Source organism: Gopherus evgoodei, chromosome 4 (genome assembly GCF_007399415.2).
Source record: "Gopherus evgoodei ecotype Sinaloan lineage chromosome 4, rGopEvg1_v1.p, whole genome shotgun sequence".
Lineage (NCBI taxonomy): Eukaryota > Metazoa > Chordata > Testudines > Testudinidae > Gopherus > Gopherus evgoodei.
Window position 1 is genome coordinate 14556590 of NC_044325.1, and position 129621 is coordinate 14686210.

Consider the following 129621-nt stretch of genomic DNA (forward strand, 5'->3'; position numbering starts at 1 on the left):
GAGCCAGTGTTGATCTTAGTTTAGTTCCAAATATAGAGAAGGATAAACTATGGTCAATATCTCTTCACCTAAGCTAATTGTTGAAACAGTGCTATTTCCTAGTGTACATGATGACTTACTTGGAAAAAGGTTTTTTAAACCTATCCAAAGACATACTTTTTTAGTCAATTAAACTTCATTAAAAATAGAGGCAAAACTAAGCATACAGCTGTCACATTTCTTAATTGATACTAAGAGTCAGCTAAAATTTCTTTTGTCTTATTGACTACAACTCATTCAATTCATTGAAAATCTGGTTTCTAAAATGTAACCTGTTTTAGGTATTTTACAGTGTCCATCACCATAGTATGTAAGCACTTAATCTGATGTTTTATGTAATGTAAGTAGGTAGGCAGAAATGATACTGGAAGTATTGTGATATAATGAAAGACATATTAGAAGTCAGAAGCATACAGTTACAGTTTACAAGTGGCTGCCTAAGAGCCGCATATAGATTGCAAACTATATTGATTTAAGGATGGTAAGGATTCCAGAAACAAATACAATGATATCTGCTTAGCATTCCTAGTAAAACCACTTTGCCTGCTGCTCTATAAAAAAATATCAACAGCAGTAAAAGTCAATGGCAGAAATACGTACCCAGGATGCACAGTGATCCAAGAGAATCTATGATCAGTGATTTCAAAAGTTGATGCAGCAGTCAGCAAAACTATAACAGGGAGAAGCCCAAAAGTAAATGTCCGGTAGTAAAGCATCATCAGCACTTAAACAATTCCCTTCACTATTCTGTGAAATGATCTAAAATTATATCGAAATGTTTTAGCAGAAAGTACCAGAGCAGATTGTAAAAGATAACACACTGCAGGACTTTAAAATGATTAATTCAGTCATTTTGAGAGAGGTTTGAAAATCCTTTACATTAAAAGAGAGGCCATAACAGCTGCTGCCTTGCAGTTTGAAAATGCTGTACATGCGAACATTATGTAAGTGTTAACAGCTTCATAAACCTGCAGGAAATTATCTAGCAGTAATGTCAATTCTGTTTCTTGTTGAGTTGAACTAATACTTAATATTGCAATGCTTCTCTGTATGTCTGTAGCCGTTGAAGGGATTAGAGATCTTATGCAAACAGATTCCAATGACGAGTCATTCAGCTGCAGGCTCAGAAACAAAGGTGGTTACTTATTATTACTATTAGTACTACTAACCATTCAGTTTGGGACACAAGTGCTTATTTTTAATGGGTGGCTGTCTAATCACTGTTTTGAAATTATGTGCCAGATAATGAACTGGTATAAATCAGTGTTGCTAAAATAGAACGATGCTGATTTACACCAGCTGAGGATCTGGCCCCATGGTGCCTTGTTAGTTGATCTAGAACAGTGGTTTTCAACCTTTTTTCATTTGTGAAGACCTAAAAAATTTCAAACGGAGGCATGGACCACTGTGGAAATTCAACCTGTGGTCCACGGACCTCTACCATGGAAGTCTTAGACTGAAAATTGACTGAACAGAATTCAGCTACAAATGTTACACATGCATGGCATGGCATTTAATGTACCTTGTGAGAGAAACGGTATTAAACTGAGGACTTCTATACTTATGACAACACTTCCAGGTTTTGACTGTAGGTGGGGGTATTCACATACTTTTGACTGATCAGAAAAAATGGATAGCCTTTTCATCATCACCTTTCATGGACCCCCGAGACATAGTCTGTGGATCACCAGGGATCCACAGACCACAGGATGAAAATAACTGATTTAGAAAATAAATTAAAATCACTTACTAGGCAAGACAGACTTTTGTTGCAGAACCCAGTGTAATAGCATTTAAATTCGTGCAGCAGAAATAGAAATTAGACTGGGCAGGGTAGATAACTGATGGCTGTTTTTTCTCTGAAGTGAAAAATGAGCATTCTTTTCATCATCAGTCATAAATACCATGCCTTTAACCTCATTTTATATAAAAAGGTTTTGTGTTTCTATGTGTATATTATATGTGAGTTATGATTTGTTATGTAGAATGCTAAAAAGGCATATAAAAATTGATTCACTTTATTTGGTACAAAAAAGCCTACCACATTTATGTGAACTAATAAGTCAGATGTAATGCTGTTAAACCTTATTCCCAGATTCTGGACCTTAGCGTCCAAAATATGGGGGTTAGCATGAAAACCTCCAAGCTTAGTTACCAGCTTGGACCTGGTACCTGCTGCCACCACCCAAAAAATTAGAGTGTTTTGGGGCACTCTGGTCCCACTGAAAAACCTTCCCTGGGGACCCCAAGACCCAAATCCCTTGAGTCTCACAACAAAGGGAAATAATCCTTTTTCCCTTCCCCCCTCCAGATGCTCCTGGAGAGATCCACAGACACAAGCTCTGTGAAACTACGCAGAGTGATTCCCCCTCTCCGTTCCCAATCCTGGAACAAAAGCACTTTCCTCTTCACCCAGAGGAAATGCCAAATCAGGCTAGCAATCCAACACACAGCTCTCCCCTTGATTTCTTCCTCCCACCAATTCCCTGGTGAGTACAGACTTAATTTCCCTGAAGTAAAGAAAAACTCCAACAGGTCTTAAAAGAAAACTTTATATAAAAAAGAAAGAAAAAATACAAATAGTCTCTCTGTATTCAGATGACACAACACAGGGTCAATTGCTTAAAAGAATATTGAATAAACAGCCTTATTCAAAAAGAATACAAATCAAAGCACTCCAGCACTTATATTCATGCAAATACCAAAGAAAAGAAACCATAGAACTTACTATCTGATCTCTTTGTCCTTACACTTAGAAAACAGAAGACTAGAAAGGAGAAAGTACTTCTCCAAAGCTTAGAGGAAGCAGGCAGACAGACAAAAGACTCAGACACACAATTCCCTCCACCCAAAGTTGAAAAAATCCGGTTTCCTGATTGGTTCTCTGGTCAGGTGTTTCAGGTGAAAGAGACATTAACCCTTAGCTATCTGTTTATGACACGCCCCCCAAATTGCAGACAGTGGGGAAGCTCACTGGCGGCAATTTCCTTCTAGAACTTGAAAATAAACAGATCAATACAACACATGCACCTTTACATATACTACTAAGTATATAACTAACAGACTTTTACATGTTAAGAACACTTTTTAACTACTGGATTCTGGGAAACTCTCACGGGAGAGTGCATCAGCAACTTTGTTAGAAGCTCCTGTGAGGTGTTGAATTTCAAAATCAAAATCTTGGAGAGCTAAACTCCAACGAAGAAGTTTCTTGTTGTTCCCCTTGGCAGTATGAAGCCACTTTAGTGCAGCATGGTCAGTTTGTAGTTTGAACCGCCGTCCCCAAACATATGGGCGTAGCTTTTCCAGGGCGTACACAATGGCATAGCATTCCTTTTCACTGACTGACCAGTGACTTTCCCTCTCAGACAGTTTCTTGCTGAGAAACACGACAGGATGGAAGTTGTGATCTGTTGCTTCCTGCATGAGCACTGCTCCTATACCACGCTCAGATGCATCTGTGGTTACTAGGAATGGCTTGTCAAAGTCCGGGGCCCTGAGCACAGGGTCAGACATGAGCATCGCCTTAAGCTGGGTAAAGGCCTTTTGACACTCATCAGTCCACTTAACTGCATTTGGCTGGGTCTTTTTGGTCAGGTCGGTCAATGGGGCAGCGATTTGGCTGTAGTGTGGTACAAATCGCCTGTAGTATCCGGCCAAGCCTAAGAAGGATTGGACTTGCTTTTTGGACCGTGGGACAGGCCACTTTTGGATAGCATCCACCTTGGCCTGTAGAGGGTTTATGGTTCCTCGACCCACCTGGTGCCCCAGGTAAGTCACTCTGTTTTGGCCTATTTGACACTTTTTGGCCTTAACAGTTAGTCCTGCCTGCCTGATGCGCTCAAAGACTTTTTCCAGGTGTAGTAGGTGTTCGGGTCAGGAGTCTGAAAAAATGGCCACATCATCGAATTAGGCAACTGCAAATTCTCCCAGTCCAGCTAGTAGACCGTCTACCAGCCTCTGGAAGGTGGCGGGTGCATTTCGAAGGCCGAAAGGAAGGACATTGAATTCATACACCCCCGCATGGGTGACGAATGCTGACCTCTCCTTGGCAGGTTCATCTAGCGGTACTTGCCAGTACCCCTTGGTTAAGTCTATTGTAGAGATGAACTGGGCATGTCCCAACTTCTCCAATAGCTCATCGGTGCGTGGCATTGGATAGTTGTCCGGACGAGTTACCGCATTTAGCTTACGGTAGTCCACGCAAAAGCGTATTTCCCCATCTGGTTTGGGTACCAGAACCACTGGAGATGCCCATGCACTGGTCGATGGGCGGATTATACCCATCTGTAGCATGTTTTGGATCTCCCGTTCTATAGCAGCTTGGGCATGAGGAGACACTCGGTAGGGTGGGGTTCTGATTGGGTGAGCATTACCTGTATCAATGGAGTGGTATGCCCGTTCAGTCCGTCCTGGGGTGGCTGAGAACAATGGGGCGAAGCTAGTGCACAGCTCTTTGATTTGTTGCCGCTGCAGACGTTCCAGGGTGGTTGAGAGGTTCACCTCTTCCACGCCACCGTCTTTTTTCCCGTCGTAGTAGACACCGTCAGGCCACTCAGCATCATCTCCCTGGACTGTAAACTGACAAACCTGTAAGTCTCTGGAATAGAAAGGCTTGAGAGAATTAACATGGTACACTTTAGGCTTTAGTGAGGAATTGGGAAATGCTATGAGGTAGTTTACAGCTCCCAGGCGCTCTTGGACCGTGAATGGCCCTTCCCATGATGCTTCCATCTTATGGGCCTGTTGCGCCTTCAAGACCATAACCTGGTCTCCTACCTTGAAGGAACGTTCTCTGGCATGTCTGTCATACCAGGCCTTTTGCTCTTTCTGAGCATCCTTTAGGTTCTCTCTAGCAAGGGCTAAAGAGTGTCGGAGGGTGCTTTGTAGGTTGCTTACAAAGTCCAGAATGTTAGTTCCTGGAGAAGGCGTAAACCCCTCCCATTGCTGCTTCACCAACTGTAATGGCCCCTTAACCTCGTGACCATACACAAGTTCAAATGGTGAAAACCCTAAACTGGGATGTGGTACAGCCCTGTAGGCAAACAGCAACTGCTGCAACACTAGGTCCCAATTATTGGAGAATTCGTTGATGAATTTTCGTATCATGGCCCCCAAAGTTCCATTGAACCTTTCCACCAGGCCATTGGTTTGATGGTGGTACGGGGTGGCAACCAAGTGATTCACCCCATGAGTTTCCCACAGTTTTTCCATGGTCCCTGCCAGGAAATTAGACCCTGAATCTGTAAGGATGTCAGAGGGCCAACCTACCCTGGCAAAGATGTCTGTTAGGGCCAGGCACACAGTGTTAGCCCTGGTATTGCCTAGAGCTACTGCTTCTGGCCATCGGGTAGCAAAGTCCACTAAAGTCAGTACATACTGCTTTCCTCTGGGCGTCTTTTTTGGGAAAGGGCCCAGAATATCCACAGCTACTCGCTGAAATGGGACCTCAATTATGGGGAGTGGCTGGAGAGGGGCCTTGACCTGGTCTTGAGGCTTACCCACTCTTTGGCATACCTCACAAGACCGGACATACTTGGCAACATCCTTGCCCATCCCCTCCCAGTGGAAGGACTTCCCCAACCGGTCCTTGGTTCTGTTCACCCCAGCATGGCCACTGGGATGATCATGGGCTAAGCTTAAGAGCTTCCCCCGGTACTTAGTTGGAACCACCAACTGTTTTTGCGGCTGCCATTCTTCCCGGTGTCCACCAGAAAGAATTTCCTTGTATAAAAGTCCTTGGTCTATAACAAACCGGGATCGATTAGAAGAGCTGAGAGGCGGTGGGGTGCTCTGTGCCGCCGCCCACGCTTTCTGAAGGCTGTCATCTGCTTCCTGCTCAGCCTGGAACTGTTCCCTTGAGGCTGGGGTCACCAGTTCTTCCTCAGACTGTGGACTTGGGCTTGGTCCCTCTGGAAGCGATGTAGGTGATGGGGTTGTTTCCGTTGCTGGTGAACCGCTCTCCGCTGGTGCACCTGAGGGTATTTCAGGCTCTGGCTGAGCCTTTTGGGTATGGCGGTCGTGTGTTTCTGCCAGTTCTGGCTCGCTGGCGCCCTCTGGCGTTGAGGTTGAAGATGTGGTTGCACTTGCTGGTGCTGGTTGCTGTTCCAGTTCCGGGCCTGGGACTGGAGATGCTGTGGCTGTTTCAGTGGTAGGCATGGAATCCGGGTCCACTACCTCTGTCTGGGTCTCTGGTAACACAGACGGGGCCTCTGTGGACGGCTCAGGAACAGGAATGGGTCTGGAAGCTTGCCTGGTTTGGCTACGGGTAACCATTCCCACTCTCTTGGCCCGCCTCACCTGGTTGGCCAAGTCTTCCCCTAGTAGCATGGGGATAGGATAATTGTCATAGACTGCAAAAGTCCACATTCCTGACCCGCCTTTGTACTGGACAGGCAGTTGAGCTGTAGGCAAGTCTACAGCTTGTGACATGAAGGGGTAAATTGTAACTTTGGCCTTTGGGTTGATGAATTTGGGGTCAACGAAGGATTGGTGGATAGCTGACACTTGTGCCCCCGTGTCTCTCCACGCAGTAACCTTCTTTCCGCCCACTCTCAAATTTTCCCTTCGCTCCAAGGGTATTTGAGAGGCATCCGGGCCTGGGGATCTTTGGTGTGATGGTGGTGTAATGAATTGCACTCGCATGGTGTTCTTGGGACAGTTGGCCTTGATATGTCCCGGTTCATTACACTTAAAGCATCTTCCATCTGATGGGTCACTGGGCCGAGGTGAGTTACTGGAGACTGGTGAGGTTGAAGGGTAGGGTATCTGTGGCTTTACTTGGGCGGTATGTGGGGTCTTTGGCTGTCCTCGGTTGTAGGGTTTATGGTCTGTGTGCCCCCTGTGGTAATCGTTCCCTTTGACAGTAGCTTTCTTGCTTTCTGCCAGTTCCATCCATTTGGCTCCAATCTCCCCCGCCTCGGCGATATTTTTGGGATTTCTATCTTGTATGTACCGTGTGATGTCTTCAGGAACACCATCCAAGAACTGCTCCATTTGTATGAGGAGGTTCACTTCTTCCAAGGTTTGAATGTTGTTTCCTGTTAACCAGGCCTCATAGTTTTTTGCAATGTAGTAGGCGTGTTTGGGAAATGACACCTCTGGTTTCCACTTTTGGGTTCTGAAGCGCCGACGGGCATGATCTGGGGTTATCCCCATCCTGTATCTGGCCTTGGTTTGAAAAAGTTTATAGTCATTCATTTGCTGCTTAGGCATTTCAGCTGCCACCTCTGCTAAAGGTCCACTGAGTTGTGGCCTTAATTCTACCATGTACTGGTCTTCGGGGATGCTGTACCCAAGACAGGCTCTTTCAAAATTTTCCAAGAAGGCCTCGGTGTCATCACCTGCCTTGTAGGTGGGAAATTTCCTGTGCTGTGGAGCAATAATTGGCGCCGGGTTGTTAGGGTTGGCTGGCACATGCAGCCCAGCTTTTGCCAACTCCAGTTCATGTTTTCTCTGTTTTTCCTTCTCTTCATTCTCTTTTTGGTGCTTTTCCATTTCTCGGCGGTGGGCCACCTCTTCTTCTTCTAGTTTTCTCTTGTGTGCTGCCTCTCTTTCTCTCTCTCTTATTTCCATCTCTGCTTGTTTTATTTCCAGTTGTCGCCTGTGTTCAGCTTCTTTGAATTGGTCTTCGGCCTCCATTTTTGCCTTAGAAGTCATGATTCCTGTTTTCTTGTGTTGGGGTGCCCTCCGGTGTTTATCTTCTGAACTGCAGGTTCTCTGTTGCCTCCTGAAGTCTGCCTAGCAACAGTGTTTTTTTCCTTTTCTCTCTCTAGCTAATGTTCAATGAAGGGAAACCAGAAAAACCACTTTATTTGCATGCATATAAGTGCTGGTACTTGCCTCCTAATGGGAGGGCTATTGCATGACAAAAGACCCTTAACAGTTTGGTAATGGCTTCTTGCTTATTATGCAAGCCACAAACTGCCAGATAGAGCAGAAAAAAAAAATTCTCTCTGGTTCCCTTTTAAAACCAATTGTTTCTCTCTGCTAAAAAGCCCTTAGCAGAGAAAAGAAAAATATAATATTCCTACTGGCTTCTGGATTCTGTCTATCTCCCAACCGCTGCCACTCATGTTAAACCTTATTCCCAGATTCTGGACCTTAGCGTCCAAAATATGGGGGTTAGCATGAAAACCTCCAAGCTTAGTTACCAGCTTGGACCTGGTACCTGCTGCCACCACCCAAAAAATTAGAGTGTTTTGGGGCACTCTGGTCCCACTGAAAAACCTTCCCTGGGGACCCCAAGACCCAAATCCCTTGAGTCTCACAACAAAGGGAAATAATCCTTTTTCCCTTCCCCCCTCCAGATGCTCCTGGAGAGATCCACAGACACAAGCTCTGTGAAACTACGCAGAGTGATTCCCCCTCTCCGTTCCCAATCCTGGAACAAAAGCACTTTCCTCTTCACCCAGAGGAAATGCCAAATCAGGCTAGCAATCCAACACACAGCTCTCCCCTTGATTTCTTCCTCCCACCAATTCCCTGGTGAGTACAGACTTAATTTCCCTGAAGTAAAGAAAAACTCCAACAGGTCTTAAAAGAAAACTTTATATAAAAAAGAAAGAAAAAATACAAATAGTCTCTCTGTATTCAGATGACACAACACAGGGTCAATTGCTTAAAAGAATATTGAATAAACAGCCTTATTCAAAAAGAATACAAATCAAAGCACTCCAGCACTTATATTCATGCAAATACCAAAGAAAAGAAACCATAGAACTTACTATCTGATCTCTTTGTCCTTACACTTAGAAAACAGAAGACTAGAAAGGAGAAAGTACTTCTCCAAAGCTTAGAGGAAGCAGGCAGACAGACAAAAGACTCAGACACACAATTCCCTCCACCCAAAGTTGAAAAAATCCGGTTTCCTGATTGGTTCTCTGGTCAGGTGTTTCAGGTGAAAGAGACATTAACCCTTAGCTATCTGTTTATGACAAATGCTGATAGCTGGGAGGTATGTAGGTCCCTAATATAAAATTTTTAATCACATATTAAATGAATGAAAGTTGCATTATATGGAATCAGAGTGACATCTGGTGACTTGAAAGAGCGATGCAAACACATGAAAGAGCTTGAGGTTAGGGTTTGTCTAGTAGGGTTGGTTGGAAAATGGGGGAGTTGTGGAAAATTTTGATGAAAATAAAAGAAATTAGAAACATGTTTTCAGACAAAAACATTTTCAATGAAAATTTAAAAATTTCCATAGAAATCAGACACTTTTCATAGAAAAATTCTGTCAAAAAACAGTTTTGATGGACATTTTTCAACCAGTCCTATTATCTACCAAGAAAATTACAGATTTAATTTACTTTTTAAATAGATACAGTTACATGGGTGCAAAAAGCAGTGTGGATACTTATTTCAGCTTAGGAATGGATCATTTTGGTTTACCTTAAATTTAAATTTCTAATTAATTTAAGTGAAGAATAAGCCACTCTAACTGAAAGAAGAGAGTCTACGTAGCTGTTTAAATTCACATTTGAAGTTAAACCTGTGCAAATTTCTTGTGTGTACAAGTGTCACCCAGATCAAGAAAGACAAATGAGCCAGAATAAAAGTGTCTACCTGGCTACATGCTTCAGGATAATTCGCAAAGTCGCCTATAAGGTGACAACGACATATCTAGAGATCCAGAGAGAACCAGTCATCTCAACTGAAACTAATAGCACAGAACTAGAGTTGTACCTTTGGGGAATACCGTGTTTTTAACACAAGTATAAATGTGTTAAATTTTCATTTGTAAAGTGTACAGGATGCTACCACCTTCCCTTTTCTTCTCAGTGAAGTAAATGAAGGATCTGGGGTCTGATTCTTCTCTTGCTTGGTCTGGTGTAACTCTGCTGAAATCAGGATACTTACACCAGCATAAATCTGGTCTCAGGAGAGAATCAAGGTCCGCCATTCTTTTTATCCTAACAGAGATACAACACTAGAATCATGCCTGGAGAAAGGCCATAGCAGGATGGATAAGACTCCTTGAATGACATGTTCAGGGGTGAAAGTAACTTACAGGACTTACCAGTATTGCTGGAGTCCTGAGGGGGCTGTGGCCTCATCTGGAAGAGGCGTGTCTCTCAAGATTTAAAGGCCCTGGGGAAACAGCTGTGGCTGGGAGACACAGAGCCTTTAAATCAACCAAGGCCTCCCAGCTGCAGAGGTGGCAAAGCCCCCCCCCCCCCCCCGGAGGCTCAGGGGTAAACTAAAGGGCCCGGTGCTCTGGCCACCAAAGGGAACCCAGAGCTTTGCGGGGCTGGAGCAGGGATTTAAAGGGCCCAGAGCTCCTGCCGCTGAGGGAAGCCCGGAGCCCTTTAAATCCTGGCCCCAGCCCGGCCGCCAGGACCGTGGCCAGTATTCAAAGAGCTCTGGGCTGCCCATAGCTGTGGGGAGCTCTGAGCCCTTTAAATCCCAGCCCCAGCCCTGCCGCCAGAACCACGGCCAGGATTCAGAGGGCTCTGGGCTGCCCGCAGCGGCGGGGAGCTCTGAGCCCTTTCAGTCCCCGCCGTAGAAGTTGATTCTGTCTGGCACAGCGTACTGGCTCTTGCCGGTGCCGTGCCGTGCCGTACCGGCTTACTTCACTTCTGGACATGTTCACGTTCTACAAGGGTTAGTGCTGCTTTCGGCTCTAAGGCTGATCATTCTACGTAGGGATTCCCTGTAGGACTTCAGAGGTGGGGTGGGACTGGAGAGTGCTTTGTATCCTTCCCAGCGAGAGGAAGGTGGGGTAGGTCGCTTCTCTCCTCTGGACTGCCAGTGCCCCGGTGTGAGCGCTTTGCCCCAGGGAGTGACCCTTGGGGCTGGGCCTCACAGAGAACAGTGTGCAGGGATGGGCAGGTCTGAGCCCCTCTCCCACCCTGGAGAGAGACTGGGGGGCAGCTCTGAGCCCCACCCCCCGAGAGATGGGGGGCACGGCTGAGCCCCTCTCCCACCCTGGAGAGAGACTGGGGGGCAGCTCTGAGCCCCACTCCCCGAGAGATGGGGGGCACGTCTGAGCCCCTCTCCCACCCTGGAGAGAGCCGGGGGTGGGGAGGGGCAGCTCTAAGCCCCTCCCCCCGGAGAGAGACGGTGGATGGACGGAGAGGCAAATCTGATCCTTCCCCCGCCACGGTGTAGAAAAAGAGGTAAGCCCCGCCCCGCCCCGCCCAGCCCCTCCGCCGCTGTCACGTGACACCGTCTTTCCTCCTTTGCTGCTCCTCGGCGGGGGCGGGGAGATGGTTTCCTAGGCGACGGCAGAGGCTGGAGTACACAGAGCTCTCCGCTTTCCGCCCGCTCCGGCCCTGCGCACATCGGGTCATCCGAGGCTCAGGTACGTGACTGCCCGTGGTGGCAACATTCCCACCCCTACCCCACAGGGGGTGTCCCCTGCCTGCCCCCCCTTCCTACCCCTCACTCTCAAAGGGGGATGTCCCTCGCCTGGGTCCCCACAGGGAGTGTCCCCCTCCTGGGCCCACCCTTCTCTCCCCCGCCCCCCAAAGGGGGTGTCCCCCGCCTGGGCCCCCCTTCTCTCCTCTGCCCCCCCAAAGAGGGTGTCCCTCCGCCTGGGCCCCCCCTTCCCACCCCTCACTCTCAAAGGGGGATGTCCCTCGCCTGGGTCCCCCCTTACCACCCCCACAGGGAGTGTCCCCCTCCTGGGCCTCCCTTCTCTCCCCTGCCCCCCAAAGGGGGTGTCCCCCGCCTGGGCCCACCCTTCTCTCCCCCGCCCCCCAAAGGGGGTGTCCCCCGCCTGGGCCCCCCTTCTCTCCCCTGCCCCCCCCAAAGAGGGTGTCCCTCCGCCTGGGCCCCCCCTTCCCACCCCTCACTCTCAAAGGGGGGTGTCCCTCGCCTGGGTCCCCCCTTATCACCCCCACAGGGGGTGTCCCCCACCTGGGCCTCCCTTCTCTCCCCTGCCCCCCAAAGGGAATGTCCCTCCACCTGGGCCCTCTCTTCCCACCCCTCACTTCCAAAAGGCATATTCCCAGGCTGGCACCCTTACCCCCTTTGCAGAGGCTGGGATCCCCAGAGTGGCACCCACCTTCCCAACACCCCTGACCCATGCCTGGCACCCTTCTTCCCAATTCTCTCCCCCTGACCTCTAAATGGGGTATCCCCTGCCTGTGCCCCCCCCCACGCCTATCTATTCCCAGGAAAGGTTTCAAGCCCCTGCTGCCTATGTTGTCTTCAGCTGTGCCCCCCACCCCAGCTGAATTAAGCCTCCTCTTCATGAAATCCAAAATAGTGAAGGAGTGGGGATGCTTTCCTTTCCTGACCTGATACCCCCAGGGCACAGGACTGTGAGAGGTTGCTGATGGAAGACCCAGTAGTTATTGTTTTCCCCTCTGCATCAGTCATGAACTGATACCAATTGACATTGTGCCAGCAGGACATTGCCTTGATAGAGGTGAAGTTAGAGATTAAGTAGGTGGCGTTTTTCCTTCACTAGTACAGAAATAATGCCCCCCAAACTGCGCCAGAAGTTATGATGCTGTTGGGTTTGTCATCTTTTGGATGAGTTGGGAAAAAACACATTGATTCTCTGTAGTTCTTTATGATCCCCAAAGTAGCAGGGTTAGCTCTGGGATTCTATCTACATTCTAACTCTTATCTCATTCAATTCCACCTATTTCAATTTCCCCAGCACTTTCAACTGGATAAAATATTCTTCATTTCCAGCCTTACACTACTGGGTAGAGATACTTTGTGTTAAATATTGCAGCAGCATTTCAAAGGTGACTGGAATGATCCGTTGTGTGTAGTCTGTACATATTTCATTAAATAAAGTGTGTAAAGTGCTTTCAGATTCTTGGAGAAGAAAGTTATGATGTAAATTACAATATTGTTTATACTAATATCAAGCTGATAACGTTAAGGATTAGCTAATGTAACTGTATGAGATCACTTAGAAAATGTGTGTAACAAAAAAGTGGTCCATTCTCAGCAGGACATTTCTGTTATGTTTTGATGAGTTCAGCATATTTTCATATCTGCATGAGGGTTCTTTACCTCTTAATTTGAGAATTTCCTTCTTGAGGAATAATGAATTTATGAAATGTTATGGCTAGTTTTAAGGTGCCTTTCCTTTACTTTTATTAACAGCAAGAGCAACAAATTAAAAAGGCAGATACTACAGATATGTGTGTTAACGCAACAAAATACAAGGTCAAACATCTAGGAACAAGGAGTGCAGCCTATACCATAGTGCTCAAACAACTTAACATGAGCTCCCAGCATGGTACTGTGGGGTAAAAGGACTTTAATGTATAAATAGGAGAGTAGTGAGCAGGAATAGATAGGTAATTTTTATCTCTGTATATAGCATTGGTGAGACTGATACTGGCATACTGCATATAGTTCTATTGTCCATCATTGAAAAATTGAAGAGAAAAGAGAGTCACTAAAATGGTACGGGGCTGCAGAAAGTGCCTTACAATGAGAAACTTAAATAATTCAATCTATTCAGTTTATGAAAAAGAAGATTAAGAGGTATAAGTACCTTCATGGGGAGAAAATACTGAGTAGTAAAGGTCTCTTTAAAGTAGGTGAGAAAGGCATAACAAGTATCAATATGTGGAACTTAAAATCAGACAAATTCAAGGGCAAAATAAGGCACACATTTTTAATAGTGAGCGTGATTAACCATTGGAACAAACTATCAAGGGAAGTAGTAGATTCTCCATCGCCTGATGTCTTTAAGTCAAAACTGGACGCTTTCTGGACAACATGTTTTAGTCAAATATGAGTTAGTAGGTTCATTACAGGGGTGACTGGATAAAATTCTTTGGTCTGTATTATACAAGAGGTCATGTTAGATGATCAACCTTAAAATCTGTGTTCTCTTCTGACTTTAAACTCTATGAATATAATTAAAAAAGTAATTATTCCAAACATTCAGGACACTGCTAATTTTCTTCCATTAACGTAACTGTGATCCTGTGAAAGACACACCTGTTGGAACTGTATCTATTTGGAACTGAGATTTTTTTCCCCTCAATTTATTTGAAAGTCTATGGCTTTTAAATTGTGTGGGTGGATACACAACAGATAATTGTATTGTCATTCTTTCAAGCAGATGCTCTACTATGTTTGCTCTTAAATACTCAGAAAATGATCCAAATTGATAACCAAAACACAGAGGAAATAATTAAAGAGCTGGTAAGATTTTTGTTATTGTTATTTTTTAACTCTCAAAATGTCAGTCACTGTTAATATTTTTGCCAAAACTATGCAGGGCCGGCGCTTCCATTTAGGCGACCTAGGCAGTCGCCTAGGGCACTAGGATTTGGGAGAGCGGCAGACTGCTCTGGTGGACCTCCCACAGGCATGCCCGTGGACGGTCCGCTGGTCCCGCGGCTCCGGTGAAGCATCCGCAGGCATGCCTGCGGCAGGTCCACTGGAGCTGCGGGGCCAGCGGACCATCCGCAGGAACGCCTGCGGCATGTCCACCTGAGTCGCGGGACCGGTGAGCTGGCCCTGCGCCTAGGGTGCCAAAAACCCTCGCGCCGCTCCTGAAACTATGTAGTAATATATACTTCTCTAACAATGTGATCAGTGCCGGATTCTCACTCCTGGACTGTTCAGAGGGCAGTACATGGCATACAATGACAACAGGGGTCTGCAAGGGTCAAAAACCTTGTGAATGATGGGAGGGCGACTAGTCCCATGCTAAGAAATAAAATCCCAGGAGTGAGACTCTTGCAAGAGGATATAGTCAGAGAAGCAAAATCTCCAGGTAATTTTCCCTTTGTCCCTTTTTGTTGTGAAGTATAGTGCAGAGATAGTCAAATATATGGACATAAGCTTTAGTAACGTAATTGAACAAAATAAACCCAGCAGCCTTTAATCAAGACAAGTTCTTAAAGCCTGTCTTGCACCAGGTAAGTTAATGGAAGCTTTGCCACTGACTCAGTTGGAAGCCGGATCAGGTCATTAGTGAAGCTAATGGGAGTTTTACCTGGTAGGTACTGAAGGAAGAGCCTCCACAGTATTTATTCTTTTTTTTGGAAAAGTTGTGTTTTGCTATTTTGTCATGTTTAGAATTTTAATTAAATTTTATGTAACTTTTTTTTCTGGACAAAGACTTGTCTCTACTATAGCTACACTGGTGGTGGCATGAAGGGTATGTGTAGCTACATGATGCAGTCAATAGCAAGCTGCATCCATGCTGCAGTGTGTACATGTGGCAGTGAAAGGCTTTCCCCTGCCTGATTCTTTCCCAGCTGTGGAGAAGAGCTCCAGCAGGAGTATTTCTTTGCAGGGAAAGGCTGCAGCAGCAGGCAGGCAGCAGGACACTACTCTGTTAAAAACAGTAGTGTAGATGGGGAGGCATGTCTTGGGCAAGTAGAGATCCACGTAGGGTATGTATTTTTGTATAACCCGCACCCATCAGGCATGTCTTTACTTGTGTTACCTGCTCAAAATTCTCTTACTCACATTCTCTAGGGGCACCGACCTTTATCCTGTTCCCCGGACTCAGGCATAATCCTGTTAATTTAGCAAAGAATCCTGTGGCACCTTATAGACTAACAGATGTTTTGGAGCATGAGCTTTCGTGGGTGAATACCCACTTCCTCAGATGCATGTAGTGGAAATTTCCAGGGACAGGTATATATATGCTAGCAAGCAAGCTAGAGATAACGAGGTCAGTTCAATCAGGGAGGATGAGGCCCTGTTCTAGCAGTTGAGGTGTGAAAACCAAGAGAGGAGAAACTGGTTCTGTAGATGTCAGATGCAGATGAGGTGTGAAAACCAGTTGAAGTGTGAAAACCAGTGAGGGTGTGGCTGATCTGGTTAGGTCCTGTGGTGGTGTCGCTGGTGTAGATATGTGGGCAGAGTTGGCATCGAGGTTTGTTGCATGGATTGGTTCCTGAGCTAGAGTTATTATGGTGCGGTGTGCAGTTACTGGTGAGAATATGTTTCAGGTTGGCAGGTTGTCTGTGGGCAAGGACTGGCCTGCCACCCAAGGCCTGTGAAAGTGTGGGATCATTGTCCAGAATGGGTTGTAGATCCTTGATGATGCGTTGGAGGGTTTTTAGCTGGGGGCTGTATGTGATGGCCAGTGGAGTCCTGTTGGTTTCTTTCTTGGGTTTGTCTTGCAGTAGGAGGCTTCTAGGTACACGTCTGGCTCTGTTGATCTGTTTCCTTATTTCCTCGTGCGGGTGTTGTAGTTTTGAGAATGCTTGGTGGAGATTTTGTAGGTGTTGGTCTCTGTCTGAGGGGTTAGAGCAGATGCGGTTGTACCTCAGTGCTTGGCTGTAGACAATGGATCGTGTGGTGTGTCCGGGATGGAAGCTGGAGGCATGAAGGTAGGCATAGCGGTCGGCAGGTTTTCGATATAGGGTGGTGTTAATGTGACCATCACTTATTTGCACCGTGGTGTCAAGAAAGTGGACCTCCCGTGTAGATTGGTCCAGGCTGAGGTTGATGGTGGGGTGGAAGCTGTTGAAATCGTGGTGGAATTTTTCCAGAGTCTCCTTCCCATGAGTCCAGATGATGAAGATGTCATCAATGTAGCGTAGGTAGAGAAGGGGCGTGAGTGGACGAGAGCTGAGGAAGCGTTGTTCCAGGTCGGCCATAAAGATATTGGCATATTGTGGGGCCATGCGGGTGCCCATAGCAGTGCCACTGATCTGGAGATATATATTGTCATCAAATGTGAAATAGTTGTGTGTAAGTATAAAGGCACAGAGCTCAGCAGCCAGTTGTGCTGTGGCATCATCAGGGATAGTGTTCCTGACAGCTTGTATTCCATCTGTGTGTGGGATGTTTGTGTAGAGAGCCTCTACATCCATGGTGGCTAGGATGGTGTTTTCTGGGAGGTGACCAATGCATTGTAGTTTCCTCAGGAAATCAGTGGTGTCACGGAGATAGCTGGGAGTGCTGGTGGCATAGGGTCTGAGTAGAGAGTCCATATATCCAGACAGTCCTTCAGTGAGAGTGCCAATGTCCGAGATGATGGGGCGTCCAGGATTTCCGGGTTTGTGGATCTTGGGTAGTAGATAGAATAACCTTGGTCGGGGCTCTAGGGGTATGTTGATTTCTTCTGGTGTTAGTGTAGGGAGTGTCCTGAGTAGATGCTGTAGTTTCTTAGCGTATTCCTCAGTGGGATCTGAGGGAAGTGGCCTGTAGAATTTGGTATTGGAGAGTTGTCTGGCGGCCTCCTTTTGGTAGTCAGACCTGTTCATGATGACAACGGCACCTCCTTTATCAGCCTCTTTGATGATAATATCAGGGTGGTTTCTGAGGCTGTGGATAGCATTGCGTTCTGCACGACTTAGGTTGTGAGGCAAGCGATGTTGTTGTTCCACGATTTCTGCCTGTGCACGCTGGCGGAAGCATTCAATGTATAGGTTCAGACTGTCATTTCGACCCTCAGGAGGAGTCCATGTGGAGTTCTTCTTCTTGTGCTGTTGGTGGGAGGGCACCTGTGTATCAGTGCACTGTTCAGTGTTGTCCTGGAAGTATTCTTTGAGTCGGAGACGGCGAAAGTAGGCTTCCAGATCGCCACAGAACTGTATCATGTTGGTGGGGGTGGCAGGGCAGAAAGAGAGTCCCCGAGATCGGACAGACTTTTCTTCTGGGCTGAGTGTGTAGCTGGATAGATTGACGATATTGCTGGGTGGGTTAGGGATACCACGATTGTGGCCCCATGTGGCAGGTAGGAGTTTAGACAGCTTACAGTCCTTTTTCCTTTGTAGAGAGGTGAAGTGAGTAATGTAGATCTCCTGTCTTATTCTAGTGAAGTCCGTTTGTATAGAAGTTTGGTTATTAATGAGAGTCTCTAGGTTGGAGAGCTCTTTTCTGATGTTTTCCTGTTTGCTGTATAGGATGCTGATCAGGTGGTTCCTCAGTTTTTTTGATAGAGTATGGCATAATCTCTCACTGTGGTCTGTGTAGTACGTAGATAGCAGTGGATTTTTTACCTTTAGTCCATTTGGTATGATGTCCATCCGTTTGCATTTGGAAAGGAAGATGATATCTGTCTGTATTTGTGCAAGCTTCTTCATGAGGTTGATGGATTTCCACTCCATATGGCTAAATGCAGTGCTTTGCATGGTGTCAAGTATCAGAGGGGTAGCCGTGTTAGTCTGGATCTGTAAAAGCAGCAAAGAATCCTGTGGCACCTTATAGACTAACAGACGTTTTGGAGCATGAGCTTTCGTGGGTGAATACCCACTTCCTCAGATGCATGTGGTGGAGTTGCCATCACAGGACCTAACCAGATCAGCCACACCATCACTAGTTTTCACCATAATAACTCTAGCTCAGGAACCAATCCATGCAACAAACCTTGATGCCAACTCTGTCCACATATCTACACCCGCAACACCATCATAGGACCTAACGAGATGAGCCACACCATCACTGGTTCATTCACCTGCATATCCACCAATGTAATATACGCCATCATATGCCAGCAATGCCCCTCTGCTATGTACATCGGCCAAACTGGACAGTCTCTACGGAAAAGGATAAATGGACACAAATCAGACATTAGGAATGCCAATATACAAAAACCTGTAGGAGAGCACTTCAACCTCCCTGGCCACACTATAGCAGACCTTAAGGTGGCCATCCTGCAGCAAAAAAACTTCAGGACCAGACTTCAAAGAGAAACTGCTGAGCTTCAGTTCATCTGCAAATTTGACACCATCAGCTCAGGATTGAACAAAGACTGTGAATGGCTTGCCAACTACAGAACCAGTTTCTCCTCTCTTGGTTTTCACACCTCAACTGCTAGAACAGGACCTCATCCTCCCTGATTGAACTGACCTCGTTATCTCTAGCTTGCTTGCTAGCATATATATACCTGTCCCTGGAAATTTCCACTACATGCATCTGAGGAAGTGGGTATTCACCCACGAAAGCTCATGCTCCAAAACGTCTGTTAGTCTATAAGGTGCCACAGGATTCTTTGCTGCTTTTACAGATCCAGACTAACACAGCTACCCCTCTGATACCTGTTAATTTAGGTACCCACTCTTACCCTTCTGTGGGCTTGTAATCCTACACTCTTTGGCTGTGTGGGGTCTTTTACTAGTGAAAGAGACTTACACAGTAATATCCTACTTAATCTTTATTAGCAATTATCAAAACAGAATGCACACGCTACACATACAATGCTCACCACTCCCAATAAGACAGATTAACTTTTACTGATGGCCAGTCAGGATCAGGTCATCAGAAGCTGGAGTCCCCCAGCACGGTGTGGTTGGCAGGGTGTTGAGGTCTGGCAGCTCTGATTTTGTGGCTGTGTCCTGGAGTTGGTTCCCGAGAACTTCCTTTTGGACCCCCGTTTATATAGTGAAGCTTGAGTCACGCTTAGCTCTACCTTAACCAATCATTTTACTAAGATATTTCTAAACAATTCTCCAGCCAATCTTATGCCACCACCTTAATTGATTTACAACCAGCAAAATTAATTATGTAACAGACAGAAACAATGAAAGAACCGGACAGAGACCACACAGATAAACAATAGAGAAGTGGGGACCATAAAGACAAAACAAGAAATGGGGATTTTACAACCACAACTATTGATAAGTGATTGCTTGCTCGACAGAATGCTATCAAACTAAGTTTTCTTTAACCACCTTAAGAACTATTTCTTTATTTGGTGATGGTGGGTGCTATTAGGACAGGATCGCCTTCTTAACAGCCTGATATTACATTGTTTTAATGTAATTTAGATGGAATATGAGAATGTGACTTTCTGCTTCTTTGCTGCTACTCTCTTAATATGGCTGCAGACAAAGGCCTTAGGCCTTACAATATGGCTACAGGAAAAGGCTTTTTCCTTACACTAGCCTAATAAGTGTCTCCCTATCTACGCTGCTGTTTATATCCATGGTGGGGGAGGAGGGGGGGCTACCCAAGTATATACTTTACACGCCGTTGAAAGAAGTATGCAGTGTAGACGTACCCTATAATTCATTTGAACCAGGTACTCCAGAACTGAAAAAATAGCTTATTGATCCACTACACCATATATTCCTTTTATCATATAAATATAGTTTTAAATGGAAATGTATTTTGGTGCTTTTTATAATATACTCGTTCATAAGCCGAATTTTTTTAGTAAAAAAGGGATGCACCAGAGAAGGGGGTCGGCTTATGAACAGGTATAGAGAGGGAGAGGTGGGACACAGCCCCTCCCCCCAACAGAGGAGCAAGGAGAGGCAGCACAGCCAGCAGAGACAGAATGGAAAAGGCAGGGCCAGAGTCTCTCTGCTCCTGGCCACGCTGCTCTCCCCGCAGCCTCTGAAGCAGCTGCAGCTGTGGGGCTGGCAGGCTGCAGCCCTGCCGCTCGGTGCCCCCCCCCCACTCCCCGAGCAGGCTGTGGGTGCACCGCACAGCCCACCAGAGCACGCTGTGGCTGTGCCACCCGGCCCAGCCCACTGGAACATGCTGCAACCGTGCCACTCGTCTGTCCTGCTGGAGCAGGCTGCAGCCAGGTCAGACACATCCTCCCCTGGCCCTCCCCAGATAATGTGGGAAGGGAAGGGGAGAGTGTGGGGGTCCTGTGCTAGGGGTGGGGTCATGTGTGGGGTGGTCACAAGGGTTACTCCCCTGACTCCCAGCTACTCCCCCACCAAAAAAATTTTCCTACCAGTTGCTGTCCCAGCCTGTCAGGGTAAGCAGCTGGCACACCGGGACACTTTGCGGACGCTCAAGGTAAACAAGCCATCTTGGCCCACCAGTGGCTTATCCTGGTGGCCCGGGAGCCAAAGTTTGCTGACCCCTGAATTATAGGGTCGGCTTATGAACAGGTTATAAAAATGTTCCATTTTTACTTATCCATCTTGCGGGGGGGGAGGGTCAGCTTATAAAGAAACCGGCTTATGATCAAGTATATATGGTACATTAGGATGCAATTGGATATTTTGATAATGAAACAAGGTGCATTTTGTAGCTAGAGCTGAACTTTGTGTTTTGTGAATGAAAAACTAAACATAATATGTGGCCAAAAACTTTATGGAGTTGCATACATACTTGAAGATGAGGGTAGAAGGGGTGGGACTTTTCAGGGTCACGAATAACAATTAAGCACGTACCTCCAGTTGACTTTCAGTGGGAGTTGGGCATTCTCCTCCAAAATGCATTTTTCATACCAGAGAAATAAAAAGAGCGGTAATAGCTGTGCTTTATTTGCAGTGCACTTCTAATGGATTGTCTTATGAGAAAATTGATCAAGAGGGACCGGAAACATCTACACTGGAGATGTTTTTCTCAGGTTATCCCAAGATAGTAGGCATGTCATTTTTTCCAAATTTAACAACTCTCACTCTTGTTGGACAAAGCATTCAGAAGATTTCAGACCTGGAGTATTGTCCATTACTCAGAAACCTGTGGATTGCTGAATGTTGCTTAACAGTAAGTTAACTCTATGACTTTTCTTTTTAGGTAACTCATCAGATTCTGATTCCCTTACTCACACTGAATAGCACATTCCTCCACAGGTAGTCCCACTGATGTCAATCTGTCTACTCAAGGAGTAAGGTACTACTCGCTGTGAGTAAAGGGTTCAGAATCTGACACTCTATTATCTGTAATCACACTGGTTGTTAAACAGAATAGGTTCTGTTTTAGAGGATGATCACGTTACCTCTTTTGATAATTTTAATATTCTTGCATTGTGGAACCCCACTGTTGTTTGTCGGTTTTTTAAAAGTTATTTTAGAGAGTACAAACTATTTTTTAGGAAACTGATAAGAAAATTGTTTTCTTGAAAATTATATCGTTTTAAAAGAACCACTTTGACATTCATCAAGAAGTGCTCCAGCAGCTACTGCTTTTTCTTTGTGGGCCATATCCAAAGCCCACTGAAGTCAGTGGGAGTCTTTTCATTTAGACAATGAGCATTGAATTAAGCCCTCTAAGATGACTTGCCACGTTGCTCTCTAGTTTTCTGTATAGATATACAGAATGTTAACGAGCAGGATGCCTTTCTTCCTTGTTGTTCATTGAGAATTAATACATCTTCCTCTACGGCAGAAAATTGATGGTCTACAACACTGCACTAATTTGGAAAAGCTTTACCTGTACTACAATGAAATTTCTACAATTGAAAATCTGGAGACCCTAATGAAGCTGGAGGTAATTTGGTTGAACAATAACCAAATTAAGGAAATACAGGTGAGACTTCCCCCCCCCCCCCCGAATTCCTTCTAGCTAATCCATTCTATTTACACCACAGAGATCCTATAGTATCTGAATACAACTTATAAACCAGGCTATCTTTTAAGGCTGTTGAACCACAAAAAGGTCTGACTTAAACCCACTGTCATAAAGAGTTAGGGCTGAAACATCAAGAACTAATGGCATATGCTATGGTATACTGCATATACATAACAAATAAAATCAAGCACTTTTCTGAGACCTCTGCATTTCCTAGGCATACCAAGATGATTTCAGGAAGGGATTTGAGCTTTAAATCTGAGTTTTCTTGTTTTTGCAGGTTTTTATCAGGACCTCAGAATTATGTCAATGCTTTTTTTGCAATTTAATTTCCATTTTAATAGTTTTTTAGTAAAAAAGGTAAAAAAAAAAAAACAACAACCCACCACCTAAAACTGTCTCATGGAGGAGAAATATGGGAACAAGCCATCAGCCAGAGAGTTAGAGGCCCATTAAGCCAAAAGACTATTTCAAACATCCCACAGAAAATGGTGATCCTATGGAGAAGAGGAGGAGGGCTGCTCTAGAGTCTTCAGTGATGTGGGTGATTGATACAAGAAGCCTTCTGCTTCCTCAGGCCTTTCATAACTTCTTCCAGTTAAAAACAAAAATCCCCAAAGTTGGGAATCTGCCTATTTCTTCCGACCTGGCTGCACTAGTTCTGGGTACTACTACTGCATGGGCTAAATAGCTCTGGGTAGCAGAAAATAATAGATCTCAAGACTGAGAAGCAGAGAGCATAGGAGGAGGAGAGCTCTTTTGCAGAGGCCTTTGCTGTCCGATATACTCTAGTTTCCTGAAATTAGATTTTGCACAGCTTGAAGAGTCACTAAGCTGTTTTGCTGGATTGGACCCCTTAGAGTTCTAGTTAGCAAAAGGCAGCGACTTTGAGTATCATAAACTGCTAAGTGAAAAATGGCAGAATCTATTAAAAATTAAGAACATTTGGCCTTGCCACTCACTTTACAGCCCAAGGGCACTTGCAGCCTTTAGAACATCCATGTGCCTTGTGGTCCTTGCTATCACTTGTTAAAATCAGAAGAACATTTTGCAGTTACTGCTTCCTTTCCTCATGGCGTTATGTCAAAGTAGCTTGTATGCACAAGTTCTACTAAAAATAAATGGATGCCAGTCCACTGCTAATCTTTAAGATGGAGTGCTCATCACAGAGCAAGTGAGAGCTCGTGCAGTCAGAGTGTTGTAAAGGGAGGAAAAAAGGCATGAACAAACCCTTCTGCCCGAGAGGACACACCTGCCGATCTTCCCCGAAGTGGAGAGAAGAGATAAGTCTCAGTCCCCATCTTCATATGAGTGTGAGAAACAGCAGAAGGAGGGAGATTCTGGGCTAAAATGAAGGTTTAGAGAGAAGGAAGAAATTGACAAGGGCAGATTAAACCAGGAGCCTTGGAATTTGGATACTATGTTCAGAGGGCTTCACAGGAAACAGAAATTCTGAGGTAGAGGAGTAAAGTGGCAGCATACCACACAACTCACTGGTGCTGGTTGATGCATATTGAAGTACCCTGGGCATAGGAGATTGAGTGAGAAGTGGAAGGAAAACAGGTGTGAATCCTAATGAGAGAAAGAATGGGGCTGATCTGGACTCTGAGACAACTTACTTTTTTGGTCGCATGGACATTAATGGAGAAAGAGGAAAGGCTGATGGGAATGGATAGAAAATGTAATACCGGAGAGATTACAGTGGCAGAGGATAGGGGTAGGGAGTGATAAAATAGGGGATAAGATAAGAAGAAGGGGAGATTAGTGCTGTGGAGAATGAGACAGAAAGTAGTAACTGAAGAGTTAGGGCTCAGGAAGAACAAAATGAAAAGAGACAATACATTAACATTGTTATTTATTAGACGGGTCACAATAAATAATGCTGGCATCTCATCCCAGGACATTATGATCTCCATCACACACAGAAATGATTGACATCACTACTGCATCCCACTGTGATATCCCAAGGCTGAGATATGGACTGAAGCCAAAAGTTAGTGAATACCCATGACATGGGGCATCATTCTGTTAGGTTTTTGTTTATCACTTGTGAAGCTAAAGAGCTGTCAGACTAAGTTTATTTTTAATTTTAGTATACAAGACTTTCCAAAGTAATTTATTTTGAGCAGCATTCATTGTCTATTTACATGCCAGGACAAAATGAAGCTTACAATAAAAGCTAATATTGTTGAATAAAAATGTGACTAAACCCTTACCAAATTATTTTTACATTGGAACGATCAGCCTTCTGATTTTTAGTCTATAGGACCTTCATTATTTGCAATATTGTATTAAATTGAAACTTTACCTTTTTTAATATTTACAGGGATTGCACACTCTACAGAATTTAAAGGAGCTCAATGTGGCTGGAAACTTAATATATAAAATTGGTAGGTCATATTTACCTGACGCCTGGCATTTCTGCATAGTAATTCTTACTGCTGTGAAGTCTGTATATGGACTTGATTCTGCTCCCATTCAAATCCACGGAAAACACCTATTGACTTGAATGGTGCAGAATCAAGCCCTGTGTGCCAGTTGCCGCTCCAACTGAAACCAGTGGCAAAACTCTCCTGGCCTAATTCTCATTTACATTAAAGCCCTTTAACACTGTTTCAGCTATGTAAAAGAGCCTTAAAATGGATATCAATGGAATGTGCACCCACTGTAAGGCTCCTTTACATTGCCTGAGTGGGGTAAATGGGCTTTAGTGTATATGAGAATCAGGTCTTTATTGACTTAAGTGAGAGTAGAATCAGGCACTGTATTTTTTTTAAACAGCAGCTAGTAAATCTGCTAATTTTTCTCAGATTCTTTTTTATGTTAGGTTTGGTTTTGAGTGGAAAAAGAAAAGGTTGCCCTGCATAAGATCTATTCACTTGTAATAATGAATTATAATCTTGTGTAATTATAGTCTGTGGTTAAAACTTATGTCTGATGAAAACGTGTACTTCACCAAGTACTGTAGGTGCAACCATGTTCTCTTGAATTATATGTGTCCTTGTGTTTTATTTTAGGAACTTGCTTTGACCCCAATGGACAATTGGAAAGATTAAACCTCTCTGGTAACAGAATATGTTCCTTCAAGGTATATTGAGGCTTCACATTTCATTTTTATGTTCTTTTAATTGTCACCTCAGTCTCAGTAACAATCAGGCTCTGGATTCTAGTTGATCAGTCCTGGTGGTTGGCGTGGTTGTTGAGGACAGGTACCAAGGGGGAAGCTAGATGTGGAGCTGAGGCTGGGCCAAGGGCAGTGCTGAAACTGGGGCCCAGGGACAAGCTCTGGGTCAGAATCCACAGACAAGCCAAATCAGGATCTTAGTCAGAGTCCAGAAGCAGGCTGAAGACTGATGCTGGGTTGGAGTCAGTCTGTGGGTCAGGAGGTGGGTGCAGGGCTGGAGCAAGGTTAAAACAGGGCTCAAACAAGTTTGAAGCCTGCTGGAACATGGCTTGGACTGGGACAGGATTGAGGACAGGCTGGAAACCTAGGGCACCTGTAACACTGCAAGGCAGCAGGAAGGTTCCTAGATGAGTGGTGCTGTTGCACAGACTAACTTGCGGCTCTGGCAGTGAGAGTGAAATTCCTATGCCTGAGGGGGTTCATCTGATCTGGGCCCTGCCCAGGGATAGGCTGCTGCAGAATACCTGAGGGATGAGTCGTTGCAGGCTCTGCTGGAGGGGTGTGTCATTGTACCTATTGAAGCTCTGGGGAACTGACACGGGGTGAGGAGACTGAGAGTGGGGATCAGACTCGGAAGGGAAGGGGACTGTGACTAGGAGTGGGAGGAAACTGGGATGAGAAGCCTGGGTGGAGAATAAGACTAGTAGGTGAGGAGAATGGGACTGGAACAGGGAGCTAGGGATGGAGAAGAGACAGGATTGGGACAGGGACATGTTGGAGGGGACAGGACATGTAATAGTCCTCAGAGGGCCAGGTAGTCTTGTGGGTAGCATACCCAGTTTCTGGTCTCTCACCTCCTGGTGGGAAGGGCTTTCAGTCGAGTTCCAAACCTTTGTATGTGGCTTATTCTCACCTCAGGGTTTTCAATGTCCTTATGCTATCCTCGCTACAGGTTGGGATGCAGTGGAAATGAGGCTTATGCCCCCTCCAACAAAGGGCAGTTGGTAGGGGAGCCCAGGCCCGCCCACTCCACCAGACTCCAGTCTAGGGCCTGTGAGAGACAACAGTGTCAGGTACTCTGGAGTGCACCTAAAGCTACCTCCCTGGGTCACTTCCTACCATCCATCTCCCCCAGTGTCTCCAAGTCCGATATAAGATAGCAGAAGAAAAGACAACTAAACCTTCAGCTTCAAGCAGGCTGAGCAGGCAATCTTCTTCCTCACAGGGAGGCTTTTTTTGGCACTGTTGTTCAGGAGCCCTTAGGGTAGCTCTTTCTCCCTGTTCTGAGCTGAGTTGCTCCCTTTTAAGCTTCCTCTCCATCTTGAGATAGCACAGTTCCAAGCATGACCTCAGGACATGTCTGTTTGCAGGAGAAATGGCTTTGAGAAATCTGAGTGGAATAGCACTGGTTCTTGGATTAGCTGGTCTTGTAGTGTTCTAAATCAGTGGTTCTCAAACTAGAGCCTCCACTTGTTCAGGGAAAGGCCCTGGCAGGCTGGGCTGGTTTGCAGGTAAACAAACCAGCCCGGCCTGGCAGGGCCTTTCCCTGAACAAGCGGCGGCCTAGTCTGAGAACCACTATTCTTAATGTTTTGTCATAGTTTTTGGTCCAACAGACTCTTTTGGGTGCAGGTCTTTTGAGCAAGTCTGTCAAAAGCGTGGCAATGGTAGCGAAGTTTGGAATGAATCGCTGACAGTACTCCGCTAATCCCAAGAAATAGTGAATTTGCTTCTTTGTGGAGGGGATGGGGCAGCCTGCTAGCGCTTGGACTTTGTCCACCAGGGTTCACAACTGTGGCCTTGAAGATCCTAGGTAGGTGATGTCACAATATCAAGGGGAAAAACAGGTAAGCTAATGTTACAGGGTTAGGTATTCCCTGCTAAAATACACAGGTTTGGGGGATATGCTGCCAGAGAGAGTGACTACTCCACAATTTGTACTTGTGTCTCTCCACTGTATGGAGCTGGATCCCAATAGAGTCCCTGGAGGGTTGCTTCTCCGGTGCTGGGGGAAGAGGAGAATGATACTCCTGCCTTTAATACTATCCCAGATCTGCTTGATTTTGCCCCCTCTGCTGTTGCATATATCCTCTTAATAATTAAAAGTAATGACCTGCCTTCATGCTGAAATGCAGATGTTTTGAAATAAGGACCACCAACATGTTGTTGATTTAGTATTTTCTTTGTTTTTCCAGGAACTCTCTAATTTAGCAAGCCTACCACATTTAAAAGATTTGAGTCTGAATGATCCTCAGTATGACCCCAACCCTATTTGTCTTCTCTGTAATTATGCTACCCATGTGCTGTATCATATGCCTCAGCTTCAAAGGTTGGATACATATGATGTGTCTCAAAAACAAATCAAGGTCCTGGCAGAGGTAAGGATAAGATTTTCATGACATAGTTATGCCAGCAATATTTATGATCTCTTTTTTCCTCTTTATCTCTCAGTTTTTGGTAACACACCTCCACTGCCCAACATCTGTCTTTCAGCCAACAAAATTCAAGTGCTTATGTCAAAACTAATACTGTGCAATGTTGCCAGCTTTTGTGATTTTTATCATGATTCTCACAATATCTGGTGATTGATTATGAAAGAATCTCAGCGTTAATTAAAAAAAGTAAGTTTCTACTTCACATGAGAAGAAAAACTTGAAAACGTGAAACCTAAAGGCTCAAAACCTGAATGCAAATAAAACTAGCCCAATCTTTATTATTAGATTTAAAATCTTGTGATCTTGGGAGGTCCAGCTCATGCTTGGGGTTCGCATTATTGGCCACCTTTCTTTGTTGGTGAAAGGCAGTGTTGTTGTATTGAAGGAAGCCATTCCCTCCATTTGAAAACTGATTGCAAGGCCTTTTAAAATATATTTTTCATTATTTAAAGGCTCTATTACAGACTGCAAAGACTGCCTTTAGATAAGTATTCTGTAAAGAGATTACAGTTCATAGAATAGTAATAACTACAGGAAAGTTAACTGAAAATCAAGCATGACATTGTTTTAAAAAATAAAAAAATCTTACTAGTATTCTCATATACAGTTTCCGTTTATTCATATTTTATATTTTTAAAAGCATTCTTCAACAATAATATTTTAACTGGAAGACAATCCAATGTGCAATATATAGGCTTGGAAGGATTAGATTTTTACTGGTAAATGTAAATTATACTATACACACACACTGAAATATTTCCATTGATGATTATAAAAAATTACAGATAGACAAAATTGGAAAAATGCTGCTTGCGGAACTTAGTTTGATTTAAGGAACTTATTTTGTGTATTTTGACATGATGTTGACCACTTGTGTTTTAATGGTTATAAAGCTTTAACTTTTTTTGAATCTCAGCATATTTAATTAAATAATTGTCTGACCCCCACTATTGTCTGCAACTGAGAAATTTAAATTGATAAAAATAGAAAAAATGCTTACGGTTGAAATCAGTTGAAATCATAAGGTAAAAATCAAATTCTGCTAAGCCTAGCAGTATACAATACCTAGAGCTTCTGATTTTTAGTTGTAACCAATAAACACTGATAAAACATCCCTGATACTACAAAAATGAAATCAGTGTTTATCCAATAAACATTGGAAAAACACTAGAAATGGTTAATTATATCTAAGGGCTTGACTACATGGAGCAGATGTGGACTACAGGGTGTGATTTCTAAAATGCACAAACATGTTGTGCATTAGTTGATCCATGTTGACCCTGTTGGTGCACACTAAAGATTCCCTAATGTGTATTAATGTAGTGCTGATTGAAACACTACATTTAAGTGGACTGGAACATCACAAAGAGATTGAAAACAAACCCCCCAAAATGAAATGAATGAAGCCCTTACAACACCATAAAAATCTAGTATACAATTCCTGAAGTAATCATTTAAAATTTAATGTCACAAGGTTGCTGAATTGTTAGAAAACAGCCTGTATGAACAGTTATATTTTGCTAACATTATTCTGACAAATAATGTTTCCTGTTTTCCTGACACTTGAAGGCTACAGTGATGAAAAAGATAATGTACTATAACATGCGTGTAAAGAGTGTTCATAGGCAGCTCAATGAGGAGCTTGAAAAGCTAAAAGAAAGAAAATGCAAACTGCAGAAATTGCCAGAAGATCGAATAAAATTGTTCAGCTGCAACATAAAACATGTAAGTTTAAATAGTCAAATATATCAAGAAAACAATGCATCCTTTGAAAGAAATTTTAATGTGTACCTTGGGAGGAGATATGAGTTTGGATGAAGAAATCATTTTAGGTATATTTGGCTAAATCCTGCCTTCAGTTATACCCATTTGGGTTGGACAATGTAACTGAGTGTAGAATATAGCCCAAAGTTCTTAGGGGCAGATCAATTGATTGAAGTCAATGGAAAACTTACTTTACCCCCACCCCCTTGTGTTTATTTAAATACCTACGCTATATTTAAAAGCAATTACTTGTGCTGCAGTTTCAGTAAGCTTGCACAGGCTGTGCTCATATTGCAGTGTTCTAATTTTAAGGCTTAAATGTTATCTTCCTGTTCTTTAAATACAGTATAAGCAATAAGATAATGGATGAGATTCTATTCTCAGCTACACCAATGCAATCCCAAATAATCCTAAACAGTAAAGCATTTTGTTTTACAGTCTACGCTCTTTTTTTTATGTTCATACTAAATCTTTAAGATGTACCTTGAATTAGCTATTTTAAAATATACCTATTTAAAAATAATCCAGAGTTTTGCTTCTTACATATATCTAAGTCTTTCAAGTATTTTGATCGGGGATCTGCACACTTACACTGCGCAGAAAGGAATATTCAGAATACCAGTTTTGTTGATGCTCTTAGGGAAAGTGGACTGAGATGTATCTGAGTTGTGTAATTTTATGGAAATGTTACTTTTGGGAGCTAAATCCTTCCCTACTATTACAATGGAATAAGAGGTAGGTTATTCTCTTACTCTCACACATCTTGGTAGTTAAAGTTGTTACTCTTAATTGCATCCTCCAGCTCTGTTTTCCATACAGAGGCTTGAGTCTGCTATCATGGTGGAATAACCTAGAAGCTTTAAACCATAGCTGAAGAGTGTAGAAGAGTTATGTGACTGATATAATCAAACATGGTAGACCTGGTTGTAAATTTCCCAGAACAAGATTTTCAAACTTGGGTGCCAAAAGTCAAGGCTCTTAAATCCATATATAGGTACCTAAAGAAATGGCCTGATTTTAAAAAGTGTTATGGATGTGTCACAGGGTTCACTTACCAGTGCAATTATCTTCTTTTGGCCATCACATGGATTAGCTCTGCTAGCTGGTGTGCCATCTCCTGGTGATGCCTCATCTATCATCATCACCCCCTGCAGATCCACCTCCGTCCAAGTACTGCAGGGTCCTCTTCCTGATTCAGCCCTCCGGCCATGTCACTGTTCATGTTTTCCCCCTTCCAGGAGGGATGTGGGGGTGGGGAGAGGGATATCTCAGTTCTAGAGTCGAGCCACTTCCCCAGTGATGAGTGGTGGGGACCCAGGCCCACCCTCTACTCTGGCTCCCAGCCCAGGAACCCTTTAGCTAACACCTTCTGCTACCTCTCCTTAACTTCTCACAACTTTGGGCTCCCTGCAGCAACCAGTTGCCTCTGGCCCTGCAGTTTTTATATGGATCTGCTGGATCAAACACCCTTGCTCTGCCCCACCTCTGTGACCCTGCCCTTCTCTGAGGTCCCACCCCCGCTCACTCCTCCCGCTTCCTCTGTCACTCGCTCTCCCCCACCCTCACTCACTTGCTCATTTTCACTGGGCTGGCTGAGGGAATTGGGGTGTGGGAGGGGGTGAGGGTTAGGCTGGGGGTGTGGGCTCCGGGGTGAAGCCAGGAATGAGGAGTTCAGGGTGCAGGAGGGGGCTCCGGGCTGAGGCAGTGGGGAGGGAAGTAGTGGGGGAGGACTCCGGCTGGGGGTTCAGACTCTGGTGTGGGGCTGGGGATTAGGGATTTGGGGTGCAGGAGGGGCTCCAGGCTGGGGTGTGGAGCTGAGGTGTTCAAAGTATGGGAGGGGCTCCATGCTGAGGCAAGGGGTTGGAGAGTGGGAGGGGGTATGGGCTTTGGGATGGGGGTGCAGGTTCTGAGGTGGAGTCAGAAATGAGGGGTTTGGGTGCAGGAGTGGGCTCTGTGCTGTAGCAGGGAGTTGGGGTGGGGGAGGCTCCAGCTGTGAGTGTAGGCTCTGGGGTGGGGCTGGGGATATGGGGTTTTGGGTGCAGGAGGGTGCTTCGGGCTGGGGCTGAGGGGTTTGGAGGGCAGGAGGGGTATCGGGGCAGGGAGCTGAGGTGCGAGAGGGGGTGTGGTGTGCAGGCTTTGGGAGGGAGTTTGGGTGTGGGAGGGAGATCAGGGTGGGAGCAGGGGTTAGGGCGTGGGAGAGGGTGAGGGGTGCAGGCACTAGGCAGTGCTTACCTCAGGCGACTGCTGGAAGCAGTGGCATGTACCCCTTCTGGCTCCTGCACAGAGGCATGGCCAGGCATTTCTGTGTGCTACCCCATTCACAGGTGTCGCCCCCTGCAGCACTTGGGGGTGGGGGCAGCACATGGAGCCCCCTGGCTGCTCCTATACCTAGGAGATGGAGCAGGGACATGCTGCTGCTTTTGGGAGCTGTGCAGAGGCACAGCAAGCAGGGAGCCTGCCTTAGCCCTGTTGTGCCGCTGACTGGACCTGCCAAGGCCCCTTTTTGACCAGGCTTTCTGGTTGAAAACCAGACACCTGGCAACTCTTATGTAAAATGAATTTACCTAAATTTCAGTTGTAGTTGCTGCTCAAAAGAAATCTTGGATTGCAATAGCAAAGGAGTTGTATGTCAACATGGTAGTGCTAAGGGTTCAATCCTGGACAGGTAGTGAGAGGGGTGAGAGCCCGGCCTTATCAAAATCAATGAGACCAAGATTTCACCCTAGGCGTTTTAGAAAAGTCAGTGAGTCTGCTCAGGTCATAGCTGAGCTATTTGTCACCTTGGTCAGTAATGGAGCAGTGTAACCCTGGCTTCACTTCTGCTGAAGTATTGACTTTTTTTTCCCAAGGTGATGGCTACTGAGCACCTCATTACTATGCTGTCAAGCTGAGGTTGGCCCCTTTGTTCCAGAGAAAACCTGTCCTAATTTCTTCAACTCGCACCCTTCTCGGTGCTGAGCACCTATGACAAAGAACGTGTGGATGTACATGCTAGCTCAAAGTGCAGAGCATGGTTTATCTTTTAATATAACATGCAGTTGTTGTCTGTACCCCTGCTGAGCATATCCCCTCTGCATCTTTCTCTATGCACTGCAGTTTCAAGCCCTAAGTGGGGAAACTTGTACAGTGCCTACCTTCACCATGCCTAACTTTAGATCGTGCTGATAGTCTTTCATTTTCATGAATATCCAATTCATATAAAAAACTCATAGCCATGACAATATAAGGGGATAAAGGTCCGTGGCAGCTGAAGATATCTCAGGAAGCAAGAAGAAAAAGAAATTCAAATTTAAACACAGTAGTCTATCAGGAAATCATCATTTCATATTCTTGATCATAATATAATATAAGCTACTACGGGCCATAGGAGTGTACATGTTTTTACTTGTTTCAAGTTTGTCAGGTTTTTAAGTAACTTGTTACAAATTGCAGAATTATTTCACTAAATAAACAAGAAAATTAAATTGTCAAGATAAAATCAAGAAAATTATTGTTTTATTAAATTAGTTTTCTGGTAAATATTTTCATGGTCAGTTTATAGTGTATAGTTAGAAGATTTATCTTCTGGGAAAAACAAATACTGTAATTTTGTACCGTAACTTAACTTCACCTGTTGCCTTTGAGTCTTGGTGCATTCTTTTTAACAGCTGGAACGTGAACTGACAGAGCTGCAGACATCAGGCAAAATACAGAATAACAAATCTATTAAAAGTAAAAGGCTGGAAATTGAAAAATCAATTGACGATAATGAGAACACAGATGAAACCAGTGAGGAGTCAAGTCTTGAAAATAAGTTCTTTCTGAAATTAGAAGCCCTGAGGGAAAGGATAACATTCTGGAACAGAAAACTAGATGAGTATGTTTTAATGATTGGATAAGAGCTGCAATTTGAAATATGTATACATTCCAACTCATTGAGGTGGGCTTGGTAATTAAAGGGACTGATAGGATTTGGAGCCTGTGTTACATTTATTTCAACTGAGGACAAAACTGATAGTAGTATTCCAAAAGTTATTAATTTTATAATATAGTTTGGGAGAGAGAGTTCTGCCCAGAGGACTGGAAGAAAGATGTATTTTATAAAATATCAAAGAAAGGCAACTTAAGGGTGTGTGATAACTGGCAAGGAAAAAACTGCTTTAGAACACGGAAAAGTGTTCTGTAGTATACTGTTGAACAGTATTAACTTGGGCATACTGAAATAATAAGCAAGCAGGCTTTAGATTAAAGAAAATGTGTAGATCACATCTGTACCTTGAGATGATTGATTGACAAAGGGCTTGCCTACAGATTAGTCTTGAACTTCATAGATTTCACCAAAACTTTCACCTGCATTCATGGAGAATCACTATGGAAGATCTTGGAACAATATGGGCTTCCTTGAAAGGTAATGTCACTGGTCGAGATGCCATGTGAACGTTCAAACTGCTGCATAAGGACAGAAAATGGAGAGACTTATTAGTTTGATATTACTGGCGTGCAGCAGGGTTGCATCATCTTCTCTGCATTGTGATGGATTAGGTGATGCAAAAAGCAACATCAAAGGGAGATACAGGACATATGTGGAGTAAAAGAAAATTTCAAGCTCTTTACTTTACAGGTGATACTGAAATTTGGCAAATGCTAGAAGCCCACAACAGGAAATTTAATGCATTCAGCCTTCTTGGTGAGAATACTTGGTGTTCGCTTGTGGGATAAAGTAACACATGCGCTGATGTTTTACAAAGGACTGGCCAGCAGACTGCAGGGACTGTGATTCAAGAAAGAAGGCTGAAGTGGTTTGGATATAATAGAAATAAAATAAATGATAAAAGTCATTAAAATGGCTGCTAACTACTCTATGTGAACTGAGTTGCTGGATTCAATCTATTTCCTAGTAGACAGGTGTCCTTATTTAAAAAAAAAAAAAAAAAAAAAGGACAAGAATTGAACAAAAATGGCTGGAACCAAAACATTTTTTTAGCCATGTAGGACTAGTGAATGGAAAAGTTTACAGGTCTTGAAAACGTGTATTGGTCCAACAAAATGCCTTGGCAAGTCAAGAGGTATTTGTCAAATCTTAAAAATTCATGCCAGTCTGATTACCACTGGAATTCCAACATAACTTTAGCAACTGCTTTTTCTTGACATTCTTTAGTTAGAGATGAGTGCTTAATGGGTGAAATTCATCCCTGATCAAAAGACCAGCACAAGATCTATGCATGGCACAACCCCTCAAAATAGGCCTTAAGTGAGACTGAAGTGGTGCTATAGGCTTATGTGAGGCCTTTGCACAGGGATGAATTTCATCCTCTAAAATTTGGAAGCTGATATTCCAAGCTTTGAGATGCTAATAAAGCATTGAATTTCTAGTTTAAGGGATTTTTCAGATGGTTGGTACTAAAATCATATTAGAATTCAAGTGGGAAAATAAGTAATGAGAGTTAACTGTTTTTTTTTAAATCTGATACCTCACAATTTACTAAGTTTTTAGAAAGGAATGTTTGTTACCAAAGGAAAGTTTGGATTGCTAGCTTAATAGAAGAAAGCATTTTATTATATTCTATGGTGTTTTACAAGACAATAGTCCTTAGGCCTATCATTGATCCTTCGGTTTAGCCAGTGCTTGCCTTATGTGCTTTGGTGTCTTGGGCTACTAAAGGCTTAGTTTGCTCTCACCCCATCCCAGGGTACAATGAAAACTGGGTTGACAAAGAATTCTGTGGGCATCAGACCTAAAAGAGAACCAGATCATGCCAGGTTTTTTAACTAGTGAGCCGGAGTTCGTTTCCAGAGGGAGAGTCCTAGATTCCTGTCAGTGAGGAGGGAGAAGACGCATGCACACTTCTACTGTGTCAGTTCAGTAATGGAACAATTGAAGGAGTTGGGGTGGGGGGGTTGAACATATCGCAACCTGAAATGTCCTGAGTAGCCACCTATATCAAGCCTGTGCCATAAGTCACCCCTGGATCTACCAGTGCACCGTTTGCGGCTGCACTTCAGACTAGCATCATTTTCAGTACTTCAGAGAAACTAAACCTCTCTTTTACTCCTACAGATGATCCCTCAAATTAATGTTGGGGGTGGAGTGAGGGAAGCTTGCCTGAAGATGCCTGTGCTGTAGCTGTCTTGTTGATCACTACAGGACCTCACCCTCCAGTGCTGTAAAGCCAGCACCATTCACAAACATCCAATTCACTTATAATTTTTAAGAAAAATAAATGGAAAGAATAACGAATGTGGCTCCAAGTTCTTATACTTAGAACAAATCATCAAAAGCCATCTCAATCCCGATTTTTTTCTGAATTTGATATAAAAAAGCAAGATGAATTTTGTGCCTGTCCTTACCATTTATTATATTCCCACCAAAATTTACCATGTTGTTTTTGTTGCAGAATTGAGAAAATTTACCAGATGGAAGTTAAAAAAAAGAAGAAAAGCAATAGCTTAGTAGTGCAATTTTTGCTGACTGAATTGGAAACAGTGGGCAACACTCGCTTTGAAGAAGGCTCACCAAGTGATTCTTGGTAAAGTTATTTTAGACATTACATTTTAAACCCGGTTTCTGCAGCCCAATGCCACCCACAGTTCTTGATATCTGGTCTGCTCTCTTCTCTCTGCAGCTCATGGAGGCAGATCAGAGTTTTGAAATGGCATGGTTTGACCATGCCCACATTGCTCCTGCTTGCTCCCAGTTTCTCTGCCTCCATGGCTGCCTGTGGAAGGTGGCAGCTTTTATAGCTCACTTCCTCCTCCACATTTGAACAAGGTAGTAGACAATGCTGCAAAATCTAACAGTCCCTCCTGATGTCACACCAGGCCTTTGAGAAAGAGTACAGACTGGCCATCACACAAAGGCATTCTTTTCGGACCTCATCCTTAAAGAAATACCAGTAAAGAGACAGCAGGCTCCCCAGATGAAAGCTGTGGAACCATGGCTTGGGAAGAAAACCCCTGCTCCTAAAGCCTCTTTATGACAAAGACCACGTATGTTTCCCCCTAGAATGGAAGTTTGGAGGTAGGATTTCCCAGTTCCTGGAGCAATGGATTGCTTCGACTATGGACTAGAGAGTCAGGGATATTCCCCTGAATTATGGGTGCCACCCCATCTGTTTTTTATCCAGTCCCTCATCTCAAATGACCCAGTAAAGCACAGTCTAAGCTAGAACAAGATTTTTCGCCTTCTGAGTATGGGAGTGATATAGAGCATTCCTTCATAGGAAAGGGTTCTCAGGGTCTGCTCCATTTTCTCTATCATTTAGAACAGCGGTTTTCAAACTGTGGATCAGGACCCTGTTTAATGGGGTTGCCAGAATCATTAGACTTGCTGGGGATGAAGCAGAAGCCAGAGCCCCACTGCCCAGGGTTTCAGCCCTGAATGGTGGGGCTTGGGTGACAGCCCCCCGTCCTGGGGCAGAAGACCTTGGACTTTGTCTTTGGTCTGCCCTCCAGGGGACATACAGTAATTTTTGTTGTTAGAAGGGGGTCGTGGTGCAATGAAGTTTGACAGCCCCTGACTTAGGTGCATACAGGGGGAATCTGAACAATTCTAGATCTCAGAAGGCTCAACAAATGGATGAAGAAAATGAAGTTCTGGCTGAAAACCTTGACTTCTATAGTGTCGTCCCTGTCCAAGAGGGATTTTCTGTCTTTTGTGGATCTCACAGATGCATACCTACACATCCTAGTCAGACCATGCCATCACAGGTTCCTAATGTTTGCCTACAGCAGAAAGCATTATCAATATCAGGCCTCCTACTATGCTTACCCTCAGTCCCCAGGTCTTTACAAAGATTTGGTGATAATCATAGCCAGACTCAGGTGAGAGAGCTACCTAAACCCCTTCCTGGAAGACATTTTTATCAGAGCGCCATCCCCCCATAATGGCACAAACAGCTGTTTCTGACTTTGACTCTCCTGCGGATGCATGGTTTTATTATCAACATCCAGAAAAACACCTTGATTCCATCCACCCAAATAACTTACTTGGGAGTGGACAAAGACACCTCGATAGCAAGGATATGTCCATTTCCAGAGAAGTTCCAGAAGAGTCAAGACCTCCCTGCACTGTTTTGGAACTGCAAGAGGCCACTATTGCAGGGTGAGCCTTCAACTGCTAGGGCCTCCTAATAGGGATCATCCCATGGACACAGTCACTCATCAGGCACCTTCAGGGCTTCATCTTAAAGGTGTGGGACCCCTCCCTTTAATACATGAAAGATCAAATGAGGATCCTGCACAGGTGATCAATTCCTTAAAGTGGTGATCAGCTCAGGGCATTCCTTATGCCTCCCACCTCTCCTGATCCCCACAAATGACTTCAACCTAGAGAGCTGGGGAACATATCTAGGGTCCCAAACAGCTCAAAGTTTCTGCAACCTGGAGGAAAGGACCCACAGCATAAAACCCCTATAACTAAGACCAATCAAGCTGGTGCTACGAAGATTTCAGTCCAGGCTAGAGGGGAACCGCTTGCTGATTTAGTCAGACAACAAGACCACAGTCACATTTGTGAACAACCGAGAAGGAATAAGAACCCCAGTACTATGTGCTGAAGTTATGCAAGTTTTACATCTTGGGAATAACTCATCTGGAAGCAAGCAGGAGCTGAGAGAGACCTGGCCAGTTCACATGGCTTCTAAACTTTGATCTGCCTCCATGAGTGGAGAGCAGCTAAGATGTGGGAGATGCTGCTAGCAGAAGGGAAATTATTGATAAATTTTCTGTTCTTACCATTCAGAGTTAGTGAATTTTAACAATCTCTCTGACCCCACTCCACCCCCCCAAAAAAACCAGTTAATACATTGTGACTTGAAATTCTCTGAAGGAACTGTTTTCTTCAGATACACATGTAGGGTCAAATCTGGCCTTGGCCTAAGCAAGCATCACTCTCATTGACATTCATTGGGAGTAGTACCTGCTTATGATATGGTGGTTAGTCCTGGTGGTTAAATTCATGATCCCGGCTTTTGTATGGGAGAACAACATAGGAGCTTAGAGAGAAATGGAATCAGTACCTATGGGCAGAGCATGGTGTGGGCACACAGCCCTTCTATAAATGCTATTCACAGATAGAGCAGGAGCAGTGAACCCTCTGGACTCCTATACAGAAGTTTGTGACCTTTGGTTCTGCCCATTTCCATGTCTCTCTACCCTGCCTTATATGAAACTATATGAGACTAACACAGAGCCCATCAGTGCTGCATGCAGGGAATGCATAGTCACCCTGCTCACCTTCAGGGAAAAGTGCAAGAAACTCTAATATAGACTTATAGAATAATGGGCGTGTGGAAGAATTACTTCCTAACCCTCTTTTGTTATTTATTGCCTTATGTCCTGAAGTATACAATTTTATCACCTATTTATTTTGGTATATAAGCTATAATTAACCATCAGTACACTTCAAAGCACTTTACAAAGGAGGTAAATGTATTGATTCCCCATTTTACCAATGGGGAAACCAAGCCACAGAGAGAGGAAGTGATTGTCTAAGGTCATCCAGCAGACCAATGGCAGAGCTGGGAATAGACCCCATAGCTGCTCTGTCCACTGAGCCACACCACCCTCTCAGAAAAATGCAAAAGGGTTCTTTCTCTTGCTCTGGTACCAGAGATGATATTTAAAATGCAGAGAGCGCTCAAAATGAAAAAAGGCATTTGTTCTATAAAACACATTCTTCAAAAGAAATTCAGTAATTTTTAAAAAGGTAAATTAGTCCATTATTTAATAAAATGTTCTAGTAGCTATCATCATGACTATCAAAGAGTATATAAATATTTTGGAAAAAATAGATATTTTGGGTGAGGGGTCATCTTAGTATATCTAAAACTGAAATGTGACTGTTTTTTATAATTTGTTCAATAGTTATTTTAATTAACATTCACTCCGTTGATGCCTGATGTAAAGGTATAAAATGTCTAAGGATTCCATTCACTTTTAGGTAAGTTCTTTGGACCAAATGCAGCGCCAGAGGTTTGGGGGCTCATCCTGGCCTCAGTGAAGTCAACTGAAGCTTTGCCATTCATTTCAATGGGAGCTGTGTTGGGTCCATAGTGATACTTAGGCACAGTAGAAGATAAATATTCCACTATTCAAGACTTTGATGCCTCTGTAGACTAATTATTAGCTCTCTTTTTTATTTTATTTCACGTCCCGGAAATTCTATATAAAATAAGATAGTCAATAAAATTGGAATATGGAAGTCTGAAATGACAAATAGCTGTTTTAACTACTGGGGCAGCAGTGACAGAGAGCTCCTGGATAGCTTTACTACTTGTTGTAAAGAAGCATTAAAGGTTATTTACATGGTCTCAGTATAAATAACCTTGGCGCTTTGTTGAGGGGAGATGCAAATTTAGGTTGGCATTATTTCAAGGACAGTTTTCTGCTTGAGTGCTCCAAGCTTGTCCACCTCAGCTGTGCCTTTCTCTTATGTTCAGACACGTCTGCTAAAGTGCTGCAGGTTGCGATGTGCTCAGAGGTTCTCTCTGTACTTTCCTTATAAACAGCGTTCTTTGTTAGTACTGTCATTTTATATAATAAATGAATTTATTTTAAAGATGCTTTTTCAAGCCAAGGATTTTTAATATTGACAAGGAGAAATGCTAAATGAGTCCAATGTTTGAATCAGAGTCTTAGCACAGAGTCCTTTAGAGAAAGAGCAGTGTTTTTATTCATTGCAAGTTGATCTGCATTTGTTTGCAGGAGCGCCACCAGCTTTTTTGCCACCCTAGGCGGCAGAAGGTCCCGCCCCCAAAATGCCGCCCTCCGTGGGCGGTGGAAGGTCTAGCCGCCGCAGTCACCACCCCCCAAATGTTAGCGCCCTAGGTCGCCTAATGGTTTGCACCGGCCCTGGTTGGTTGTCTTTTTTTCTAGAAAATGTCCTCTGATTATTGAAAAGAGTATTTGTTTTTCAATTTGGTTTTCTCAGCTTTTGGGAAGCCACTACGTTTCCAGAATGGACTTCTTTTAAGAACTGTATTTTAGCTGTCTATCGAAGCTGTTGATATGACCCCTATTACTGTAGTATCGGAGCACCTCACAGTCTTTAATGTATTTATCTTCACAACACTCCTGTACAGCATGGAAGTGCCATTATTCCAGTTTGCTGGTGGAGAACTGAGGCTCAGTGATTGCCCAAGGTCACACAGGTAGGAGAGTAGGGAAATGGTCTCTGGTCTCCTGGGTCCGAGGTTCATGTCCTTACTGCTGGATCGTCGTTCCTCTTTTAACCATGCTCACTTTATGCAAGTAGTCCCATATGGCCTAAAGCTGTGGCCATAACCATGCGTGGAGGACTTTATGAAATCTGCGATGCAACATGGTATCCTAGAGGCAGGAGAGAAATGTGGTGGATCACAAACTCATTAACGTTAGTGTTTTCTGCCGAATGTAATCTGTAATGTTCATAATGAGGTAACACAAGGTCATCTATCTCTAGTTGAAAGAGAGAATTTCTAAAAGTATAAAAGAAAGAGAAACTACCCCAAAATACCACTTATAGTATTTTTCTTTCCCTTCATTTGAAAACAGAAGAAAAATCAGGTTCTGGTTGCAAAAAAAAATAAAATAAAATAAACATTTTCTTCTTGCTTTCCGTTGTTCATTCCTGGACACAGGTTTAATTCCTGCTATGATTTAATTCTGTCACGATTTTGTGCCTGGGACTTCAAAGCATATGGTATTACAGGAGTGAAAATAAATCGCATCATCCGAGTGCACAACCGTATTCTGAGGATGATATTTGAAGAGAAGTTTCAACTGTTTTTGGATAAAGAAGTTTTAAGTGAAACGGAGTGAGTAGATGATTTTTAAGGACAATTTAGTGAAACAGTTACATGGGAAGCAATATGAACTTAATGATTTTAAGTGATAGATATGTTTTTCAAAGCAATACATAAACCAGCATAAGGCTGTGAATTCAGTTTAAAGATGTGAATGGCCAGATTTTTTTTTTAAAGGAAAGCCAGAGAGAGAGAGAGAGAGTGCAAAAAGAGGACAAAATACATGCATTATGCAACTGTATTGAACACACATCTCAGTAATGTACATGCAGATACTTGGTTGCATATTCAGCCAGTGGATTTGTATGCTCGAGTGCCGGTGTGTCCAAATTTCTTATGTGGATTTCAGCCTTTACTTTAGAAAGTTTTGGCTATTATAGTTATTCGTTCCACTGCCTTCTAACAAGAAGGTTTAAGACCCTGATACTATAATGAGCTCTGTGCAGGCATTGGGTCCAGATGAGCCTCACCAATGCCAAATAGAGGGGAATGATTATGTGTCCAAGCAGCTTGCAGGAGTGGGAGCTTAATTACTGGAAAGAAGAGTTTCTAAAGTGAGATTTTTTTTAATATATGCTCTTTAATTTAAGTTTTGACAGTTTTCAGAGTAATGTATACAAGACGTATGGTAACTAGTCTTAAAATATACAACAGTCTACATTATAGGAAGGGTCAGAAGAAAAGGGATAATTGAGGAGATGGTATTAAATCTTACATTACAAATGGAAACTAAAGATTGGTTTATGCAGAAGTTTCCTGCAGGGTGCATAATATAACTGACAAATGAGTTCACTGGGAGTTCTGTGTGTGGCATGAAAGCAGGATCAGGCACTGAAGCTTTAAAAATTAACAATGATTCTTCCTCTAGTGATTGTCCATATGCATTCCACTTCTAGTGCACATGCTGCAAGATAGGATTATTTTAGCTAACAAGTATCCATTGGGGCAGTGCCTGCTGTCTGAATGCCCTTGTGCCCACCCATACATCAGTTTGTTCTTGCTGCCCATGGCTGGGAGATGGAATTCCTGCAGTCTCCTCTTCTGTGTACAGTGTGTGACATCACTGATGTTTTGTGTGTGTGTAAATCAGTTAGATAGTGATCTTGTATAATGTAGTGGTTGACTATCTATAGGATAGAGAGAGAATTTTTTTTATTAGTGTTAGGGAGCTTCCTGGTATCGAGATTTAGCCATTAGGGCTGAAATGAAGTCCATGGAGTTCAGAACTTGCCTCTCCTGTGATATGACTGTTCCGCTTAATGATGGATGTTTTAAGTGCCTTTTTTGTTTTGGAGAGGAGTATATTGCTGATAGATGCTCATTCTGTGGCTCCTTCTCCAAGAGAATTCAGAAACTGAGAGAGGTCCATCTTAAACTTTTCTCCTAGAGTGCTCAACAAGATTCTCAGAGTCCGAGAAAAAGGGCCTATTGGGCCTCAGCAGGCTTCCTCCATTAGTGTGCTTATGAGCTGTGGCTCAGCTCCAAGTTCCCAGGCTCACTCTTCAGAGAAACTTTTTTTGCCCTCTGCTGGACTCTTTCCATTTTTTTCCACATCCTCCTTGTAGCGTGGGGCCCAAAACTGGACACAGTACTCCAGATGAGGCCTCACCAATGCCGAATAGAGGGGAATGATCACATCCCTCGATCTGTTGGCAATGCCCCTACTTTACTGTCAAATATGCCATTTTAGATCTCCTCAGACTCTTGTCAGCTCAGCCCCCAATAGTATTACCTGACTTGCCCAATGTAATCTCTCAGAATGAAGGTCAGATCCTACCATGGACCCAGCATTTTTGCATCTAAGAGCATGGAAGCTGGCTGGTTAACTACCATCAACAGGAGCTGAATAGCTGACGTCCAAAATACACTGATGCACAGCAGAAAGGATTCTACTAGACTGACATATGCAGGAAAATGGGAGATGCTCTGTTTGAACAGCAGAGTGCCACCTGTCTTCTTTAGAAGACTCAGTCCAGAACAGCAGGAATCATGTGCTGTCCCTATGCTTCCAGAACCATACATCAGCTTCATAAGAATTCATTTAGCATCTATATCAGTTCACCATCCTCCTGTCCAGGGTCACACCATATTTTCCCACCCTACAGTTGATAAGTTCCTCATGCGCTTTATTCATGTGCTTCCTCCAGTTTGGGAGCTCCCTCTTTCCTGTGACCTAGTCTTAGCGGGGTTAATGGGACCTCCTTTTGAGCCCCTAGAACCTTTCTCTCTATATCATCCATCTTTTAAAATGGATTTTTTTAGTTGTTGGGTAAGAGAGATTCAGGCCCTCATGGATGGTGCATCTTACACGCTGTTACATAAAGACACAGTGATCCTTAGGTCTCACGCACAGTTTTTACTGAAGGTTGTTTCAGATGATCATCTGAATCACATGAATCACCAACCAGTTTTCTTTCCCAAGCCTCACTCCAACTAAGAGAAGCGAAGTTGCATGCCCTTGATGTGGTTAGGATTCTTTCATATTACCTTGACAGAACAAAACCCTTCAGGAGTTTCCCAAGACGGTTCGTAGCAGTTGTTGATAGGGTAAAAGGTCAGGCAGTGCATACCCGGAGACTGTCTAAATGCATGTCTAATTGTATTAGATCATACTAAGAGTTAGCTAGACTAGAGCCACCCAGGCAGGTTAGAGCTCACTCCACCAGGACTCAGGCACTTTTATTTTTATAGTATGAAAAGCATATCAGTTTCAGAAATTTGCAGGGCAGCTATCTGTAGATCAGTCCTTGATTTCACACACACTTCCTTAGCTGAGGCCTCAGGATGCCTATTTTGGCAAAGCTGTCATACAGTCATGATCCTGATTGTGAGGTTGCTGCTTGCCAGTCACCAGAAGTGGAGTCCATGTGGACAATCACTAAACGAGGAAAGAACGATTATTTCTCTTATGGAAACTGGTTCTTTGAGATGATTTGTCCGCATGGATTCCATTATCCACTCTTCTTCCCAGCTACTACAGTAATCTTGCCAAGGCCCTCCAGCAAAGAGAAGGAAGTAAGAACTTGATATTTGAAATACAAAAAAAACAAAAAATAGATTTTTTTGAGGGGGCACAGGAAATGGAGACCGCCTTTATGCATTAAAGGATGAAAACACTTGTTTTAGCATGCATTTGATCTTTAGTGTTCACCAGATATTGCACAGTGAATATCAACATTATTTGTATTTCTTACATAAGTGGAAGTTGTCTTAATTGCAATCCAGCTAATTCTTAGTGAACATTGTACAACAAACATGCTCTGCTTAGGCTGCATATTATTGTTGCAACAGAAGCACTGAAATATTTTCCTGCTTCTTATTGTTAAGAAACTACAGGAAGATGCTGGAATGTCTCTTCTATGTGTTTGACCCAGACTTGCCAGTTAAGAAAAAGCAACTGCTGCAAGTGCTTGAGGATGGGTTCCAGGCAATGGAAGAGCACAAGGTGAGATAAAATCTGCACAGAAGAGTGTTTATTACTTAGTAGTTGGTAGCCCAGCTCAGAAAGGCCTAATTGGTGCTGCTCTACCTTCCCTTCTTCTTTCATCTCATCTTAGCACTTTGTCCCACTTACCTTTCCCCTCTTTTTCTGCGTTTATTCTTGTCCTTCCTCCTGTTGTCTCCACTTTCTTCTTTGCTTTTCCCCTCCCTGGCACAGGAATAATCAGTGCTTTGCTACTTCTTTTCAACTCCCGTTTCACGCCTTCCCTGTTTCTTCTCTGCCCTCTCCCTCCCTTTCGGTTGCACAGCTTCTGTCCTTGTTCATCACGAATCCTCAGTTGGGAGGCAGTCCAGCGTTGTTCGTGGAAGCTTCAGGACTAAGTCTTGCCCTTCAGCTCAGGCCCCCAGATTTTCTGCCTCCAGCAGTGTAACAAGTTAGCAGTTTAGTTTCTCCCAACCAGATTGTTTTATAATTTAATTTTTATTTGTTTTTTTTTTTGCAGCAGTGATTTATAATCTTTCTTCCTCCTTCTCTCTCCCAGATTGGGTATTTGACAGCATGGAGACTTCAAAGCCTCAGCTATAGCTATTCAGATTAAAGGTGTTTCACATACTTAGTTAGGAAAGCCCACTTGGTGGTAAAAAGTCATCATCTCTGGGTATAATCCTTGCTTGGAGTGAGACGTCTGCCATTCTATCCTGGTCAAACCCTTGATGTGATTTGTGACTTGATGGCTACGAGGGTGTTACACCCACAAATAGCAATCAATCATCCTAAAAAGATCTTGTGCATCCAAACTTACAGGTGAGGAGCTGCTTGGGGAAACTGAGATAAATTAGTAGCTGAGACAGCAGAGAGGCCTCAACTCTCACTATCAAAGCCAGCATAGCAATCCATTGGTCACTACCAACACCAAGAGTATTCAAGAAAGAACAATTCCTTTAGCAGAGGGAAAATCTAGGGTAGAAGTTTCCCTACATTTTTCTCCAAACCAACCGAAGAACATTTGTGTATGAGAAGTCACAATCCTTTATAAAACTCTTCATTCAGATCCACCCTCCATGCTAAGAAATAGCTGGTAGTACTTACCGCAAGGCACAGGTCGCAAGTTTTGCCTCTAGACAATGTTCCAATCAGTAGCCTGTCCAGAGAAATGGTACCATTTGTAATTGGACAGCTGCTGGACAGGATTCCTACTCACTAGTTCTTCACAGTTAAGAGCTTTTGAATCCAATGCAGAAAATTGCTCACTCATGGGGAAAAAAATAATAATAAAAAAAAAAAAGCCTGGCTCTGGCCACACTTTTACCATCATTGAAAAGATTTCCAAAGACCCAAAAAATCATTGCACTAGTCATTTCCTGACAGAGGTCATCTGTAGCAATTTTCTGCAATGAACAGGATTGTTGGTAGAATGCGTTGGCTTCATCCCCCAACTTTTCTCAAAATGCATCTGAAGAAATTCATTCTGGAATGTGGAACCACACACCTGCTACAATGCAAAATTAGATGTCATTCTCAGATCACATCCAAATATCCCCTTGTGGGCAGGTCAGTACAAACAACATGTTGAAAGCCAACACAATTTGCACACTAGACCCTTGCATACTCACTAAGGAAGTAAGCCGTTCAGGTTGAGGAATGTACTTGGAAGACAAATTTCCAAAATCTCAGCAAAATCTTAATTCACTGTGACAGCTGTCAGTAGTGTGTCTGAACAACCTCCCTACCCAAAACTTAAAAATGTGGCCGCATGGGATCAGATCAGTGGTCCATCAAGTCCAGTATGACAGTGGTCAGTAACAGCTACTTCAGAAGAAGGTGCAAGAAACCACATCACAGGCAATTTTGTCTCTCATGGTGGAAATCTCCCCATTAGAGGTTGGTTTATGATTGAGGCATGAGTGTTTGTCCCTTCCAAAATCGGGGAGTAACAAGAGGTCAAATGTAAGTAATGTTGTGAGAAGAGAAGAATCTGCCATCTTTCAAGATAGTTCACATAAAGAATATAGAAAAGAGGAAAAGGGAGAGTTGAAGTCATTCTTCTAATCCTTCACTGGCCCAGAAGGCATTTTAGACTTGCTAGATAGTTAAGGAACCCACATTGCATCTACAGAAAAGGCCCGACCTCTTGAAGCAAGTACCCCTTTCATTCAGACCAGGAACACCTACAGTTACCAGCCTGGGCATCCTAAGAAAAGTGTAGTTCAGCATGGATGCTCCGTTGGTCTCTGATACAGTATCCAGATAAAACTCAACCAGGAAATTTCATTAATTGACCTGGTCAAATTTATGTTTCCTGTGCAAGGTGAAACAGAAGGCTCTTTGGGCAGGGACTTCCTCTTTCTACAGTGCGACTGCATTGCGGCCCAGATCTCTGAATGCTACTATAATACAAATACATAATAATAATTACAAAGTGCTGGCTATCTCAGCAATGCTTGAGTTTCTCCAGATTGGTTTATTGGAGTCCTACAACCAAGCGCCATAGAATCATGGGTACCAGTCCCAGCCCTAGCAGTGTTCTGTAAGTACTCACATTGAAGTCTTCCGGGGAAGTAGTTCTCCTATCATTTTGTTTGAACACTTGGAAGTCCTTTGGAAGATTGTGGCATCAATGGGCATTCCTAGGGTTCTAAAGTTATAGCTTGGGCATATGGAATAGGCCTGCCAGTTGTTTTCTGTTTATTTCATTCTGTCAAAAACATGAAGGCATTAGGGTCTCAGAGTTGCAGCAGGCAAGATGTTAAAATGCTGAACCATTTGACATGCTTGGCATCTGGGAAACTATTCACAGAAGTCCACAGGGAAGAAAGAGTATGAGTCTCATGTGAGGAAGATTTGCAAAATAAGTTTCCATTCCTCTGCAAAATCATCCTTGATAGGAAAGTGCTACTGGGTTGGTTCCTACATACATTCCTGCCTATTATTCTACTATAATACTAATTAAAACTCTGTTTATTCACCCCTCCCTGCCTCCAATTTGTGTGAATCGCTGTCTGCTACTTCCAACTGCTGATGAATGAGAAGAGAAGCTGTGTAAAGGAAAGAAAAAAATTCTTACCTGATCATTTTGTTTCTGTTAACAGATTCTCTTCTCATTCAACCCACCCTGGGAGTCTGGTAAATGACCAGAATACAAACTGAATTCTTTTTCTAAAGGGAGACGTAGACATATAGCTGTCTTAAAAACCTATTATATCAAGTTATTATCTTAATGCTAATAATCAGTTGCTGGAGTGTTCCCACAGCTGTGGAAGAACTCTTCTGGCAAACTGAGCTGAAGGGTGGGGCTTTGTCTTGGGGCCTCCAGCAAAAACATTGGACTGCCTTGTTGAATTCCATACGTAGGGGGCATTGTCTCATTAGTGATGAATGAGGAGAGAAGCTGTTAACGCTGAATTATCAGATAAGAAATGTCTCATTCTGACTCATGAAAAGCAAAATATAGAGAGATGGAATAGGAGAACTCTCTCTCTTTTTCTGCGGCATCCTCATTTTGTCTTCCCTACTTATAGTCCACCTCTCCCTGTTTTTCTATTTTGTGAACAGCTTTCTTTGAGTGGCGGGATTGTATCTTCAGAAATATCTCCCTCTCTCCTGTCTCCCTCTCTGCTTCTTTGTTGTTATTATACTGTGGTAGTGCTCAAAGGCCCCAGTTAGGACTGCCCTTCCCATTGCGCTAGGTGCTGTTCAAAGATAAATCTGATTCCTGCTCCAAAGAAAAAGGAGTCCGGTGGCACCGTAAAAACTAACAGATTTATTTGGGCATATGCTTTGCATCTGAAGAGGTGGGTTTTTTACCCACGAAAGCTTATAGCCAAAGAAATCTGTTAGTCTTTAAGGTGCCACTGGACTCCTCATTGTTTTTGTGGATACAGACTAACATGTCTACCCCTTTGATACTGTGCTCCAAAGACTTTACAATCTAACTTTCTTTTCTCCTGACTAGATTGTGATAACGCAAGTAAATGAGTCTGTCCTTGTTTTTTACTCCTCCCTCTTCCACTCTCCACCTCTTCCTTAATTTATTTGCATATTGTAAAGCTACTGATTAAAGATATGTGTCTTGAAATTCTTACAGGGGGCATTGGTCAAATAAACATACTTAGACCTTACTTTCATCTTTGCAGCTTTCAAGAAGACAAGCTGTTCGCCTCTCTAACAGTTTAACTATATGTGAACGACCCAGAATAGAATTTTTGCAGCAACAAACCAAAGATGAATGTGAAAATAGCAATGATCTTGAGGAACCATTCAGATATGGTAATGTAATCGCTTGAAAAGATGCTTTAAAACATTATTGGTAGGTGTAAGGCTCATTTCATAAATCACTGCAAAGTGCTTTGTCTTGTAATTACAAGAAAATCTTGTAAATACAGTAGATTGTTGTGACAGAGTATACAGGTCTTTTTGTGGAGGGACCCAGAAGACCTGTTGCAATCTGGCCCAGTGCCCTTTCTATTAGAAAATCTCTCCAAACCATACAGTGGCTTGGAGCTAACTCCTAGACTGGTTCAGAGGCAGCTAAGAGAGACACTCCTATCTGGAAGCTAATTAGATGTAGCTTAACCTTTCTAGACTCAGCAGCTCAAAAGAAGGGTGAGTTATAGGGAGTGAGGGGAGACACAAGGGGTTTGTGCTAACTTGAAGCCAGGACAGGGCACTCTGAGGAAACAGGCGTCACTAGTGACAGGATGTATCAACCCTTCACCGGCATCGAATGGGTTAAGATGCTTCTTTGTGCTAGAGAAGTGCCACTGTGCCACACTGGCAAGTCATGCCAGGAATGGAGAAGTTTAAAAGGAGGAATCACTGCTCAGCAGTGGGCAGCCCAGGAAGGGAGTAGTCTGTTAAGCTTTCCAGCTCCCAGGAAGAGGCCTGATAACTAGCAGAACCTGTGCCCTCAAAAAAGGGAGGACAGGTCCCCTGTGCTAAAAGGGTGAAGAGACTGTGTCCCATGACTGGTGCTGGAGACCCCAAGTGATCTCTAGGATGGACTATGGCCCATCCAGGGCCCCTCTAAAGAAAGGGAGGCCAATATCCTGTCTTAGGACTACCTTTAGGTTTGTTTGTCTTTTAATTTGCCCTTTTGTTTAGCTCCTATTGCTGACTTTGGATTGTTTGTTTCACCTGAGACTCTGAAAAGGGGAGAAATAGCTAGAAGGCCTTGATCAGAAGGCTGAGAGCTGGCCACTGCTAGACTGACGCTGACCTCTCCTGCTAGAAGGACTGGACTTGTGTGAAGTAACATCAAAGGGGATGCTCTGATGGGGACAGATCCTTAATACCACCCTGGGTTTTTCTTTTCTTGTTTTTTTTTCTGAATCTACTGCTTATAAATCTTAGCCAAATACTACTGTTCTGGGAACAAATTGTTGGAAGTCTTTCTTCCCAAAATGTACTTGTTAGATTGTTAATCTGCCAGACCAGAATATAGTCTCCTGTCGGACGGTATCGAGCTGACCACCAACATTTTATTGCCCTGTGTTTATAGAAAATTTGGTAGTGTTATTATTAAATCTTCTTCTTTTCTTTCCATCCTTAGGGAAACTCATAATTGCAAAAGTTTTTCTTGGACATAGTGTTCCAGCTCGTGAAAAAGATCCCATCAGTCAAGTCAACTATCCAGGGGCTAATTCAGTGTTCAGGCCTCGGAAACATTTACTAAGTGATACATCTGATGCTGATGATGGTAACGCATCTGTAGGCTGTTGTTAGCACAAAGTGAAGGTTGTGTCAGTGTCGTATTCTCAACACTGCCTTTCACACATCTAGGAGCCTGTTGTGGAATTTTGATCCTGGTGGGAACTCAGAATATGGTCTTGCTCCAGCCCAAGTGCATGTTGTCTTGAACTAGTGTTAAAGAGGATAATAAAAGATGCTCACTGTTTTAGTGATTACTTGTGGTAGTTTAATTCACAGAGAGTTTAAAGGAAAGCATAAAGGACCAGATTGTGCTCTTCAGCCATTCGTCCATACTAGAAATAGTGTGGTGTACCCAATCCCTCTCCCAGCTTTGCATTGTTCAGGGCATGTGTGGGTGTATGTGTAATAACTGGGGCCACATACACATACCTCAGTGGAGATCAAACACCTTCATCATTAAAATCCCCAAGCCATCTCCACTTGAGCAGAAGGAGAATTCCTTTAACGCAGATAAGCATGCTTTATTGTCTCTAGAGGGAGTCATGATCACCCTCACTAAGTCTGTGTACTATCAATGTACAATGCAACGATCTTTGAGTGGTCGATCCTACTTGCTCCATGGGCCAGTCAACTTTGCAGGACAGTGCAGAGTGGGAACAGGGCCATGATTTCACCTCTTCCCTGTCCAGTTGGGGGGATTTGCAGTCATTGGAATACTAGACGAGAGCAATCCCTTTGTTTACTTGAGTGCAGAAACTGTGATTGTACATGTCCTTCCATGGGCAGGAAGACGAGAAAAACAATCTGTTAGGTGATTACACCATAGAATGATCGAGTAGTTTTAGGTAACAGTGCAGTATAGCAAACTGTGCCTTGGGGGCCGAAACAAAGTTCTCTTTTCCAACGGTCTGCCATGAAAGAACAGCTGTCCTTGGCTCCACCCCCTCACTCCAGAGGAAAAATAATCTGTACCAGGACAAGATTTCATTTAGCACGTGGGGGAGAGGGGGAAGAATGGAGAAAAGTTTCTTTCCCAATCCCCACCCCTGCTTGCCCACTCCCTTCCAACCAGCAGGAGAGGCAGTAATGGCCCCAGAGAGGCTGCCTCCCACTCTTGCTGGAACCTGCCAGCTCTGCAGCTCACACAGGGGAGTAAGGGGACACGTCACTGCCCTCTGAGAATATGTAGCGCAAGAAACAGGGTTGCCCTAGGAAAATAAAAAACTAAGTTGTAGAGTTCTGCAGTAAGATTTGGTAAGATTTTTAGATGTTGCTGCAGGATGCCTAAAGAGAATTAAGATCCTAAGAAAACAAATCTCCCTTGAGTAAACAACTCAAATTAAAACTTTTAGCATGAGAGAAATGTTTGTTCACTACATCCTGCAGTGAACATGAAACAGTCTTGTATTTATTCCTTCCAGTTGCGTTTGTTCCTTTTCTTTTGCTGTAGAAATGAATTCTGCCATGGAACATAGAAACTGCGACTGCCGCCATCGACAATGTGAGTGGTTTGTGTTTGATCACGAACTGGTCTTGCCCGAATACGTCGTTGAATTTGAGTACACTACACTGGTATGAACTCTGTTTTCCCTAATAGGGTGTTAGACCGTAAGCTTTAGATCTCAAAGATCAAGAGAAAAACAACTAGTTGAAATTACTCCTCCTTCACTCACATTACCTGACAGGACCTATGTTCAGGGTTCTGTTCCCTCTAACAGTTTAAAGGCCTGATAAAATTCACGTTGAAGTCAGTGGGGAAACTTCATACACTGCAATGAGAGTTAAGATCAGGCTCTTATTTTGTAACATCAAGTGTGGCAGGGAAGGTACAGAGACTTAAATGTAGCCTTAGCAGTGCAATGAAGCACAATTGAAAATTAGCTCTTTTCTCACTAAATGCACCATCCATCAAAGTAATGAGACACTAAAATGAATGAGATTTGACAGTGCTCAAAACCTTGCTTCATGGAGTCCTTAATGAGAGAGCAACTCATTTTCAATCTGTGTTTTGGTTCAAAGTGTGAAGCATGTAGTTTTTGAAGCATGCACAGATATTCTGCTACCGGCTGGGATCCTGAACAGGTTTTTCCTTAATTAAAAAAGCTTTTATGTTAATTTTTTATAAGCTATGTGGTGGACTGGCCTTGTAGTTATATGGCTGTGTAACTTGCTGTTGTCATGCAAGAGTTTCAGTTCAGGTCCTGAGCTCTACTACCTAGCAGAAGCAGGGTGTGCTGCAAAAGTAGAATATTCAGCTCCCACAGGGGAGCGTAGGGGGGGTTCCCCCTTTCTATCACATTTGAGTGGTCTACTGCCAAAACAATTGCAGTACTAATGAGCTCCCATGGGTCTGCATCTAACTCTTTCATTGGAGAGTGAGCTATTGCAGTGCTTGGACATTGGGGGTTTGGGTAGGAAAGCAGATTTCTGTTGTCCTCAGTGTGAATTCTGTATGTGACAGGATGTGGCCCACAAACTCTTCATTACTTTTTGTTCATAACATAATGTAATGTGTAAATGCTTGCGCAAACGAAAGCATTGCTGTTCTCTTCTGAAAGTGCTGCATTACCGAAAGATGATTTCCTAACTCTACTTTTGGCATATTTGTATGCAATTTTAAATAATTTACTTAACTTAAAATAGAAATTTTACTAATGTTGACCAATATTATTTTGCATAGGTCAAAGTTCAGTCCCTGTTTTCTACACTCAGCAATGTAATTGTAGATGAAAGAAAGAAAAATACAGAAGGATTTATATTGTCTAGTGATTTGCAACGTGATGATGAAGTTATGAACATGGAGCCTACAGTAAAAGCCAGACCCAAAATTGTTTGTTTGGATGAAAAGACAGTGCTTTCAGTTGCTAAGGCCAATATTTACAGTCAAATAGTGGTGAGTATTGTCTGTTAAACTTACAGCAGGACAAGGTATTACGTAATCAATGTCACATTATTCAGATTGCCTCATAAACCAATCAAAAGCAGGAAGTCACAAATTAAGGCTAGCATTTGGGCTTGATTCTGGTGTTACGCTTGTTGTACAACAGTGCAGTGCTTTGGGAGTAATTGGAGATCCAACACTAGTGTGAAATCAGAATAAGGACTTCCGTCCCTAAATTATGCCATTTGTTTTTCATAAAAATATGAATTTACAAATACTGGGCAGGATTCTGATCTTACTTATTATCATATAAATAATTCCATTGAAGTCACATGCAAAACTACTGTTTGTGAGACCCAGTTAAGGCCTAACATGTCAGCTTTAACGGTGAGTCTTCTCAAAGTTTTCTTGGCTGTGTGGTTGTGTTGTCATAGTGATCACTCCTGAAAAGATTTTATATGTCAGTTTTGGCATCAGAAAAATATAAATCAAGTGAAGGGGAGAACTCTTGACAGCCACACAGCTGCACCCAGTTTTTCAATGTCATTGCAACTGATGGGCCTCCAAACCCCTTATGCAAATTGGTATTTGCATACAAAACTCCTTTCATTGCATCGCTAACTGCAGTTTTGCATTTGCATTTACTCATTTTGTCTGTTCAGACTTGATGCAGGAAGCCTGCTGAACATTTGGCCTTTCAAATTGTTAAATAGTTTTGATCTCCTCTCCTGTCTGTGTCTTCGATGGGGTAGCAGTTCTCCCCTCCCTCTTGCACTCACCCATAATTCCCTTTCCTGAGTACTTGACTTCACTTGGCTGGTTCTTCCCCTCTTCTGGGTGCCTCTCTCCCCAAACTGTACTCCAGGCATGGAGGATTTCCCAGCTGGCAATCTTCCATCCAGTCTACCCAAGCAACAAGATCTCTCCTAGTGGGGAAGGATTGGAAACTGTCCTCCCTTCTTGCTCCTACCATTACCCCTTTCAGTGGACCAGTAAAAACCATTTCTGAACTGGATCTCTATCTTCCCAACCCACTATTACTTCAGGGAGAAGCAGCAAAGAGTCCTGTGGCACCTTATAGACTAACAGACGTTTTGGAGCATGAGCTTTCGTGGGTGAATACCCACTTCGTCAGATGCATGTAGTGGAAAAGTTTTCACCCATGAAAGCTCATGCTCCAAAACGTCTGTTAGTCTATAAGGTGCCACAGGATTCTTTGCTGCTTTTACAGATCCAGACTAACATGGCTACCCTTCTGATACTTCAGGGAGAAGATAGAAGGGAAGAACAAATATCCTTCAAAATAGAAAATGAAAGCAATACTTTGTCCCAGGATCCCTGCAACTGCTCTTCTCAAACTTTATTTCACTTACAAGTAACTTTTCTTAGCCTTTTTATAATCTATAGAATAGAGTTACATTTACTTTTAAATGCTAGCAGTTGAAGCTCTTTAATGTTGAAAAGCAGTGAAGGAGTAGCACAGAATTTGGTTGTGTGTGTGTGTGTGTGTGTGTGTGTGTGTGTATATATATATATATATATATATATATATATATATATATATATATATATATATATGGTACAGTTGTAATCTCATTAATTTTTGACCTAGGTTCTGAATTTGCATGGGAACAGCCTGAGCAAACTGCGAGACATCTCTAAACTGACAGGGCTTCGAAAACTTATTGTCAGCTTCAATGAATTTACATGTTTAGATGATGTTTACCACTTGGTAAGAAATGTTACTCTATATTTTGTAAAGGAAATTAAACTACAGGAATATTTTAATTGAAAAAAATCCTTTGTGTGTACAACTTTAATATATTGATGTCTATTGCATGGCAGCAAGCCTGATTTATACCTAATGGGTGAAGTTCACTACCTCTAAACAGTTCCTACTTCTCCTTTGTAGTAGGTAATGTGGACCAGTAGGTAGAGTACTGGATTGGGACTTTGGTGACCTGGGTTTTATTCCTGGCTCTGCAATTAGCCTGCTTAGTGGTGATAGGCAAGTCATTTCACCTCCCTTGCCTCAGTTTCCCAATATGAACAATGGAATAATGATACTTACCTCCTTTGTAGAGCACTTTGAGATCTGCAAATGAAAAGTGCTGTATAAGAGGTAGATGGTGGTATTATTATTATTCCTGTCTCCTACCCTTTGTCTCTCTTGTCTACTTAGATTGTAAATGCTTCAGGTTAGAGACCATTTCTTACTGTGTGTGTCTACAGTGCCTAGCACAGTGGGCCCTGATCTTGGTTGGAGTCTCTAGGCACTATCCTAACACAAATAAATAATAACTAACAACAATAACACCCAATATTAGACTTGGAGTGGGACTCTGGCTGTGGGGTAGGAAGGATGGCTTTCACCTCCAGGCCATACAGTGCTACTCCTCCAGGGCTGCCATTCTAATGTAGTTGTTAAGCATGCCCTACCCAGGATTTCTGGGCCACTGGATCTGTGTATTTGCAGATCATGTGACTAAAATCACAACCTGCCTCCGACCCTCTCTTTTGCCTAGTTTGGGGCCAGTACAGAGTCGCCCTACGTGAGGGGTACAAGATGTAGGCCCTTCCCCCACTTTCCAAGGACTTTCTGTAGATCCTACCACTCTCAAATGATGTGATTGTCTCACTCACTCTGGCTAAAGTAGTGTACGGGGCCTTGCATGGCTGAGCATGCTAGGGATGAATTCCACCCTGAAAAAAGAAAACTAAAACTGTACTATATTCTGTTGGTAGTAGATGGATGAGGAAATATCAGAGGGTGGGCTGGATTCAATATACATTCAAAGGTTCAATTGCTTAACCAGACTTCTATCCAGACAGGCTTTCTGCTGGGCAAGGGGCGCTTTGGGCATTGAATCTGGATGACAGTGCCTTCTGTGGGACTGTCTATTAAAACTGAGTTTGTTACCAATTTTTTCCTTGCTGCACTTTTTTCTGTACAATTGTTCTCAAATCAGTACTGTCTTGCAGCCCAATCTGGAGTATTTTGATGCAAGCCACAACCATGTGATCACCCTGGAGGGTATTAGAGGCTTAAGCAAACTGAAGTATTTAGACTTGAGCTGGAATCAACTGAAAAAAACTGGAGAGGAAATAAATGTCTTACATAAACACACTTCAAACGTACTCAGTCTTGATATCAGACATAACCCATGGCATAAGGTATGTGTCAGTGCTTAAAATTCCCAGGAAAACCTTCTAGCCAAAACAACAATTAGATCTTATAGTGCTAAATGTTGGGCCTGGTTCTCATTTACATTGAGGCCCCTTTACACCACTCTGGCTGTGTAAGGGGCCTTAAAGTGGATGTATATGTAATTAGTGTCCACTTTAAGGATGCTTTCTGCTGTCAGGCCCTTTGACTTTGTAAACAGTCCTGAGCAAGGGGTTGTGCATAATCTGCAGGGGTGGCTCCTAGAAGCATTATGACTCAGTGACACTACTCTGAGGCATAATTCCTCTCCTCCTTGCTTCTAGTAGGTGGTAACTTTACAGATGATCTATGCCAGCCACCCTTTGCCCCCACTGCATTGACTCAGCTGTGCTGGCCAGTGAAAGGGGACAGGGCAGAAATAGTTTCCCCCACTTTCAGGGAAAATATACAGTGCCAACCTTCTACCTGGTGACACACACATCCCCCCAGAGTGGCAGCCCAGCTGTGCTGGCTGTGGCATTGGGGAGCAATCCAAGACTCAGTCCATTGCACACCCTCTCCATCCATTCCCTGACTACCTGCGTAGTCCTCTTCTCTTGAATTCTTGGATCCAAGCGCTATGTAGCCTAGTTAAGAGATGTGTGTACTCCTTCATTCTCCCATACACAAGTGCATAGTCCTGTCTAGTTTATAAAGATTACATTGATCATTACTATTCTGGTCGTTTCAGTAAGTATATTTTCCAGCTAGAAATAGGGATGTTATTATTCACTTTCCTTATGAGTATGATTATCCAGTCTGTGTTTTTCTTGCACTATATTTAATTTAATGGGAATTTTAAAATCTTTCTGTATAAGAGTTAGGGCTGTAGCTCCACCCTGAGTTTAGACTCACACATCCAAATCCCTTGAGCTTCTCTTTCACCTCCTCTGAGGTCATCAAATTGCTTGCATTTAATAACACTTGTAATACTTGCAAACTTCTGGCTTATAAGGCAGGTGCTAATAACTTTGTTACTGTACCGCACTTAATGTCTTACATAGCTATGTATAATTACAATCCTTCAGGGCTACATTTTTATCTCATACACACGCATGTAAATCCAAAGTAGTTTATTGACATCAATGTCACATTAGATCAGTGTAACCAAACCTAGCCCAAATGTATGTTGTTCCTTTATAGTTTTATACAAGTATGGCAAGACTCAGCCCATTCCCCACCCCTTTTCACCCGTCCCCAATCCAGGTGAGCATGGAGGACATAGCAACCTTCTGCAGGCTGCTTTCCCATGCACACTGCTACCAAAGGTAGGCATAGCTGGGACATGGGAGCAAGGGGCGCATCTTATGTCTCCTTTTTTACTTTCTTGTGTGAGCATACAGGATGGACCACAATCTGTCCCTTAACATACATAACATGAGAGAAGACTGGATTGAAAGGAATCATATGTCCTTTTGTTGTATGTAACAATATAGACAATTTTAAAAACTCAGTTACATCACTTTCCTTTTTTTTCCAAGCCAGTCTCATTGCGTTTGAGTGTCATTGGCCGATTAAAGGCTCTTACTCATTTAGATGGAGTCCAGATTACTGAAGAAGAGGCTGCAGCTGCTTCGTGTTTTATTGCTGGATCAAAGATCTCTCAGGTATGATGTTCCATTTTGCTATAACTTGTAGCAAATGCAAGATTGGAAACAAGAAATTATAAGCACAACCTGACTTGTATTTTAAAATTTGTATTTAATCATATTTTTAAAATCACCTAGTTTCCTATGCCCTATGAAAATGCCATATTTTGTGCTCTGAGCGGCTGGCTGTGAAGCAGCAGTTATTTCACAAATGTTCTCACTCAGAGCTTCGCTGATATTGGTAATGATGCTGATTCACAATGAAAGATATTTCATAATGTTAAATTTTAATAATTTTGAAGTTGTTAAAAATAACCATGTTTAATTTCAGCTCTATTCAAAACACGGGAAATTAAATGTTTGCCAAATAAAAGAGAGGATGAAGCAAGTAGCAGAAAAACTGTCTAGACTTCTGAGGCCTTGTATATGTGACGAGTTAGTGTGCAGTAAGCCAAGCGTGATCTGCTGCGCACCAGCTTGCCACTCACTAAATCACTGTGTGGACACTGCTACAACACAGTGAATGCTTTGATCTTTATTCAGGTCATATTTTTGATCAGTTCTTACTCCAGAAAAGTCTGATTCTATCTATTCTCCGACAACACCCCCTTGACTAGAATCAGACTTTTCTGGAGTAAGAATTGATCAAAAACAGAGTAAAGGCCTCACGATTTGCCCTGATCATTTTTTTTAGTAGAATAATAAACATTAAAAATGGATGAGCTCTATTACCATGTGTCAGATCTACTAGAACTATTATATCTACAGACATATTAGATCTACTAACATATCATACAGTCTCCCAATCATAAGGAGATTAAGCCATAAAGTGCCTTTCTTCATGTTACACTGTGAAAAATGTACATTATTTATACCATTATATTATCTATCTATTAAGTATTTTCATTTTGTCAGGCATGTCTTTTAGAACATTCTAGGACTGATGAAGCTCGACCACGCATTCTGAGTGTACATCCTTATGCCAAAATTCTGACTCAAATTAGCAAGAACAAGGTGGATTCACAAATACATTTCAATAGCAGCTGGTATCCTAAGGTAAGGCTGTCTCTATTAAATATAATGCATTAGGCCTTAGATTTATCTCTGTCACATTTTTATTTTGTTATATTTGTTGAGTTGATGCATGTTAGTTAAAAATATATCTTTCTGAGCACTTGAACATGTAATCTAGTACCTGAAGTTAAGAATATAAAAACATAAGAGTTTCCATATCAGATCACAATCTTTTCTTCTGAGTTGGTAGGATATTGAAACTTTAATATTCAGTGTTCACGCATAGAATTTTCAATACTGAGCCCATATTACATGAAGAACGGTGGTAGGTCTAATTTCAGGCCTACACACATTGCCTCTTGTCTGGCATGACAACCTACAATTACAACTTCACTACATAGCGAAAAGCCATAGAACACTACATAGGAAGATCCACGTTCATTGTAGCCTGCCATAATCCATGTCCTGACCTCTCTTCTGAAATCATGTTAATCTGCCAAGAATAAAAGGTTAAAAGCTCCTCTGTCAGTTCAATTTGTTGTGTAGAGTATAGAATAGCTAGAGGAAAACACATTTCTGCTGATGAGCATAGTGTTTTATTCTGTGTGCATTAAGAAATGCACATTTACAGACATTGCCAAGAGAACCAACATTTCAGCATATTGTGTCAACGTTACACTTTGTGACATCAAAATGAAATAGGGTTCATACAGGGATATAGTATGTTATCGTAAAAAGGGAAAATTGTCTCCAAAAGGAATATCACCTAGACAGAAGAGAGAACATAAGTTGTCCTTTGGCCATTAGCATAGCCTGTATAAGAAACAGCTTTGAATTCTGTAAAGGTTGTTTGGCATAGGTAGGAGACAGTACTGAATATCCCGGGCCACCAGCGGCTCAACTTGCTAAATTAAGCTACGTGGCCATTTTTTTCATCATTGCATGATTAGTTAACCTGATGAAGAAAACTGCAGCCTAACTCAGGGCTGGCATTAGACTCGCTGGGTTTCAGGGCAGAAACTAAGAGGTAGGCCCTCACAGAAGGTGTTTGTGATGGTCTCTGGGGGTGTAGCCACCGGTTGACACTGACCCACAGGCTGGATAACCCAGTGAAGTGAATCAGAGGGTGAAGGTGGAACTCCCTCCCCGAGCCCTGCTGCCTGGGGTTGGGGCCCATAACTTAGCTTTGTGGGAACTCCGGTTGCATCAGGCCCCAGGCAATTGCACTGCTTGCCAGCCCTGGCCTTACTGGTTGCTTTCTGAGAAAGGGTAGAATCATTAATTGGTTGCTGTCTTTCTGTAGTGTGTGTTATGAAGTGAGTGTTTACAGCCAGTGTCTGTGAAAGAAGGTTCTGTGATGACACCAAAGAATTAAAAAAGTGTTTGGAATCTAATTTCATTTGTTCCTGCCCAAGAATTTTGCAAAGAAGAAAACTAGAATGAATTTGGATGTTGCATACGGCAAAAGGAATGCTTATCTGTGAATCAAAACTGTAAGGGATAAATCCTTCCTTAGCAGGCACTCAAACTCTGCCAGAGCACTGACCTAGAAAGTTACTATATACAGGGTGAAATCCTGATCCCATTGAAAGCATTATCTCTTTTGCCATTGACTTCAGTGAGGCCATGATTTCACCCCTAAATCATAGAATAAAAACATGTGTAAGCAGGCGAATCAATAATATAATCATGTTGGTAGATGAGGTTAAATTCATCTTAATACTGAGGTCTGATCTACCCTAAAGAAAATGTGAACCTGTTTGTAAGCTGTAACTGCACAGGTGCATTTGGAAGCTGGTTAGTTTATATTGTGGAGTCATTGCTTGTTCTGGTGCAAGTTGCTGAGGTTTTAGTGTCGGTTTGGGGTTTCTTGGGGGTTCAGAAATGAAGTCCTGAATTGTAAAATGAGGGCTCTGTGATGTCCAGTATCCAAAAAGAAATGCTCTGTTGATATTACTGGGGAATGTCTATGAAGAATGTGAAGGCACTGTATGGTCCTCAGTGTATAATTTGATGTATTTTCCTTTAGTGTCTATGTTGGAATTAATTAACTGAGATCTTTCAGTACTAAAATTTAGTTTTCTCACAGATCACGGTCTTAGATCTGGATGGACTACATCTCTCCAAAATTGCCAACTTAGAAAAATTGGAGAATTTAAGATGGGCCTCATTTAGCAACAATAATCTCACTAAAATAGAAGGACTGGAATCTTGCCTTAATCTTGAAGAGCTCACTTTAGATGGAAACTGCATCTCAAATCTAGAAGGTACTGTATTTAGGAAGTTAGTGAAAATCAAGACATTAAGTTAGACACAACAGAAATGTTCCCATATAGTCCGGTGTTCCGGAGGGTGACTTTTTATCAGTTGCATACAATTTTAAAGCTTTCATATTAAAAAATATATCATTGCCTTCTCTTTAGCTTTGTGGTGAGTCTTTAGCAGAAATGAAGAAAAGAGACAAAGCAGATCGATTGTGTTTCAGAAAAGCAAAACCAATGTATTTATGTTAACAGGAATTTTTTGGAACTGATAAGAGTGCATGGTTTTTAGTATGTAGACTTACTGACATGTAACATTCCTGCAGTGAACCATAAATTTTCCTGTGACAGTTACATGTTGGCTCAATAATTTCTAAAATAAGTTAGTAAACTAATGATTCCAAAAGGTCAAAAAGTCACTTTTTAAAAGAACAGATTTACCTTATACACACTATATGACTATTCCAAACACTACTGGGTAGTTGCTACATTTCCTCATATCCTCACATAGGTCATGGCAGATACTGTTATTTGCAGTTGATTTTAAAATTAGGTTCATAGACCCAGTTTTTTAAAGGTATTTGGGTGTTGCTGTGCTCAGTGTTGCAGTGGCTAATGGAGTTAGGAGCCTAAATGTCATTTTCTTAAAGTATATTGGCACTTAGGAATCTAAATACCAATGACTGTCAGTGGCCTTTTGGCTCCTAAGTGCCTAAATTCCTTTGAAAATGAGATTTAGACTCCTAAATCAGTTAGGCATTGTAGTGCTGAACTCAGCAACACCTAAATACCTTTTAAAAACTGGGCCATAGTCTTCTGTATAGTGAAAGAAAGCCCAGCTGTAGCATATGAAGGAAGAGGGAGCAAGGAAGAGATCCTGCTGTCTGAGAGAGGAGTGGAGAGTTAATCCCTCCCCCTCACTATGCTCTTTGCTACTCCTGGAGGAAGAATCAGAGGGGTGAAGTGGACTGTGAGTAGCTTCTTTCTGGAAAATGTTCTTAGCTATCACAAAAGAGCAGGCCACAAATGATCTCTCCTGATCCTGCCTGCATCACAGCCTGAGAGTGTAGCTTGTTTTACCATCCAAGTTGACTACTTCATTTGCTTCTCACTATATATGCTTTAAGAACATCTTATTGATTTTTCCAGGAATTTCAAAACTCACCAAATTAACACGACTTAGTGTAAATAATAATCATCTCACCAGCCTGGAAAGACGCGTTTTTGAAAACTTGTCTCATCTTCACTACCTCTCTCTTGAGAGCAACAGAATTACTTCATTGATTGGTTTGCAGAAAGCCTACGCACTAATAGAACTATACATCAGCAATAACTATGTCTCTACCTACCAAGAGATATATCATTTAAAGGTAAATGTGGACTTGATTGCTTTAGGACTTGCGGGTAAAAGTAAATTCACAATTTGCTTGTAACGTCAGTACAAATATATCTTTCCCGTTTTTAAATATGGGAAGCCATATTTTTTTTTAATGGCTGCCTAAATTGTGCCTGCAGTTTTGTTGTAGCCAGGTCGCTCCGAGGATATTAGGGAGACAATGTGGATGGGATAATATCTTTTATTGGACCAACTTCTGTTGGTGAGAAAGAGAGACAGAGCTTTTCTTCAGGACCTGAAGGACTGCTCTCTGTGTAGCTCGAAAGCTTGTCTCTCTCACCAACAAAAGTTGGACCAATACCTCACCCACCTTGTCTCTAAATTGTGTTTGAAAGTCTTCTATTCGCATGTGCAATTTAGATGTCCACGTTTAAAAATTGGGCCCAGAGGAATTGTCCTTCGTAAGAGCCTTAGTCTGAACTTTCTTTTGGAATTGAGTGTGCTCAGTGCTTTGAAGGAGGTGCTGAGTAACTAACAGGATTGAACTCAGCATTTTCCAGGTAGAGCCACACACCATGCATCTCTATTGTGCCTAGCCTAACTCTGTAATTAGAAGAATTACACTGGAAATATACTCAAGAGCACAAGCATGCACACATGCAGCAACCCCAGTTCCTTTCACCTGGAGCTGCTGGCATATATACAAGTATTACTGTTGTGATTGGAGACTCGGGGCCTGATTTTCAATTACAGCACTCTGGTAGTGTAAAAGGAATTTAAAGTGAGTGTAAGCGTAACTTATGCCCACTTTAATGCTCCTTTACACTGCCAGAGTTATGTACAGGTACCTTAATGTAAATGAGAATGAAACCCTGGGTTTTATTAAATGATGCTTCAGATTTGACACATGCAGTTGTAAGATGAAGAGAATGATTAAAGATAAAGGGAATAGCCTAGGTTTCATTCCTTACAAACATTTAAAAATTATACTATTAAACCTTGAACTACGTGTTTTATTTCTTAGGGTTTAAATAACCTGGTCATGCTGGACATGTCTGGAAATCTAATTGTGTGGAAACAAGTTAACTACCGATTGTTTGTAATATTCCATCTTCCATCTCTCAAAGCCTTAGATGGCACTGCAGTAGTAAGTTATACTATAGATCCTAAGATTATTGTAATTGTTAAAACCATCTTTTTTACAGATCAGGATGGCATGGGCATCCTGATGATTTCTGACCCTTATTAACACAATTATCTAATATTGTTTTAGTGCATGTAACAAATCTATAGTTTAAACTTAATTAGAGCATATGAACATTTCCATAATCTGTTCAATAAGAATATAGAATATCAGGGTTGGAAGGGACCTCAGGAGGTCATCTAGTCCAACCCCCTGCTCAAAGCAGGACCAATCCCCAGACAGATTTTTGCCCCAATCCCTAAATGGCCCCTTCAAGGATTAAACTCACAACCCTGGGTTTAGTAGGCGAATGCTCAAACCACTGAGCTATCCCTCCCTCTAGATGGTATAAAGCTAAGGTGATGGTTGAGGAGACACTTTTAGTTTAAGCCCTGATTTTCAGGCACTTTTTTTTTTAACTACCTTTTAGGCTGAAAATTTTCACTCTTACCTTCTTATTATAGTTCTAGGTCTGCTTTAATATAACAAAATTCATTTTAAATGTCATTATACAGGAGACAGCAGACATCGAGAGTGCTAAGGATTTATTTGGTGGCAGACTTACCTGTGATATGATTGCAGAAAGACTAGGACATTCAGACTTCACTAAAATGCAAGAATTAAATTGGACAACCTCTACGATCAGGTGCAGTAATTTTCAAATGTGCACAAATAGCATTTAACATAATGGCTAGACAAATATAATTAAAACCAGATCCTAGGTTTAGATAATTCAGTTCATGTGTCTCTCTGTTTATGGGCAAAATCTTCTTGATTGATCCACAGAGGATCATATGAGCCACATGGAAAAAAGGTGACTCTCTTCGGTTTCGGATTTTCCTATCTCTCAGCAGATTATTCCATTTTTCAAACAGAGATTTGTGCGGCCTCTGCACATTTTGGACAGGCAACTCTAGAAAAGAGACTTATTTTGTTCAAAAAGGACATATTTGCCTTAACCTGTCTCTGTTCTGAATCCTTCTATCCCAAATCTAGCCCAAATGAGGATAGCCGTGTTAAGTGTAAATGAGGTTCTTCTTTGAGTGATGGCCTCTATGTGCGCTCCATATGCTGGAGCCAGGTTTCCTTAGCAGTGTCTGTTGACCCATACGTGCATTGTACATCCTCTTGTGCTCCCAGCCAAGGTTATAATAGGCTGTGCGGGGCAGCACCTTTCCAGTTCCCTCTTACTGCCACCTGGACTGAGTCAGAACCCCCTCTTCCTTCGTGCTCTTAGTCTGTTGTGTATATAGTTCTTCTTTGTTGTTTTCTTGTAGATAGATAATTGTAGATAGCATTAGTTTACCCTGTTTGAGGTACATTTCCCCCCAACCCCCAAACTATGCTCCATGTTCTGGAGTTTAAAAGCTGTGTTTTGTGCCTACGCTCTTTCTCTGTGAGCGACAAGCACCAGCGCTGTCTTTACTGCCTTGGGGAGGCCTATATCGCTGCTTGTTGCATGATTTGCAACTCTTCCCCGGACCCAGACCTGGGAAGTGCGGGAGCTCCACCTCAGAAAATACCTCATGGAGGAAACCATGAGACTGCGCACCCACTCGGATCTGGGATCGTTGGAACCGTTGGTGCAGCTTCCCTCACCAGTGCTGTATGCTCCTCCCAGCACTTTGCGCACCCTGCATCCAACAGCACCACTGGCTAAGGACAATTCCAGACAAGAGGGTAGGAAGCACTCCTATTGGCTTAGGAGCAAGTTTCCATCAAGGATTGCTTCTAAGCATAGCATTCCTCCCCAAGCCAGGTCGGGTGAGATGTTGTGCACAGAACCTGTCATACCAATGCCCAAACTTCTCCGCATTTAAGTTAAAGCTAAGCTCAAGAAGGTTCTGGTGGTACCACTGTTGCCCCAGTGCCCATCCACCTGGAGCAGTCTCCAGCACAAGCACTGCCTGTCCCACCACCAACTCCGCAACCTTGGGTTCCTTCGGCCCCATGGACGTGGCTTTGATATTCCAGCATTTCCAGGGGCACTCCTTGGACTCCTGGCTGTATGGAGCCCCTTCTCTCTACAGAGACATGGGAGTTGCCATACCCATCCTCCCTGGTTCTCTCTGGTCTCTCACTCACCTGGGGGATCCCCATTCTGGCGGATGAACCGCTCCTGCTCCTGTTGGACCAGCTCCTACCAACTCAACACCGTCTACTGCTGGCTCCACTGCTACTGGACTCTTTGGACTTCAAGGAATTTTCTGAGCCAGAGCCCCCCTTCTCTCCCATGTGCAGGTGCAGCTCGGACTCCCATCCACAGCCGCCTAATCCTCTAGCTTATGACCCTGCTGCGATGGTGTGGTATCGGTACCCCTGAGGCCCGCCGCACCCTCAGACTCCCACTCCATGGCTGCACTGGGAACCATCTTGCCACTTGCCAAGCCTTGTACCACTCAACCAAGGCTCCTTCACCTGTGGTGTTGGGCTCCGAGGTCCAAACCACTAGAGAGCACCTCCCCTCTGATGAGGACAAGTTGTTCTATTCCAAGATAAATGAGTTTCTTCACTTGTTAAAAGACTGCCAAACCATGCTACAGTACCTGGGGAGCTATACCATGGCCCCACATTGCTGTTAACAGTTCCACCCCTGCACACATGCACCCTATCAGGCCTACTACCAGTGACAGCAGGAAACCCCATCCCAGCAACAGCGACTCCTGGCCTCTGCTATGGCCATCTCCTTGTCCCCTGCTCACCAACAAGCTACGTAGTTTTGATGCATCCGTTCAGAGCTCCGAACTCTCCCTGTTGTCACCCGTGGTGCCCCATGTTATCTTTGGGGGGTGTCTTGCCCCATTTGCCCACAATTGGGGCAAGATCACCATGAACCATTGGGTACTGGAGATTGTCCATCATGGGTTCTCCATAGAGTTTCTTTCTTTTCCCCTGCACCACACTCCCCCCCCAGAAGCCTCCAATGGACCCTTCCCATCAATACCTTTTCCAACAAGAGTCAGCTGCTCTTCTTGCAAAGGGCACCATCAAGGGAGTGGCACCTCCCTATGAAGGGAGAGGCTTTCTACTCCCCTACTTCCTCATCCCAAAGAAGGGCAGAGGGCACCACTCCAATCTCAATCTTTGGCTGCTAAACAACTTTATCAGGAAATCCAAGTTCTGTATGGTGACGCTGGCATCTGTTATCCCTTATCACCCTCCTGAGGCCTGGTTCGCAGCACTCGATATGAAGGATACCTCCTCCCACATCAGCATCCACCCAGCCCACCAGAAATTTCTCCATTTCCAGATAGGACAGCACCACTTTGAATTCAAAGTCCTCCCTTTTGGCATCACAATGGCTCTGCAAGTCTTCACAAAGGTCTTCGCGGTTATGACAGCACAAATGCACCACCTTGGCTACTTGGCATACCCGCACCTGAACAACTGGCTCCTGGTTGCAGTATCCCAACAAGAACTTGCCCCTGCCATCCTTCCTGCAGGAGGCAGCCCAACATGTTGCTGCTTTCACTGCTCAGTTCCCGGTAGAGCCTTGTAGCTCTGCGGATATTCAATTTATATTCACAGATATCCACATCCACAGATATAAATTTTGTATCTGCACAGGGCTCTACCCACGGAGCAGCTGTGGATGCTACTCTGGGCCATGCAGTGCTCCAGAGTGCACCTCTCTTGCTTCCTCACACCCATCTCCACACTGATCACTGCTCTCTGCTCACCCGTGTTTGGAATGCATATAGGGGCTATCATTTGAAGAAGAAGAAGAAGAAGAAGGGTTACTTACCTGTAACTGGAGGTTCTTTTGAGATGTGTAGTCCCTATTTGTATTCCAAAACCCGTCCTCCACCCCTCTGTTATGGACTGCATTACTCAGCAATACAAAGCTCACTGGAGGAGTATTGACTCGCATGACCTATTATAACCTCGGTTGGAAGTTTGAGGGGACACATGATGCATGTGTGGGTCAACGGACACTGTTAAGGAAACCTTCCAGCGCCAGTGCATGGCATGCATGTGCACCTACATTTGGAATACAAATAGGGACCATGCATCTCAAAGAACCTCCAGTTTCAGGTAAGTAACCTCCTCTTTGGTTGCCACTATTTCCTGATTTGTGAAAGATCTGGCTGATAGCACCCTGTCCTAGATCTTAAAACACCTCACTAAATCATCAAGAGCAATTACTTTTTTCATGACCTTCTTATAAACAAACTAGGGAAATATAACCTAGATGGAGCTACTATGAGGTGGTGTCACAGGGTCAGAGCAGGTTTGGGCCTGCACCCTGTGTTTAGGCTGGTATTATAAAGAGTCTTCCATGCTTCTTTTGTTGGATCCCCCAAGTGTCTTTATTTACAGTGCTTGTGCAGTTCCCAGATCCCCCAACAATTAGTGCCCCACAGACCCTCCCCAGGGTCTCCTCGCCCTTGAGGCTTCCTTATTGGCAAGGAAACAGAGATACTGCCCTCCTGTCGTCTCCCGGGCTAGCCTCCTCATTTCGATTTGCCCAGGGCTTTTATAGCCCTCTCCTGCTCCAGCCCAGCTGTCTGCTTAGCTCAGCATGTTCCTCTGAGCCAGGCCTCATTAGGGCTTGCAGCTGGGCTCCCTGCTAAGTACCTGCATCTCTACACCTGGCCAGAGAGCAGGCTACAGCCAGCATTTTGGCAGGGCTTTAAAGGGAGTTTTACCCCTGCCCTGCCACAGGTGGGTGCATAGCTGATTGGAAAACCGTTCCCAGAGAGTAGTTGTCAGTGGTTCACAGTCAAGCTGAAAGGACATATCAAGTGGGGTCCTGCAGGGATCAGTTCTGGGTCTGGTTCTGTTCAATGTCTTCATCAATGATTTAGATAATGGCATTGAGAGTACACTTATAAAGTTTACAGATGATACCAAGATGGGAGGGGTTCCAAGTGCTTTGGAAGATAGGATTACAATTCAAAATGATGTGGAAAAACTGGAGAAATGGTCTGAAGTAAATAGGATGAAATTCAAGAAGGGCACATTAAAAGTACTTCACTTGGGAAGGAACGATCAGTTGCACACAGGGGAGGCTCTATGTATTTTGCCGCCCCAAGCATGGCAGTCAGGCAGCCTTCAGTGGCTTGTCTGTGGGAGGTCCGTCAATCTCGCGCCTTCGGCGTGCCCACCGCCAAATTGCCGCCAAATCCATGGGATCAGTGGACCTCCCGCAGGCATGCTGCTGAAGGCTGCCTGACTGTCACCCTTACAGCGACCGGCAGGCTGCCCTTCTGCGCCTTGCCGCCCCAGGCACGCAGTTGGTGTACTGGTGCCTGGAGCCACCCCTTGTTGCACACATACAAAATGGGCAATGACTGCCTAGGAAGGAGTACTGCAGAAATGGATTTGGGGGTCATAATGGATCACAAACTAAATATGAGTCAACAGTGTAACACCTTTGCAAAAAAAACCCATCATTCTGGGATGTTTTAGCAGGGGTGTTGTAAGGAAGACACGAGAAGTAATTCTTCCACTCTACTCTGTGCTAATATGGCCTCCACTGGAGTATTCTGTCCAGTTCCGGATGCCAAATTTCAGGAAAGGTATGGACAAATTGGAGAAAGTCCAGAGAAGAGAAACACAAAAATAATTAGAGGTCTAGAAAACATGACCTTTGAGGGTTTGTTTAGTCTGGAAAAGAGAAGACTGAGAGGGGACATTATAACAGTTTTCAAGTACATAAAAGGTTGTTACAAGGAGGAGGGAGAAATATTGTTCTCGTTAACCTCTGAGGATAGGACAAGAAGCAATGGGCTTAAATTGCAGCATGGGCAGTTTAGATTGGACATTAGGAAAAGCTTCCTAATGGTCAAGGTAGTTAAGCACTGGAATAAACTGCCTAGGAAGGTTGTGGATCACCATCATTTGAGATTTTTAAGAGCAGGGTAGGCAAACACCTGTCAGGGATGGTCTAGATAATACTTAGTCCTGCCATGAGTGCAGGGGCCTGGACTAGATGACCTCTCCAGGTCCCTTCCAGTTCTATGATTCTATTGCTTTGTGTTCATGGTGTGAAAATGCTTAGTATACCACACATGCTGTGCCCTACTGTAGCACAACATATTATACAGCAGGATATACGCTTTGACTGTTTGCCACAATTGATTTGTGATTTATATTTTTTTGGAAAGCATTTCTGTGGTATGCATAGTTGTACGTCTGTCAATGAAAGTTACCTCCATTTTGTAATATGTAAAGATGTCTTATCTTGGCTCTTGCTGTGGCTGAGAGCTATATACCAATTCCATTGATGCCAGTGTCAAAGCTCCCATTAACTCCACTAGGGTCATGCCCACAGCCATGACCATATTCATAAACATGTCTCTACTCTTACCAGTGCAACACTTTTGATTTGAAAGAGACCATTTTAGACACGAGGGCAGACTATTTAAACACTGCTTTGAGACTGAGTCTCTTCCACCACAGACATTCTATCTCTGGAGACTTTGGCTGTCATGAAAGGTTTTAAGGCAATATTAAAATACCTCTTGTGTATCTTTGATTGTATAGCTTTCAGCTTCTGTAGAGGGATATTGTGTCACGAGGTCTAATTTCTTGAAGTAGCTTATTTATAACACTGCAGGTGAGGGAATCTATTCAGGTGATGGTATTCTCTGATCTGGGAGCTGTCCCTCTTCTGCTTTCTTTCTCCTCAGTTGACTCTGCCTTGTAACAGACATCTTCAAACTAGGCATGTGATCCAGCTGGGATACTTTCACAATCTACACAGTACTGCAGCAGGCTGTGGGGAGGATGTAGACTGGAGGGCGGGACCACTATCTATATAAATGCAGATCCTGTGGCATTACTATACCATGCACACAGCACAGAGGGCGCTTCAGCCAGTATTTCAGCCCATGCACTGGAGAGGTTGCCATGGGAGTCTGCAGCATACCTGCAGTGGGGTAGATTTCACTTCCTCGAGCCCTCACCTCTCCTACTTCACACACTGAAAGTGTAAATACTCAGACTTTATGTGGGTGAAGTGGATTTTGCCTTTAACATAGGAATTATATCAACTCTGCATTACTACACCTGAGAAAACAGCACAATGTATTTATTGTAGAGTTTTATCAGGATGCTCCTGTAAAAGGAAGATGTTCGATTTCTGGTGAGAAATCTAACATCAGTAGACCTGCTCAGGAAATCTGTGTCACATGATAACTTTTTCTGTAATTATTTTCTTTATCCAATTCAGAACGGTGGATCTTGTACCAGCAGATCAGTTTAGAAATGTTTGTAATGTGAATTTACAGAACAACAATCTCACCTCTTTCAGTGGTTTAATCTTCTTGCCTAATGTCAAGGTGAGTTAATCTGTGCTTTTCTTTCCTATTTTTATAGTGACAGTAAGTATCTTCTCTCTTTATATAAAGTTCTAAATCTCTTTATTCCTGCCTGACAGATTTCTTTTATAATAGAGCAAGGGGAAATCTTTATTACATGACTTATATTATATACTAATTTACTAAATACAGCTTTCTAAAGTTATTTTAGTCAGCAGAATTTATGCAGTACAAATGAGTCACAAAAAGACTAAAAACCACTTATTTAACCATATGCTGAAATAAATTGACCACTAGCCTATCTATAGCATCAAGAATTTTTGAAGCCCTGAATACCAGTGATTCAGCACCAATCTGTTAGCTCATTATCTAAATTTGAAAGAGCAGAGGTATGTTGTAACTGGCACCTTAGCTACTATATTAGCAGAGCAGTTTTCTGTTTCATTTCATGTGGTTTGCTTTATGCAGATATTGTGTCTGAATTACAATCACATTGAATCAGTACTGCCCAGACAAAAGCCTCAAAATCACTTAACAAACAGGCAGCAGCTGTACCAGAAAGTGACCTCTAGTGGCTATGGACAGCAAGGACCTTCAAAAGGAAACAGGTACTGTTATATTTTAAAATGAACTTTTGTAATTCTTGTATTCTTTTGCTGAAAAAGGCAGTCCCTGGAGGACAACGAGCCAGGGATGCTCTCTTCTCCCCACCTAACTTGAGCTGTCTTCTGGCAAGGAAGCCTGCAGGCCTTTTGCCACCCACTCAGGCATCTCTGACATCACTGGGAGCATCCAGCCAGTCTCTCTCCTAGGCTCTTTGGCTCAATTCTTCCATCCTCAGTTATTGGGATGGGAGGGGGACCAGTAGTGTAGGATTGCCCCTTCTCTCCCCACTCCCTTCGGGGAGGAAGTGTGCTACTCCCAGTTTGCAACAGCAGTGGCTACTCCTTCAGCTGCCACTGACCCTTTAACTCTGTGGCTCAGAGACACCCTAGAGTGCGCTGACTCAGACTGAAGCACAAAGAAGTTGAGTGAAGGTCAGTTTCTGGCAGACCCAGGAACAGAAAACAAGTGCTGCTTGCTCTAACCACCAGATACAGTGCCTCTCATCAGCTTCTGGACCCAAAACTAATTATCCCAGTCTTCTCTCCTCCCACTCTCCTTGTACGGCATTGGACAGATATATTATGGGGCTTGTTTGTCTTCCTCTCAAGCATTTGGTATTGATCACAAGCAAGTTATCTGACTCTGTGGTCATAGGTTTGATCTGTTATGGCATGTTTATAGGTCTCTAATCAAGCCTGGCAGGGACATTAAGTACTTGAAATCTTTAAAAGCTGTATAAAGTCCTGCTATAATATTGAATCACTGTAATCTTGATACTGAGGTAATAGTACACTTCTTTGAGCTAAAACTGTGAAAACTCAGCTACTTTTAGACATGCAAGTATTCTGATGGCAGTCACAACCACTTATTAGAATCTGTGAGCTCCATGCCATAGTGACTGATTCATGCTACTATTTGTGTAATAGAGTCAAGCAGTGCTTTTGCATATTCATCCAAACTTCCTTCTTAATATTTTGTCTAGTCAGAGCAATCTTTTATCTGCCAATAATCCCTTCTCCTGTCCCATCTCCTAAAAGAGCTCTTTTTCTCATCCCCTGCAGCAGAAATCCATACCAATTTTTTTTCTTTCTTTTGGCACCAACACATTAGGTCAATTTATGTCCTGAAGAACTTTTTCAAATCAGCTTTCAGTTTGCATTTCTCATTTTTGCATTCTAACAGGACTGAAACGTCGGGAACATGTCAAGGTTCGTTCAGTCAGATCTTTACGACTTTGACAGAGTGTATAGCCAATTTCAGTCCAATCCCATCAGACAAGACTTGCCAAGCTGCTCCCCAGAGTTCCCTCCGTGCTTTTAGGAAATATTATTAGTGACCGAGCAGCACAGAGAAATGTAAGATTTGGTTGTGTATATGTGTATTTCTCAAATGAGTGTCCAGCTCTTCCTACCTCCATTTTTTGTGTTCATTTGGCATATGCATGTGTTTATTTTTTGTCCCAAACTCTCCTCCTTCTCTAGGGGACATGATTAATTGAAGGGACAGTAAGATTCAGTTGGGAATGGGAAGCTTCTGTGCAAAAGGCATGGCTTTGTGTTTAGTTCTTTTGGGGGGAAAGGGTCCTGGCTGAAATAGGCATGTGGCAATTCTTCAAAAAGAGTCATATTTTTGGAGTTTGTTGTATCCTATCCCACACACATCCACATCATGTATTATTTGAAAGCTTATTTGATGTACACTAGGATCAGGTGTAATGTGGAGCTCTCAAGGGGTGTCATAAGGTTGTAGGCAAGATGAAACAATGGTACCCAAATAAGAAAGATGTCATTCTTTGCTCAGTTCCAGAAATACCGCACTATGACTAGTTTTTATTAATCTCAGCACCATAATGTTGTGTTTTATTGATCAAAGCTGCCAAACAACAATGTATTATAAGATTTTTATTGGTTTAGCATAGACAACTATTTTATTCAGAAATGATTAAGCAGTTTAGCGTGCAGCAAAAATGGCAAATATCAGCATTTTGCCCTATACTAACAATGTGTTCACATTGCATATTCTTAAATAAAAAGTGTCTAACCAGTGTTTACAAAAGCATTTCAATTGAAATGTACTGACTGGTCTCGTACTGAAAGTTGTGCACCAGTAGCAGCAGATTGCTGATTAGTTTGTACTGCATAGTGGGTAGATATAAATGTACATTTATGTAGGTTTTAATTTGCAACTGGTATGTATACAGTGCTAGCCTTTGAAATATTCTAGAAAACTAGCTTTTTAATTCAGTGACACTTATGCAAATGTAACCCTTCTGCCAGGTGGAGCCAGCAGCAACAAGAGCCAGGTTCAGTATCTAGGGGTTCCTTTTCAACAATACAACCAGCTCGAGCCCCCACCCAGTACCCTGGAACAATTACACACCACCCCCTGGGTGCCTCTAAGAGCCAATACTTCCCGCCTCGCAAGCACAGGGTCTGAGGGTAGCAGAAACTTTTAATAAAAGGAGAGAAATAACTCAGAATTAATTTGGGAAAACACTGCAACTAGGGTTCATAAACAAACCATGAGCAAAAGACCTACCCCCAAGTAAGTTGGGCAGTGTCCTTTTCCCCTCTGGTTCATAAGTCCAGCAACCCAAAAGTCCCTTAAACATTCCCATGCCTTCTCTGCACTCCACTCACAGTTGCTGTGCTTGGCTAGTGCTTAAATTCTGTCTTCCAGCTGATTTGGTTCATAATTATTAGATTTGTGAAATTGGCTTTTTTTAAGCATTAGGTATGTTATAAATCACTGGTCTGAACTTTACTCTGCACATAACAGTGTAATCAAGTCATGATCACTTGCACCTTAGCAACCACTAATTTTAGTGGTTTAATGAGAATTCAGATTGCTCTGCACCTTCAGGAATCATTCAGCTACCTGTGTGACTGGGTCATGAGGCAGTGGCAAAGCTGAAATAAGAACTCAGGAGTTCCTGCCAGCGCCTTTCTCAATCTATCATACCACACTCCTTCATTATGGTCATATGTTACAAAAATGAAGCTTTTATAAGTAAAGTAGTAAGATATTGCAGGCTGTTGTTTGGTTTTGCCACACCATCACATGGCTGTTGTGAGAATACAGCCAAAGGTTACATAAATATTTTACTAAATTAAACAGCAATTTCCAGCTGTTTCCATTATATATATTCAGGCCTTTTGTGGGCAGAAGAGTGGTTTTCCATGTCTGATTTCCATGGTCTGCATCTGGTAAAATCTGGCCTACCTTCCTGTCATAAACAGATGGTTAAGGGTTAATGCCTCTTTTACCTGTAAAGGGTTAAAAAGTTCACCTAGCCTAGCTAACACCTGACCAGAGGAACCAATGGGGGAGCAAGATGTTTCAAAAGGAAGGAGGGAAGTTTTTCCTTTGTTCAGAGTTTCAGTTTCAGCCTGAGTGAAAAAGATCAAGGAACCAGCCTCTTATCAGAGTAGTAAGTTTTAGAAAGGAATAAATAGGTTTATGTTTATTTCTTTGTAACCTGTCTTATGCAATTAGAGGTAGAATCAAATTGGGTATTTTTTTTTTTTTTGTGTAACTAAATTTGTGCCCGGGGAACATCCTCTGTGTTTTGAATCTGTTGTCTGTGAGAGTAGCTGGTATGCTAATCTCTCCCAGAGGGCTTTCTTTTACCTTTCTTTTCTTTAATTAAAAGCTTTTTTCTTAATACTTGATTGATTTTTCCTTGTTTTTAGATCCAAGGGGATTGGATCTGGACTCCCCAGGAAATGGTGGGAGAAAGGAAGGGGGTGGTTAATTTCTCTTTGTTTTAAGATCCAAGGGATTGGATCTGGACTCACCAGGGAATTGGTGAAGGAGTATCTCAAGGCTACCCAGGGAGGGGAAGGTTTTGGGGGGAAAGGGAGTGATCCAGACACTGAAAATTCTGGATGGTGGCAGTGATACCAGATCTAAGCTAGTAATTAAGCTTAGAAATGTCCATGCAGGTCCCCACATCTGTACCCTAAAGTTCAGAGTGGGGAAGGAACCTTGACACTTCTGTAAGCACAGAAGTCTAAATAAAGCTATTGAAACTTCAAAAACTAGATTTCTTTCAGTGCTTTTTAGTCTTTCTGTAGTAGACAGGTATAATTTCTATTGTACTGGTCCAGTTAGTAAATTCCTGTTTACCTACATAAAGTGTCTATAACTGATAATAATGGGAGAGAAATGCTTAAATTACTGATTACAGGGGGAAATGTTTGGAAATTATCTGGCCTCATGTTCCTACTCGCTTCATTGTTTTAGGGATGCAGGATTTGGTGAAAATCTGCCCCCAATAATGCAAAGTTTAGAAGTTCTTCATTTGGGCTACAATGGAATTAGTAACTTGGCCCAGCTACAGCTTAGTCGGCTAAAAAATTTGAAATTGCTGTTTCTACAGGGTAAGTAGTATGAGCATTTGTTTATATTTGTGCAGCCAGTATAGAATGTTCTACAGGGAAGCTAACTTTGATTCCAGTCCTGCAAACACTGGCCAACCCAGAGCCAAGCTCAACTCAACTGTGGGGATGCTCTAATTTATGCCATTGGTTTAGGGTTCTTTAGGTATAGTTTAGTGAACCTCCCCACACCCTCTCATAATCCCTCTCCAACCCTGACACACCCCTACATTGAAAAGAGAAGGGACAGCGACTGCAGAAAGATGCCACTGCCAGTTTTATTCCAGGGGTATTCCCTTGTGCCAAAGAAATTCCTTGCTGGCTATTTGTGGCTAGAATCTGTCACCTTTATGCCCTGGGGCTGAATCTCAGTTGAGAATCGCACTTACTCCAATGAGTAGCTCCGTGGACATCACTGAGACTACCCATGGTAGTAAGTGCTTGTAAGACTGGAACCATTAATTGAGAGAGCTTGATCGTGACAAATATGATACTATGTCATTAAAATCCAGCTATTTTACAGCATTTGAACAACCATGATGATTTGATCTTAGTCTTCTTCAGCAGCCTAACTATTAATTAGAAAGATAATTTGCTTTAAATAAAGATTAGCCAAGCAATTTTGGACAATCAGATCTCTAGAAGCATGGAGGAACTTCCTTATAATATAAAGCAAGATAATACTTCTCAGAGGAGAAAGTTCAAGGAGCAACACTGCAGTAGCTGTAATGGTATAGAGAAGGCCCATTGTGCACTCAAATTCATCCTTTTCTGAACACAGTAACAAAGAGGCACTCTGTGGTATTGGAAGGCAGTACATTTAAAATGAATCAGAAGAAATGCCTTTTTACACAGTGTATAAGTAATCTGGGAAGTTGTCTGCCACAGGCTGTTTTTGTTAAGAGTTGTTTTGTGCTACAATCAAATACCAACTGCATTTCATCTCACTTCCCACATATAATCTTGGTTCATCAGGTAATGAAATCAGTCAGATCGAAGGACTTGAAGGTCTACAGCTTCTGCAGGAGTTGGTATTGGATCATAACCGTGTCAAAACAATTGCAGAGGGCTCCTTTGCTAGACAGAACACCCTTTTGGCACTGCACCTAGAGGAAAACCGACTACGAGAACTGAACAATTTACAGCCTTTAGTAAAATTACAGAAACTTTTCCTGGGACTTAATAAAATTCAGGTAAAATATATTGGTGTTGAGACTACAGATTCTGTTAGGGGGCATATTCCTTCACCCTCTCACTTCCCTGGTCCTTCTCGCATGAACAGAGAGCAACAATACCCAAAGTCCAAAGGCGCAAACAATTCGATGTTTACTGGGGTGAACTTCCAGCAAGCATGATTCCAGTTTCCTTCCTTAGTGTCCCCCTTCCCAGTTCTGACACCACAGAGCCTTGCCTGTGTCCCTGTTCCTGTTCCCATTTCCCCCTTTAGCAAAACATGATCCCAATTCCCCCAGTCCCTATTCCCATTCCCCCCCTCCCCACTTCCTGATTGACTTCAGACTGTATAGCAAAACATGAGTTTTGCGTAGCTATTCCTTAACCAATCATTTTACTGAAATTTAACCAACCAATTCTAACATATTGTAACATGGTTATTTAACCAGTTATACCCCACCACCTTAACTGGTTTACACCTAACAATTAATTATACAGTAGACAGCAACAATTACAGAACCAGACAGAAACCATGCAAATAAACATACGAAACAATACAGAAGTGAGGATTTCACAAATACATCTATACAGACATAAGGGTTCTCCAGCTGTGTCTATTGATGTGAGTTCTTGCCAGACAGGATGCGATCAAACTAAGTTTCCTTTTACATCTTCTAGGCGCTTCCTTTTCTCTGGAGGTGATAGGAATATCAGGACAGGATTGTATTCCTAATAGCCCAATAGCACCTTATTTCAATGTGACTAGTTTGGAATGTGAGGATGTGACCATACACTTCCCAGCTTATGGCTGCCTAACTACATCTTAGCGGAAGGCCTTAGCCTGTCACAGTAAGAGAAGGCCATTACACAGACAGTGATTTTGATTCTTTCTTTTATACCTCTGTAACTAGCTAAGTGATAAAAATAGACCTAAATTCTTAAAGTATAGGCCTTTGCAGACAGGCCTGAATATCTATATCCTAACAGATTCAATGGACCGGAAATTGAGATCCCTATTCAGACAAAATTCTCATTACCTTCAGTGGTTTTGCCTGGGTAAAGACCCCTGCATTTGGCCAAAGTAAATAAATTTGGCTCCGAGGCTTTGAAATGTGATAACATATAACTTATTTTTTAACTTGTGAACAGGAATTGTCTGAACTGGAAAAACTTGAAGGTGTTCCTAGTCTTAAAGAGCTTTCAATATATGGAAATCCAGTGAGTATGTTACTTTGTATGATCATGTATACTAGATATATATTTAAGTTTATGTTGTGGGTAATTAACCTTTCTAATTTATTATAGTTGGGAATTTCTCCTTAATTAACTACTAAGTTCCAGTCACTTACCGTTTTGTAGTCATAATATGGATGTTGATTTATCTCTTGGTGCCTGTCAGGTTGGTGATTTGAGTGCAATCATGCTTTTACATATTATTCTTTTCAGTGCTGCAAGGTAAATTCAGAAAGCGAGTGCATGGTGGTGAGCTGTCTTTTTAATATTCCAAAATAGGTCAGGTCTATGAAATAGATCAACAAATGTTAAAGGAGATCTGAACCATTTTTTATAGATTGTAAGAAGATGTTCCCTGATATTATTATTTGTTTATACAGTGCCCTTCATGAAACGTCCATAAGGATTTTTAGGTTTGAATTTGTCTCTGGTTACAGTTGTTTGGCTTCTTCTCTCCTAGAGAACACAAAGTTTATAAGATTATAAAATAGAAGTGAAAAACTTGTCCTCAACCATTTCCACACTGAAGGTCCTGTGCCCTTGGTCCTACACATATATAACTATGGATCCTACCAACCCTTACGGACATGAGTGGGTCCAATCAGTCAAATACCGATTGACTTTAAAGGGACAGGAGTGATCTGACTGGGACCACATGCTTGACTAAGGATTGCAGGATCTCAGCCTTATGTAATTTGCCTTATAACTAGCGCACACACAAAAAGGCACAAAATTATTTACATGTTTATTTGCACCTACAGTTTGGGCCTATAAAGATTTAAGGTCAGGAGCTAAAAATTAGACCTTTAATTTTTTTGCCTCAGTTTCTCTCTCTACAAATATGTATACCTACAAAAACTCTTTTGAGATCCTTGGATGAAACACACTGTAAAAAGTGAAAGGTATTATGATTTGCTTTTTTTAAAAAATGTGTTAATCGTAAAAGCCACAGTAGTGATATAGAATGAGCCCTGCAGAATTTTGAGCAGGTGCTTGAACCTGGAACGGTGGCAAAAATTTTCTGTAGATCCTACTGTTGTTTGTTTGTGTTACCTTGTTAATAAAGAGAAACCCCTGCAAAAAGGTGAGATTTGACCCTGTAGACAATGTGCTGGCTGTGTTTTGTAGCAGGGTGGAAATGCCATTTCCTCAAATATGTTTCCTGGAGTTGTGAGATTTTTCAAACTTTCTCTATTAGAGCAATGTAAAAAGGGAAAATGGATGAGATTCTGAAAAGGATGAAAACTCAGCAGAATCAACTCCAGCAAGTTCAGGCAGTAGCCCAGTAAAAGCAGGAAAAAACCTGGGTGCAATTTATGAAGGAGCAGAAAGCCCAACAGGAAGTGCAGGAAGCCAAGCAACATCAAGTCCTACCCAAACTTTCTCTCCAGACTTGGCTGTTTGTGGCATTCCTTCCTGAGAATTACATAATTCCAAACCCTAAAACTCTCATTCAGATGGGGCACTCTCACCTCTCATGTCCAAGGTGGTGTTAACAAGGTACACCTGCTACCATGAATCAGCAAGCATCTGTTAACAGGGTTCAGACACAGGAGAACCCTATTTACAGATCCTCAGATAACATATTTATCTTTCCTCTTTCAATCCTATTTTGTGCTAAATTATAGAATATAATTTTTATGTCCTCTTCTGTCCGTAACACTGCCTGGGACAGGAACAGAGCATGGTCATCTTCATTCATTTTTGGCTCTGTGGTTTGGTTCAGCTATTTATTCTTGAGACAAGTTATTCTCAGGTTATCCTTCTGGATCAGGATTCCATTTTTAGGATAACTTTTATGTTCTCTCTCCTCAGGTTACTCGCAAGATGTCCCACCGTCCACTGCTTGTGTTTAGATTGCCCAACCTGCAAGTGTTAGACGGAATGACAGTGAGCACGGAGGAGAGAGCAAGAGCTGAGCTTCATTTAATAGAACAACAAGTAAAGCAAAATTCAACATTATTAGAGTCAAACTGAAATCTTAGAACTTTGAAATGAAAAGACCTGTTAGATCCAGAAGGTCCTCTCTTTTGATGAAGGATTGTTTTCACATACACCATTATGCATTGTCCAATTCAGTCTCAAGTAGTGGAACTTCCACCACTTCATTTGAGAGGCTATTGCATAACCTAACACTGTCAGGAAATTTGTCCAGATATTCAGCCTAAATTTAACTTAATTTAGTCCCATTGCCCCTAATTTTACCCATCTTTACTATTCTAGTAATTCCTCCTTCCACCCTCAGATATTTGTAGAATCTTAGCATGATCCTCTCTACTTTGTTGTGTAGACTCTTTTAATCTTTCCTCCTAAAACAAATCTCTAGTCCCTTATCATTTTTTATGCTGTCCCTATGTTCCCTTCAATTTGTAAATAGCTTTCTAGTAATGAGATGCACAGAAATTAACATGGTACTCTGGGTGCTTTTATACAGCATTGTATAGACAAAGGCTGAGATGAAGAAATCGGGTCGCCACTGAATTTCATAGGCACTTGGGCACCCAAATAATTTAGGTTCCTTGAAAATCTTAGTCTGGGACTATTACTTTCTACTTCCTGACAACGATGGTTCTGAATATGCTGTCCAAAATTGCATTGGCCTCTTTTGCTACTAGATGCATCACAAACTGGTACCTATTTTGCTCTTCACTTCTTAAATCTCTTGACACCCATGACAATCTTAAATCTCTTTTCAGAGAAAAACGGGTTAGACTGTCGTATTTTGTTTGGTCTGCCTCTCTTATTTATAAGATACACTTAATCTTGACACTGTTATTTGGTGACCCCTTTAGTACAATGATCTTGCCTTTTATTTAACAAACAATATAACTGTCCTCAAGTTAAGACTCGATACTATAGCTCAAACAGGTTACAGGCTTGATGCAGAAATTACTGACTGAGGTTCTGTGGTTTGTGTAGGTCAGACTAGATGATCACAATGGTCCCTTCTGACCTTAACATCTATGAATCTAAGATAAATTCAAGTGTTCATGAAATGTGGATTTCCGATGCAGGCTTGATGGGCCAAAACCAGTCTTTGTGTAAGGAGGTATAATTCCATCCATTGTCATGGAAGGAGTTACGACCACTTATAGTAAGGCTGAATTTGGACTGATATGTTCAGGGGTCTAGGGAGGCCTTTTGCATGGAGAGAAGTGTATTTATGTGGAACTTACTAATTGCATCCTTCATCTGATACTTTTATAAAAAGTTCCAGGAAAATCCAATGTTACTACCAGTACAATGTTGGTATTACCATGATGTAATATTGATAGTTACAATGACTTCGACACAAATGTACTGTCCTCTTTGGTTCTGATAATACCAGACTGATATTGCTTCCATCAAGCTTTTGATACAGCAAAGTGACAGAAACAGAACCTGCGATAGGAGGGTCCACTCGCACAGCCTCTGTCATCCCCCTCATTGGATCAGTCCATAGTCCCAGACTCATCTTTCCTATTTCCAGAAGACTTTAAGTTTTACTAAGATCTTCTAAGGTGGATGGTTGCAGAAGCTTTGGGCATCCAAGCTTAGTTTGTTCAAGACAATACTCAAATGTTTGGACATTCTTCAGTCCTCAGCCCCTGGGAGGGTTGCCCTCCCTATAAATGAACCTCTCTGGGAGCCAGTGAAAACCTTGTGGCACATGCTAGCTTCCTTAGTTCCCTTGACCAAGCATATGGGCAAGAAGTAGTATGGCCCCATTCAAGGCTTTGAATATTTCTCCTCTCTCCCGGGTCCAAACTCCCTTGTGGTTACTGCCACAGACAAGGACACAACAGGGAAGGTAGAAATTGATGCCCAAAGAGAAAAAGGCCAAGAGACTGGATTTAATGAACAGAGAGATTTATTCCACCTTGTCTCTCCAAATGTGCATAACTAATAAGAGGCTCTTTTATCTAAGTATGATTTTGTGAACTGAACACATTGGCCAAATTCACCGACAGACTGCCAGAAGATGCAAGGGAGAAATGTAAGGCTTTCCAGGTAGAAGGCTACCTAGTAGCCAAGACATCACTCCAGCTGGAGCTTGATGTAGCAGATGCTTCTTCGAGGATTATGGCTTCAGCTGTAACAATGAGAAGAACCTCCTGAATACAGAACTCCGGCATGGCCCTGGAAGTTCAACAGGATATAGCAGACCTCCCCTTTGATAGGTAGTTTCTGTTTTTCTAACCAGCCAGCTCATCCTCTATCAGCTTTGGGCAAAAAGTCCTTTTGACTTGCCTCAAGGACAGCATTCTAACCACCAGCAATCTCCCTCTCATATCCCCTTTCTCTGGGGACAGACTGTCTCACTTTTGCTATGATTGGGAAGCCCTAAATGGAGGCAAATGGGTCTTAAGCACTTTGAGAGTGGGACTACTATCGAAATTCCTCCCATCCCTTTTCAGGGATCCATCTAAAAAATTGTTACTTCATCAAGAACTTCAAAGGTCATAGAAGAAGTCCTTCTTCAAAATTGGGGGATGGTGTTTTATTCCCGGTAGTTTCTGATCTCCCAGTTGAAAGGCGGGGTCTGAAACCCATACTTGATCTTTGAAATGGCAACGAGTACGTCGTGTATATTAGGTTTTGTATGGTCACCCTAGTGACCCTCCCTTCTCACCTGCCCCTTGTTAGATCACAGTGACTGATTTGCTGCCCTCAGTCTTCAGGACACCTACTTCCATATGGCACGGTTGCTGAGCCACAGGAAGTTGCTGAAACTTGTAATAGCAGACCAACATTAGCAATACACAGTTCTCTCCTTTTGCCTGTCCTCTGCCTTGCATGTATTCACTGAATGCCATATCTCAGGAGGGAGGGAATGTCTTCCTTAATGGGACTATTTGCTTGTGCAGGGCAAATTGGAAGACGAAGTCCTTAGTCATGTCCAGTTTATATCACGTCTCTCTGATCATCTGGGACTCATCCTATACAAATGAAAATCCACATTAGTTTCAACACAGAAAATAGAGTTCATTGGGTCCCTACTCGATGCCACAAGTTTGTTGGCTTTTTTCCTGAAGGAGTGGTTTCAAAACGATTCACCAGCTATGCCTGTGGTCAAATTTTGCCCCCTCTCCACAGTCTGAGTATGTTTGAAGTTGCTGCTCCACATGGCCCCTTGTACTTATGTTATTTGGCATGCGAGCTTGTCTCCATACTCTTCAGGGAAGATTAAAATCGGTTTTAATGCCCAAACTGTCATTCTTTTCACATTCTAGGTTGGGTGCCTCTGGCAGTCCTGGCATCCGTAGAGCAGCAGACAGATCAGAGCAATATTTGTGCAGTTGTACATTTTGCTCATTTCCACCCCTCCCTACCCCCAAACACAACCATAGTTAGGTTTGTCTCGATGATAGGCTGATGTGCATATCTGGGGACATTGAGAGCCCAACCTTTGTGGAAAGAACAAGAGACATAAGAACATATGCCAGGTGCCCCAGAGGGAATGAAGAGGTAATCAAGTGATCCATCCCTGTTGCCCATTTCCAACTTCTTGGAACAGAGGCTAGAGACACCATCCCTGCCCATCCTGGCTAATAGCCATTGATGGACCTATCCTCCATGAATTTATCTAGTTCTTTTTAGAACCGTGTTACAGTCTTGGCCAGGGATAGGCAACCTATGGCATGGGTGCCGAAGGCGGCACGCGAGCTGGTTTTCAGTGGCACTCGCATTGCCCAGGTCCTGGCCACCAGTCTGGGGGGCTCTGCGTTTTAATTTAATTTTAAATGAAGCTTCTTAAACATTTTAAAAACCTTATTTACTTTACATACAACTATTGTTTAGTTATATATTATAGACTTATAGAAAGAGACCTTCTAAAAATGTTAAAATATATTACTAGCACGTGAAACCTTAAGTTAGAATGAATAAATGAAGACTCGGCACACCACTTCTGAAAGGTTGCCGACCCCTGGTCTTGGCCTTCACAACATCCTCTGGCAAAATGTTCCAGAGATTGTCTTTGCGCTGTGTGAGAAAATACTTCCCAACATTCTGTTAGTTTTCTGAGTGCCACTGCACTTTGAGTAGATGTTTTCAGAGAACTATCCACAATGACTCCAAAATCTTTCTTGAGTGGTATCAGCTAATTTAGACCCCATCATTTTATATGTATAGTTTGAGATTGTTTTCCCATGTGCATTACTTTGCGTTTATCAACATTGAATTTCATCTACCATTTTGTTGCCCAGTCACCCAGTTTTGAGAGATCCTTTTGTAGCTCTTCACAGTCTGCCTGGAACTTAACTATTGTGAGTAGTTTTGTCTCATCTGCAAATTTTGCCATCTCACTGTTTACCCCTTTTTGCAGATCATTTATGAATATGTTAAATAGGACTGGGCCCAGTGCAGACCCCACCACTATTTACCCCTCTCCATTCTGAAAACTGACCATTTATTTCTACCCTTTGTTTCCTATCTTTTAACCAGTTACCAATCCATGAGAGAATCTTCCCTCTTATCCCATGACTACTTACTTTGCTTAATAGCCTTTGTTAAGGGACTTTGTCGAAGGCTTTCTGAAAATCCAAATACACTATATCCACTGGATCATCTCCCTTGTTCACATGCTTGTTGACCCTCCCCCCCCCTTAAAGAATTCTAGTAGATTGGTGAGGCATGGTTTCCCTTCATAAAAACCATGTTGACTATTCCCCAACAAATTATATTCAGCTATGTATGACAATTTTGTTCCTTATATATCATGCTACGTATCAGTTTTCTAAAGCTTTGAGCAATTTACAATGTTTCCCATCCCTTTCTCCTTTTCATCAGGGAGCTTTTCCATTTGTGTATTTACCAACAATACAACACCAATGTATTATGTGAACAAGCAAGAGGAACTCAGTCCAGTCTGCTCTATCAGGAAGCGATTAAGCACTTTTGCATCAAGGAAGACATTGTCCCGATGACCGCTCACTTACCTGGGTCCCAGAATCAGCTGGTTGACCACCTCAGCAGGAATTTCTCCAGAAATCTCAAGTGGTCTGTGAAGAACAGCATCTTGAGGTTGATTTTCAGGGCCTGGGGCATTCCATCTGTTGACCTATTTGCAACAAATGACAACAAGAAATGCTCACAATTTTGCTCTCGGGTGGGCCAGTCCCTGCCCTCTCACTGATGCCTTCTAACTGAGCTTGGGGTTTGTGCTAATCTATGCCTTCCCTCCCACTCTGCTCATTCCTCAGGTCTGTCTCAAACAAACAAGATCACACCAAACTGATACTCATTGTGCCAACCTTGTTGAGATAATGTCAGTTCTCCAATCTACTCAGTCCAACCTCTAAGACTTCTTCCCCTCCTTCTAGATCTTCTGTCAGAACATTGCAGTCAGATGTGGTATCCTGATCTGGGCAGCCTGTACCTCATGGTGTGGATGCCCAATGGTTAGATCAAGCAGAAGAGAGCTGTTCAGGAGACTCAAAGAGCTTGGCTTGTTTAGCCTGGCCAAAAGAAGGCTGCGGGGGAATATGCTTGCTCTATATAAATATATCAGGGGGGTTAACGTTAGGGAGGGAGAGGAATTATTTAAGTTTAGTACTAATGTAGGCATGAGGATGAATGGGTACAAACTGGATATTAGGAAGTTTAGACTTGAAATTAGACGAAGGTTTCTAACCATTAGAGGAGTGAAGTTCTGGAACAGCCTTCCGAGGGAAGTAGTGGGGGCAAAAGACTTATCTGGCTTTAAGACTAAGCTTGATAAGTATATGGAGGGGATGTTATGATAGGATAGTTTAATTTGGGCAATTGATCTTGGATTATCACCAGATAAGTCTGCTCAGTGGTCTGCGGGGAGATGTTGGATGGGATGGGAACTGAGTTACTGCAGAGAATTCCTTCTTGGGTGCTGGCTGGTGAGTCTTGCCCACATGCTCAGGGTTTAGCTGATCGCCATATTTGGGGTCGGGAAGGAATTTTCCTCCAGGGCGGATTAGCAGGGGCCCTGGAGTTTTTCGCCTTCCCCTGCAGCGTGGGGCATGGGTTGCTTGCTGGTGGATTCTCTGCAGCTTGAGGTCTTCAAACCAATTTTGAGGATTTCAATAACTCAGTCCTGGGTTAGGGGTTGTTATAAAAGTGGACGGGTAGGGTTCTGTGGCCTGCCTTGTGCAGGAGGTCAGACTAGATGATCATATTGGTCCCTTCTGACCTATGAGTCTATGAGTCTAAGTTGTGCCTGTTGAACAGTACAAACCAATGCACTGGATCAAACCTACTTGGACAAATGGAAACACTTCTCAATCTGGACTGCTGGTCAGGGAATTTAGCCAATGGAAGCCCAGATTCAGGATGTTTTAGAGTACCTGTTACACTTTAAATTGTCAGACCTTTTTCTCAGCTTTCTGAGGGGCCACATAGCAGTGGATTCGGTGTTTCAACCCTGATCCAAATAAAGGTTTGGGTTTTTTTCCCCCAACTCTGTGGTAGTTAGGTTTCTGAAAGATGTTACTCACCTCTTCCCTCTAATAAAGAACACTGTTCCCTTTTGGGACCTTAACACTGTGCTCACTGCCCTCATGGGTTCCCCATTCGAGCCTAAACTGCTCGCTGTCTCTCTCTTTGACGAAAGATTACCTTTCTTGTTGCACTAACATCTATCCAGAGGGTAAGTGTACTTCAGGCACTGGTGGTAGGACCTAGAATCAAAGAAGAAACATAGAAGATTAAGGTTGGAAGGGACCTCAGAAGGTCATCTAGTCGAACCCCCTGCTCAAAGCAGGACCAATCCCCATATACCTCCATATACCCCGTTTTTCAAAGGCAAAGTAACCTTAAGGCCACATCCAAAATTAACTAAAATGGTAACAAGCAATTCATCTCAACCAAATATTATACTTGCCTTTATATTTTCTGAAGCCACAGTCAAATATAGGTGTCTGTGCTGTGTGTCATTCCTATGGAAGAAAGTCTGTTTGGAAATTTGTTGATTTTATAAGCTTGAAAGTTATGATTTGGTACTGAGTCTGCATGCCACAGGTGCAGCAAATTGCTTAGCTTTAAGTCTCCTGGTTGTCTGGTGTCAGTCATTTTGTTGTAGTAAACCATAATGATTTTTTTATTAATATATGAAGTTATTACAAGAAATGCTCCTGACATAAACTGATTTTTGCATTTTATCCTTTAAAACATCCAAGAACTTCCAGGAATCTATGTGGCTCCAGGACCTTCCTCCCCTCCCACTGAAAGTTCCCCACCACCACCATTGAAATCTGAGACCACTGACTACCTTGCTGCCCATTTAATCTTAATATTTCCTTATGCTCCCCCACCAGTGGGTCTGTATCCACCTGTTGTCTTACACTTGGATTGCACGCTCTGTGAAACAGGGAGCACATTTTCATTTTGTGTTTGTACAGCGCTTAGCACAGGGGGAGCCTGATCCATAGCTGGGCCTCCTATGTGCTGCCCCAATACGAATAATATCAGTATGGTCCAAATAGGAAACTGAGCCAACGTGCATCCCATTGTCCTTATGATCCTGCTAGTTAGCTCAGAGCCATGTAGTGAGAATTCTTTGGTTCCATTGCAGACTAGTGATTTCACATGAATGGGTGCACTTTCTTCAGATTTTTGTTTAATTGATCCATTATTTTCCTGCTGTTCAGAAGGTAGGACACATCCATCCCTACCACAGCGTATGTGTAAAATAGTGAGGAGAGCTAGGTTCATTTCCTAGCTCTGCCACTTACTTGCTATGTGGCTTTATATTGGACAAGAGACTAACCTCTTCATGCCTCAGTTTCCGTGTTTATAAATCACAGTAGCACCACTTTCTCACTTGGGTAAAGCATTTTGAAGTCAATGGATAAAACACTGTAAGTAGTCAGGATTATTATAGGCATCACTATTCTGCTTTTATTGCCCATTAGTCCAACTTTCCCGCAAACACCTCCGTACCATACTGTCCCTTATGTAAGCGAGGCACTCCCCATAATATCTACAAAGACATTATACTCCAATATTCTCCTTTAAACACAGCTCTGCCAGGATACCTACAAAACATGTGGCCGCTGCTTACACTAATCCTAAACATCTCACTGTTGCCTTGTGCTCCTTATCTGCTTGTAGTAATTACCTGTTCTCTCATCATACATTTAGACTGCAAGCTCTTGGGGGCAGAAACCGTCTTTTTGTCATACGTGTATAACATGCTTTATTGTGATAAGGCTCTCATGGTGCTACTGCAATACAAATAATAAAGGTGTCAATTTAATCAAGGTGTAATTGCTTTCCCTGATATTAGGGGTAACATTGATAATAAATCACACTCAATCCAGATACGCCAAAATCCCTGTATATCAGGCTCTACCTTAAACCTGACCATGCAAACACGTGCTAGCACAGACCCCCTTATGGATACACTAGCATGTCAGTCTGTAGGATCAGGGCCTTAGTGAGTTACTTTGCTAGTGAACACATTTCTGCCACTTGAAGCCACAGTCCTTGTATACAAGAGTTCAAGGCACTTGTGGATTGAGTCACTGCAGGTGTAAATGTTTTATTTCAAAACTGACCTGTATTCTTCTACATTGGACATCACTTAAATAAAAACCATAGCAGGATTAGCAAAGCAGGAGAGGTATGTTAAGGCAATATCTTTAGAAGTATCTCTGTTTTATGTTAAGGTTCAATGAAGATGTTATACCTAGTTAGCTAGAACAGAACTGAGCCATTATCTCATTAGGTCATTGAAGTGGAACAACACAAAAGATTTTTCAAGATTGTCAGTTGCATTCTAGTTGTGTTTTTTCAAGTCTTTGTTAGAAAGTAAGCCGTGAAACCGTATGGTGTCATTTAAGTGGAAAAAATGCTTTTGATGTTAAACTTCAAAAGAAATTTTCTCAGACAAAGTAGGTTAGCACCTGGTTTACTACTACTTTAGGTTGTTGGAAAGCTCTGTACATGGTAGACCATTCTTTTTTGTCTTTATGCTTATATTTATCTCCTATAGTTAATGCTTTTCACTATTGAATTGGAGATGGTTTTAATGACGGACAATCAGTCAATTTACATGCATATTTTATAGGGTTTTTTACAATTTATTTCTGCATTTAAAAACAATAGTAAATTTCTTTTAACCAGACAAATGAGCACCGACTTATACGCAGCATAACATTAGACTGTAAGATTTTACTTATGAAACGGTACACATGGATTTATTTATTAATTGGTTGGTATGGTATTATAAATATCTTTCCAACATTGCAATTTTACAGGCCCTCTGTTGATCATCAGTTTACACATTAGATGTATTATTTTTGTATTAATAGCTCCAGTGTACTATTGTAGCTTAGCTCCCAAAGGGCTCCCCAAACTTTATCAATCCCCAGATTTTGTAAACATTTATAATTGTTAATCCATTCCGCATGCACAGCTTCCATTTTTGTGCTACAGTTCAACTGGCAACTAAAATAGAATCATAGATTATTAGGGTTGAAAGGGACCTTGGGAGATCATCTAGTCCAGCCCTCTGCTCAAAGCATGACCAATCTCTAGCTGGCCCCATCAAGGATTGAACTTACAACCCTGGGTTTAGCAGACTAATGCTCAAACCACTGAGCTATCCCTCACCCCCCCATTACTGACTTGAGTCAGTAACCGTAGGCTGACTGCCCGATCCTATAATCCTTTACATAAAGTTTTCCCATTGACATTATTATGATGAATTATTTGTATCACAGTAGTGCCTAGAGGCCCTGACAAATTGGAGCTCCATTTTGCTTGGTGCTAACGCAGACAGTTCCTGCCCCAGAAAAATTACAATCTACATTGACAAGAAAAAAGGTGGGAGAAGGAAAATGCTGTTATCCCCTTTTGAAAGCCGAAAACACAGAGGTTGTCTGACTTGCCCAAGGTCACATGGAGTCTATAACAGAACTAGGAACCTAACAGAGTTCTCTTCAGTCCTAGTCCAGTGTCTTAACCACAAGACCAAAGACTTCTCTCAAAGACTTTTAGTAAGTATTATTTGTGTATAAGGGTTTTTAGGATCATGCCCTAATACAGTATCTATGCAGCTTATGTATTTTGCCTCAATACCAAACTATGAGACCTATTTACTTGCCTTTTGTTTTATTATGTAGGGAATCCCAGCTGCAAACTCCCCTATAGACTCTGGATTTCCTGGATTACCAATTACCTTTTCAAAACATCCTCCCATAAGAGTAACAAATGTGAATCTGCTGGAAGGCATCAACCGTTTATTTGGATCTGACCTCATGTTTCCTCATGTATTTGAAGATCCTTTGCAGAATGAGGCAAATAAATGTGAGTATAGTATTCTGGTTCCTTTCCTTTCCTGAATATAAAATATAATTATATATTTTCCAGTACTGGACATTACATATAGGATAAAATGAATAATTTTAATAAGGACATTTTGACTTGCCAAAGATATCTTGGAGACTGATCTGGAACTAATGGTATTTCAGTTGCATTTAAAAAAAAGATTACATTAGTTCATTCATAGTTGACTTTATTTTGTAGTACTTATATATAATTAAATTTTTGTGCACATCCTACAGATGATTATGAAAAACTCATAGGTTTTCAGAGAAAAAACAAACATTTTTTTTCCTAGTTTTTGTCATTCTTCTGAGTTGTTTCCATTTTGGGGCCTCTGTCAGTCTGAAGAATTTACATAAGAATTATCATATTTCAACTTTTTGGGGTTACTAATTTCAATCTGTGAAAGAAAACTAATTTTGGGAAAAACTGAAAAGGAAAGTGATAGTATGACCATCAAGGTCCTTGTTATGCCTGTTAGGAAGCAATAAGAAAGATACTGAATTCTAGAAGCCTACAGGAAAAGAGGAATGGATGGAGTTCTTGATGATTGGAAATGGGCATGTTGAGGTTTGGCTGGAATACTGTTATTATGTTTGGAGGGTATCCATATACATTTTGTGATTCAGATAAGAAATCTAAGAACCCAGGAATGGTGACAACTAATCCTCGAAGCATCCATGCAGAAATAGCTCTCAGGCAAGTAAAAGGAGCAACAGCTAATCTTCTAAACCAGTTGACACAACAGAGTGGCACTACCCGAACTGCATATGTGCACCAGAACAACAGAGAAAATGACGGCAGGTGAGGCTCTTATCAGCAATAAACATTGTTTTTCCTATTTTTGCTAGCATGATGCCTCCCTTCTTCCTTAATCTGGAGAAGATCTGACTCTTCTTTCCAGGGCTGACAACGTTTTCTTTCCTCCAAAAGATGTGTTTTACTTGGGTCATCGTTCCCCGCTTCTCCTGAAAGATATGTTTTCCTCTGTCCCCTGATAAAGCTCCTAATGTGATTAATAAGAGCAAAAAACATGCAGATGAAAAGGTTTGAGCTAGAACGATGACTCATTTGGCGTGGGATCCAAGCTGATTCTGTACTGTAGCTTGCTCGAGCCTTCTTGTTTCATTTTTTTTTCTTCACAGTTCCTAATTTTTTGTTTACTGTTTTAAAAATTGAATATATCACAGTAGCAGCAGTGAAGAGTGAACCTGTTATTGTGACCAGGAATGGTCAAGGTTAAAAATGATTATCTCAAAATAAAGGCGCGCCCCCACTAACACTTACTACCAAGCACAGTACTTATTACCTTGAGACTACAAGCCTGTGAGACTGTTAATAATAATAATGTGCAATGATTATTTATTTGTATTACAGTTGGACCTAAGAAACCTAGTCACGGAGCAGGACCCCATTGTGCTAGGCACTGTACATAGCAATAAGAACTACACTCGGTAGCTAGTGTTTGCAAGATCAGGGCCCAAGAGAGCATTTGTCTCAGGACAAATTTCACATATTATTGTACCTAAAGATCATACAGTTCTGTGGCAGCTTAAATCCCATTTTGTGTGTCATTGCATTAGCACTACAGTGCACAATCAGTTGAAAGAAAAACTCAAAAGGTGTTACGTAGCAAGGATACTGCCTGTCATACTTTCAGAGTTAATTCCATGCTTTTTCTTACTAGAAAAAATTGCATGAAGATGAAAGATCACATTTAGCCCCTTGTGCTTAAAGAACACTCTCAATCAAAATGATAGGATGTAAAAATAATTGGATAGAAAAATAATACTTCAAAGACAGTTAGCATTAATAGGTCCACTTTGTGCTGACTGGCTCCGGTACTCCTGTAACCTTAGACAACTCTTGGTTTATTTCAAGGTGAGCTCTGGGAGTTTCACACAAACCTATACTTCCTTGCAGGTGGGCTCCCTTGCCTGAATAGTTCCATGCTAACAGAGATGTTCCAGGGCAAATGGTCTGAGGAAATGACCAATGGACATTCATAGCTAATGCATAAAGGGTGAATTTTACCTCCAGTGTGTAGGCCTTTTGCTGCCCCTCTGTGCAGAACTAAATGTCTCCCACGCTATTTAATTAGAATGGTGTTGCTCTGATGTGTGCACTTATTTTTACTTGGAGCAGAAGTATTTTTCACTTAAAGCTGTGTACGTTATTCTTTCCTTGGCACGTGGATTGATTTACACTAGAATAGAGGTCCTTTTTATATTAAAAAAAAAAACAAAAAAAACCAGCCAACCACACAGAGATTGTTTAAATGTCGGAGATGATGTGGGAAGGATTCTGCATTATAGAAATGCCTGCTTTACCTGAAATGGCACATTTGTTCCTAAATTCTCTTCCAGCTCTTTTGCACGATGGCCATGCTTTCCTTGGTGGTTTTCTTTATTCTCTTTATGAAGACAATAAACATATTAAGACCATTTTGTTGTAATCTGCTTACTATTGTAGTATAATTAAGTGACAAAAATACATTAAAATGGATTAAGGGTGAGAGGACATTTCAATAACTTAATGGTGAAAAAACGTTACAGGGATGTTGTAACATCACAAAACCATGCATTGTAAACTGAGGAAAGTCAAATTTAAGGTTACACTTCAAAGAAATCCAACCCTGTTAAGGTAAGAAAAGCACAGTGAAGGCACTATTGCATTATGCAATAGTCATATGATTTTAATATTTGTGATCCTATTTTGGTTCAAACTGAATCTAAAGACATTAGATTTTTTTTTAATATCCCCACACACACACCATGACATCATTACCGGGCATCGTTAAGGTTCTGTGTGTGCCTTAACTGTACATTTCTTAACTTAATGTGTTTAGAGGTCTTTGAAGTATAACCTTAACTGAATTTCCTGGGCTTATAATGCTTGGTTTGGGGATAATTTTTTCACATTTAAATTACAGACACACACCCTTGACCTTATCTCTATTTTACCATAATTTTTTGCCTGGAGATTTTTTTAGTTTTTTTAAGTATATTAAAAATGCCAGACACATACAACAATAAATGATAAACCAAAGAAAATGGGTTTTTAATTTGAAAATTTATAGATCAACTTTAAATCATTTTTTATTTTAACTTATCCGGGCAGCTTCCCAGTATTCCAAAGAAGTCAGAGCGTACCAGCCAGTGAAGTTGTGTTTTATAGCTGCTTTGCATCACCAGAGCATCAGAAAACAGCTGAAGTGTGCTGGTGAATCTGGCCCTTAATTTACAATGGACTGATTGGTTTACAAGGTGTGTGAGTGAGACTGTGCTATGCAAAGAGCTCATGGAGAGCCCAGCCCAGCCCAAGTCCAAAATCACTATGTGTTAAAGGCTTTCCTGTCAATTCCACTGGCTGTGTGCCTCAGTGCATAGGGCTTCCCCTTCTCTCCACTAAAGCACTGCTGCCCAAACTATCCTGCAGCAATAGAGCAGTTGGGACAATTAATCTAGCAATGAGAACTTTAGATACGTGTGTGCAGTCTCCCTCCTACCAATGAGTCATTACCACTATTTGCCTGAACATTAACTGTAGTAGAACGATTGGCTGATTTACCTCTGACACACTAGCGCTACTTAAGAGTTACCTGTGCTGTTGACCTGAGCCATCCATGACCTACAGAATTACAACAATTACAGACAACAAACAGTAATAATTTAGCTTAATTACAACCTAATTTATTCAAATACAGCCTATACACAAGACTTCAATTAATTTTACATATATGAAAAATGTGAAGTGTGTTGTTTTGCTGTTAATATAAGATGGATCAAAGAAAAGACAAAGGATGCTACAATTTTTCAAAGGACAGCGTTTTTAATTTATTTATAAAGTAATAAATAGACTTACTTGTCAATTCTCGAAAATTCATTCTGCAGTCAGAGAGCAAGTGCTGTAAATTTGGGGAAGATGTACCCTATTTTTCATACAAAGCAAAGAGGTTGAATCCCTAATTTAAGTGCAAAATGGAACTTAACCTCAACTGTGAAATCCCAAACAGCACCTTCAAAATATAATTTGTTTCCTATCTTTGTTCCCTAAAGTGGTTGAATATTAAAACATCCCAGGCATCAATATGGCAGGTTTTCAACATTTTATTAATTTACATGTTAGTCTAAAAGAAACTTCATGTAAACGAGATACTGCCAAGTCAATGGGGGCTGCACCTTTCAAAAAGAAAATCAGTACAGCTTCATTTAGATGCCTAGCAGCACACAGCTAAGGTTTAAAATATTGGTTTTTACTTCTTTTTAAGCTAAGGTAACAGTTGGAGACAATTCAGGGCACTATATCCCCTAAGCAGGAGTGGAAAGTCCTATCAGCTGGTCATGGAGGGGAATATAAGTGAATCCCACATTCTAAAGCTGGGTGGGGTTCTTGCAAGTCACATGAGTGGAACATATAATCAGATGTTGAATGTTGTCATTTCTAAGCCAGTAATGGCACATTTCATTTGCTTAACAGCTGTGAACCGGCTAGTCATACGTATGTAGGGTAAAATTTTCAGAAGCACCTATGTCACAGGGTCTGCAACTCACTGTTTGGCTCAGCTGGGGAATTACCTCACCACTGTCCACACCACATCTGGCAGTTGCTCAGCCTGTTACTTCAGTCACTCACCCTGCAGCTGCTCTGCCATTAGTCCGAAGCTGCTGTGCCTCTCCTTTGTGGCTTAGCACTCTGGCCAAGTCATCATCGTCTGCCTCTTCCGGGGTATTCGCCTTCCTCAAAGTCTCAGGCAGTCTCCGACTCCACTCTAGTGGCTGTGTCACTCCCACAGTGGCTGGTAGGGGAACCCAGGCCCATCCTCTACAACATCAGGTTCTAATCTACAGATCCTCGTACTAGCAATTCAGGTCTATCGCTCTTGGACTTTGCTGTGCCTTCCCTGGACTCCTTCCTACTCTGCTGTTCTCAGGCTCCTACTACCTCCTTGCATTAGGGATCGTGACTGTAGGCTTACCTTCCTGCAACCCCATTCCAGCCTCAACTCCTAGGCTTTATAGAAACCCCGCCTGTTCCTGCCCAGGTGAGCTTCCTTCTCAGTCTCATTGCCCCTTAGCTCGCCAGCAGGTGTGATGTAAGGCTAATTGGCCTCTCTTGGCACTTTTAACTGCATCCATGCTTGTGTGAGATATGCCCCATCACAGCACAAGTAGTGAGCTTAAGTCCCAAATTAAAGTCAAAGGGATTTAGGCTCCTAAGCGACTTAAGAGCTTTTCAAAATGGGATTTAGCCATCTAAACCACTTAGACCTTGCAACACTGAGTGAAGCAATGACTAAATACCTTTACAAATCTAGGCCTGCATGATTTAGGTGCTTTTGAAAATTTTACTTATAATCCTTACTTCATAGGATTAGCTATGAAAGTATTCATAGATCACAGAGGGTAAAATCCAGTTCCCAGTGAGGTCAATGGTAAATTTCCTCCTGAGCTCAGCATGGCCAAGATTTCACCCATATAGATAGGAAGGTGATTGTTACCTACGCATATGATAGGAATAAACATCAAATTAGTTGATTTGTTATTGTGCTGTAAAATTGAGAGTTATTGTTTCCATTACTGCTCTAAATTAATTCCTCCTTTATAAAGCTGTCACTATGGTTTGACTTTGTAATGTTTCTTTCTTGCAGGATGCCAGCCAATAGCCCCTCCAGGCCAAATCGAATGTAAACTTCTATAAGAAAAATGGACATGAGTGAAGTATTGATTCAAACTCATCCCTGGTATTATTCCATTGACTTTAGTGGAGTTACACCATGGAAGAATTTGTCCTATTCTGTTTACATTCACAGATGCCAGGGAAAAATTAATAATGATTGATATGAAGTGTGAATTAACTAATTAAGTTCCTACAGTTGGTGGAGCAAACATTCATGCACATATAACATCATGGTCCAAACAATGGATACGCCTTGAGACAAATACTGCTTTCACTTATGCTGATGTATATCCATTGAATTCAGTGGAAAAGATTCCCTGAAGTAATTACTTACTCCAGATTTACACTACTGTAGCTGAAAGCAAAATTTGGTGTCTTCATCTTTTACAGGATTTTTTTCAACAACCTCAGGAACTTTCACAAAAATATGAATCAATTGCTCTTTGATTTAAGTGGATTGGAAAAAATCATAGTATGGTACATCATCTTGCAACAGTAAATGAGAAGGAACAGTATCAGTAGATAAGGGAGCAATCCTGCAAATTCTTACTCTGGCAAAATTCCCATGCAGGATTTGGGCAACTGATCTGAAAATATGACTGTCAGTCTACCACTTAGTTATAATACATGTACCTATTTTATCTACAGTGAGCCTTTCGCATTCACATGTATTTAAGTATAGCCACTGAAGTCAGGAGGAGTCATGCACGTATAGCTGAAGCCAGAATATGGCCTCTAATATTGAGAACCCAAATGTACCTGTTCCTTAACTTTTTTTATTATTTATTATTATTATTATTTATTTATTATTTATTATTTTAAGTTATATTACAGAAATTTAAAATACCAGATGATATCACTAGCATCAGTTATAAAGCCATCAAAATTCCATTAAACTGGTTCTGTTTTTTAAAAACTTAGTATGACTGTTTAAATAATTATTTGAGTAAACTGCCATGTTGCACTTTGAAATTAAAGCAGTGAAAGACATCAGAGCACATGTTTTAATGTAATAAAGTATACCATTCAGAGCTTCATGTAATTTTCACAATACATATTTTACATGTCAGGCCCAAAGTAAATGGTTACTAAAATTATTGCATTTTCTGCAAATGTAATCGGTTAGACCTGTTAATATTTTGGAAATTCTGGAATTTTGGAAATGTGTAATTCTTGAGAATTGTATATCTTAGAAAATGTTTAAAATTAAAATATAATTTTATTTTTTGTTTGTAAGCACTGTAAATGTGTAAGAAAAGAAAGAACTGGTGTTTCTTACAGTTAATTATAAATGAATATATAGCTACTAAACACAAAGACTGCTTATCAGGCCACTACTGTACGTGATTGTGTCAGATAGCCCTTTTTGGTGGCATTTTCCTTTGTTTTTTTGTAGTCATTTTAAAGATGTGCAGTTTGCAGGACAGCCACCAGGTGTCTTTGTTGCACTGTGGATTTTCTAGAGCTTTGCCACAACATATTAGTCGTTTAGAAATTGGATCAGTTTTTGCTCTGTTACACCCATGTAAATCCAGAGGAGCTCCACTGATTTGAGTAGTTATTCTGGATTTACACTGGGCTAAGGGAGATCACAGTTTAGGCCATGCAATTTACAGGGCAGACTGCCGCATCTGTGCGGAGTCAGCAGGGTTCTGCACAGGCAGGGCAGTCTGCCCATGCATAGTAAATTGCAGGTTCGGGGCCTTAGTTACTAGGTAGTGACATATGTTCTATACAGATTTCCATTGTTATTTGTATTATGTTGGTGCCTTGGAGCTCCTATCATGCTGGAGCTATACAAACCTGGGGCTAGAGCCAAAGCCTGTTACAAGCTGTGGAAAGGCCTGTATGGTGAGAGTCCGAGCCCCAAAGAGCTTGCAGTCTGGATGAAGACATGATACACCAGGTGGGTGTAGCAGATAACAAAGAGGATGAGGAGGGGGAGACAAGTGTAGCAGAAATGGGAACACGGGTTACATAGTACATAGACTATCTGTGGCCTTGATCTTGTACCAGTGGTGTCATTGGGAACTTTTGCCACTGACTTCATTGGGAGCAGGAGCAGGTCTGGTGCAGCAGTCTTTCATGGGCATTGTGGGAAAGGTAACAGGGACCTCGGGGAGGACAGGGTACTTGCTTTGGGGTGATCATTCCATCAGTAAGGGCAACATGGAAGAAGATGCTTGAGAAAGGTGGCCACAAGCAGCCACTGAAGGCTGGTGTTGTTAGTGGAACAAAAGGGATGGAAGATGATCATGTAAGTTATGAGAGTGGACAGGCTGTGAAGGGACCAGTAGTTTGTGTTTGATTTGGAGAAGAGGGAGTAATCCCATTGTTTTCAGTCTGACTACTAATGGAGTGAGGTAATATGTACAGGCCTCAGTGTGCCTGGCCCTGTACAAGCACAGTCATTTCCCTGTAAAGATAACAATCTAATGTTAAGGCAAGAGGCAGTACATGGGTTTAACAACAATTGGATGGAGAAGGGGACGGGAAAATGACGGTAACAATAATAATAGCAAATAGTTGTGCATACAGGATATTCAGTACAGATCCCTGCTCTTGGGATGCTCATGTGGACTGTGCACAGGCCGTGAACCATCTGGAAAGCCACAAGTATAACTTTGAATGGAACTGTCCCATTTGTTAAGGCAGAGTCTTGGTGCCCCCAAACAGTCAAAAACTAGGCAGATACCGCAAACTGGTGGTGTGGTCTATAATTCGATTTCACCAACCCAGTAACAAATATGAACTCCTGGATCACTGTAACAGTCTTACCATGGAGTCACAAACAGTCCTCCTAGGTTCTCCAGTCTGTCTTGCCACTCAGTCAAGTTGGACTTAGTGATAAATGGTCATTTACACCAACCAAAAATAAAAAATCACGAAATAATCAGGTTGCTTCCAGTCCCAAGAGACCAATCACTTACCCCAAATCATTTGGTAGCCTAGATCTTACACCAATGACAATGCCTGTAGCCAATCCTATCTAAAGATTTATTAAACTATCTAAAGATTTATTAACTAGGAAAAAGAAATGAGTTATTTACAGATTAAAGCAAGCAAGCATAGAACACAAATGAGTTGCAAACTAAATCCTAAGAGTGACAAATTTGTAGAGATCTGTCAATTCAAAATGTCTTTCAGGGCAAACCTAGGGATAATCCTGGGGAATCTCCCACTTCAGTTTAGAGTCTCTGGCCCTGTGAGAGTTCAGATAGCATTATCATTTTTCTGTGTGAAATATTTTTATATCTTCTTCCCTCAGAAATCAAGCTGATAGCAACAGTTTCCACCCAAGTCCCTTCTTCATGGGGTGGGGAGAAGAATGCACTAATCAAAGTCTCTGATCTTTGATCTTGTATAATGGCTCATTTGCATGTAATAAACAGAATTTAACCTCTTCTTGTTAGAGACCCACATCTGCATTACACCAGGCTTTTCCCTGTTTGATGAGATAACATAGAGGTTTACAATGCAAATGCTTGTTATCACTTTATAACATGGGTTATAGGTGAGTGAGAGCAATACATGCAGCATCCTACAAGCATTGTATAAAACACTAAACACTTTCTATCAAGTTATCTAATATTTATTTTGATAATGCTAACACACAGGTAAGCAAGACTGATTTGCTAGCGCAGACCTGGCCTGATTGAGCAGACAACCCACAGGCAGTTCAGCAAATACTCTCTCTGATTAGATTGCTCATAAAAAATGGATAAACCTCAAAAAGAGCCAACACCGAGGACTTAAAGTCCAACAGTGGAGACACACTTGGTTACCTGGCTGGAGGCACACCTAGTGTTCTGTGCACATCTATCACTTCTTGTAAGGAGAAGAGGCTTACAGAGACAGTGTGCTCAGAGTAGCTTTGCTATACCTCCATTACAGTCAGCAAGCTTAATTCCATTGAAATCAATGGAGTTGCATCTGCTTATGCCAGTGATGGATTTGGCCCACGGAATTCTAGCAGAATTCCACCAGGGATGAATTTGGCCCTGTGCATCCACTGAAGTCAATGGCAAGTTTTAAGTAGTGAAAGAAATGGCCCTTGGTTTTTGTGGCGCCAAAGGTTAAAAAAAAAAAATCTGTTTTCATTGTTAAAAACACCCTTTGCAGCCTGGCTTCCTAGAAACATTTACTTTTTTTTAAATGAAGGCTTAGATTTGAAGGTCAGAAATGCTCTGTGAGGCCTCAGTTCTGTGATTTTATCCCTGTGTATACCTGTTAATGCAGGAATGAGTATCTCTAAGGGCAACCGTTGCTGCATTACATACACAGATCATGATATGTATTAAAAACCAAAACTTGGAAGCTCCCTAACTCTGTTTGTCTGTGTGTGTGTGTGTGGAGACCTTTAAAGGGTACTTCTATTTTCAATAACTTTTGTCTGAAAAGTGTCATACATTTCACCTAGCATTTAATTCTTCTAAATGGATGTTACTCTTCCTCCCATTATGGATTCCCTATGCTTCTGTGAAACATTATTTGCATAAAAGGAATTGAATAATTTATAGCGTTATGTGAGCAGGAGCTAGCACACATCTTGGTAGGGGTTTGCTGGTAATCCCAGTGAGTCTAACACATAGCTCATAGCTTGTTTAATGGGATGGAAACTGACAGTTTTTTCTTGTACCTCTGCTATAGAACTCATAGCTTCTGAATGACCTCCATGTACTTAGCTACTTTTCTTGTTGATCTTGCTGCTCTTTTCCTCCATTAATGGGAGAATTCTTAAAGGAAAACATGCACTCTGCTGCAATGTGTACGCACGGTATTCCATAAAATAATAGTTTAGGTCTGGCAGTATTTCCATTGCTTATATAAAACAGTAATAATAATTAAAAAACCCTGCATGAATTGTATTGCTAAAGATAATGTTACATTGCTGTGGCTATGCTTTCATTTAACAGAACTAAAGGTTTGATCACAGGTTATATTTATTTTTAATAGCCTCTGGTGGGAAGAACTAGCTTGGGGGAGTTTTTAAACCTATTGTTTGCTGATTAATTTTTGAGAAATTCTTCTGCATTTTAGACATTTCAGTTTGGTGGAGCTACTGCCAAAATGAATGTATAGGTAGCTTTTCTTCAAAATATTTTTTTTTTAAAAAAATCCCACTGTTACCTAGTAGATTAAACCTATAGGTTTCAAAAGGCAATTGTTTGAAAAAAGAACTATGAGAAATTTAAAATCCAGTAATTATTCTTTTCTATAATCATTAGAGCATTTAAATATATATTTACTGGTAATAAACAGCAACATTGGGAGAGTTTAGAAACAGCTTGATCGCTTGGTATCTTGTTCACTGGAGGGAGCAGTCTCAGCTGCTTTGACAACCTCGCTGCCATTTTCAATTTAATCACTTGTGATTCTGAAGCACTTGGTTCCTTTTAAACTTTGGTGCACATCCCTCGGGATAGTTCTCTTTTTAAAGTAAGATTCATTTCCATATGTTCATACAATTTTTCTCTTACAAATTATGTGCTGTCCAGAAATTACTCTCTTTCCTCCTGGGGGGTGACTTGCCAAATAGCGTTTCTTTGTTAATTAGTTGCACATGTACTGAACATTAGACATGCCTAATGTTTTCAGCCATCGCACGTAAGTCTTTTCACTGAAAGAAGCCTTAAAGTTTCATTTTTACTGAACATTTTTGTTTTAGTTTTTAAAGCAATATCTTACCCACTCTTTCTAACCCTGATAAATGTGTTGTGTGGTTTAAAAATTACTCATGTAAGCTTAAATTTAGGTGACTGGCAATATTAACTAAAGAGAAACATTTTGAAAACAAGAATTATTTTTCCCTTTAAAAAATAATGAAAGTAATAACAGGATAATCTAAATATGTTAGTTAATCCATTTCCTCTCATTAGGGCTATGCCTTATGTTTAAGAAATGAAAAGGTTTTAAGTAACAAAAACCTACAGGATGGCACATTTCTCAATATTTTAATCCCCAAAATTTTTGACATGTACTCTGCCAATTCACACAAAAATAGGTAGCATATAAACATGTATCAATAGCATTTTTTAGTTTTCAATTCTTTCTTATTCTATCCCATCAATTTGGCTGAAAACAGGTATTTGCAAACACTGGTAGCCTAATTTCTTATGGCTTTTCATTTTTTATGAAGTGTTTTCAAAAGACTTCAATCAACCTTAATGGTGCATTTTTAGTTAAGGATACAGAATAGAGAGAAGTCAATTTAAGCTCCCCAGTGAACAAGTGTGTACAGAAAAAAAAAGGCATAAATGGGCTTAGAAAACAGAGCCAGTACAAGTAAAATGCAGTGAGCAGAGCACTCAGGGAAGCCAAGATACAATGGAAAGAGTAAAATACTGCAGAGCTTTTTAAACTATATACAATTGGAACAATGGCCTGGACCCAGACATCTATGTTAAACTGTTAGCAGATAGGTGAAAAGGAAGCTTCAATTCTATAATGGGTGCTGGAGAACACTAAAATGGAAGGATTTAAAGCTGAAGCAAATAAATGTCGGGTAGTTCAATGGGATAGAAATCAAGTCAAAATTGGTATATTTTACTGTTTAATTTACCATGTAAAGAATTGTCTCCTGGTTTTATGTATTAATTAAAGCATTATCAGTACTAGTCTACACCTTCCTTTATGACCTCTCTGAGATAATAAATATCTCCTCTGGGGCACCCCAAAGCTCTTCAAAAAATCGAATAATTAAGTAATGTAGCAGGAATAAATCCACAAATATATATAAATAGAGATTCACCTGGGAAATTATCACCTGCTGATTGTTCAATTATCTATCATAATTAAACCTGGCATTACTAATACATCTAATACATTTTTCCTGAGTGTCTCAACTATACTGGTGAAAGGGTAAGTACATACACATTAAAAATCTAAAGACAAAAACAATTCAGATCCACAAAGCCAGTATGATGCATGCTCTCAGTTGTCTGGGTCCAATCACCTCTTTAAAACAAATTACCGTATAGTGTACTGGCAATTATTAACACTTGTACTGTAGTGTATCAGTTTATACTATGCTTTTATGTCATCTTACAGCTGAGTGCAGTTGTTTTTAGTGTCTGCCTTACATTATGATTCAATCCATTTGGTTAGCTAAATGCAAAGATTTCATAATGTATACAAGGGTGAGTAGTATCAAGGCAGTGCACATAGTACTCATTCTTTTAATGTGAATGTCAACAAGAAGAGGAATTAAGAAGGAAATCATTGTAACTCCAAAAGAACATCTGACTAGCCACTACAGACATGTTTTTTCCCCTTTTTATCCTCTTCACAATCTATAAAGGAGGATTTTTCCAAAACAATTCATTTGGTTGCCAAACCCTTCTTAATTCTAAGGAGATTTAAAACTCATCTACTTGGAGACTGTCTATAGAGAGAGAAACCTACAACCGGATTACAAGATATTCCATCATATGGTGGTGGTTAGCCTGATTGCAGTTACATGGCACATAATAGGACTGCTTAAAAAAAGAGGAAGATATAATCCTCCCTACGCCCTCCGAAAAAATCTTTTCATTAAATCTACTAGCACCTTCAGCATTTTGTTATTTGCATGACTTTATCCTCAAAACCAAAAATGTGGCAGAATATTGGAGATGGCAAGAAATAAAAAAAAATTCACCCAAGTAATGTTGCTATAATTTAATACGATCACAACAAATGATATTTAAAGACTTAAAAGCTCTGAGTCAAACCAGCCATGTACAGCAATGTGTACTGCAATGCATAACAAAATGGGGCGTATTAAGAAGGTTAAAGTGGCTCATCTTTGTGTCTAGGTATTGGAGAACATATGGTGAACTTCCACTTAAGAACATGTTGGTTTGCAACACAAACTAAGTCCTATCTTAATTCTTTTAATTATTCTGTGTGAATGCATGTTTGTGGAGTGCCTCGTTTCTTTGGAATGAGTTAATAAAATTAAAAAAAAGTCTGACACGTCTTTGATCCGGCTTCACCCCCCTGCTTTAACTCCATTGACTTAGTATTGGGATCAGATTGTTGCTGCTGCTGTTATTGTTTTCCCCCCTGATAACAGTAGATGGGCCACGTTCAGTATTTGTTCCTTGCACACCAGGGCAAAAAGTCAAGCAGTAAGGAAGTCCTGAACACCTTACAGTTCTCAAATAAAGGTTTAATCCTGAACTGTAATTGCTTTCATTGGCTGTCTCGTATCCTTAATGTTCTTTCAATGTATTTTTTTAGTTCACTTTAGGTATGTAGTAGTTATTAAGCTTTTAAGCATCACCTATAGAAGCCCTTAAAGTGCAGTTGCATGCCCATCAAAGCAGAAAATTAACAGGTACTGATGGGCACTAATATAATACACTGCAGACTTAGCAAGAGTTGTGGTTTCAAGCATTAATAGAGAGATCCTCTTTACCCACTAGATTTTTTTTGAAAGAGAGAATTGAATATGTTAGTATTCATGAAAAGTGCCAGGTTTACAGGCCTAGAGACTCAAGTCCCATATTTGTCAAGAGAATGGATACTGTCCTTGAACGTTGCAGTGCAAGGTTCTTTACGCTGCCCTACCAATATTCCTCAACACTGATCTGATGATCTATAAGGGTGTGGATATAGTTCCTGCTCCATGACCATTAAATCTTAGCTCTCTCTTCTGAAACTACTAACAAGCCAAAGGATGGACCACTGACATCTCACTGAACAGCTCTCAGAAAGGAACTTCTTTCAAATACTTCTAACCTGGGCTGGATTCAGAATGAGAGCCTAGAACTGAAAAGAGCTATATGGCATTACCAGGGGTGAAAGTCACTTAAAGGACTTACTGGTATGCCGGAGTCCTCAGCAGAGGCATGGCCTCAACTGGAAGAGGCGGGGCCTTTCAAGATTTAAAGACCCTGGGGCTCCAGCTGTGGACATGCATCTGAGGAAGTGGGTATTCACCCACGAAAGCTCATGCTCCAAAACGTCTGTTAGTCTATAAGGTGCCACAGGATTCTTTGCTGCTTTTACGGATCCAGACTAACATGGCTACCCCCTGATACTAAATCACCCTGGAGCTCCCAGCTGCAGAGGCGGCTGGGAGCCCCAGGGCTCAGGGGAAAATTAAAGGGCCTGGGGCTCCAGCCGCCGCAGAGCTCTGGGCCCTTTAAATCCGAGCCCGGCAGCTGGAGCTCTGGCAGCGCTTTAAAGGGCCCAGGAGTCCCCGCAGTGGCTGGAGCCCTGGGCCCTTTAAATCACTGCCACAGAAGCTGGTCTGGTCCGACATGGCATGCTAGCTCTTGCCAGTACACTGGACCGGACCAGACCGGCTTATTTTCACCTCTGAGCATTACTAATCCCCTGAGCCATACAGTCCTCTTGTTTTCAAATTTGTGGCTGAGTAAGGATCATCATCACTGAGAAATATCCCTGAACACATTTTTTTTTCTTTTGTGCTGACTTCTTTTGACTATTCTTCCAGATTTAAATTTAGGCTGAGTTCAAGCACAGAGAAGAATAACTTGGGATGACTCCAGACCTGGCTGTCCAATACCCATCAACACCTGAGAAAGTATCTGGCGCAGCTGAGTATTTCAAAAGGAAGAATAAACAAGTTTAAAGAAGACAGGGAAAAGAAGTTGACATTTGAAAAGTAGGTTGGGTAAATTATTAGAAGATAGATTCTAATGCATTCTGAATGAAAGAACAGATACATCTAGATCCTCTAGTCATACTGCAATCTGAAGGGATGAAACGTGGATGGGAGGGTGTACATGTGAAGAGGATTTTGTTGTGTGGGTCTACATCATTTAAATTAATTTTACTTTCTTCTTAGAGTGCTTGCTCATATCGATTCCAATTAGGTGTGCGCGCGCCATGTGCACAATCATCGGAGAATTTTTACCCTGACAACACCTGGTGGGTCGGCTGTGGAGCCCCCTGGAGTGGTGCCTTAATGGCACTGGATATATACCCCAGGCAACCCAGCACCCCCTCAGTTCCTTCTTACCGCCCATGATGGTCGTTGGAACTGTGGAGCGCGGCATAGCTGTCCTCCACTCTCCCTAGCTTTTGCTTCCTGGTTTTAGATAGTTGTTCCAGTTGTTATAGTTGTATAGTTAGTATAGTGCAGTCGTTGTTTTAGTTATAGTGTTAGGTTTGTGATTAAACTTAGCGGGTTGGAAGGGGTCCTCCCCCTACCCCTCTGCCAGCTAGGCTCATGCCCAAGGCTCCACGTTTTAAACTCTGTTCAGCCTGTTCAAAGCCTATTCCAACAGGAAACCCCCAGGACTCTTGTTTGAAGTGTCTCAGGGAATCTCACCAGGCCAACAAGAGTAGGATCTGTAAGGTGTTCAGACCTCGAACCAAAAAGGAGCGGGACTTTAGGCTCAAGAAGCTCCTTACGGAGGCGGCCCTTAGCCTGGATCCCACATCAGCACGCCAAGTTCCGGCACCGAGCACATCGGTGCACAGTGCCCTGGCAGCAGCTTCAGGTACTGCACCATGGGGAGACTCAGATAGAGGCCCGTGGTACCAGACATCTCCAGCACCGCATCCAGTACAAGTGACTCGGAGCCATTTGCTATTGCCAGGCCCGAAGAGACAGCGTAAGCCGGAGGTGACTGCCTCTCAGCAACAGGCACTGGCACCGCCTTTGCCAATCTCGGAGTCACATCCAGCACCGGAGCAACCGAGAGTGCAAGCGCTGATATCGGCACCGTTGACTCTGGCACTGAGGGAGGAGCCATTGAGTCCAGTGCACGCTGGCTCCCCGACCTGAACTGTGGTTGAGCCCTGCCTTCCATCGACACCGGAGACATTTGCAGCAGCGAGAGACCTCATTGCCCTCACAATGTCCTCCTTCTCCATTCCAGTCTGTCTTGAAGCAATTCCTCAAAAAGTCCACAGCTAATCAAATCCTTTTGTATGACATCTATCCATCCAGTTTTGGGTCTTCCAACCCTTCTCTTACCCTTTACTGCTAAGTTTACCCTCTGTTTCCCATATAGTCTTCCAATCTTCCTTTCACATGCCCAAATCATCTAAGCCTAGATTCCTTCAGCTTTTCTATAATTGGTACCACTTTCACACTTCCCCTAGTTCGTTCATTTCGAACTGCAAGCATCCATCTTAACATTTTCAGTTCCCTGTGTTCAGGCTCCTATCTCTTTTTCAGAACCCAGCATTCAGAGCCATACAAATTGCAGTCCTTGTAGATCTTACCTTTTGATGTGATGTGCTTTGATTTAATAGGCATTCTCCTATTGCAGATCACTCTGTTGTCGTCTTCTCTCCATTTAGTCCATGTCTTTCCTGTTGCTTATAAGTTGGTTATTGAATTCACCATTATCTGGTACTATAGCTACTTCTGTAGTAATAGTGGCTGGTCCCCAGACTTAGTCTCCTTGTCTTCCTGCAAGGTATCATCAAATCTACAGACCTTATACTCTGTTTTATTTCTGCTGATTTTCATGCCATTTCTCTCAAGTGCACACTTCTGTTTTTCTAAATCTCATTCCAGTTCCTCTTTGCTCTCCCCCAAAGCACCACATCATCTACAAAAAGCATGCACCAGGTTGCCATTCTGTGGATGTTTTCTCTGAGCACCAATGTGAACAAAAAGGGGCTTAATGCCAAGCTTTGATATACTGTGATGCTTGCTAGAAACTGTTCAGTTTCTCCACATGGCTGCCTTTTAGCACCCTCATAAATATCCTGGTCAAGTCTGATATAATCTTCAGGTAGCTGTTTCATTCTCATACCAGATGACTTCTCTCCTAATATGGTCAGAAGCCTTCTCAAGACCAATATATATTACGTGCAGGGTTGTCCTCTTTGTATTTTTCCACAAGTAATCTTAATGCAGAGATAGCATCCACTGCTGACTTGCCTGGCATGAATCCAAACTGATTGTTATTGACCTTTATTTCTCTTTGTAGTCTCTTATCTATAACAATCTCCCAGATCTTCAGTGTGTGGCTCATGAGTTTTTAATGTCGCAGTAGTTCACACAGTCTTGTATGTCTCCTTTTCTCTTAAAAATTGGTACTAATGGGCTCTTTCTCCAGGCATCTTCTCAGTCCTCATGATAAAATTAAACAGTTGTGTCAGTATGTTCCCCTCTACTTGCCACAGGTACTTCCATACTTCTGCCGAGACCTTACTTATTTTTCATGCTGCTCCTACTTTTTCTAGGACTGGTGCCACCAGACCCAGACAGCTTGATTCTCTTGGGTTCTATTCAGTCATAAGACTTTCAGAGTAATTTCTTCATTGTTCCTTACTCTGGTTCTCATTGATTAACATAGTTGCACTTTCATCTTTAATTACTATGATCTCACTGATATCTTTAGTTCTCTCATTGTGGGTCTTTGCCAGTCTATATACTTTGTTCTCACCCTCCTTCATTTCAAGACAGGCATATCAGCTTTCATGTGGCTGCGACCTCTTCTTCACTATTTTGTTTTCTGTTTATACACACACACACACACACACACACACACACGCTCTCTCTCTCTCGCACACACACTTCTGGAAATCCTGCCGCTGAAGTATCACTTGCCAAAATTGAAAGCACTTTTCTTCTTTTCTTTTGCAGCCTCTCCAACTTTCTCATTCCACCAGATCTCATTGGGGGAAAAGGCTCTTGCTTTTGTTTCACCAGCCAGGCTCTTTGCACATTCTTGAATTTTCCTTGTAATATGATTCCATCACTGATTCTTATTTTCTCTTAACCCTTCTAAAGAGATCTTCTCCAACACTTTGATTTTAAACTCCTTGCTAACTTAATTAAGCTTCCACTACTTGGTTTTCTGTACTGCTTTGGACCATTTTCATCCCCTATATGATGTGTATCCATAGTCAAAAACCAGCATTCTATGTTTTATATTCTTCAGCTCAGCTCAATTTATCATGAAGTAATCTGCACCCTCATACCACCACTCTTATAGGTAATCAAATGTTCTTCCTTCTTACTGAAAAATGTATTAATGTCTATCAAATCATATGTCTGGTCATACTGTAAGATAGTTTCCTTTCCTTCTTTGTATGTCCATATCCACATCTACTGTGGTACTCCTTGAAGCATTTACCATCTCTCCCCAAGTGACTATTAAAGTTGGCTCCAATGATGACTTATTCATTTTTTATCACTTTCTGTACAAAAGTGTCCATTTTTCCCCCAGCAATCATTTGTTTGTTTGTTTGGCATATCCCACTTGGCGTGCATATGCATACATAACATATAGGTTATTTTCAAGAGCAACTTATCCAAAATTATCTTGTCACTTTCCATACCCACAGCCACTATGCATTTCTGCATCACTTTGTCTAAGACTATACCAAATCCATTTCTCTTGTTCAACATACCATAATATAGTAGCTTATAGCCTTCCCTGATATCTTTGCCTTTGCTTCCTTCTATTTGGTCTCCTGAATGCATGCAGTCTTTACTTTCTTTTTCATCGGTGTCTGAACCAGCTCTGCACTTTTTCCACGTAATGTCCCATATTATAGATACCAGTCTTATTTTCTGGATTCTTTTCCTTGATCACATCTGTCCAAAATGATGCAGTAACCCTCGCAGTAATACTCTACTACACGTCATCTCTCAGGAATGCCCTCATTTCATAGGGGGTATATAAAGGTCTCATTTCATGGATTTGTTTGGCAAAGATTTACTGCTGGCTGCCAGTCTGATGCTAACTCTCCTCCTTTTTCACCCAAGGGCTGATACTGTCTATGGGTGGAGTTTACTTCCATTATATGCAAATATATTTAACAGTTACATGTTCAAGGTACCCATGAAAGCTTAAGAAAAGCTAAAGCATACTTATTATTGTACTAGTAGCTGAAACCCCATGCTGTCGCAAGGACGTGGCAGTTGGGCCAAGTAATCCACCATCTGTGCAGTCTGCCTCATACAACCAATGAAATTGTTGCATACAAATCAGCTGTAGAGTGAGGTTGGTGACAGGCTGAGTTAGCTCTGATACCTCCCTCTGATATCACAGTGGTCTAGGACTCTTGGAATGGCATTGATACATGCCTTACTATAGCTGTACACCACATGGATGTAATTCATTATGCCAAAATGGCTGAGAAGTAAAAAATTGAACCTGGTGCTATTCTAAACAAAAAGAGCTCTCGGCCATACCCGTGGCTTTTTCCATCACTTCAAACTAACTCAACAGACATTCTAGGCTCAGAGTGACATACCGACAGAATGACAATCCTGTAATCTTATTATATAGATACTCTAATACATAGGGACAAATCTGGGCACCACTGAAGTCAATGGCAAAACCCCTATTGACTCTGTTGGGACCAGCTTTTGTCTATTAAGGAATATTTTTTAAGTATTTTAGTTAAATCCTTTGTTTAGATTGGGCCCGGTGCTGTCACCCTGATGAGTGGTACCTTAACCCATAAGCAGTCACATTGAAATCTATGAAACTATTGCCAAATAAGACAGTATTCATGAGAGTGAGTGGCAGGACCAGGCCCATCTTCTCTGACCATGGCTCTCCAACATTTTCAGTCTTCAGATGGGCTCATAAGAGAATGATGCAATTAAGTGGACGTCCTTCCCCAGACCCCAATTGTTCGTGCCTTTTTCTGTTCTCCCATGGATGGATTTTCTTGTTGGGCTTATGACAATTTACAAATCCTGGAGGCTTTACAAGCATTCCGACAACTATAGTCACAAATAATTTCTAGTCCAAATTCTTCATAATTTTGATATTTACATTTGCTCTGCTATGCTTACAAATTAATGCTGCATTTTTCCCCCTAACACGTCTAGAGAGGTTATATTGGGAAGAAGAAGAATATCACTGTGTCCAATTTTTAGCCATATTTTATTTCTTAGTCACAGATACTTTAACACTATGGTTTGTCCTTATAGTTTTACTATAAAATAGGAATTAAAGGATACTGAATATTCATCTTGAAATAACAGAGATATTTTGATATCCCCTTTTTATCATTTTGACCATAATATTTCCCTGTTTTGTTTTCAGAGCTCAGCTGTTCCATATTGGTATCTTTTGGGATGTATACATGTCTTTCATGTTAGATTTTTGCTACTTGTAACCATGTTTCATTCCTGTTTGACTGTATAAAGGTGCCGTTCTCCCCAGAGAACTTAGGAGCAATTTTAGGACTTGGGAAAGGGGCTGGAAGCCATGTGAGGGTCTCATCTTTGTGATCCTGGATTGCTCCAAGACTTACCCTCCTAGGCCAGCTGAATAAAGTTCTCTTCGTCATTAACGCTTCTCCTTGTTCTGCTCTGTGTCTCCTGGATGATTTGTGGCTTTGTAGAGTGGTAGGGGACCCCACATGCCTCTTGGACTCAAAGCTCCATGCCCAGCAATGTTAGAGTCAGCTGGCTGTCAACAGGCAGGGCATAATTTACCCTCTTCAGAACCTGTTACAGGTGCCTCGCCGTTGGAGCACCTTTCGAACTTAGCCTGGTGCTTGCATGGCTACTCTGCCATGCCTGAAAGGGAGCGATGGGCCTGGCAAGGAGACGCTGCAACAGGGACTCCAGGTGACTACAGCCATGCCGCTGCTGAATGCTTAGTCCAGGAGGAGAGAGAACGAAGAATGCTGCTTACTACTGCCTGAAAACTATTAAAAATAACGAGGCAAAGGAAAGAATTGGAGCAAAGAATGGCCAGTGACTGCTGCCACAGAGTCAAGATCAAACTGGAGAAGGGAATAAGGTCAGCCTGGCTGTGCTGCAGCTTTAAACCACCTCCAGAAACTGCAGACAGGAGGGGAATAGCCCATTTGTATCAGAATTGTGGGAGACAGTGGGCTGCAGAAAGGTGTGACAGACCTTGACAGGTGTTTAGTGAAATTGTATCAAGAAAACTAGATGTGAATTACAAAACAAATACAGTCCTAGCATTTTACAGTTTTAATGACAATGAACAGAAACGTCTGGCCTGGCTCTATGGGACTCACCGTGTTTAGGCAGAGGAGTAAGGGGCACAAAGTGCTATTCCCTTGTGCAGGTGGGATGTATTGTTGATCTGTATGTGGATGCAGAGAGCAGCTGATGCTGAGCCACCTGTTCCTCCTCTCACACAGGCCAGCTTTGTGCCCCTCCTACGCACTGACCTGCTGGAGCACTAGGGGAAGCAAGCTGCACAAATTACTCCCTGCCCTTGGAGCAAGAGGGAAGCAAGGGCTGAACTGTGACTCTCTGAATCACAATTCAGCCCAGGGTCTGTTCCTGGAGAAAAACAAGTCTGCACTGCCCCTGACACGTGGCTCCTGGTAAAGCCACAGTATGGCCCTGAGTAAAGTAACTAGTCTGTCCCCCCATAGCACGGGAGCAAACCCATTTCATCTCCCATGTCACCTTTCCTCCTCATTCCCCACTAACAGGGTGAACGCTAATAAAAGTGACATTAATACACAGATGACATACAGGCCAACATTTTCAAGTCTTGAAATTCAGGCATTTAAATCTGTATTTAAACTTCTAAATATACATGAGGCACCCAACTTAAGGCACCTGGAGTGGTGTGAAAAGCCCCAGGCTCTGAGGGGTGTGAAAGTACAATACATTCCTGCCTTCACAAAGAAAATCACTGGAATGATGCAACTTCCACACATAAATATACTTTTTCAGGAAGCATATAGCTAAGAACAGTCTCTGCTGACTATAAAAGTCTTATCGAAAATATTGTTTATGAACAGTGCATGTTTCACAAGTTTTTAACAAGACAGAGCTGCAAAATGGGGATTTAAAGTTCATTCTAAAAGTCCTTTTTTTCACTCTTTACATTGTTCTATTTTCTGTACCTCGCTAAAGTTTACACCAATCTGTTAATCAGTAACTATAGAGGCTGTCTGAGAATCAGCCTAAGAGTAAACCTGGACAGAAAATCTATATACAGTACAGAATGCAGTGTCTCAGAGAAAGTGTACAAAATCTGCAGCCACAGAGAGCTAGCCTAAACAACCCCGACACTCATTCTAGTATTCAGGCCTTGTCAGTATTCTTCAGAGGCTATAATAACATTATAATGGGACTGGTAGACAACACTGACAAATTCTTTCCAAGACAATTGTCTAGGCTCATCAGCATAGACAATCATTCCTTTCGTTTCTACAGTAATAGGAAGATTTTAAGCAATATCTTTTGATTGGAGTTGGACTTGAAAAATGACTTAGCTAGGGGCCTTATTTTAAATGCAACAAGACTGAAATATAAAGTGCAATTTCCCATGCAGTCTCTGCAGAGAATGAGGCACTTGTCCCAGTTCACTTAATTGTCCCTGATTGCGGTTTGTGCAGCACAGTCACTTCTCCATCTTCAAAATCATCTTCAAGGGTTCCAACACTTTTCACTGCTGTTTTAAATCAAGAAGGGCTAAACACCAAATCATTTGACCATTACGGGTCTTTATGTTATTTATGTCTTTATGTCATTAGGCTTTAAAATTTTGTTTATTTAATTGACCTTAAATGGTATTTAAATAATAGTTTTGAGAACACATCAGAGGTACTCCATGCATGTTGATTACAGAGGGATACAAAATGACAGTTATTATTTTGTACCAGTTTTTCCCAGGAGTAGCTACTTGTAGAAAATGAGCACCTTTTCCATACAAATATTTAGGGCTTGATGATTATGTTTGTTCTTTATTCACATGGTACCATTATTTCTGACTTGCTCTGTGAGAGATGAGGCAGAGCTATTTTTATGCTTCCAACGCCTTTCTGTCTAACACCCCAATCCCACAATCATCTAGGCCCACGTATAACTTTGCTCATGTGAGTAAACCCAGTGACTTCAAGGAGGCTGTTCATGTGAATAAAGTTATAGTTCAGCTTGTGTTTTCTGATTTAGTGCTCTTCCATTTACTCAAGAAAAGTAGCCTGTTTTAAAAAATATAACAAAAGCTGTGACTAGCCGTGCTGAGCGTGGTGAACAGGAAGCATTAAAATCATGTTCTTGTGTCACTCCAAATCTTTTTCTTAAAAGTAAATTAGTTCAAAATGGAAGTTCAGTCAGATAGAAGAAATCAAAGAGAGCGCTCCAACTCCTGGGCAAATGAGCTGGGCAGCATGAACAATTCAGGTAGGTAACGGAGGGAATGCACAGCAGTGAGTGTTTCAAAGACTGGTGGTATTTGAGGATGCAAGGAGACCGCTTTGGCCTCTGGAAAAGGGAGAGCTATTCAGGGTCTACAGTGGAGTGGAGTGCAGACGCCTGTACTCTTAAGTTATCCAAGGCAACAAAAGTCCAATTTTATGTAAGTCTGTTACATAAAATTGTTCATGAAAGTCAGCAAAAGTTGGGGACAGACTGGAATGAAATTAATTAAGTTAAAAGAACTGTGCTAAGGGGTCTTCAAGGCTTCTAGTAAAATCACAGGTTGATGAGACAATGAGCAGAAAAATTCTAGAAATGGAAGGAAATGTTCATAATTGAAATCACTGAAGTGTATTTTCTTTGGCTACTTCTAATGGAATGAGGTTGCTACCCCTGCTTGGATATTGTTTAGCTTGAGGTCACTAAATGGGAATAGACGGGAATGTATGGACTGGAAAGGAGCAAGCTTTACTATCATGGCTGCTACCTCCACTGTCTCCTGGGATTCCAGGATCCACCATGACACCAGCGGCATATTATCGCCTAGACCAACAAGGCCTAGGTCTAGGGCGGCAAATTTGCTCATGTCCCCTCCCCAACTCCACCCTTCCCCAAATCCCCGGCCTGCCTCCTCTCCCAGGTGCGCCGCGCTTTCCTGCTTGCACCTCCCTCCCAGGCTTGCCATGCGAAAGCGCTGCGAGGGAGGGAGAAGCGAGTAGCGGCACTTGGAGGAGGCGGAGCAAAGGTGAGCTGGGGCACAGGGAGTAACCTGGGGGGGCGGAGACTGCTCCCTGCCCCCGCTCACCTCCGCTCCACCACTGCCATCCCTCGAGCGCCACAACTCCCCTTCCCTCCCAGACTTGCCATACGAAAGTGCTGGGAGGGAGAAGCGAGTAACAGCGCGCTTGGGGGATAGCGGAGGTGACCTGAGGCCGGCGAGTGTGGAGAGTAACTCTTCAGGAGGGCAGGGAACTGCTCCCTGCCCCAGCTCACCATCACTCCACCTCCACTATCCCTGAACGTGCCGCAGCTCCCCTTCTCCCACCTCCCTCCCAGGCTTGCTGTGGGGGAGCGGAGGTGAGCTGGTGTGAGAGGGCGGCAATTTTTTGAGGGCCTAGGGGCAGCAAATTTGTTAATCTGCCACTGCATGACACCACTGGGTCTTTGTAATCCTGATCCTGAAAGGCATCCTGACCAGACTGGGCCAGAGAGAGGGGAACAGATACCATCACCCTCTACTGGCTTTAGCTAAATCCTGAACAACACCAGGCATGTGAGTCTTGGGTGCCTGCTGTCACTCACTTCCTTGTGTGTTATTTTCTTTCCTCGTCTTCTTTATTCTCTTTTCTATTTCTCTCATATTAAATAAAGGCAACAACAACAACAAAAAGAGTCTGGCTTAATCGCTGAGACAACATCTTTTTCAACGCTGCCAGGGCCTGTGATAACAGAGGCAAGAGAAAAGCAGTACTTTAAACAGACTGATGCTGGTACAAGTTTGCCAGCTCTCAGAGTGACTGATCAGACCACATGCTGGGCTTGTGTTTCTCCAGCAGTGAGGCTGCAAATAAAAAATCAGCACCAGAGAGAAGCTGCATTTTCTATCTTTGCTATTCTTTTCTCTCCTGTTCTGTGAGTTTGTCCTTTTTGGCTCAAGGAAAACAAGGGCAGGCTCCAACAGCAGCAGCTGACCATCTCACTAAATTGTTATGTTTTCCCCTCAAAAGGGCTGTCCATATAGTCGAAAAATCTGTCAAGCATGACTTTCTCCCTATAAAAGGCTCTATGGAGGAAAAGGAAATAAATCATATTTTTTTAAATGAAAACCTTACTTAGAGCACTTTAAAGCTAAAGTATTAACTGTTTCCCCCTCACTTCCATTTATTAAAAGTTTAAAGAGATTTTTAATGGTGGTTGGAACAATGAGACTAAGCCAGTGACAATTTGACATGAAACCCTGAACTGCAGGTAGCTGTTCCTTGCTGTAGCAATGACCAAGGCTTTTATTAGTTTCTTGTTGGGCCCAGTACACCCCTTTTCAAAGCAACAGGAACTTGCTGTCCAAATTTAGGGGGGAAACTCTTTGTGAGGGATTTATGTCTTCTGACTTGGAAAGCTGCTCTTTAGAAATAACTGGACACAAATAACTGGGACTGCTAACATTCTCTGCGAGACACAGAGATGTTAAAATACAAAACTTCATCAAAAAACAGGCCCAAAGGACATTAAAAAGCAAACCTGAAAAACCTTTCTAATCCCCAAACTGATCTCTGCACTATTGTTTCCCTCCCATAACACAAGGAGGAAGAGAAAAGGAGGCATTTTTTCAATTTCCTTTTGGTCACCAAGGGTTTGCCTACACTGCAATGTAAGCCCAGGGTTTGAACTCTGGCTCAAGCCTATCCCCACTCTTCCCTATACACACAAATTGCATTAATGCAAGGGTCAGACCCAGGGTCTCAGGACCCTGTGGGGGTGGAGAGTCTGGGCTTGAGTCAAGCTGAGACCCAGGGTTCAAACCCTATGGCTTTACGTTGTAGATGCAGCCCCACTAGATCTGTGTTCTGGGAATCCACAAAAAGTATCTCACAATTCCATGGGCCCACTTTGTCTTCTGGACAGCTAAGTTTGATAGACAGTTAAGTTTTCCCACACAGCACCATAAACAAAGGGTTAAAGCAGCCACATTTGGGGAGGGAGCTGGGAAGTCTAGGGTATGGGTGGTTAGACTCAGTCCCACATAATGCCGTGTAGATGCTGGCACCCCAAGTTGGGAGCCGGCGTACAACAATTCCTAACCTGGGGTTACAAATGGGTGTAGATGTTCAAGTAGTAGGTAACAAACCCAGGATCTGCTAACTCAAGTTCTACTAATCCGGGGCTCACATAGCAGCATAGAGAGACCCCGACTCTTGACTTGGGTAAGAGAATTCTAAAGGCAAGAACCCCTTGCTGAGGACAGCCTGCTCCTTAGGCTCTGCTGTCTGCTGCTGTCATGGTATATAGGTGGCTGCCACAGTCTGTACTTGCTGCAATGTCCAAGTGGTTTGGGCACATTGCAATATTCCAGGTTTGAGGTAACAAACATATGAGTAACCATGATAAGATGCATATATATAAAAAAGGGACAAAACTGTATCACCAAATGCAAATGGCAAACTCTTCATAACTGCTATGGCCTGAATATCTAGAAGCAGCTGGAAAGCCAATGAGACAAACCCACTCCCCCTATCCCTCAGATTGGAGACCTGATCAACAAATATCAAGCAATCTCCTACTCCATTTGGGGATGCTGATAGAATGTTTGATCCTTCTTCCTTCCTCCAAGCATTATCTCCATCTTTTCTTAGCTGAGCCTCAATCAGCTAACCCTCATCCCTGCTGCAATTTCCACTGGGTAAGCCACCAAGCTGCACCAGCAGGGATAGGAAGAGATGGGAATATGAACACATGTTTAAAACACTGTAGCCCACACACACTTACTCATTTCCTAAAAGGCCCATTTGTACACTGGGTGGGAACAGTGAGAAATTGCCCATTATTCCTGTAGAGAGTCTTTTGGAAAGAGGGGAGTGGAGCTACTCAAACAGACCCATCTGCCTCTGAGAGCCTTCACAGTTATGCCAGCAATGCCCCATAGTCAACTACGTTGGAAGCAGCCGATAGAGTAAAGAAAGAAAGAAATCAGCATGGTCCCTTGATCCTCACACAAACTCTAGCCCAGCATAAAACCTAAGTGGCCTGGTTCAAAGGGGCCTGAGAGAACTCCAGATTTTGCTAGAATTATCATCCCTAACCCAGACTCAAAGCTAGGCAATGTCTGGAGGGATTGTTTGTGGCAAGAGATGGTTTCTGGAATATGGAGCTAACAATCATTTCTTTAAAAGAAGCTGGAAGCTTGTACTCCCTCAAAGAAATACTGGCAATCATATGCAACTCAATACCTTCCCACTGGCTTTCACCAGCCACGGGGACCATAGAGCTGAGTCACACAAACACACTACTCATTTAACCTGTGCACACATGTCCACACTGAATAGCTGCTAATGCTGCTGAGGTTGTAATTAAGATTTTGTGTCAAATTGTGAGAGATTACTTTGTTGTTTTTAGTGTAGTTCCTTAGCTTTTGGAGGTAGAATGTAGTACTTTGCAATGATCCAGAGTCTTAATAAGCAACGAAGAGTCCTGAGGCACCTTATAAACGTCTGTTAGGCTTTAAGGTGCCACAGGACTCTTTGTCGCTTTTCACAGATCCAGACTAACACAGCTACCCCTCAGAATCTTAATGTTACTCTCAGTGGAAATGTGCTGTTTGTGCACTAGAGTACAGTTAAGAGGTGTCCCATAACTTGACTTTTCCTTGGTTTTAAGGGTTTATGGTGTGGTGATATTACACTTAACCAACCTTACTTCTTTTCTCAGTGAAACTTTTGTGTATAGCATTATATTGGGAATGCATAGGAAATCCTAGCAAGAGGCAAGAGCTTTTTCTGGACTGACACATTAGAAAATGTGAATGATGGCACTAAAATAATAGAAGCATAGAAATGTAGGACTAGAAGGGCCTTCAAGACATCATCTAGCCCAGAGTTTGGCAACCTTTCAGAAGTAGTGTGCTGAGTCTTCGTTTATTCACTCTAATTTAAGGTTTCGCGTGCCAGTAATACATTTTAACATTTTTAGAAGGTCTCTTTCTATACGTCTATAATATATAACTAAACTATTGTTGTATGTAAAGTAAATAAGGTTTTTAAAATGTTTAAGAAGCTTCATTTAAAAATAAATTAAAATGCAGAGCCTCCTGGACCAGTGGCCAGGACCCGGGCAGTGTGAGTGCCACTGAAAATCAGCTCGCGTGCTGCCTTCGGCACGCATGCCATAGGTTGCCTACCCCTGATCTAGCCCATCCCCCCCATGCTGAGGCAGGACTAGGTATAAAATGGTCCACTGATTTCATTTTTAGTTGTTTATCTTTTACATGGAACTGTGCTTTAAAAATTTAAATGATTTTCCAGCTACTTACACTAAGAATTGTGTTTTTACTTCAGCAGTCCCAAAAGCAAGGCTAGCTTCTGTGACTGAATAAAGTGTGCATACATTTTTTTGTAATTTTCTGTCCTCAAGAGGGCACTAAAAGACAGTTGGGAAAAAATGGAGATCAACTTTATCTCAGGCTAGAAACACTCCTGCAATGAGGATATTCTATTTACTGTAAATAAAAACAATCTCATAGCAACCAGCTGGTCCCTCAACTCTCCTCCCCAAAGAAAAGAGTCTCCAGTTTCCCCTAATTAAAACCCCAGGGACAGATTTGTATCCTGTCAACATATACTTCCTTCTGTGTAAGGGTACATAACAAGAGTATAGTAGAGAGCATTAGCAATAAGACTCCTAGGCTCAGCTCTAGGTCATTTCCTTTAGAAACTGCCCCATTTCATAGTTTTGAAGAAGGGAAGAGACAACGTTCAACCCAACTGTGAATTCACTATCATTTGATGACTTATGAAAGCATTTCACAAATTGTAATCAGCTGTTACCTGTCACAAGGGAATATGTAATAATTTTTGTTACTCTAGTTGCACGGTAGGAGGGTAGACTTGATTTTACATGCTCACCAGGGATGTTATCAAAATTAAATGAAACAGACTTAGGAAAGTATAGTGCATTGAGATTAATCTGGTGTTCACTCTCTTGGTCTTATTGGCACAGAACATTAATAGAATAAGAATACTGAGCACTTACTTAGCCTCTTTCATTCAAGGATCTCAAATCACTTTTGCATGCATTAATTAAGCTTCACAAGACCCTGCAAGGTGGGTATTTTATCTGTTTTACAGATGGGAAAACTACATCACAGAAAGGTTCAATGTAGAGATAGTCCTTAGCTGCAAGAGTTGGATCCAAATTCTGAATGCTTTCATTCTTAGGAGTGATTGGATTTCAGTAATGTGAGTTTTTTAAATAGATGGGGCCTACAGCACCAGAAATTCAGTGATAGAAAAGGACAAGGAAGTAAGATCAAATTATTCCCCTCTCTGTTTTTTAAAATGAAGTTTTTTTTCTTTACTCAACCATATAACATTTGTGTTATAGCAGTGGTTCTCAACCAGGGGTACACATACCCCTGGGATTATACTGAGGTCTTCCGGGGGTACATCAGCTCATCTAGATAGTTGCCTAGTTTTACAACAGGCTACATAAAAGCACTAGCGAAGTCAGGACAAACTAAAATTTCACACAGACAATGACTTGTTTATAGTGCTCTGTATACTGTACACCAAAATGTAAGTACAATATTTATATTCCATTCGATTTATTTTATAATTATACGGTAAAAATGAGAAAGTGAGCAATTGTTCAGTCATAGTATGCTGTGACCCTTTTGTATGTCTGATTTTGTAAGCAAGTTGTTTTTAAGTGAGGTGGGACTTGGGGGTACACAAGACAAATCAGCCTCCTGAAAGGGGTACAGTGGTCTGGAAAAGTTCACCAGCATTCCACATGTATTTTGCTGGTAGAACGCTGAAAAACTCCAAGACAGTTGCCACCACAGGGAAACCAAGGTGCTTCATAACAATACGCACATCTGACAGCTCTCAGGTTTCCGCTTTTGGTAATGAGGGTGCATTGGTATGTGGACTTCATTAATATTGTTGAATTTGCGGCAGAAAACTCAAGAAAGAAGGCCAAGAAATTTTATATTGAGTGACTGGAAAAGTGAGTACAATACATTCATCTACTGAAAAAAATATGATGCCACTGGATCTAAGGAAAGGGACTAGAGGTTTCTGAAGTAGCTTAAGTTACTTGAGTAAAAACAAAAGTAGACAGCTGGAGACTTCAGACCTTAGAATGGGCCAAAGGCACAGGCCCTATTGAACTCAATGGCCAAACTCCCACTGACTTCAGGCCAACATTTCACCCCAAAGAGCCTTGGTGAAGGATTTTGGTTCATCTATTACAAAGCGAAGAAAGCTGGATTCAGGTCGGAATCCAAAACACCAGTTCAAGGGATTTCGTTCTAAATCCATCTCTAATAAAAAGTGAATAATCCAAGGTTGGTGGCAGAGCTGGGGAAAGAACCTGAGAGCCCTGACTACCCATCCACTCCATTAACCACTAAATACTCATCCCAAGAGGGACAGATGGCAAAACGGGTAAAGAAGAAGATGGATTCACAAGGCATTTAACTTTAATAATCTGTTCTATGGAGAGTTCAGTTTATGAGACATTTCACAGCTCCTGTGTGCTCATATTTAGCATAACTAGAGACACCCATCAGGGATGTCGCACTTTCCCACTATTGTAAGATAAGAGTGCAGAACAAGTGGGTCCTGGCTGGCTGGGTGAAAATCCTTATAGAGAGACTATACAGTGTGAGAATAGGTATGACTCTAAATCCTTAACGAATGCAGAACATATTTTTATTAAATTAACTATTGCAGGAACAGGATTTTAAGATACAAATGAAAATATAGGAAGTTAAATATCCAGGGAAATGCTTTTTGCATAAGCTTAGTCAGTCAGTCGTTTTCTTATTTACTTTTGCTGTGATGTCAGATATTTGAGTTTTGAACAGGAACATCCTGCTTTATGACCTGGCAGCTCCTGCATGACACTGCTATGATGTCACACTCCTGGGCTTAGGATGGCATGACATGTTGTCATGGACAGGAGTGTGATGGCACAAATTCAGAATTATAGTGTCATTGAAGGAGTATCAGGCTGGAGCAAACTACTGTTTCATCAGAAATCTTTAATTATTGCAAAAGAGTCACAGGAAAAAATATTAAACAACTGAAGATCCATAGACTTTTGTTGAAGTCTAACATCATTAAGACTCCCTTTTGCCCATCTCCAATCTAAAAGGTTCTCTTTAATAACTTTCTACTAAGGATTCCCTTTAATACTCCAGGTTATTGGTCTGAGTAGATTATGAGGGTACTAAAGTTCGTGTTCTGCAATAGGAAACAATCTTTGGTCAAACTGGTGCCACTCCCACAGTTGAAAGTGGTTGTTAGAAATTCACCAAGAAATCTGAGGGGAGTAGTGTGGGTTTCTGTTGGAAGGACTTCCAGTGTAAATGCTACAGGGGCAGAGTCTGAGGCCAGACACTGGATTTCTTAATGTGGCTCAAGAAATGTCTGGAATGTCACTAATCACAACCAAATAATTGCACATGACAATGACTGGCCCATGTGCTGAAGTCAGAATGGTGAGAAGCCTCCATGTCCCCACTGTGCACCCAACACAAGGGCATGTCACAGTTGAAGTCCCTGTGCTCTGGGGAGTATGTGATCTGGTCCATCAATATGCCCCAGTGGGCTCACATCACTTCCACAGCTCTACCCTTTTCCACAGCAAAGAAAGCAGCTTGCACCATCCTCCAGGGTGGGGTGACCTGTACATTGCCCAACCCGTGCACTGGGGAAACCCAGTCCTTTTCAGACTGTTCTCTCCCAGAATTCCACCCGCACTGTCCCTATGTGTGCCAGTCCCTAACAATGATGACGTAGCCAGCATCAACATTAACTATTTCACTGCTAATCATTTTAGCAGAAATATCCAGCTACTCCAGAATTGTGTCTGTAGCAGAGAGAGGGGGAGGACTAAGTAACACTGAACATGTTTCATTTTTCAAGCTTTGATGTTGTAGTACCTGAGCCTCTTAGTGCATGAGGAAAGACGGGTGGGGGAAGAATTGTGGATGGGAAGTTCCTTCCCTCTTCCGTTTTCTGTTTCCTGCTTAGACCCTGAGCTCAGTGGAGGGACCTATCTTCCTTTATAGCCACAGATGATTTTGTTGCAAGTCTCATGTTTGTTTGTTTGTTTGTTTGTTTGTTTGTTTGTTTGTTTGTTTGTTGTGGGGGGGGTCTTAAAGCCCCAGCTCCTGAAATATGTTTCAGTTTTCTTTTTTTTTAAAGTAGCCTTTGAGCCCTCATGGTTCCATGGAAAAGCTTGAAAGTGTAACCTTTGAAGTCTCAAAAAGCAGAAGTCAAATAAATTTCATCATTTTTAAATCAGTCTGATATTTTTTTGGGATTGACTCATGATTTTTGAGCATTTGTGGTTGGGAATACTGCATAAAGGAGATCCTAAAATACATCCGATATATCCTACTGTGCACTTTGGTTGGGAATACTGCATAAAAGAGATCCTAAAATACATCAGATATATCCTAATGTGCACTTTGGGGCTCTATAGAAATAATACCCCTTACATACAATTGTGTGCTGTTACAGTAACCATAGGAATTTATTCTTGTATGACAACATGGTAGCATTGACCATTATATAGACATTTCTGTTCACAGTATTTAATGGATTTGATAAATATGCCCATCTGACCCCTACTATATGTTTGATACTAAAATTTGGGGAAGTTCTATGATCTGTGATATACGGGAGGTCAGACTAGATTGTCATAATGGTCCCTTCTGGCCTCAGAATCTATGAAATGAATGAAAGAAAGCTGGACGCTGAACAATTACTTGTTTTGAATGATTAGTATGAATTTTTAAAAGTGACTAAAACAGTCATTAGAAAAGAGACATTTGGGACAATATAAAACTTTGGGCAGTATTCTGTAGCCTATACTTTTTTTTCATCTAAGCACTCTATCTAGCTTCTTTTGGACTATGTTCACATTATATTGCTGCTTTTCCACATGTTAAAATACAGCGTGGAAAGGAAGGTCTTTTAAATTCCCTTAATAAGTTTCACTAAATCCCTTGTTGATCTTGAGCCTTTTGCTTTCTTGGACAGTTTTGCACAACAGATTTCAACTCACATCAGAGTTTTATGCCCCTCATATTAGGAATATAGCTTGTTATCTTCACTTACATGAGACAGGATTGTGGGAATCCTAGTATTTAACATTCATCTTCACCAGTGCAAGCATAATTTATGCTTGTTGGAACTATTCCATGAGGTCCTGATCCAGCAAAGCACTTAAACACATGCTTAACTTTAAGCATGCGAGTAATCCTATTGCCTTCAGTAGGACTAGGCCTTCAGTTAAGGCATCCGTAGGATTTATCATGCTTAAGTTATGCACAGGTCTAAGTGTTTCGCTGAATTGGTGCCTGAGCACCTGGGAAACTGTATGTAGCAACTGGACTAAAATAAACTGCCATTTGTTTTTCAACAACTAAATTTGCTTCTTTTGTTATAGCTACAATATGCAACAGACTCCTGAAAAACAAACCAGAATTTGTCAAAGATGTTGCATGGCTAAAATAAATGAGATTTAGAATTACATGGAATGTCAGATTTAAGTTTTTCTGATTAACAAAAACAGCTATAGTTGGAGTAGTTGATTTTTATAAAATCACTTGAGATGATGGAGATTCCACAACCTCCCTAGGCAATTTATTCCAGTGCTTAACTACCCTGACAGGAAGTTTTTTCTAATGTCCAACCTAAACCTTTAAGGGAGAATGCCTTAATATGAGGAAAGTAGTTGACACTGAGAATGGGAAAGAAGTGCATTTTGTATGGATAAAAGCAAAATATTCTTCAACAGAAAAAAACCCTGCCATCATATTTATATCACAGACAGGCATCAGATATCAAACAGTATTTTTGGAAGGAGCTGGCACACCTTATGAGCATGGATGGTGTTTACACTAGATCTTGTAATGCATAACTGTTAAGAAAGTGAAACAGGCATAGTGCTTATGCCTCACATCATTCATTCTCTACACTTTTTAAACTACATCACTCCAGGGGGCCATTCCCATATACAGAAGACCCTTAGATACTAAGAGCAATGTCACTACAGTTTTAAAGTTGATGTATACAGAAACCATAATGAAGCAGCAAATCAAAATAGAATATGAGATAATACTTTGAGAATTACAACCATTAAACCTCACAATAGCCATGCAAAATGGAGACTAAAGAACACGCGGTCTAAGAGACTTGTTCAATATGATACATCATGTTCCTGGAAGAGCTGTGAATAGAATCTTAGTCTTGTTTCCCAGTTCCCTGTTCTAACCACTAGACAATTCTCCCTACACAGCTCCCTTATACATATCTACCATATTTAACTCAAGAGTGATATCATCAGCACTGAGATCAAACACAGTCATTAAACTGACGAACAAAAGCGACAGGTGTTTTGCAGTTAAATATCAGTTTCCCTCTACTTCCCTATGCAAATGTGAGGTTTCCCATCAAAATATCACCTCAGAGATACAGAGGAAACAGGGAAGAGCCTACTGCACAATTCTGGCGTGTCACTGCACGTGAACCTAGTTTCAGACAAGACATGTTCCATGAGGGTGACTGACTAAACTGCCGCAGACGTTGAGTCATTTTGTCAGTCAAAGCATACTAAAATAATTCTGTAAAATAAGACTTTGAGAAGCAGAAAGTACATATAACTACATTTTCCAAAGACTTTTCTGTACCACAGTGAAAGAAGAAAAGCCTTAGTAGCACAGTAATTAAAGAACATATCACATAATACCCTTCCAAATGAAGAAAACTTTAGATTACAAGAAAAAAATAAGGCATCACCTCCAAGACAGAAAGGAGTATCATTTGTCTTCTAGTTCCATGCTCTTTCTAGGAAGTTAAGAACTCAAGAAGAGAGATGAGCCATACAGAACTAACTAAGGTACCTGTTCAAGATTATTTGGAAATAGATTGATAAACTTCCCAACTTGTTGCATACTTCTGGATGGAAGCTATCAAAAAATCCATTGAGCCAAGTTCTCAATGCACAACAAGAATTCAATTTAAGATGAAAAGAAGCAGCGTTGGAAGAGATACTGACATTCAAAAGGGGAGGAGAATAAAAGACGGAATGAGGTTACACAGGCTCAGCCTGCACCATTACTAAAATTAGATCATTCCTTTTGTTCTCCTGAACTTTCTGCTCTATTTGCAGGGAATTGTATTAGCAATAGAAACTGTGAGAATCTGTCCAACCTTATTAGAGAAGTTAGATACAAAGAAATTATGAAAATCCATTTTGAATTCACTCACACACAAAAAAGGCAGTGTTTTTGAAGCTTTAAAGAGTAGACTAAAAAGAAATTGTGACCCATTTTGGAAAAAACAAATATCAATCTGACAAAGGTTATTTAATCTTATTACAGTACATTAAGCACCAGACCATAACCAATGAGTACTTTATAATTTGTGCACATATATCTTTTTACCATTTAGGCTCCATTGTGTGCAACTATATACAGGGATACTTCTTGCATCTCCCCTATAGCTGTCTGCTTTCTCAGGAATGTCCTCTCATGTGCAAGCAACCCATCTAATATTACAGTGGCTATCCAACTGAGATCTAGACAACCTTTTTAATACCTGTAAGCATTTTGATGCTTTGTTCCTTAGTTTCTAGAACAATGATTCACTTCTCCATTCTCTTCCAGTCGCCCCAGCCCATCATCATCTCAGTCATATTTTCTAGGATTTTTTTAATGATTTTAGCACAGTAAAAAAACAACAACATAAGACTTCCTTGTTGCCTGGATGACAAAGCAAAGCTTCCTAAGAGTATTTTAAGTGTTATAACGGAAATGTGTTTAGACAAAGATGCAGATTTAGCGGTCAGTCTAATGGTTTTTAATGCCATGGCAGCAAGTGGAGATTGTGATGGGGATTGTAATGCAATGGTTGATCTCTAAGTGTTGTGGGAATTTTACTTAAGAATTTTTCTAATGAGATCACACCCTTATTCTTCTGCTTGTTTGGGTGATATAATCAGAAGAGGAAGGTAGGTACTAACTATCAACTTAGGGAGGAAAAAACAAATAACTACAGTAGAATCTCAGTTACAAACACCAAAGTTATGGACTGACCAGTGACCACACACCTCATTTGGAACCGGAAGTATGCAATCAGGCAGCAGTGGAAATAAAAAAAACAAAAACAACAACAAAAAAGGCAAATACAGTACAGGGCTGTTAAATGTAAACTACTAAAAAAATAAAGGGAAAGTGGCATTTTTTTTCTGCATAGTCAAGTTTCAAAGCTGTATTAAGTCAATGTTCAGTTGTAAACGTTTGAAAGAACAACCGTAACGTTTTGTTCAGAGTTACGAATAACCTCCATTCGCAAGGTGTTCGTAATTCTGATCTTCTACTGTATCTATATACTATGTGTGTATGTTACACACACACACATATACTACCTGACACTAATTATCTTGCACGAGGAAAGTAAAATAATGTTTAAAAAGGAAGTATCGGACTATGTGCCTAAAAGCATGCAAGATCAGGACTTTAGACTGGAGGACGTCTGGAGCAAATTTTACCCAAAACAAACATATATTAGATTTGTCTGACTTCATTTTGGTTTAAATAAATGATCACTTCTTTACTAATTTTTAGTAGCTCACAAAAGCAAACCAATTCACAGCTATGTTCTAATGCTGGTTAGCTAAACCAAACTTGCTGCGAAAAATTTAAAACAACTTAAAACACTTGGAGGAAAACATCAGCCTAGTATGCTGTATGTCCGTTTTAGGCTTTCTGTAAAGCACACTCGGGTCTCCTTTCCCAGAACATTGGGACCAGTGGGAAATCCAATCATAAATATGGTCACTTGGAAGGAATCACAGAGTTTGGTAATTTATTAGGTAGAGTGGATGTCTACTACTGCCCTCTACTGAATGAAGTGCTCAAGGGCATGAGATGTAGCAGCTTGCACCCAAATAATACACACTAATATTACTATTGCAGCTGCAAATTGTCCTTAAGTTCTAGTGGTGGGGGTCTGTGTTCTGGAGCAGAATGTCTTGCATTCTATCTTCACTTATATAACCATGAAGTCTATGTGGCCACAGAATAGAGCATAAATGACAACTGTGAAATCTATGTGGCCATAGAATTGTTACACTCTGTCAAACTAAAGACAGAATATACCTCACTCAATACTGGGCTGTCACTTGTGATTCAAATAGCACACAGATTTGTAATTTGTAATTCACTCTGTCCTCAGGTCAGTGATAGCTTTCCAAAACACTCCAATTGAAAGAGACTTCCAAGACAGGAGAGCCCTGCCCAAAACATAAAATATTCAACTAAACTGCCTCCATAATCGGAGATTTTTGCATTAACTGCAAGCAAGGGAAAGTGAAAAAAAATCTAGCTATGTAATCAACAAAAAACATCATTTTTCATTTCTGCTAAATGAAAACTGAGAAGATGAAAGGAAGATAAGTGCAAATTTTTAAGTGGCTCTTTGTCCATTTACAAGTCTATTCTCACTCCACTTGACAATAATAATATTGGTGGTAGAATATATTTCTGTTTGTAAATTCCAAAATGCCTTTACAGTCCTGCCTTGACAGGGCAGATACTTTCCATATTACATTTCTTTTTATGCTGTATGGGATTAGTTCTTCAGCTGTGAACTGATGAAACAATTCAGTGTTTATGCTTAGTAGATAGGCTGTCAGTGAGTTGAAACTTTCATCAACAAAGTTCCTTACGCTAGAGGAATGTAAACCCTAAACCTTGCACAACATTTTTAATGATAATTTAGAAATATTACTGAAACCCTCTGCCACTACAAAACCAGACACAGACCTCACTTGCAGGAAAAGTTTAATTATTTGTAAGGTGGCTTTATTCTAATGGAATAAAATCAACTGGAAAGAAACAAGCTCCGTAGTGTGTGTTGCAATAATTGGACCTACATGTTTACCGTAATTGCAAGCTGTACGGTAAAAAATAAGTATAAATTTACAAAGTCTCACAATGACCTATAAAAACAAATGTTCATGGAAAAAGATGCAAACTAAAAAGTTTACTAATATAATTCAAGGACTGTCTTAAAATCATGCCCGGTAAACAAACAAAGTGTGGGACCAAATATCAATAAACCAAAATTAGTGTGTCAAAAATTAGGCCTAATTGGTGGACAAAATAGTGAAAGGACAGACTGTTCCACCCAGCACTCCTTTTGGGGTTCACAAAAACAAACACCTGGCTCTGCCTTACTAAAAAAAGGAAAGGTGCAAGCTTCACTGTCTTGGCTGCAACCTACCTCCACCTTCTCCTGGGACTCTGGACCTTCATCTCAATCCCCAAAAATGTCTCCAACGGCTAAATCCTGAACATCACCTGGC

General features: G+C 41.9%; 1 protein-coding gene across 6 annotated transcripts; it reads left to right on the top strand.

The window, feature by feature from the left end:
* The first annotated feature begins 11273 nt into the window (after positions 1–11273).
* LRRC9 (leucine rich repeat containing 9) lies at positions 11274–97439 on the top strand. 6 transcript variants are annotated; one of them, XM_030558498.1, is made up of 33 exons: positions 11274–11344; positions 14084–14166; positions 21166–21384; positions 22006–22146; positions 24515–24578; positions 25206–25276; positions 27507–27689; positions 29316–29471; positions 33158–33366; positions 35885–36016; positions 41108–41284; positions 44600–44717; positions 48848–48980; positions 50263–50409; positions 51814–51935; positions 53044–53256; positions 54857–54976; positions 56227–56418; positions 57931–58056; positions 58954–59094; positions 61142–61319; positions 62463–62683; positions 63674–63796; positions 64348–64478; positions 71010–71118; positions 71566–71705; positions 75949–76085; positions 77058–77275; positions 78405–78473; positions 80304–80429; positions 90569–90752; positions 91400–91574; positions 96421–97439. In XM_030558498.1, the coding sequence occupies exons 2-33, from the start codon at positions 14119–14121 to the stop codon at positions 96458–96460; spliced, it is 4563 nt and encodes a 1520-aa protein (XP_030414358.1). In that variant the 5' UTR covers positions 11274–11344; positions 14084–14118; the 3' UTR covers positions 96461–97439. The 6 variants fall into 6 exon arrangements, with proteins under 6 accessions (XP_030414358.1, XP_030414360.1, XP_030414361.1 ...); XM_030558500.1 differs by lacking the exon at positions 96421–97439 and adding an exon at positions 92694–93198; XM_030558499.1 differs by lacking the exon at positions 11274–11344 and adding an exon at positions 12690–12743.
* The last annotated feature ends 32182 nt before the right edge of the window (positions 97440–129621 follow it).

Excerpts from the sequence above, each read along its gene's own strand:
- LRRC9 (XM_030558498.1), top strand. The coding sequence starts at position 14,119 with ATGATCCAAATTGATAACCAAAACACAGAGGAAATAATTAAAGAGCTG. Across the intron at positions 27,690-29,315 it reads AAATCAAGGTCCTGGCAGAG|GCTACAGTGATGAAAAAGAT; the intron begins GTAAGGATAAGA and ends TGACACTTGAAG. Across the intron at positions 44,718-48,847 it reads AGGCAATGGAAGAGCACAAG|CTTTCAAGAAGACAAGCTGT; the intron begins GTGAGATAAAAT and ends TCATCTTTGCAG.